The 102995-nt window shown below is 32.1% G+C and overlaps 1 protein-coding gene across 1 annotated transcript; it reads right to left on the bottom strand.

Moving 5' to 3' along the window:
• Positions 1–6627: 6627 nt before the first annotated feature.
• LOC148301177 (uncharacterized) lies at positions 6628–92142 on the bottom strand. The gene is made up of 2 exons (XM_088273693.1): positions 91483–92142; positions 6628–8812 (listed from the first exon to the last, which is right to left on the bottom strand). Exons 1-2 carry the CDS (start codon positions 91608–91610, stop codon positions 7282–7284), a joined length of 1659 nt encoding a protein of 552 aa, XP_088129819.1. The 5' UTR covers positions 91611–92142; the 3' UTR covers positions 6628–7281.
• Between the last annotated feature and the right edge of the window lie 10853 nt (positions 92143–102995).

The raw sequence follows: 102995 nt of genomic DNA, 5'->3' as shown, positions 1-102995 counted from the left end.
TATCCAACTACATTAGCCTCATCCATTTGTTTTACTGTTTTTCCTTACCCATTAGTTCTACATGTCCAAACCATCTTAGCAAATACATTTGCTATGAAAGTTGTACGTTGTTAGACGTGTTCCTTCCAATTCTTCTGAAATGCACAGCTCTTCTTGATATTAGAGCCTACAACACTCGTCCAGCCCGGGTAGGTACCATTTTTGAAACGGGTACTTATCTAAATAAGTATCCCTAAATAAGTACTTAATTAAGACCCTTGTAGGGAAGACTGTAATGGAATGATGAGAACGACTGTGAAAGTAAAAGGATTTTTTTTGGTAATTATATTAATGTGTTTGTGTTCTGAACAAAACATCACTCAGAAATAAATTGGCCGAGGTAGCTTTCTAATTACAAATGAAGTAAATTTTTGGGTGGCAATTTAATGATTTGTATGTTGAAAACATTACGAATGGACAAAGTGATAAAATAAATAATGAATGTTAAAAAGCTTCTTTTCATCTCACCAATAGATGTCTCTAGTGAAGTTCTAGTGATTCAAGAACAATGTTTCAAAATTGGTTCATATATATAGAACTTCCAAGAATTTGAGTAGCGTGGTTGTCAATAATGGGTAGAATTGGTGAATGTTACACGTGTGTAAAGTGATCACAGGCTGGTTTATCACATGAAGTGATAAAGCAGCCTATGAAGGTCGTCAGCCCCGTAAATGACCAGACTTCCATATTCTTCTTCACCTTTGATGAGATGTCAAAAAATAATATGAAAAATTGGTGGTCATTTTTATGTTATTTTTTGACATCTCATCAAAGATGAAGAATATGGAAGTCTGGGCATTTACGGGGCTGACGACCGTCATAGGCTGGTTTAAGTGATCACTTTACACACGTGTAACATTCACCAATTCTACCCATTATTTACAACCACAATTCTTAAATTCTTGGAAGCTCTATATACATATATGAACCAATTTAGAAACCTTGTTCTTGAATCACTAGAACTTCACTAGAGACATCTTCTATTGGTGAGATGTAAAGAAGCTTTTTATTAAGCAGAAACTCTTATATTAGTATGTGAGGTCCGAATCCTGGATTATAATCACACACATGAGAAACGCCAGAAAATAACATTTTCATTTTCATTATTAAGCTTATAATTTGACCAGATAATTTATTAACAACATTTTGAGTGTGTCATTTCATTTTTACGTAAACATGATCGTATTATCCCACAAAGTTATACCAAATCGATAAATAATCAAAATAAATTTTGTAGAGGTGGATTATACATCAGGATATTTTTCAGGGTTGCCAAATCAAAATAAAAACAGTATAAATATGTTTTAAATAATTTTAATCACATTTAATATGTACAAAACACTGAGATATAATTTTGCTAGGTCCTTAAAACTAGTGACATGGCTGAACGGATGAGATGTATTTTTGTAAAAAAATTAAAGTATACGTTTAGGAAAACCTTAACTTTATAAGCGTGTCAAAAATACAAAAACTTCCGGTCGCTTCACAAAACACATATACTTAATCGGAAACAATTACTAATTATTCAATCATTCATACTTTTCACGATGCATCCTTCGCTTCAGAAACATTCGATCAATCATTTATAAAAAGAATTAAGTCAACTGACAAATTTGTAATAAAAAATTAAAAAATCAAAAATTGATTGTACGACTTTTCCCGGCAAATTATCGTAACATAACACAAGAATAGGTAAAGATAATTTTTATTTTAGATTAAATTATAATATGATTAGACCAATCGTTAGAGCGTCTTTGGATCGATCCAAGTATAAAAGAAACTAAGATATATATATATATATATATATATATATATATATATATATATATATATATATATATATATATATATATATATAATCTATATATATATATATATATATATATATATATATATATATATATATATATATATATATATATATATATATATATATATTTATATATATATAGACGATCTTTACCAAAGTTACGATAATTTGCCGGAAAAAGTCGATAACCTGAGAACATCACAAGAAACTATTTGATTTTATATCTTTACATAACAATTTTGAGATGATTATTTCATTTTATTATGATATACATTGATAATATAAAAATCAATAATTTTTCAATTTTGAATTGCATATTTTCATAAAAACAAGTGTTTTGAATAAACTTTAATAAAAAAAATACACAATATACGTATAAAGTACCAAATTTGACAGTAATTTTGTTCATTACATATTATTTCATTAGATTTCAAATTAGCTTTTTATCAAAAAAATCCTTCATTCACTTTTTTAAATATAAAACTAAAGTATAAAAAAACGTTTATATAAAATATTGTATTTTTTTTTTCTATCTCTCTGCTGGTCCGAAATTCGTACGTTTAATAAATTTATCTAGTTAAATAAGCTCAAGAGGTAGAAACGTATTTTTTTAAATATCTCATACTTTACTTAGAATTTTAACACACTCAGAATTTCATAATTTATTTTTTAAATGTGTGACCAGATTATTCAGAAAGTACTAACTACACTTACAACATTTATTATTTTAAAAATAAACACTGATGTATTTTCACATTACACTAAATAGGAAAATACAACTGATTTTTGTATTTAACAAATAAATTTATACATATTTTTTTATTAAATTTGAAATACATTTATAATTTATTATTAGATTAAAACCAATATTTTTAGCTTTTCCACTTTTTTATTTGACCAGCGACCGGGTTTCGTCGTTACCGACATCATCAGACTGGAATGACATCATCACCAGTCTGATGATGTCGGTAACGACGAAACCCGGTCGCTGGTCAAATAAAAAAGTGGAAAAGCTAAAAATATTGGTTTTAATCTAATAATAAATTAAAAATGCAATTCCATCACGAAGTGTCAGTGGATAATATAAATCTATTGAAATACATTTATTTTAACATGATTTGAATTTGTAGATAATTTACAGAAAATGACATATTATTTATTCAAAAATTGAAATACATGGGTACCTTTTTCAATGTCCCAATTCAAAAATATTTTATAAAGACATATCTTTTAAGGCTTTAATGTTACTTTACTTTATTTTATTTAAGTTTTACTTGTTAAATACCACAATTTGTTAAAATCTATCGTGACACGTGTTTCGATGCATTCCGCATCATTTTCAAATACCTTAATGCATATGAAGAAATAGTGGTATTTAATGATAATAATAAAACCCTTATTCGCACCCCAATGGTGCATAGGGCACTGCGTCATATAAACGCAGTGTCATCTTGATGGTTTACACATGAAGGAAAGGTGATCAGCCCTCCGCTTCAGGTACCAGTTCAGGGTAATATTGAATAAATATGACAGTGAAAAAATCACTTATATTTATTTTACCCCCCTTGGGAATCGAACCCGGGACCTCCAGAACGGTAGCCGAGCGTGCTGACCATTACACTACGGAGGCGGACAAGTGGTATTTACCAAGTAAAATTTAATTTCAAAGTTGATTACCACAGAATGAAAGTTTTACTTTATTGTAAAAATGCATTTTTTATAAAATGTTTTAAATATTATTCTGAACATGTTTTTCCTTAAAATACATACAAACAACACTTTACAAACTAACTTTTTTCATTATTATTTTTTCATAGGAATGCAAATATAAAAAAATCAGAATATTCGGCAATTTTTTTGATTTATCAATTTCGTTTAGATTTATTTATAAAGTTATACATTGCAATGCAATGATTTCTCAAAGCGTATTTGAGATCAGATTAGAAAATAATCATTATAGCATTTTTCTATTAAGTATCCCTCTATCAAAATTTTGGAAAAATGATAAAATTAATCAAAAAAACATCTTTGAATTTCTTAAATACATTAAAATTAATTTTTATTTTTTTAAATAAATTAAATTAATATTATTTGTAATGGTATAGACACATTATGGCATTTTACAGTTTTTCAGCCACTTTTGAAGTGATTTTTGGTATTATGATGTTAATATGGCTTGCCAACATTGGTAACTAACAATTTTTTATACATTACACGTTTTTGAAATAATATTATACAATTCAATTTTTATACAGCCATAAGGGGTCAGTTTAAATATCGAGAAAATTATTAAAATTAAATATTATACTTCGATCGTAATTAAAATTATTTAATGATACATTTAAAATAGTAATCAGTCTTCTATCGCGATGGTTACGCGTAAAATAAATAAATAAAAATAGTTATTTAAAAGAATATAGTCATTGTTTCGAATCGTCGATTGACTGCAAGAAGGCACTAAGTGGAAATACAGTCGTAGTTGAATTATTTGAAGCAGTCTAATAAATATGCCTCCGTAGTGTAATGGTCAGCACGCTCGGCTACCGTTCTGGATGTCCCGGGTTCGATTCCCAGGAGGGTCAAATAAATATAAGTGATTTTTTCACTGTAATATTTGACTCAATATTACCCTGGACTGGTACCTGAAGCAGAGGGCTGATCACCTTTCCTCCATGTGTTAACGATCAATTTAACACTACGTTTATATGATGCAGTGCCCTCAGCACCATTGGATAAGGGTTTGAAGAAGAAGTACACAATGTTTTTTTTGTGTATGTAGTATTCACGTGCGTCTCACGTTTATACTCGCTTTGAGACAAATGAGTATAAACACAAGTCGTCAAGGGGACTAAAGCTTAGTTTACACTCGCAAATTATACATTCATACTTGAACACTTAATTATTTATTCATTTTTCATTACACACTGACATAAAATGTGTCAAGATTCTAAGGGTATACTTTCAATTACACAATGATACTTTTAAGCCATACGCGCCTAGCGCGTATTCCGCACTGGGGAAATGTTAAATGTACGCGTCTGGTGCGTACGCCGCATACCACATTTTAAACAACTTAAATTCGGGTTAGATTTGACTTTGCGCCTTCGTGCAGTAAAGCGACGATAATTCACGAATTCGAAAATGATTGATTTATTGAAATAATATAAATATTGATGCAGAACTATATGACGATTTTTAATATTTTTTGTGCTTAAAAATAAACTGGTATTCATACTTTTATGATAACTCCAATTTTGGTCGAACAAGTTAATTTTGAAATTTGTGGTATGCACAGTATTTTGAGTGTGTCTAAATTTTTGTTCACAAATGCTGGATTTGCTCTACTTTTATATAAAGATTTTTATTGATATCTCAAGATAGACGAAGAAGTGTATTTGTGATGGGAATATGGAAGTATGGGAATTTACAAGGTATACGATAAATCACTCAATTAAAATTTATCACTCGATCCAGCCAATGACCGGTCATTGTCCCTACAAATGCCCAAATTTCAATATTGCCACCACAAATAGACATGTTGGGATATCAATAAAGACTCTCAATATATATAGTATAATTCAAAAGTTCTTCATATTGTAGTATTTTTTATGCATTAAATTTTATATAATAAAACAACAACTGTGTAATTTTTTCCACATAAATTTTATTTGACCAGCAACCGTGTTTCGTCAGACCAGTCTGATGATGTCGGTTACGACGAAACCCGGTTGCTGGTCAAATAAAATTAATGTGAAAAAAATTACATAGTTGTATTTTATTGCATAAAATGCAGTTCCACCAAGAAATGTCAGTACAAAACTTAAATCATTAAAATCATTAGTGTATTGAATTGTTTATCAAAGTTCAAATATTTCTGGCCATTAAAAAATCTGCATCAAAACTATACTTGAATTCAGATCAATTAATATGATAGGTCAAAAAAACTGAATATACAATTTGTAAATAACCATAAAATATTATAAAAAATTGGTTTCTAAATAAAACAACGATTGACCATTAAAAAATCATTGAAACAAGTTCGATACAGCATAGCGTTGTTCCAAAATTAAAATATAACACTTGTGTAAGACCACTTTTGAGTTTATTAATGTAAACACGACTAGTTTCGAGAACATCCGTAGTTCTCGAAACTAGTCATGTGTACATTATCGAACTGAAAAGCGGGTTAAACAAGTATTTTATTTTTATAAAATTACCTAGTTATTGTACAAAGTTAATGCAAAATTAATAAATAATTCAACCTTTAAAAAATGTGTATTAAATTCATTTTTATTTTTGCATAAAAAGTTTTAATTTTTTTTATTTAAATACAAAAAAAAATCAGCTTAGAACTGTGTGAATTGTAGAAAAATAACATCAAGCATTATGAGTTAAATTAAAATTTTATGTCAATTATTAATGCCCGTAAATTATTTAATGATTTGAAATACTATATAAACTTTTTAAAAAATCGAGTTCACTTTCAATAAAGTTTAAGAAAATAAATTATAAATTTGTCAGGAAGTAAAATTATTTAGGTTAAAAAAAACACTCTTCTTATCATACATTGTTTACTTTGTGTAATACCACTTTTATAAACATTTATTCCTGACTGACTACTGGTTTCGGAAAATCATTCCATCCTAAGGTCATTAAAATAAAATTATTACGATTCGACATTTGTATATAAAATGGAATGATTTTCCGAAATCGGTAGTCACGAATAAGTGTTTATAAAAGTGGTATTACACAAAGTAAACAATGGATGACAAGGACAGTTTTTTTTATATTACCATACCAGAAAGTTATCAATGCTTTTAATATACAATATATTTTTTAGGTCATTTTGGTTTTTATAGAATCGATTGAATTTTTGTAAATGTGTACTCATAACAGCGTTGTAGCCATTTTGAGTACATACATACATACTTCTTAGATACTAAATACTATGCAAAAATGCGACATGAAACAAGTGTTTGATCAAAACCTAATGGTAACACACATCCTAATAGTATGGCAGCGTATTCCATACCTAAGCAGTTCCACACTACCCATTCATGGACCGCTAAGGTTCAAATCGATAGACGAAGACAATGAAGCATTATATTTTGGAGACATCGATACATCGACTTCGCAAAATGCGGCAAAACTTCGTTTTCACACAATGCACGTGGAATCATGTCCGTAAAATTTCGCTAGACATCAATTTAAATACGATATAAATAAATAATTTAATTTAGTACAAGACGATCTAATATCACGGATCTCATCTCGAGCTCGATACAAAATGGACTATTACAGAGAAGCGCGAAATTACCTAAAATCACATTGACTTAATAATTATTCTCGTATATAGCATCTTTTAAATACTCGATTCATAGAGAGGCAATCACTATATTAATATCACAGATGTAAAGTTACAGAGAACTTGGTCACCGAACGTCCTTAGTAGATTGACTGCCCTCGGCGCGGTTCAGGGAGCCAATCACGATGCTCTCCAGGCAGTTCTTGGTGGGGAGACTCTCCAGGGAGTTTCTCCTGATGATCGTGTCTGGATCGGTGGGCAAGGAAGAGTCCTGGTAGAACTTGCATCTCTGGGACTTGCGTCCCCATATCCTGGACTGGGCCCGGACTCGTTTGAGGATGGACTTCCCGGGAGGACAGCTCAACAAGTCTGGAACGTGCTTCCCGCGGGCTTCGCTTTCCGCAGCAAACGCACGCAAGAGCTTCCAAGCCTTCCTAGAAGAGTTTCTGGAAGCTCTCCAGCTTCTCTCAGTGCTCAGTGAAGAAGCTCTTCGCAAAGGAGCCGGCAGCGGACTCATGTCTTCCGAAGACCTCCTGCAGCATAGTCTGCACAGCTCTTCCTTGATCCTGGTGCTGCGGTACGCGAAGACGAACGGGGAGATCGTCACCCCGACGAAGAGGGAGTAGATGCCCGTCAGTCCAATGGCGGGGGCGACTTGGATCAGAGCTGCGGGAAGCTGGGTGCACAAGGCGAGGATGATCACCAAGGAGCTGATGCGAGCGGCTCTAGATTCTTCCTTGTACCTGAACAGAGATGCGTTGGAGATGCGGCATCGCAGGGACGTCATGTAGGAGGAAGCGCAGCGGGGAGGCGGAGACGGAGCTCGGCAATCACTCGACCCAAAGTTCGGGCTGGAGCGGACTGTCTTCAGTCCGGTAGAAGGCAAAGTTTGCGTGATCTTATAAATGTCATCGTGAGACAATCCCTTCCTTTCTTTCTCATGAGTGAGCTTCAAACACAGAGGAGTGGGGAACGGTCTGTTGACATCCAACAGAACGCTTCTCAGAGAACGCGAGAGAGCTGGTTCGTACAAAGTAGGCTGTTCTACCACCGGAGCACCTTCGCTGCTCTCGCTTCCGACTGATTTCTTGTCGCAGCTCATCAGCAGCCCCACGCTTTCTTCAGTTTTGGTATCGCCGCGTGCAGACCGCTCGATCTTGAGCGACATAAGCGGTGGTGGAGCTGCCGGCGGCTTGGCGCTTTTGTGAGCCGCGACGGATATCCTCACGTACATCCAGCACACAGCGAGAAGGCAAGAAGAGACGAGGAGGAGGAAACAAGCGGCGTTGATTATCCTTGGTACGTCGTAGTCCTGGCCTTCCCGCGGCTCGCAGACGTTCCAGACGCTCGGGCTAGTGCTAGGAACGAAGGCCGTGGTCAGAGCGAAGGAAACAGCCACTGTCCACTGTAGACAGACCGCGACTGTAGACTTGGCATAGCTGACTTTAGAGTGATAGTGTAGAGGGTCGGTGACCGCCATGAACTGGTCCCCTGCGATGAGCAGCACAGACAGGGGTCCCGTAAGGGTCGCGAGGGCGGTAACGCCCTCGGCGAATATGCAGCCAGGAGTCCAGGGATCCAGAAGGGGGTCGAGGAACAGCACCACGCCCAGACAGAGGCAGGCGATCAAGTTCCCCACCAAGAGGTTCATCACGAACCTGAGAAAAAAAAAAAAAAAAAACAACATAAGAATTTTTATTTATTGATTTGGCGTTCAATTTGTAGAACTCCATTTAAATTTATGTATGAATTGTTTTAATTATTACTGCACATGTTAAAACTATTACGTAAGTACCTAGAATTGTATAGCTATCAATATAAGGACCGTCAGTCCATTTAATCTTCATATTCATTTGAAAATGCCATAACTAGGTGAAACAATTGCCACAATATTTATTTTTAAGTGTTTTATGTGTTTTAAGTGTACAAGTGTTTAATTTGTGCTAAAATTAATTATGTACATTATAATTCATTTAGCAAAAATATCATTACAAGATACTTTATTTCAATTCTGAGTAAAGTCAAGTACGTACTGGTACAAGTATTTTTTAAGTTACATAAATATACTGTTAAAAAACACGATACACTCGTGTGATTTTTCTTAGAATTTCTCGGTTTGAAGAGCTTTTACAAGATTTATCATATGAACGTTACTTTTAAGGAAAAGAAAACGTAAATATTGTTTTTATGAACTTTTCTCGGCGTAGTTTCATTGTAAGGAAAACTTGATGAAAACTTGAAAAAACAAGTAGTTTCAACGTAGGATGACCTATCTATAGTATACGTAGAATAAAATAGGACTTATCGCTCACTCCTTTCAAGAACGTCATAAATAAAAAATCGTCAATATTGAGTTGTGCATGTTTTCGTAATGCCCAGAAAATGTACTATATCCCAGCAAAAGAGGCATATTTTTAACTTAATATTTACCCGCTACAGGGCAGAAAGTGTTATTTTTGCATTTTGAAGAAAAGGTATTGTTTAATTATTTTTTTAGATATACTTACTAAATATTTTTCAAATGGAGAAAAAATATTCAGGTTTTACCTAAAAAGATCTGTTGCACAGTAAAAAGTTAAATAAGTGGCTTGATATTTATTTTTAATACATTGTATTTAATGTTTGAACTTTAAAAACGTTCTCCTGAAAAATCATTTTTTTTGATTTATGATGTTCTTGAAAGGAGTGAGCGTTATGTGGTACTATCTCAAATCACCTTAACTATTTGGTCTGACGATCATAAATTTATATCAATAATTGATGTGTAGTAAGGCTGGGAGGTGTTGTTGGATAGGCCCTTAACGAAGGTGAAAAAATTATAATTTTGAATGAATGAACAAAGTTTTTTTTATAATTAAAATGTAACTTTGTTTTAAAATCACTATATATATTTTATATTAATTAGTCTTGATAAAGTAGCGGTTAGCTTCAAAACCGGTAGACATTATGATTGACTTATAATAAAATATTTATAGTGATTTTAAAACAAAGTTACATTTTAATTATAAAATGGAAAATAACAAAGTTAGTGCTTTAAATAAAAAGTATATGTAGTTTTTTATTTTATTTTATTTTTTATTTCCAATATTTGGACTTTTCGTTAATCTTCGCCACCAGAAAAACTTTAAAAAAATCAGGCGTTTCCCAGTATGTAAAATAATCCAGTAAGGATCTTGCAACCATAATGCTAAATAAAAGCTTTCCAAATCCATCCATAGATAACGCCAATAAACTCACATGTACAGTGCCACGAGCTCAACGAAATGAAAATGGTCAAATCAGGAGTTGGAATAATCGGCGCGTATGTATGAGAATTTTTTTAATTTTTTTTAAATTTATTTGTTTTTGTTTTTTATTTTATTTTTTGCAGAGACCCACCAAGCCACTTTGTGTGTCTTGTCGGTGGAGTTCTTTTTCAATACATTTTTATTGTTTTTAACGATTTTAACCTAACATAGACAAAAAAAGATAAAAAATTAGGAATATAAACATTTTACAATTTTCATAAAATTAACTCTTGATCATTTACCCATTCCTTTATTTTGCCTTGGTTCCATATTTTATTTTGACCTCTAACATCCGTCGGCAACAAATTAAAAATGTTCGGCACGATATATTGCAGTGTTCGACTCCTATATTTATTGTTAATTCTTGGGAAGATGTATGAATGTCGAATAGGCGAAGATTGTATGCAAAGACAGATTGGTATGGCGTTCTATTATCTTCCTACCCCTGCGGGGAAGCGGCGTGATGGTCAATAAGTTAACTTGAATGATTTTCTTATTAATTAAGTTTTAAAGTGAAATTTTGTTGTAGGGTGAAAAGTCCAGCTACCAGGAGCGCAGGAATGTATGGGGGTATGATGGCAATATGTATATGAAGACGATTTAATTCAAGTCGATGGAATTTTTCAAAGAGCCGCAATTCATCTCATAATACTTATCTATCATGATTCAAATAACATCTATTTGCAAGTTCGTAGCATTTATACAATATTAATATTGAAATGAAGGTTAACTAGTAGGTATTATCTGCCTACCCCTGCGGAGAAGCGGCGTGATGGTTAGTAAGTTAACTTGAATGATTATCAAGTTTTAAAGTGAAATTTTGTTGTAGGGTGAAAAGTCCAGCTACCAGGAGCGCAGGAATGTATGGAGGTATGATGGCAATATGTATATGAAGATGATTTAATTAAAGTCGATGGAATTTATCAAAGAGCCGCAATTCATCTCATAATACTTATCTATCATGATTCAAATAACATCTATTTGCAAGTTCGTAGCATTTATATAATATTAATATTGAAATGAAGGTTAACTAGTAGGTATAGTGGAGGCATGCCGTTCAAAAGTCGACAACATAGGTAATTTATGATGTGCAACTCATGAATTATATGCTCTAAAGTATGTGATTTCTTTTATAAGTAAATATTTTATAAATAATCTTGATAATTATATATATTATATACCAGAATTCTGTAAAATTACATAGGATAATGCACGCAATATTGAGGAGAATTCCACTGTACTAAGGAATATTTTACAAATATTATAAATCCGCCTCCATAGTGTAATATGGCCAGCACGATCGGCTAGCGTACTGGAGGTCCCGGGTTCGATTCCCAGGAGGGGTCAAATAAATATAAGTGATTTTTTCACTATTATATTTATTCAATATTACCTTGGACTGGTACCGGAAGCGGAGGGCTGATCACCTTTCCTTCGTGTGTTAACGATCAAGATAACACTGCGTTTATATGATGCAGTGCCATATGCACCATTGGGGTGCGGGTAAGAGTTTGAATAAAATGAATGATCAATCAAGGTTTTTTAACTTGAGATGAAGCATCTGTAGTTTTTTTCTTATTTAATTTAAGTTTTACTTGGTAAATACGACTATTTATTCAAATCTATTGACATCGATGCATTCTGCATCATTTTTAAACGCAGATGTTTGAAAATGACGCGGGCTGCATCGAAATACGTGTCACTGCCAAAGTGACTGCCGATCAATTAATGAAAAAAATAATAATGCAACACAGATTTTCAATAATGGGCAGAATGGTGAATTTAACACAAGTGTATAAAGTGATCACTTAAGGCAGCCAAATGACAGGTCACGAAATTTTGACTAAATGTGGCAGTAGAATACGCGCGCGTTTTTATAAAACAGGTAAAAAACATGTTTTTTTAAATTATTTTTTAAACAACTTTTTTGACTGCAATAGCAGCGCCATATTGAATAAAGTGTGTTAAGATGGGTCGGACATGTAGAAACGCAACAAATTTATGAACTTATGAGTACAACGTAGTTTTTATATTATTTTTATTAATGTTTAATAAGTTTTTTTTCATAATTTCAATTCATTTTATAAACATTTCTACATACAATCTTAAAATTAAAAACGCGGTTCTCTCTAATAAAGAGACTGAGCTTTTACGCTTGGAGAGGGACTTACACTTGTAAGTTATGTTTGTTGGTAATACAATTATTTTTTTATTAAAATTATTATTGTTAAATAATTTTAGTTGCAATAAAATAGATGCAGAGGAAGATCAAGGAAGTATATCTATATATCTGTGTGTGTATGCTATGAAAACAGTTTGAAGTGTTATGAAAAGAGACTGGAGTGGTTTTATTGGAACAAATATGTCGATAGGATACATGTACCTATAGTGTCATATGCCGACTTATAATTAATTCATTACGTATAACCATAGACTACAATTCTGAGAACTGCACGAGTTGTTTCAATTAACACGTAAAAAATGGGGTCATAGCGAAATTCGGCACTTTAATCTTGGATACAAAATTCATCTTGATTGATAGTTATGTCAGCTTCCCACAATCATTTATACGCCAACTGTTTACAGTTATCTATTAAAATGTGGCGTGTGCCATGTCTCAGCTAGACGTAATCTGAAAAGACCGGGGTGTGAGCAACAACACCAAGATAAAGGTTTTCAAGAGTTTGGTCCACTGCATTTTTCTCTATGCTGCTGAAACATGGACCATAAAAGCAGCAGAAATGAGAAAAATTGACGCATTCGAAATGTGGTGCTGGAGGCGCATGCTCCGAATCCCACGGTCAGCTAGACGCACCAACGACTCCATTCGTCAGGAGTTACACTTGGACGGCTTGACTCTAGCCAATGTCTATACACGACAGATTCTCCCGTTTTTTGGATACGTTGCGCGTGGCAAAGAGGATAGCCTGGAACGACTGGTTGTGATCGGTAGCCTGGAGGGGATAAGGAGAGAAAGATCCCCACACAATGGGGGATATTCCTCTCTGGATGTTATATCGCTCACTCCTTTCAAGAACGTCATAAATAAAAAAACTTGATTTTTCAGGAGAACGTTTTTAAAGTATGAAAATATAACACAATGTATTAAAAATAAATACTAAGCCACTTATTGAACGTTTTACTGTGCAACAGATTTTTTAGGTAAAACCTGAAGGTTTTTTCTCCATTTGAAAAATATTAAGTTTATTTAAGAAAATAATTAAACAATACATTTTCTTAAAAATGCTAAAAGTACATTTTTTGCCCTGTAGCGGGTAAATATTAAGTTAAAAATATGCCTCTTATGTTGGGATATAGTATATTTTCTGAGCATCCCGAAAACATGCACAACTGAAAATTGGCGAATTTTGATTTATGACGTTCTTGAAAGGAGTGAGCGATATTTGCAAGTGTCTTATGAACCAGAGTTATATCTGCAAGAATCTCATGTGCTATTTATTTTATTTTATTTTATTTATTTATTGAACGGCTAATGCCTTTAATATAATACATATATACAATATCTAATATAAAAATACAAAAAGTCTTAAACATAAAATAATAATAAAATAACAAATAGTAAGCACTGGTAAATACACGTCTCCTTCACACACTATCAGCGAGCAGCGAGAGAGTGAAACACAACGTTTAAATTTATCATTATAACACGGAGAAGAAATGCTGAGAAAGTACAGACTTCAAGGTGGATAACAATATATTAAATAAATCTATACTTTCAAAAGCATTGGCTAACATGTGAAGCCGCGGAATCGGAGAGAACATGGCATAGTTTGCATTATGTAACAATACTGCGAATATAGATTTTTGCCTAGTACTTCTTCGACGCACGCTAATATGACCTATGTTTACATGAATCTCACTGCAGCAGGGGTTTGCTTGGGTCCATATCCTGATGTTGACCTAATCTGGAATTGAATCCAGAATATCGCGTACGAAAGCAAAAAGCGCTAACCACGACATACATAGGCGGACTTTAATTCGCGCATTCACAATAAAGTGATTGATTTTAATGTTGAATGATTCGACCCGCTGACAAAACTTGAATCAATAAAGAGAGATTATCTTTGAGAATCGCTGAATCGAAACGTACGAGATCATAATACAGGATGGTTAAAAAATAATTTAACTTTAAAAAGAAAGAAAATAAAACAAAACATTGTTTTATTGAAATGAAAAAATAAAGGTTATGGAAGGTGTGGTCCCGTGGTTAGTGTCGCGGACTCTTAAGTCAGAGTTTCTCGGATCGAATCCACTCTACCACAATTTGATACCTATTTCTAATAATGAGCCGCTTAGGCTCACAGAAATAGAATGAAAGTGAAATATTTGTGTAAATAATAAAAACACAAATATTTATATTTTTTTAAATAGAGAAAAAATGCATATCACACCACGACTAAATAGCATGGAAAGTAAAAAAGGTGTTAATGACATGATTTTCAAGCTATGTATTTTACAATTACTTAAATTTTGTTGTATACTTGCTCTCTATATAAAAGGGTATCTAAATTAAAAGCTTTCTGAAACCAACCATAGATGGTTCCAGCAAATATACTCAAACACAAAGCATCATTACATTTATTATGATTTACATATGTAGGAGTTCCAAAAAATGAGTAGTGTGGTTGTTGATTATTGTTAGACTGGTGAATGTTACACGTGTGTAAAGTGATTACTTAAACAGCCCATTATATAAACCCTGCAAATACCCAGTCTTTCATACTCTTCTTCATCCATTTTTGATATTTGAATTCATCATAGATGAAGAAGAATACGTATGTCTAAGAATTTACAGGTCTAATGACTTGACAAAAGCTAGTTAGCTTAGGTTAGGTCATACAACCAGCCTCTGACAGGTAAATGTAAGACAGTTCTATAAATGTCCTGACTTCCATATTCTTCTTCATCCATGTTTAGATGTCGAAAATGTAAAAATAACACCTAAGGTGAAAAAGCCCAGATTTGCGAGTTTCTTAGTACAGTATTTGGATACACACAAAATATTTGGTTGGTTGGAAGATGTTGGTTTTTAGCAATAAGCCCGCCAATGTACTTATGTATTGTACATGAAGTTTAAATAAATAAATAAAATATTGCTTCTTGCGATGTAAAAAAAAAAATTAACACGCCTTGCACTGAGCCACCCGGTACAGCGAGTACCGATCTGCATTGTAATAGCGTCATGCAAAATACGGTTATAATAAATTGGTTAGATTGGCTTTTATTAAAGCACCATTGTAGCATGTAGCAAGGGGACAGTTGGCACATTGTTGGTGCTGCTCCACGCAGGGCATGGGAAAACACTTCAAACTTGGCACAATGTACAATATTTGCCAGAGGCAGCCAATGACTGAAACTATCGGCAGTGAAAATCAATTTTCTCGAATTGTTATTATTTTATTTTATCAACTTGTCGGCAGTAAATAAATAAGAACTTATTTATAAAACAATTATTATTCCACATATAGATTACTGCTCAACAATATTATTTTTAGCAAATGGAGGAAATTTAAATAAATTAGAAATTATACAAGATAAAGCGATGAGAAAAGTATAATAATATAGAAAGAATGAGAGAAGAGCTGAACTGGTTATCTATAAAAAAGAGACTTTACTTAACTTTTAATATGCTGATCTCTATACATAAATTATTTAACGATAAATTACCAAAATATTTTAAGGATAAAACAGTTTAAAAAAAATTGTCATGAAGATGTTACTAGAAATAAGGATAAAATAAGACTGCCATTGTTGAAAAAAAAACGCTAAATTGTTTAATGTATAAGGGTTTGAAAATGTATGATGAGATGCCTGAATGTATGTAGAATGAAAAGAGTCTAAAAGAATTTAAAAATAAATGTTTTGTTTGCTGTAAGGAGACGTAAATAAATATATATATGATGTAAATTAAGTGTAAATAATAGTTTATTGTAATATAAGCTAATGAGCTATACTTCAGAATTTTTATTAAAAATAATAATAATAAAATAGCAAAATATGCGCTAATAGTGTCAGAAATGAAGACCCTAAGGAGCATATCTGCCAAGAGTATACGAGATAGATTAAGGAACACCAGCAAAAGAGAAATATGCGAGATCGAAGATGTCGTTAGGTGGGGAGGCAATGAAGAAGACAATGGCATGAGCATATCTGGCAAGAGTACGAGAAAGAATAAAGAAAATTTCTTATTCAAACCCTTATCCTAATGGTGCATCCAAGAAAAAAGAAGAAGAGGCACATATCTCTGAAAACCTATCAGCGGAAGCTAAACTGGCAGTCCACAACAGAGTCCTGCTTCAATACTAATATACATGTATACAAGTGAAGCATGGAGTCGGCAAAAGATGGATGAAAGTAGACTGAATGCTAATATAAATTAAGGCCCAGTATTCGTTAAGACGCAACTGAAAATTCTTTAAATCCAGGTAACATTTTACATTTAAAACACCTTTTTAATAGATTTATATTATCCACCGACACTTCGTGATGGAATTGCATTTTTAATATATTATTAGATTAAAACCAATATTTTAAGCTTTTCCACTTTATTTTTATTTGACCAGCGACCGGGTTTCGTCGTTACCGACATCATCAGACTGGTCTCTGATGATGTCGGTAACGACGAAACCCGGTCGCTGGTCAAATAAAAATAAAATGGAAAAGCTAAAAATATTGGTTTTAATCTAATAATAAAACACCGTTTTTGCATTAAAAAAATAAGTTTAAAAAAATATATATATGGTTTTGAAAAGAAGAGTTATTGAAAGGTAAGGAGTTTAATAACTATTGATTTTAATTTTAAATATAAAAAATCCAATATCCATTCATGAAAATCGGGCGTGAACAGACTTGTGATCTCTTCAGTGGTCTCAGGTGGAATGAATTCTGTGTTTTTGCGAATATCCCCTTAATGCCCAATAATTAATAGTCCACACTAAATGTTCGTTAAATCCAGCCTTAATTTAGCTGTTTGCACAACTAAAGTGCTGTAAAAAATGATGATTAATGATTCGTTATACATTCTCGTGTACCGCTAGGAAGTATATTGGATCCATTTTAATTTGCAAAGCTCGGTTTTGATTCCGTTCCGTTCAGTTTTAGAAGTGACAAATGGCAGCACCATTATTGTAGACGTCACGCGATACAATTAGTTGAACTTGTCGTGACAGTGAACTGGGTGTACTTAAGTATTTTGACCTGACCTTACCCGTGACCTTATATGTTTGTTTTACTTAATCGGGGTAGGCACTTACTGTCCGATTACATAATAGTAATAATAAAAATAAACTAATACTTGAAAGTGGTCAGGTCAGGAGTCGTAACAATCGGCGGGTATGTATGAGAAGATGCATGAACGTGGAAGAGGCGAAGAATGTTTGCAAAGACAGAGTGGTGTGGCGTTCTATTCTCTCTGCCTACCCCTGCGGGGAAGTTAGTTAGTTAGTTAGTTTTAATAATAAAAATAAAGAGGTATTAAATATTCTTTCGACTTCGTATATACTCGTATATATTCATAAATATATATTTATTTCAACATATTTAGATTTTTTTTTGACATCTCATCAAAGATGAAGAAGAATATGGAAGTCTGGGCATTTACGGGGCTGACGACTGTCATAGTCTGGTTTAAGTTATCACTTTACACACGTGTAACATTCACCAATTCTACCCATCATTGACAACCACACTACTCAAATTCTTGGAGAAGAATGTGGAAGTCTGGACATTTACAATGGGTAGAATTGGTGAATGTTACACGCGCGTAAAGTGATCACTTAAACCAGCCTATGACGGTCGTCAGCCCCGTAAATGCCCAGACTTCCATGTTCTTCTTCATCTTTGATGAGATGTCAAAAAATATAAATAAACTCCTGTAATTGGAGATAATCCAGATTTTGTGAACAAGAATTCGGAAACACTCAAAATGTTGTAAATATTAAGAATATAATAAAATACCCCGAAAATATGGTCCGACGACATGGCCCCTGTGAGGGGAGAAGAGAGAGACTAAGAAGCCAGCAGTGGATAACAGAAGGCTGGAGAAGAAGAAGAATAAGAAGACGTAATAAAGACAGATGCCCGTCAGGTACTTGTATAAAGGAGACAGCGCGACGATTAGTACGTCGTATACCTGAAAAAAATCCGGCGCGGAAGCAAATGCGGGCGCTCGTTTCCTGCGACAATACGATCGCCTCCCAGATTAATTTTAAATGACGTCAGATTAGCGCGTGGGTGGCCAACCTTTTCAGCAGCCGGGCCAGATTTTAGAAATGACATTTTACACCGGGCCGTAAAACAAAATTTCTTCTATTATTCAAAGCAAATATATATATATATATATATATATATAATATATATATATATATATATATATATATATATAAATATATATATATATATATATATATATATATATTTATATATATATATATATATATATATATATATATATATATATATATATATATATATATATATATATATATATTTTTTTTTATTATTTTTTTTTAAGATAAAATGAAAATGAGACAAATCAAACAAACTTATTAAATTAGAGTTAGGCAATACAAAAAATAATCAGAAAACTTCTGTTACTCTTCTCTTCTTTGGTCCAACGTCTTTACTACTTGACGCCATTATATGGGTCTTGAAATTGTCACGATAGTGAAATTCGTCCATATATGGGATATGATACGAACTACGCACGTTGAAATGTTCTTTTTTGTGGTTTTATGAACACTTATGTAAAGAAAAAATATGTGAAATGCTCCGCGGGCCGCGGGTTGGCCACTCTTGGATTAGCGGATCTGTATAATATAATAAAGTATAGTTGGTGGTGAGCGTGAGAACTGCTGATTAGAAATTGCTAACTGGCGCTTTATATCGTAACACTGAGATTAAATTTAGGATTACGACACATACGGGATTAATAAACGTAATTATTCATACTATGATCGTCATCATTTTTGGGCGGAGAACGTGTTCTGGAATATCACCCCTAAGTTGAGATGAGAGTATCGCTTTAATACCGACCGCAAGACTTAACCCAATGCTAAACGAACGTACTATAATATAATATTAATTATATTATAGTACGTTCAAGAATAATATTAAGTATAACAATAATAATAATGTAATATAATATTAAGAGGTGCGCATTAAAAAAAAAAGAATTTGACTTTTATTTAGAAAATATATGGAAAAAATATTTTCATATATTTTTAAATCTTTCCTTTAAATAACTTTAAAAAAAAACAGCTATTTAGATATTTATTTCGGAGAAAACTAATTTTTTCAATACATAAACTGTGTTTAAAAAAAATCATCTACGTCGAATGTTACATGAGTTGTTATTAAACGTATGTATAATATAAAAAAGCCATTTCCCGGTAATTAATATGAATTATTTAAAGTATATAAGTGTCCGTCGATGGTTGCTTCTCGTTGGAAGGGACTAGGTAGAAAGTGAATTAATTTAAGCCCAGGTGTAATTATTTTATTGTAAAACCTTTTTACTGTAAATTGTTATTGTATCTATTGTATGTAATGTATATAATCTAATATAAAAAAACATAAAGTAATTTAAAAAATGTATTAATATGTAAGTATTTTATCTCAACACAGGCCATGCCTAAAGAGTCGTAATACATATAGTAAAAAAATGTATGTATATATGAAATAAATAAAAATAAAAAAACATTCGAAAAAAAATTAATTTGTATTATAAAAATCCTCTAAATATGATTTCTTCTATATTATATTTATATATATATATATATTATAACGCCGGATAAGATAATATCTAATAAATAAAATAAAAATAATTGACTCTAATAAGCATATTCCGACAACAGTTGTCCGTAATGACAGTGTACCAACTCCACATTGAACCAATTAATGTTATCGGATGTATTTTTTCATCACTAAATGTATGACGTAATATCAACCGATAACCAACAACAACTGACCAGATCTGGCGGAGTGCAGTGCTTAGTTAGCGAAACCAGTTCTCAATAATCACGGTACAAGGAAGTAACGTACGCAAAGTAATATGATTAATGTTTTAATGTATAATATTACAAATAATAATTAAGATTCGGTATGCATTTATGCGCGGTTTCCTATTTTGTATTGTATTGAGTTGGCACAATGCAAAAATGAGCCATTCTCCACAACACTTTCTGCCCTGTAGCGGGTAAATATTAAGTTAAAAATATGCCGCCTTTTCTGGGATATAGTACATTTTCAGCGCATTCCGAAAACACGCACAACTGAAAATTGACGATTTTTTATATATGACTTTGTTGAAAGGAGTGAGCAATATGGTGCCTGAAAATAATGCGGAATGCATCGGAATACGTATCACGATAGATTTTATAAAATAGTAGTATTCACCAAGTGAAATTTAAATAAAAATGGGTTTAGGAGTTCAGACGAGATTTCATAACTTTCGGGAAAAACAACATTTTAAATGAGTTTTTTATTATTTTTAAGTTGACCTAATCAGGGATCGACTCCGAGACTTCAAGCATGGCTACCAAACGTTTTAATTACTAAGCCACGTTTTCCTTTGCACGTAACACTGAATATCTATAAATAAATAACGTTAATGATTTGATCTTGAAATTGGGCCTACGGTAATGCGATTGACCTTCTACGTTTCGCCCACCGTTGTAGGTTAGAACTGGTACCAAACATATGTATGTATGTATTGTCATCAAATAATGCCCACTGTTACATAACGGAAGGCGTAAACAGGAATCAGAATTCAAAACCTCCGTTTTCAAAAGGGGTCTCGTCCATTTTGTGAGAAATTTACATTTAAATAAAATCATTCTCTTAAAAGGAATGTCATTAATCAATACGCCGAGCTCTTCGTTCGTACAGCACAAAGATTCCACGCGATACTGTATAAAAAATGGTGAATAAAATGAATGAATGGTGAATAATGGTGTTTCCTTGCATAAAAATCAATTCAGAATATCAAAAAATATACGTGATTTTGGTTTTGTACCTTAATTTTATTTAAAACAACTAAAGGTAAGAAATGTAAAAATAAGTGCCAAGTGGAGAAACACAGATTTGTGAACAAGTTATTTGGACACCCTCAAAATGTTGAGAAACTGAGATCTGATAGGTGTTAAAAATATTAAGATGGGTTCAGTTATGAAGTCGATTTAAAAACAAGCGGGCGCTGGGATGCAATACGCTATTATTGTATAATCATAATTTGGCCACCCATGATGCGCACAAGACATTTTTCAAAATCTAAAAATATGGACAGTGCTCCTTTGAAAAAAACACGATTCAATTTGACAGTTGATCGATCTGGGATCGGCTTTTAAAAATAATAGGGTATTATCACTCGGGAGGAATATCTAATTTAATACTCAACATATAAAATATTGTGAGAGACTCGTTTTGTGTTAATAACAGCCGATATAATGAATGTTTTCATTCATCATTTTCTTTTGCAAAATTCGCCTTAGTAAAAACGTTGTTTTCGTAAGTTGGTAACGAATGACGTCACAGAAACGAATCCCCACTACTACTATTACAGCTCTATAAAGCGGATACATAAAGGGATACGCCCCATAACACACCCGATGACGTAAAATTTGATGACGTATAGCGGTGTCCGTTTTTCGTTTTATTAAAATATCTTAAGTTTAAACCTTCATATCTCTCTTACTTCTCTACATATTTCAATAAGAATGCTACCGATAGTCTTGTGAATTTTCATATTAATTTATTAGCTAATAAATCAACATCATGAGAAAAGTACATTGAAGTAAAAATAAAAACACTTTATTCGAATTGATCGTTCTTTGTATGAATTCTAATCCTAAAACGCTATTCGAAGGTTTGTCGATTTGACGGTTATGATAATCGATCTAGCGAATAGAGGCGGCACATGCCTACGCAAAAAAGCATCTATAAATAAATAAAAATTAACGATTTCGCCTTGAAAAGGTTGACTTTTAGTATATTTAGGTAGATTTTTAAAGAACTATTCCACGAGTAATATTACATCATCTTCATTACACGAGGTTTAAAAAATATTAATGCAATGCATAATAAAAACAACATTTAGGATTTTTTACGTAGTGTGAGGAAGTTTTTGGTAAGGGAATGTAATTAATTATGAGAATTTTCATATAAAGTTTATAAAATATGCCACAAAGTATCTGCGAAAAACATTCAAGAAATAAAAAATATTTATTCAATAATAATAAAAAAAAATACTAACGAACCATACGCAGGGGTTGGCAGAGAGAATACAACGCCATACCAATCTGTTTTGCAATTGATTTTCGCCTCTTCTGCATTCATGCATCTCCTCTACATACCCGCCGATTATTCAAACTCCTGACCTGACTGCTTTCGAGTACTATATTTGAAATATGTACTTGATCAGGGCAATTTTTCCTCAGTCTTCCTCTGATTATATTTCCAAATACATTCACCTCATAAATATGTTTTACTTTTCTTTCTTTGTTTGTTTGTTCCTCGTGTCAAAACCATCTCAACACACTTTTCTAATTTTATCGATAACACTTATTTTTCCTTGCATTTAATACTTATTTGCCTTGCATTTTTTTCTTACATCACCATTCGAACAATTTTATACGTCGCTTTGACGCACATTCGTCTGAGACATCGCATTTCGACTGCGTTCAGTCTACTTTCATCAAGAATTGTACTGACATTCCTTGGTGGAAATGCATTTTATATAATAAAATAACAACTATGTAGTTTTTTCCATTTTAATTTTATTGGTCCAGCAACCGGGTTTCGTCGTAACCGACATCAGATTGGCATCACCAGTTATTTCATCCTATACTTCCATCAAATTATAAGTTTAAAAAAAATAAAATCATGTTTTCAAGCGTTTTCTATAATAATAATAATAAAACCCTTATCCGCACCCCAATGGTGCATAGGGCACTGCTTCATATAAACGCAGTGTTATCTTGATAGTTTACACATGAAGGAAAGGTGATCAGCCCTCTGCTTCAGGTACCGGTCCAGGGTAATATTGAATAAATATTACAGTGTAAAAAATCACTTATATTTATTTGACCCCCCCTGGGAATCGAACCCGGGACCTCCAGAACGGTAGCCGAGCGTGCTGACCGTTACACTACGGAGTCGGACAAAGCGTTTTCTAGTGTGCGAAAACTTTTTTCGCAATACCCAAATATTTACGTTATAAAAAGTGATTTGTGTGGGTTACATCAAAACGGATATTCTTCCTTATTGATAATACCCATTTTTTTTAAATGACAATGATTCATCTGGTATGTTACTACTAGACATTCGTGATTCACGAATCGCTACAAGTATATTATTGTGAGTGATTTAAGTGCTGCTCTTGTCCGGTGGTAACACGGCTATAGAGATAGCGTTATGTCATGCAGATTTCATCTAGGTACAGTGGTTCTTAACCTGGGTTCGATCAAACCCCAGGGATTCGATCAGTCCGTTTCCCAGGTTCGGGGGAGGTCTCAACCTTTCGGTGTAAATAAATGGTACAACATTTTGAGTGTGTCCAAATACTTGTTCACAAATCTGGATTATCTCCAGTTATAGGAGTTAATTTTCATATTATTTTTTGACATTCAAGTATTTGGACACACTCAAAATGTTGTAAATAAATTAACTGGTCAAATTATAAGCTAAAATAATAAAAATGAAAATGCTATTTTCTGGCGTTTCTCATGTATGTGATTATAATCCAGGATTCGGATCTCACATCTGCTTAATGAAAAGTTCTAGTGATTCAAGAACGATGTTTCGAAATTGGTTCATTTATCGCTCACTCTTTTCAAGAACGTCATAAATAAAAAATCGTCAATATTCAGTTGTGCATATTTTCGGAATGCCCAGAAAATGTACTATATCCCAGCAAAGGAGGCATATTTTTAACTTGATATTTACCCGCTACAGGGCAGAAAGTGATGTTTTTGCATTTTGAAGAAAAGGTATTGTTTAATTATTTTTTTAAATATTTTTCAAATGGGGAAAAAACCTTCAGGTTTTACCTAAAAAGATCAGTTAAACAGTAAAAAGTTTAATAAGAGGCTTGATATTTATTTTTAATATATTGTATTATATTTTTAAACTTTAAAAACGTTCTCCTGAAAAATCAAGTTTTTTGATTTATGACGTTCTTGAAAGGAGTGAGCGATATATATAGAACTTCCAAGAATTCGAGCCAAATGAGTCGACCAAAAATCGCATGTGTTAAACATTTTTTGTAGTTTTAAGTGTGTAAATGGTGCTATGGTGGTGAAGGGTGGTATTGTTTGCATGCTGTGGTAGTGATTGTCCTGACAAAGAGACGGGTACGTCTCGAAACCGGTAGACATAAAAATCTCGGTGAGTGGTTATATACTAATGTTATTAACATTTTTGTAGAAAAATAAATAAGTAAATATTCATTATTTGATTTTTTCCCTTGTTTTTAATGGTTTGTTCATTTTGTGCACCCATGTTCTTATAGTTATGTTTTGAATTTAAAAAAAAACTTGTTATTTTTTCAATTTAGGGTTCGGTACCTCCAACACGGTTGAGAACCACTGATGTAGTACCTGCCAAAATCTCAGCCTCCGCCCGTACTTAAATCTGTGTGAAGTGTATACTTAAGCCATGTACGTCTGTGCCAATTGTAAAATATTACTGTACAAATAATAATAATATCACACATGATTCATACGTTTTTCTAAGTAATCTGTTTGTCTCTCTTAGATTATTTTTGATGATAAAAGATTTGGAAGTCGAAATTTAAAGGGATTACAACCTGTCGTAGGCTGGTTCAAGCGATCACTTCATACACGTGTAACATTCAACATTCTGCCCCTGATTGACAAACACTAATTCAGCCGTATTCTTCTTCATCTATGTTGAGATGTAAAAATGTAAAAGTGGAGAAACCCAGATTCGTGGACAAGGATTTGTATACAACCAAAATTGTAGAAAAGTTATTTTTCATATTATTTTTTGACATCTCAACATAGATGAAGAAGATTATGGAAGTCTGGGCATTTACGGGGCTTACGGCCGTCATAGGCTGGTTTGAGTGATAACTTTACACACGTGTATCATTCACCAATTCTACCCATGATTGACAACCATACAACTCAAATTCTTGGAAGTTCTATAAATATGATCCAATTTTGAAACACTGTGCTTGAATCAGTAGAACTTAACTAGAGACATCCATTGTGAGATGAAATAAGTTATTTCACCAAATCGACCCATGCTTGACAACCACACTACTAAATTTCTTGGAAGTTCTATAAATATGATACAATTTTGAAACATTGTGCTTGGTTACTAGAACTTCACTAGAGACATCTATTGTGAGATGAATGAAGTTGATGAATGAATTTTTATACTTAATTTAAAAAAATTAAAATCAGTGCTGTTTTGTTGTTGTTTTTATCTGTCTGTGGCAACCGATAACGTGGCATGTCAACGACCAGCACTGGTGACCAACTAAATTATGGGTAATTTAGACGTCTGGTTAGTGATTGACAGGGGACAGTCATTATATCAGGCGACCAGTACTGGGCCGAGCCAAATGCCGTGACATACATGGGCGGACTTTCTCCTTTTTAGTGCAAGGAAGCGTAAAATAAATAAATTAAATAAAATAAAATAAAAACAGTAAAAATTATTAAGCGAGTGTTTTTGCCTAGAATTTTTACTCATAAATTACATGAAATTATAGTAACTTTAACATAAAGAGTAAATCCACTCACGAGTAGGCATAGGCTATGAAACTTATAAAGTTGAAGCATGTAGGCAATGTTGCAAAGAGTAGGGACATGATAAACGGTGAAGCATAAGCCGTAGCTAGTTTTCAGAGTCACTTGGACGTTAGGTAATTAAAAATATAATAAAAAATAATTAATCATCACATCTTTTCCCCATAATACCACTTTTTGATTGAAATCAACTGTCACACGTGTTTCGATGCGTTCCACATCATGATCAAACACGGTATTTGGTAATGATATTAAAACCATCCAACCACATGTCACAATTATTTTGATTAAGTATTATATTTACTAATTACTCAAGATAGAATTTAAATTTATTGATTTGGCGTTTAATTTATAGAACTCCATAGTTTATATTTGAAATATTAAAATCAAACACTGATTTAAAGGGTCTTCTAAGTTGTATATTTCATTAAAGAAAACATGAAAAAAAAAAAAAAATTACTGTCGACAGTAGTTTGATAATGCCCTCACAAGGCGAAACAATTGTCACGACGAATTTTTATGTTTAAAAAAAATAAATACACAATTTAGTAGACCCTAAAAATCAGTGTTTGATTTAAATATATCAAATTTAAAATTCATTAAATATCATGTGATGTGAATGAAGAGGCGAAGATTGATTGCAAAGACAGATTGGTGTGGCGTTGTATTCTCTGCCTACCCCTGCGGGGAAGCGGCGTGATGGCTAGTTATTTATTTAGTAAATAAATAAACAAAAAGCAGAAATCAGTGCTGTGCCCAGAGAAATAAGCGAACTTCCATGTTTATAAAATTAAACAACTTTGTTTCAACCTTTTTTTTTATTATTAGTACACTTTAACCTACCGGTTTCGACTAAAACCTTGTCATCATCAGGGTTTATTAAACTTTAAAACATTAAAATACTCATAATTAATCAAATTCCATTACCAAAAAAACTTTTTTAAACCCTGAAGATGACAAGGTTCTTGTCGAAACCGGTAGGTTAAAGTGTACTTGTAATAAAAAAAGGTGATTAAAACAAAGTTGTTTAATTTTATAAAGTTTATAAAATGTGCCACAAAGTATCTGCGAGAAACATTCAAGAAATTCCCTGTTGTTCTTCATCTATGTCTGAACCATAAAAAATGTCTACATTTGACTTTTTGTTTTTCTGCGACGAGGAAAGCAGTGTGACGACCACTACCGTAACCGGACGATGATCAATCGCGACATTTGGGTGACAGGACGGGACCGCTCTCGCTCGTGCATCCCGCGAGAAGGTCAGAGAGTGTCATTCCTATTGTCGGTCAAGCGCTTTGATAGTGAATAACTAACTGTACGGACGCCATCGCAGCCACCAACGCCGCGCCGAACTCATTCACCACAGCATTACGCTATATTCGTAATCCATATATCGCTCATTTGGTGCCACAATGGCGTAATTACACTTTTAGAAATATTACAGGAGATGCCATTCATGCGTTGTAGCAACACAAATGGCGCCATTTTAATCAATTCTACAATATTTAATTTCACTTAGACGTGTAGAAATCGTAAAAGAAAAACACTTTTTTTACCATTTGAGTTTATTTTATGACGACTTTTTTTCGGAAGCTATGCTTCAATCTTCAGGTCTAAATGTAAAATAAAACATTACAAATAATTATATTTTGAAAATTGAAAGCATTAACTTTGTGGATCATATTGATATATTATTTTGAGAAATAAAAATACTTTGTTTTTTGATCCACTCACATTTTTATTAACAACCAACTAGTTTCGGCAACAACCCGTTGCCCTCTTCAGGGTTTAATTTATGACTAAGTATTTTTATTTCTCAAAATTATAAAAAAAAATTATTATATGTCCTATAAATAAGTAGAGGGGTTACAGATAATTATTAATTATGTTTTAGTTTACATTTAGACCTGAAGATGGAAGCTTAGCTTCCGAAACTAGATATATAAAGCATCTTATATACATACATATATATAAAATAGAACCCAGTTAGGGATTCGAAATGAATGAACAGAAAAAAATACTACTGTATATGGAAAGATATTTGTGTAAGTGATTAGTTATATTTTGTTTTGAATATTGATTAACTTTGTGGATCATCTTAATATATTATTTCGAGAAATAAAAATACTTTGTGTTCTGATCCACTCACATTTTTATTAACCAACTAGTTTCGGCAACAACCTGTTGCCCTCTTCAGGGTTTCATTTATTACTAAATATATACATAAAAAGAAACAGTGTACAAGTTGTTGGGTTTCAAAAGGGAAGGGGTGGGGGTAATGGTGTTTTAAGGAGGGGTAAGAGCAAGGAAGGGGATAACTCTGTTTAGGTTGGGTTTGATTTTATGGGAAAAATATTAAGTTTATATTTACTATATTTAGTTATATTTACTTTTTTTTCCTTTTAAACTATCTTACCTTATGTTTTTTTAAAAAGCCTATTTACAGTGCTTAGTTTGTTTTATATTTTACATTTTGCCCTGTGTTCAGACTTGTAAACCTTAATCCCATGTCCCAAAATGAGTATGGAAATAATTCATCGTGAATATTATACATGTGACTTAGGTATGTAGTATGTTGAAATGGCTGTAAAATTCCACATTTTCATTCTTTTTCATTATATATATATATATATATATATATATATATATATATATATATATATATATATATATATATATATATATATATATATATATATATATATATGTAATAAAATAACTAGGTACCTACCTGTACATTTTATTAAGTACTTACAAATAGTACCTACATAAAACAGTTCTACCACTAGATGTCGCATGCGTCGCTCAGAATAAAACAAAAGACTTCCGATAATATTATTAACTGTCAGAATCAGATAGATAGATAGATAGATAGATATAAAAATTATTATAAAGATAAATTAAGAATAAACTTTAATTACAAAGCAACACATTGTTTATTTTATTATTATTATACACCCACTTTACATATTATTTACACTTAATTTTCAAAAGGAAAATATTACCACGTTATAAAACGACAATTTTGTTAATTGGAAATGGATTATGAAACATTAAATGTATTAAAACAATTACTACAATATGTTCGGAGTGAGAGAGAAAAATTAGAAGATGATCAAAGAAAACGATTAGAAGATAATCAAAGAAGACGTGGAAATTTAAGAACTAGTGATAAAATTAAAAATAAAAATCATGTGAAAAAAATTTCTACAAAATATAAAATAAAATATACTCCAGAAAAGAAGAATTTCGAAACAGATTGTGTGAGCAAGAATCCAGTATTAGAATCGAAGGAAAATGCAAATGAACAATTAAAAGTTGTAAATTTGGTTAAATTAGAAGATATTTTAAAAGATCAGAATAAAAATGAAGACATACAAATAACACAGAAACAGTGCTTGAAAAATGAAAATAAAAATAAAGTAGAAAAAACTTCTACGAAAGATAAAATAAAATATACTCCAGGAAAGCAGAATTTAGAAGTAGATTGTCTAAGCAGGAATCCAGTATTAAAATCGAATGAAAATGCAGATGAACAATTGAAAGTTGTAAATTTGGTTAAATTAGAAGATAATTTAAAAGATCAGAATAAAAATAAAGACATACAAATAACACAGAAACAGTGCTTGAAAAATGAAAATAAAAATAAAGTAGAAAAAAATACTACAAAATATAAAACAAAATATACTCCAGGAAAGAAGAATTTAGAAGTAGATTGTCTAAGCAGGAATCCAGTTTTAGAATCGAATGAAAATGCAGATGAACAATTAAAAGTTGTACATTTGGTTATATTAGAAGATACTTTAAGAGATCTGAATAAAAATGAAGGAATTTAAAAGAAAAAAACAAATGGATTGAAAAAAACTGTGTCTACTTTAAAAGGGTCAAGAAGAAAAAAAAATACAAAAAAAAAAAGAAAGAAAAAAAAAGAACGGAAAAAAGAAAAAAAAAAGAAAGAAAGAAAAAAAAGAAAGAAAAAAAAGAAGGAAAAAAAAGAAGGAAAAAAGAAAGAAAGAAAAAAAAAAAAAAAAAACTTTATCATATCACAAAACTTATACCAGTCCCTTCACTACAAGAAGATGATCCGGAGGACGAGTGAAAATTTTACTATGAATTTTCATCCCCAAGGGGGGAGATGTAATAAAATAACTAGGTACCTACCTGTACATTTTATTAAGTACTTACAAATAGTACCTACATAAAACAGTTCTACCACTAGATGTCGCATGCGTCGCTCAGAATAAAACAAAAGACTTCCGATAATATTATTAACTGTCAGAATCAGATAGATAGATAGATAGATAGATATAAAAATTATTATAAAGATAAATTAAGAATAAACTTTAATTACAAAGCAACACATTGTTTATTTTATTATTATTATACACCCACTTTACATATTATTTACACTTAATTTTCAAAAGGAAAATATTACCACGTTATATATATATATATATATATATATATATATATATATATATATATATATATATATATATATATATATATATATATATATATATATATATATATATATATATACATATATATATATATATATATATATATATATATATATATATATATATATATATATATATATATATATATATATTGTAGTAAAGTATACCAGGCGATCATACCGGCTAAGCGGGTAGCGGGTACAATACATTAAATTTGTAATTATGTAATAAAACCACTTCATTAATATTAATTGCACAATGAAAATTCTCAGAGAAGTGAACCGTTTCAATAATTCATGCATACGTAACAATTGCGTGCAACGGTTAATGATTTTCGATGGCAGTGCTCCAAAATCATTACATTCGTTAATTTTTCTTCAAATAGCATATACTCACATATATACATACGAGAAGAACAAACTGTAAAGTCCCTATATTTATCGTTTATCAAAATTGGTTATGATCAACTCGACATTGTCAGCGCTGGGATCACTAACATTGCCAGTCGACATTGATATCGTGGTGTGTCCCTAGTTTCATAAGAGTTGAATTTTGACCTTTCCCTTTTTCCCTTTTCTCTCCCTCCCGTTCCTCTTCCAGGTATTTTAAGAAATTTACAGATCACTCACTCCTTTCAACAACGTCATATATTTTATTTATTGTTTCGGCATTAACTTTGTGGTAAGACATGTTACAATGATTAAAGAAAACACTTCGTTTTTTACCACTTGAGTTTTATTACAGACTACATGTTTCAGAAGTTAAACTTCCATCATTCAGGTCTGTATAATAACTATTATTATACAGACCTGAATGATGGAAGTTTAACTTCTGAAACATGTAGTCTATAATAAAACTCATGTGGTAAAAAACAAGTGTTTTCTTTAATCATTGTAACGTCATATATCACAAAACTTTGATTGAAAAACACCAATTTATGCTCTAAAAATAAAAATTGCCTACGAGTTTGTACATTACATCTTACGCAACTTCAATTTACGATCGTCGAAAACCATGTGACTTTTTTGTCACCCTACAATTGATGATGATCGTACAATCTGGAAGGGTTCAGTCGGTACTAAAATAGCACCCCTAATAAGTTCCAGCCCTAAAAATGGTTCTCCATTTGGCAAATGCTTACTCAAAAAATAATTGAATATGATAACAACAAAAAAAACTAGATTTATTATGCTATGATTGCTCAGGTAGGTACTTTTGATTTACGATTCACGCAACACGCGATGGTCGTGTGGAATGAAAGAAATTAAGAACAAGAGTAAAAATGCGAAAAAGAAGATTTTTTTTGTATTCATGTAATGAAATGCAATGGGTACATATTTTAAACCAGCCTTTGACAATCTTTAGCCCCGTGAATGCCCAGACTTCCATATTCTTCTTCATCTTTGATGAGATTTTAAAAAAATATTATGAAATAACTCCTGTAATTGGAGATAATCACGATTTTGTGAACAAGTATTTGGACACACTCAAAATGTTGTAAAAGGGACATATTTTTTAATCGTCTGTCTGATTGTCAGCTATGAACCTTGCCGATAACCCAAAATTTAACCGAGAATAACGCCATTTAAAAAAAATGATAAAAGGCACAAAGCGCTTTTTGATGTGTGGAAATTAAGCATGGAATTGGCAATAAAAGGTATGAAAATAGACTAAATACAGTCGAAATGCGATCTCTCAGTGAGGCAAAATGATGTATAATGGAAGTTCAAATGGTGATACAAAGAAAAGAATGCAAGGCTGACATAAGCATTATCGATAAAAATTAAGAAAGGTGTGTTGAGATGGCCTGAGCATGTGAATTGAATAAGTACAGAAAGAATACTAAAACATGTTTATGAGACGAATGTAATTGGAAATAAAAGCAAAGGAAGACTGAGGAAAACTTGGCATAATCAGGTATTTTAAATAAAAGTTTTCAGGTTAGGAGTTGGAATAATCGGTGGGTATGTACGTATAAAGATATGCATGAATGTGTAAGGGGCGAAGATTGTCAACAAAAACAGATTGCTGTGGTGATCTATTATTTTTAAAATCTCTTTCGACACGTGTTTCGTTGCATTTCGCATCATTTTCAGACACCGTATGTGAAGCAAAGTCTAAATTTTAGAGTTATGTCCTTGGGACGTTGAAGGTTTAAAAAGGTGTAGAAACTGTTTTTTTTATTTTTATTTATTAACATTTAATTATTTTTTATCAATGGGAACATGGACAATAGACGGGAGGCCTACCCCTGTGAGTTAAACATCAATCTATAATAAAATCACTCGCAAACGAGTGAGGGCATAAAAAATATATTACCTCGTTAAGTTTCTATGGTAATTACTATTACATTATGGTAGATTGAAAATGAACATGTCATAAAGGCACATAAATAATACATGGGAAAGATATGTGTTTCTCTTTCAAGCCCCACTGGTCAGGGGTAATCAAATAATTCAACGAAAGTGGTTCCTAGGTAGGAGTGATCGATTTATCACAGCAGGGTTGGCCAAAAAAACGAAGACAAAAATGCGTTATGTGCGCCTCTGTATGACAAATCTATTTATTAATTAATATTATGGCATTTCGCAAAAAAAAAAGTTTTTGCGAAATGCCATAATTTCGCAAAAACTTTTTTTAATTTTTTTTTATTGATTTACGATTAAAATTTATTTTTAATAAAATAAATTTTAATTAACTTTTTTTAAAATTTATTTTAATAAATTATTATTTTATTTTACAAGAAAACCATTTAATTCTACCCGATTTCATAACGAAAAAGCTTTAATTCTTAAAGACTGTTTGCTTACTTTGCGATAAATCAATAATACTCACCATTGATTGAAAAACTTATCATTTGTATGTAGAAATAAATAATTAAAGAATTGATTTTAAATGCTATTTTACATTCGAATAAATAGTGCCCAAGAAATACTATACGTTTAACTATACATATATAATTTAAATTCACATAAAAAATCCATTTCTAACATAAAATTATATCAAATCATGCCTAAAACCTCTACCATAACTAACATATAATTGTTATTATAATACAATACTTAAACTCATTAAATTTAAATTCATTTTGTCAGAAAAAAATATATATGGTAATCATAATTTTCAACTCCTGCCTTGTTGTGTATATACCATAGAATTTTTCCTAGCCTCAAACCGAGTGTTTTTGCCAAGAATTTTCACTCATGAATTACATGAAATTATAGTAACTTTAATATAGGCATTGGCTAAGAAACTTGTTGAAGTTAAAGCCTGAGTAGGGTCATGATAAGCGGTGTTGCATAAGCCGTAGCTAGATTTCAGAGTCACTTGGACGTTACGTAATTTAAAAAATAAACTCAATCCAGTCTTATGATGCCGGTTACAACGAAACAAGGTTGCTGGTCAAATAAAATTCATGTGGAAAAAATTACATAGTTGTTATTTTATTATATAAAATGCAGTTCCACCAAGAAATGTAAGTACAAAACTTAAATGTAGTAATTATGAAATAAGTTGATTTAAAAATAGAAAGATAAGTGTCGGGTTGTGGTCCCGTGGTTAGTGACGCGGTCTCTTGAGCCAGAGTTTCTCGGTTCGAGCCCATTCTACCACAAATTCATATCTATTTCTAATAATGAGCCGCTTAGGCTCACATAAATAGTATGAAATTGAAATATTTGTGAAAATAATAAAAAAACAAATGTCTCTTTAAAAAAAAGTAAAACATGGTATTAAGGGAGCAGTTATCAGTTTGACCCATTTATACTGTGGACAGCCCTGCATCGAGCCGAACTAATGTGAAGTTATTCTGGGCCCACTATCGGAGAGCTTTCACCCTTAATTGCTACCCCCTTGACTCACACTCCTACCATTACTTGACTCCTGGTGTCCTTAACCTTGAAAACGCCATTACCGATTCGATCGCCAATTCCATTAAAATTACGTAACGACTATTTATTTACGAGTCGATATCGTGCGATTCCGTGTAATCAAATCAAAGACATAATACTTTATTTCGGTACTAAAACCATTAATGGTCGCAATGAAAGGCATTTTAGATGATTATAATTATACAACGTAAATAATAATTATTTCCCCAAGTGTCATAAAAAGAACTACGCCCTTATTTGTGAAGATTTTAATTATATTTATCGGGATCCAGGATAGCCTGGAACGACTAGTTGTGATCGGTAGCCTGGAGGGAAAGAGAGGGAGAGGAAGATCCCACACGATGGACCGATCAAATTAAGGCAGCAGCAGGCACCTCAGCGCTACGTGCAGCGCAGTCCAGGGATAATTGGAGAAGAGTCATTGCTTCTGCAAGGGTCACAATGAGGAATGAGACGGAGAAGAAAATCGGAAAAAAAACTTGACATTATCGAGTATTTCAAATACTTGAAATTGGTTAGTTTAGGAATCGGAATAATCGGCGGTTGTGTATGAGAAGATGCATGAATTCGGTAGAGGCGAAGATTGTACACTTTAACCTACCGGTTTTGACAGGAGCCTTGTCATCATCAATAATAAAAAAGTGGTTAAAACAAAAGTGATAAAATAATAAATTAAGACGTTTGAAACAGTTTTGAATATTGAAAGCATTAACTTCGTGGATCATATTGCCATATTATTTTGCGAAATAAAAAGTTTCACATTTTTATTAACCAACTAGTTTCGGCAACAACCTGTTGCCCTCTTCAGGGTTTATAAGTCATAAATTAAACCCTGAAGAGGGCAACGAGTCGTTGCCGAAACTAGTTGGTTAATAAAAATGTGAGTGGATCAAAACACAGTATTTTTATATCTCAAAATAATACATTTTAAACAGAACCAGAATAGCGGATATCACGCATCGCGTGATATCCGCTATTCTGTGACTCAAGTGCCAATGGGCAGGACATGTTGCAAGACAAGACCCACAAGATGGACCCCTATAATCTTGAGATGGAGACCTTGGGAGAATGAAAGAGGCGTCGAAAGACCTCAAAAACGATGGTCCAATGACATCCGCTGTTGGGGGTAATAACTGGCTGCAAGCAGCAACCGACTGAAAAAATGGAAGGATACAGAAGAGGCCTATATCCAGCAGTGAAGGACAGAAGACTAATGAGGAAGAATACCAAAAAGCAATGAAAGCAAATCTCATATTTCGTTTTAGATGGTTTACACGTTAGCACACATATCGCTCACTCCTTTGAATAAAGTCATAAATAAAAAAACTTGATTTTTCAGGAGAACGTTTTTAAAGTTTAAAAATATTATGCAGTGTATTAAAAATAAATATCAAGCCACTCATTAAACTTTTTACTGAGCAAAAAGATCTTTTTTGGTAAAACCTGAATTTGCTGATTCCGCAATCACACTATGTTGATGCCTTCTGCACCAGTATGCAGTTTAAATTGATGCCGTTTTATAAATAGAATTTTAAGAGCGCACGCGGAACGATGCACGTAATATGCAGTTTCTCTTTACTATCGTTGAGCGCATATCGCTCACTCCTTACAAGAACGTCATAAGTCAAAAATCGCAAATTTTTAGTTATGCATGTTTTCGGAATGCCCAGAAATCGTACTATTTCCCAGCAAAAGCGGCATATTTTTAACTTAATATTTACCCGCTACAGGGCAGAAAGTGTTGTTTTTGCATTTTGAAGAAAAGGTATTGTTTAATTATTTTTTTTAACATACTAAATATTTTTCAAATGGAGAAAAAAACTTCAGGTTTCACCTAAAAAGATCTGTTGTACAGTAAAAAGATCGATAAGTGGCTTGATATTTATTTTTAATATATTGTATTATATTTTTAAACTTTAAAAAACGTTCTCCTGAAAAATCAAGTTTTTTGATTTATGACGTTCTTGAAAGGAGTGAACGATATGTATATACATATATATAATCCCACATCTGAAAACTGCTTCGTATTTAGAATGCGCGTCTACCAAATTGGACACAAGAAGCCATAGACACGCAAAGAGGGTGCGGAAAATAAGAATTATTACTTTATTGATTAGGGAACTTCAGGTACACAGGCGTTTTTCCACAAACTCTGCTGTAATCTCAGGGGCTATATTTCGAACAAGCATTTTTATTTTTGAAGGTATATGTTTAAAAATATCAATAAATGAAAGGCGAAATATGATTCGCTATATACCATACTCAAACATAATACATATGGATAAATTTGACCATGAAGTTTGAATATATATATATATATATATATATATATATATGTATATATATATATATATATATATATATATATATATATATATATATATATATATATATATATATATACATATACAGTACCCTATGCACCATTTAGTGAGAATTAGGGTTGGATCAACATATTTATTAATTTCTTAAATGCACATTGAATTTCACTGTAGTAATAAAATAATCTGTTTTAAATTCTATAGAAGTTTAGAGAGATTATTTTTTCCAATTCTTTGTAAATTTTAATAAGAAGTATGTATTTGTGTAAAAAACATAAAAGATTTTTTTTTTAATTAGTCGGAAAATAAAATTTCGCTTTAATTAACAAATAACTCGGTTTAAATGCAGAAGAAATTCAAGATATAAACATTTGCAATGAAAAAAATTGAAAAAGTAAATATATATGGAGACAATTAGATTATACCATAATGAATGATTTTGTTATATTAGTCTGCTAATTAATAAAATTTTACTCAATTATCAATTACTCGGTTTAAATACTGTAGAGGTAAAGATATTTTAAAATTTCTAATTCATTTTAAAATTGAATAAAAGTAAGTATTGTAAAATGTAAAAAAGTTTGCAAATAAAATTTCCCTTCAGTTGACAATCACTCGGTTAAAATGCTGTAGAAGTTAAGAGATAGTACATTTTCCAATTCGCTGGACTGATGAAAATGTATGAAATGAAAATTTGAATATGCAGATTAGATTTTTTCTAAGGTCGGTTCAATCACTTTCAGAAGTTCAAAGTTTAACGCACTTTTCTTTGCTGGGGACAAATTATTGTATGTACATAAAATCAATAAGTGATAAAAAGCTTTTTTCTCCTATAAAGAAGACGCCAGACGCCATCATTTTAAGACGTATTCTTCTTCTTCTTCTTCTTCTGCGTTTTTTTTCTCATTGCTGAGGGTCGTGGCTATCCTTTATTTTTGTTCTCAATACATGTATTACTTCTTTCCATGCATTAGGTTGAAACTCCAGGAGGACTCCGTTGTATACTGCCAGTTCAGCTTTCGCTGATAGGTGTTTATTTGCTACAACTGATTTCAGTGCGTCGTTCACTCTGTTTCCAGCCTTCATTCTCCATCTTATACCTTTCTTTATCAATCTTTCCATCCGTAGAAAACGTATGTACTTCCCTTAATATACGAAATTATCTACCTATTCTAAAATTAACCCATTAAGGCTGAGATTTCAAACGTTAAAATTGAGAACTCGAACGGCTGCGCTAGGGGTCAGACGTGTTTCATAGGTATTATATACATTGAAATAAATACTTTTGTATATTTTTTTTAAACTCCTTGCCGTTCAATGACTTTTAGTTTCAAAAACATTTATTTCGAAGACAAAAGTATTTTATCAATACAAAAACAACGTTTTTAGCAAAAAATTCAATTACGTCTAATGTTACCTGGGTTTAAAGAAAATTGAGAGCAATTGATTCTTCTTCTTCTTACCCTTATTCGCACCCAATGGTGCATAGGGCACTTCATCGTATAGAAGCAGTGTTATATTGATATTTAAATACACGAAGGAAAGGTGATCAGCCTTGCGCTTCAGGTACCAGTCCAGGGTGATATTAAATAAATGTTAGAACGAAAAATCACTAATATTTACTTTGACCCTCTTCTGAATCGAACTTGGGATCTTCAGCATTTTAGCCTAGCGCGCTAACCATTACACTATGGAGGTCTGTGGCTATTGATTATGGCGCCTTAACTGCTACGAGTTTTTTTTAAAAATGATTAAAGAAAACACTTCGTTTTTTACCACTTGAGTTTTATTATAGACTACATGTTTCAGAAGTTAAACTTCCATCGTTAAACTTCATCTCGTTTTCTTTAATCATTGTAACATGTATTACCACAAAGTTAATGCCGAAACAATAAATAAAGTTTTTTTTTTTAATTAAAATTCATCGAGTATAAGGATTTCCATTTTATACATAAAATAACATCAAAGCGCATTGATCAATCATGAGATTATCTGATGCATTTTTTAATTATTCAAGAAAATCGAGAGTATAACATGATTGAATGCATTTTTCACGTGTGTGAGCACGAGAGATATATAAATAAATTCATTAAGCATGCGTTGCTGATGAAGAAGCCGCATTATTGTGTGTAAATATAGACTGTGCTTACATTATTAACAGGCTTTACGTGTTGACTTATCTATTTTTATGCTATGCTATGAAACGCAAAGCGCCAAATCATTCTGTCAATATATCACTAACTCCTTTTAAGAACGTCATAAATAAAAAAAACTTGATTTTTCAGGAAAACCTTTTTAAAGTTTAAAAATATAATACAATATATTAAAAATTATTATCAAGCCACTTATTGAACTTTTTACTGTGCTACAGATCTTTTTAGGTAAAACCTGAAGGTTTTTTCTCCATTTGAAAAATATTTACTATATTTAAAAAATAATTAAACAATACCTTTTCTTCATAATGCAAAAACAACACTTTCTGCCTTGTAGCGGGTAAATATTATGTTAAAGATATGGCTCTTTTGCTGGGATAAAGTATATTTTCTGGGCATTTCGAAAACATGCACAACTGAAAATTGACGATTTTTGATTTATGACGTTCTTGAAAGGAGTGAGCGATATATACAAATTCAAAGTGAAAAAACAACACATTAAAATAATGTTCATGACTATGATATTAGCTTTATTACATGGATAATTTATGGCATTAATGTTTACATATGATTTCGGGCATAAAAGCGCCATGGATAGTTCGAATATGTATTGAAAATGTTATTTATATTTTTTTTAAACTCCTTATCTTTCAATAACTCTTTTCTTTTCTAAACCGTATATTTATTTCGAGGATTTTTTTTCAAAACAAAAACGGTGTTTTAAGCGAAAAATTCAATTACGTCCAATGTTTCCTGGGTTTAAAGAATATTAAGATATATTTTTTTTGACATCTCATCAAAGATGAAGAAGAATATAGAAGTCTGGGCATTTACGGGGCTGAAGACCATCATATGTCGTCAGTCCCGTAAATACCCAGACTTATAGACCATATTCTTCTTCATCTTTGATGAGATGTAAAAAAATCATATGAAAATAACTCCTGTATTGGAGATAGTCCAGATTTTATGAACAAGTATTTGGACACACTCAAATGTTGTAAATATTAAGTTACGCTGTTCTCTCCAATAAAGATATTGAGAGAAGAGAATTTATTCATATTGCATTATTTTTGATAGTGTATGCAATGTTGTTGGATTCCTTTTGTATGTTAGGTGTTATTTTATAGATTTGGAAGTAAGGTGGCGTCTTTGATCGAGAAAATTTTGAAGTAATTAATATTATTATTACACGGTAAATTCTCTTGAAAAATGTTTTTGAACTTTTGTGTATGCAATGTTGTTGGATTCCTTTCATATGTTAGTTGTTATTTTATAGATTAGGAAGTAAGGCTGAGGTGGCGTCTTTGATCGAGATATTTTTGAAGTTATTATTCTTTATATTATTACACGGTCAATTATCTCAATGAAAGAAAAATTTATTGATGTTTTTGAACTTTGTGTATATGTACTCATATTAATGAAAATAGAAACATCAACATTATCGGCTGCAAGGCGATGGCCGCCGACCTCACTTAATGTAAACCGCAGAAATATCGTTTAAATCGTAAATAAAATTCTTTATTACACCGAGAAGCGATATTGGGGCAAGAAACGATTCTCGATTCTCGAGTGCTTGGCCTTGCGGCGGATAGATGTCAGCGCGGTCGGCTCTCAGCGGGGAATTGAACCCAACACGGCCGAATTAAGCGTAGGTGTTGCAATGTTTGCAAACCGAGTTGCCACGATGGTTATTGTTTGTTTAAATTATTAATTATTTTTCCTAAGGGCAACACCAAGGTCTCGAAGGGTAAAAAACCTACAAATAACGGTGCTTATCTTCGGCAAATGAACCCGTACATTGGATAAAAGTTGTTTATTTTAAAACCTATGTACGATACGTTTATAAGTACTTCCCTCTACCTTGGAATAAGGTTCATATACGAAGTACAGATGGGTTTTTTGTCAATTTATTTGCTTCCTTATCATGAATTCCTTCGCGATAAAAGCCTAAGTGATATAACATTGAACTCATATTTCGACATATATGAAAGTCTAAGTATTTACAGAGTTTGAGAAGTATAAACTGAAGTAAATTGTCATATTATTTTTGACATCTCATCAAAGATGAAGAAGAATATGGAAGTCTGGGGATTTACGGGGCTGACAACCGTCATAGGCTGGTTTAAATGATCACATTACACACGAGTAACATTCACCGATTCTACCCATTATTGACAACTACACTACTTAAATTCTTGGTTCAATATATATGAACCAATTCAGAAAAATTGTTCTTGAATCTCTAGTACTTCACTAGAGACATCTATCGGTGAGATAAAAATAAGCTTTTTATTGAGCAGAAACTCTTATATCAGTATGTGAGGTCCGAATCGTGGATTATAATCACATACATGAGAAACGCCAGAAAATATGATTTTCATTTTTATTATTTAAAGTGTGTCCAAATACTTGTTCACAAAATCTGGATTATCTGCAATTACAGGAGTTATTTTAATATTGTTTTTTGACATCTCATCAAAGATGAAGAAGAATATGGAAGTCTGGGCATTTACGGGGCTTACGACCGTCATAGGCTGGTTTAAGTGATCACTTTACACACGTGTAACATTCACCAATTTACAACATTTTGAGTGTGTCCAAATACTTGTTCACAAAATCTGGATTATCTCCAATTACAGGAGTTATTTTTATATTATTTTTTGACATCTCATCAAAGATGAAGAAGAATATGGAAGTCTGGGCATTTACGGGGCTTACGACCGTCATAGGCTGGTGAATGTTACACGTGTGAAAAGTGATCACTTAAACCAGCCTATGACGGTCGTAAGCCCCGTAAATGCCCAGACTTCCATATTCTTCTTCATCTTTGATGAGATGTCAAAAAATAATATTTATTATTTAAGCTTATAATTTGACCAGTTAATTTATTTACAACATTTTGAGTGTGTCCAAATACTTGGATGTCAAAAAATAATATGAAAATTGACTCCTATAATTGGAGATAATCCAGATTTGTGAATTTGTGAAGTATTTGGTCATTTTCCAATATATATTCTTAAAAAAGATACGTCTGGCCCCTATAGTGCGGCCGGTGGCGTTTTAAATTTGAACGTTTGAGATGTCAGTCATAAAGACTAATCGATGAAATGATACAAAGAAAAGTGAGACTTTTTGAATTCTCTCAGCAAAAGCGATGCCAGTTTGCCGATCAATATTTACCAACTATCAAATGGGGTCTTGCTAAATTCAAATAATAAGTAAACACGGTGAAATTCTGTTCATGAATACAAGTGCTTCTTAATGCTACGAGCAAATAGGCTCCATTAGCGATTGGATACAGAGACAGGCATCTAGTCCAGTGGTTCACAAAAGTGGTGCGCGTACCTCCAGGGATCGCATTAAGGCCATACTCACAATAGTAAAATTCAGTTAGATTCCAGAAAGGCATAGAGCCGGACGTCGGTCACGCCCTGGTGGATTTTTTTTTGTTTTTCAGAATACATATTGTAAAATAATTTTATATATAATATATTATTAGATTGAAAACAATATTTTTAGCTTTTCCACTTTATTTTTATTTGACCAGCGACAGGGTTTCGTCGTTACCGACATCATCAGACTGGTGGCTGTCGGTACTGGCTGTCACCAGTCTGATGATGTCGGTAACGACGAAACCCGGTCGCTGGTCAAATAAAAATAAAGTGGAAAAGCTAAAAATATTGGTTTTAATCTAATAATATATTAAAAATGCAATTCCATCACGAAGTGTCAGTGGATAATATAAATCTATTAAATTTTATATATTTTTTAAACCTTATAATTATTTCGTAGAAAAACTTATTTTTTCAATGCAAAAACGGTGTTTTAAAAAAAAAATCAAGTACATCAAATGTGAACTGGTTGAGATCTCAAATGTTCGAATTCAGAACGCGAACGACAGCGCTAGGAGCCCGATATACCTTCGCGCGCAGAAGCGAAGATTGTTTGCAAAGACAGGTCGGTGTGGCGTTTTATTATCTCTGCCTACCCCTGCGGGAGAAGCGGCGGGATGGCTAATTAGTTAGTTATTCTCGCAATGAGGGGCGTACGCCAGTTTGAGGGCTTTTTTGAAGTGGTACCCAGGAAAAAACTATTAAGGAACCACTGGCCTAGTCAATAACTTATGTATTTAGCAATATGTCTCGTGAGCAAGGTGTCAATAAGTTCTATTGAAAGAGTTACCATGTTACTAAGTATAAACACGGTAATTAATATCGACTTGTCGTGTGATGTCGCCTTATTACCTAGAACAAAGCGCTAATCACACTCCAAAGCTGAGGTAATGAGCGGTGATGAAACGGTTACGATTACGACTAATTGTGAACGCTGATTATCTGCTTATTTCATTCGATTATACGTAATCGTCAAATACGGCAGTGCAGGAAGAGTGAGTGAGATTTCTCAGAGAGTGTTTTTGCCTAGAATTTTCACTCATGAATTACATGAAATTATAGTAACCTGAGACATAAAGAGTAAATCCACTCACGAGTAGGCATAGGCTATGAAACTTATAAAGTTGAAGCTTGAGTAGGGACGTGATAAATGGTGTTGCATAAGCCGTAGCTAGATTTCAGAGTCACTTGGACGTTAGGTAATTAAAAAAAAAAGTGAGATTTCTCAAGACAACAGACAATACATGTTGCAATCGCTAGAAGCCGTCACTGTTTACATAATTTTTCTTCTATCTAACCCTTATCCGCACCCAATGGTGCATAGGGCACTGCATCGTATTGACGCAGTGTTATCTTGATCGTTATTTAAATGACGGCAAGATGAAAACTCCTGTACTTCAGGAACCAGTCCAGGGTAATATGAAATAAATATTAGAGTGTAAAATCACTAATATTTATTTTCAACTTCCTCCTGAGAATCGAATCCGGCACCTTTAGCACGGTAGCTAAATACGCTAACCATTGCACTACGGAGGCGGATTACAGCTAGTTAGTCATATATTATAAATGGTCGATAAAGTATTTCAAATACGTGATAGTGGTCAGGAGTCGGAATAATCGGCGGGTATGTATGAGGGAATTTATGCACGAATGCGGGAGAGGCGAAGATTGTTTGCAAAGGCAGATTGGTGTGGCGGTCTATTCTCTCTGCCTACCACTGCGGGAAGCGGCGTGATGGTTAGCCAGTTAGTTAATAAATAAAGTAACAAAAGGCAGAAAACTGTAATGTGGCTAGAGAAATAAGCATTGTTCCATTTAATAAAGAAAAACCGAGTGAATGAATGGTGTTGGGCAATAGGAAAGTAACGAGCTGAAGTATTTGTGCTCTAGTATTTTAGCACGGTCGATATTGGGTGTCGAAATTAGGTAACTGTTCCAATAACCGTCATATTTTTAACCAGTAGAGTTACCATATTTTTCATCAAATCGCGACGTTCACGTACTCATCACATGATATATTATGACAGCATTTTGAGTGAGTCCAAATACTGGTTTACAAATCTGGATTATCTCCAATTAAAGGAGTTATTTTTCATATTATTTTATGATATCTCATCAAAGATGAAGAAGAATATGGAAGTCTGGGCATTTACGACCGTCATAGGCTGGTTTAAGTGATCAATTTACACATGTGTAACATTCACCAATTCTACCCATTATTGACAACCACACTACTCAAATTCTTGGAAGTTCTATATATATGAACCAATTTAGAAACCTTGTTCATGAATCACTAGAACTTCACTAGAGACATCTATTGGTGAGATGTAAAGAAGCTAATAATGGGTAGAATTGGTGAATGTTACACGTGTGTAAAGTGATCACTTAAACCAGCCTATGACGGTCGTAAGCCCCGTAAATGCCCAGACTTCCATATTCTTCTTCATCTTTGATGAGATATCAAACAATAATATGAAAATAACTCCTGTAATTGGAGATAATCCAGATTTTGTGAACAAGTATTTGGACACACTCAAAATGTTGTAAATAAATTATCTGGTCAAATTATAAGCTTAATAATAAAAATGAAAATGGTATTTTCTGGCGTTTCTCATGTGTGTGATTATAATCCAGGATTCGGATCTCACATACTAATATAAGAGTTTCTGCTTAGTAAAAAGCTTCTTTACATCTCACCAATAGATGTCTCTAGTGAAGTTCTAGTGATTCATGAACAAGGTTTCTAAATTGGTTCATAAATTATGAATTTAGACACACTTGTGAAACATTGAACCCTCTAAAAATCCACATAAAAAAATACACATCCACATTTAAATATTGTCCTTCTCAACATTTTGATTGTGTCCAAATACATATTCACAAATCTGGGTTTTCTACACTCAGGAGACATTTAATTTTTTTATGACACCTCAACAAAGATGATGATATGATTCACTTTGTGTAATTCTTCTAACCCTTACCCGCACCCCAATGGTGCATAGGGCACTGCATCGTATAGAAGCAGTGTTATCTTGATCGATAAATACACGAAGGAAAGGTGATCAGCCATCCGCTTCAGGTACCAGTCCAGGGTCATATTAAATAAATATTAGACTGAAAAATCACTAATATTCATTTTGACCCTCTTGGGAATCGAACCCGGGACCTCCAGCATGGTAGCTTAGCGCGCTAACCACTACACTATGGAGGCGGATTTGTGTAATACCACTTTAAAAAAATACACTACTTCGTAACTACTGATTTAAGGATAATCGTTCCATCATCAGGTCATTAATATTGTTACGGTCTGACTAAGTTAACAATGCTTTTAATATGCAAAATATAAGAATACGATTGTCTGGGTTTCCAAATAAAAGAGTCTGCTAAATAAAAGCTTTCTCAATCCAATATAGATGGCTGTTGTGAACTCATATGTACTTTGTCATGAGATTGTCATCATATATCTAGGGGTTCCAAAACTTTGAGTAGTGTGGTTGTCAATCGTGGGTAGAATGGTGAATGTTGCACGTGTGTAAAGTGATCACTTAACCAGGCTATGACAGGTCAAATACCCAGGCTTCCATATTGTTTCTTCATCTATGTTGAGATGTAAAAGATTCGAATATGTTAATTATTAACACGATGTTCACATACTTATCACAAAATTTAAAAGTTTACCTTGACCTAAATACATGAATAAAGATATTACAAGGGCGCGATTTAAAAAAAATAGATTACTTTGATGGCAGCGCCATCTGTTGAAAGTAGCAGCAGAACACGCAACACTAAAGGCGGTCCAGCGCTTTTCGGGTCGCTAATCGTGCCTCGTGCCCAAAGGGAGTACATTCAATTTTCATCGCGAAAGAAAATGGAGGTGGCGGATGTTGCGAGCGGTGGTGTTTGTTTTTATTTCCACGTCGCAAGTCGAACCGGTACCGGCCCCTGTCGTAGAAATTGAATAATTCAATCCGCGAACCTTTGTTATTCCAAACAAAACTTGGAAGTCATTAATTTGATGGTTGGACAGTGTATACGGCTTATGTGGATATGAAATATTCAAAGCAATGAATTATTACCCAATCGCACGAACAGATTTAGGGCCCAAAATACGATAAATCGCAACTTAATTTTCTCCGCACCCAGCTAACATTTGACGTTATTGAATTTATTTGCTTAAAAAGCCATTTTTGTATTGAAAAACTAAGTTTGTCTTCAAAATACGGTTTTGAAAAGGAATGAGATATTGAAAGGTAAGGAGTTTGAAAAATTATAAATATTTTTTCAAATACGATTGACTGACGAAGAGAACCTGCTACGTCCTATGTGCCCATACCATCTCAATTGCCTTTGCTCTACCTTATTATTGATGTATATTATTATATATATATATATATATATATATATATATATATATATATATATGTAACAAAAAAACAGAAAGTGGAAAGTGGTAGTAGTAGTAGTAGTAGCAGTAGTAGTATATATATATATATATATATATATATATATATATATATATATATATATATATATATATATATATATATATATATATATATATATATAAATAAATATTTTTTTATAAGTATTTAAATTTATAACTCATATTACGCAAGCAAGTCAAAGCCTATCAAATCTTAGGAAAGTGTTAAGTCATTCAATTTAGTTTCAATTACATATTTTACACTCTTATTACGTTACATTAATAAATAACACACCGAATGGTGACTTAAAGTTACTTCAAGTGTTTCGTCATGTATGAAATGTAAACACGCGGAAAATTACGTAAAATAAAAATGGATTCCAATTATATTTTTTGAATGCAGCGTAATTACATACATCAAATATAATTAACGGAAAGAAATGTTAGAGACAACGATTGTCTGGAAGGTTTTCACCGTGACTTTCATAAAAAAATTATCAGGTGCTATTGTACCCAATTAAAAAAACACACCTTTTAAAATTGTTGTTATTAGGTACTATCGTACTAAATTTCAGAATCATGACTTATAATTTTTTTGTTATAAGTACTTTTGTAAAAAAAAAGCACCATAACTATTTTTTTAGGCTAGTACTAAATGTTAGCGTCACAACTATTAAAAAAATCGTCTTCTTCTTCTTCGAACCCTTATCCGCACCCCAATGGTGCATAGGGCACTGCATAATATAAACGCAGTGTTAACTTGATCGTTAACACATGAAGAAAAGGTGATCAGCCCTCCGCTTCAGAAACCAGTCCAGGGTAATAAATAAAAGAGTGAAAAAATCACTTATATTTATTTGGCCCTCCCTTGAAATCGAACCCGGGATCACCAGTACGGTAGCCTAACGTGCTGACCATTACACTACTCGGCTGTCCAAATTTAAAACACAGTAAGGGACATTTTTTTGTAGTACGTTTTTTTTGCATTTATGGACTAAGTAGACTCTACTCAGTCCAAAACTCGGCTACCGTTCTGGAGGTCCCGGGTTCGATTCCCAGGGGGGGGGGGGGGTAAAATAAATACTAGTGATTTTTTCACTGTACTATTTATTCAATAATACCCTGGACCTGAAGCGGAGGGCTGATCACCTTTCCTTCATGTGTAAACGATTAAGATTACACTGCGTTTGTATTACGCAGTGCCCTATGCACCATTGGGGTGCGGATAAGGGTTTTATATACTTTCTTACTGTCAATGCAAACAATGTTAAAGTAAACACAAATTAACTAATATATTTAATAATATTTTAAATAATATAGTCAGGCAATAATAACCCATCCGGTCGACGCTACAACCACCCCTGTTATATACGATGCAGTGCCCTAATCACCACCAGGTGCGGACAAGGTATATAAGAAAAAATTTCAAAAGCCAAAGAGAGTGTTTTTGCCTATAATTTTCACTCATGAATTACATGAAATTATAGTAACTTTAGACATAAAGAGTAAATCCACTCACAAGTAGGCATAGGCTATGAAACTTATAAAGTTAAAGCCTGAGTAGGGACATGAGAAAAGGGTTTGGCATAAGCCGTAGCTAGATTTTAGAGTCACTTGGACGTTAGGTAATTCAAAAAAAAAAGGCAAAGAAGGCACCTGCTGTCGATGTTGAAAGATACATTATTATTGTACGCAAAAGTATTCTACGTATGTGAGAACAGTTTACGATTATCATTGGAAATTTCTTATAATTTTCTTGTTTTTGTTACACATTCCGTTTGGACTAATTTCAACGCATTCTTTCCACATCGATACGCAGGTTCATAACGTGTATGGGTCTGCAATATCGCCGGTAGAAAGTGAAAACGACATGAAGCCATTCACTTTAAGCTTACATTTTAGAAAAAATAAATTAGAAATTTTGAGAAAATTTTGCGTCGCAGGATACCTCAAAATAGAAGATGAAAAAAAATGTCAAATAAGTTTTTTTCTTAAATTACATAACGTCCAAGTGACTCAAGCTAAGGAATCTGAAGCTGAAATCTAGCTACGGCGTATGCAACACAGCTTATCATGTCCCTACTCAGACTTCAACTTTTTAAGTTTCATAGCCTATGCCTACTCGTGCGTGGATTTACTCTTTATGTTTAAAGTTACTATAATTTCATGTACCTAATTCATGAGTGAAAATTCTAGGCAAAAACACTCGCTCAAATAAGTAAATAAACTATTTTCTCTATATATATTGTAGAAACCATTTATATATATATATATATATATATATATATATATATATATATATATATATATATATATATATATATATATATATATATATATATATATATATATATATATATATATATATATATATATATATATATATATATATATATATATATATATATATATATATTGTATGTAAAAATAGATGATTTTTAGTTGTCATGCAGGACCTATTGTAATGCAACAATGATTATCGATCTTCTCTTAGTTAAGAATCAGCTTTATAGAAGACGTGCTATTAGGAATCAGCTTTAAAGACACCGAGCTATTAAGAATCAGCTTTAAAGACACCGAGCTATTAAGAATTAGCCTTTTAGAAGCCGAGTTATTTAGGATCAGATTTAAAGAATCGGCGGGTATGTATGAGACGATAACGTGGAAGAGGCGAAGAATGTTTGCAAGGACAGAGTTGTGTGGCGCTCTATTCTTTCTGCCTACCCCTGCGGGAAAGCGGCGTGATAGTTAGTTAGTTATTTGATGAAGCCGTGCAATTAAGAGTCACATTTTAAAGAAGCCGTGCTATTAAAAATCAATATTAAAAAAGGCGTGCTAATAAGAATTAGTTTAACAGATGCCGTGCTTTTAAGAACCAGCTTTATAAAAGCAGTGCTATTAAGAATTAGATTTAAAGAAGCCGTGCTATTAAAAATCAGCTTTAAAATAGGCATGCTATTAAGAATAAGCTTTAAATATGCCGTGGTATTAAGAATACGCTTTAAAATTCATGCTATATTATGGTAGAGTATTAAAATAATTAAAATAGTATCAATATATGAATCCAATGCAGCAGACAAGGTAAACTAAGAAGGAAGAGGAATTAATTAAAGTCGTTATATTAAAAGCCTGATCAAGAAACAGAGTCACTATCCAGAAAATGGACACTTAAATTAGTTGAACTTTATGAGGGCAGACGATCATAAACGTCGGTAAGCTGATTCGAGAGTAGAGTCCTTCGGTCGGATTCGTATTTCGCATTTCAGATTGCATTTCGCAGAGTGCATAGTGCAAAAGGTCGTTAACTGGCGTCAGTAAACTCATTCGGCTGAGCGGTGCAGGGGACCTATTCACCGATTATCGAAATACTTTTTTTTTACACGAAAAACCCTTTTTTTACATATCGTAGTCGTACAGGAGAAAGTAACAAACTACCAAAATGTAAAATGTTCAGGAGGGCCATTTAAGTCACTTTTGCTTGGCAAGAAAATAAACATCAATGCAGTTGGTCATTTTTAACAAGACAATATGTTATACTTCCAAGTTTAAAATCCTTTGGAATTTTTTCAGGGCAATATTAAGCTATTAAGATATCAAATAGTGAATGATCACGTTTTTTGTAAAAAATGCACTTGGTCACTTTCTTTTGTATGACGACGATATCAAGATGAAATTAATAATAATAATCGCTAATTTATATAGCGCCGTTTTCATGAGAAAATATATGTGGCGAATGTGAGAGGAAAAATAGAACGATGACGACCGAAAAAAACTTGGCACGATCAGATCAATCAGAACCTAAAATCTGGCGGTGTCAAAAGTCTGCGTAATCGGAGGGCATGTATGACTAGATGTGTGGATGAGAAGGAGGCGAGGAGTGTATGTCAGGACAGAAGAGTGTGGCGTTCCATCCTGTCTGCATACCCCTGCGGGGAAACGGCGTGATGGTAGTAGTAGTAGTAGTTTTCATGGAAAAACACTTCACGGGTGCTTTACTACTTAAAATTTACGTCAATTTGAGTGTGTTCACAAATGTTGATTATTAATTAGGAGTCATTTTTTACATTATTTTTTTCGGACCTCGCATACAAAAGAAAGAGTTTCTGCTTAATATAAAGCTTCCCTCATCCCACCATAGATGTCTCTAGTAAGGTTTCTTGGAATCTTGAAGGTTCAATAATTTGAATAGTGTAATTGTCAATCATGGGTAGAATTGGTGAATATTACACGTCTGTAAAGTGATCACTTAACCCAAGCCTGTGACGGTCGTAAACCCTGTAAATGGCCAGACTTCCATATTCTTCTTCATATATGTTGAGATATAAAAAAAACTCTTCATTGGAGATAATCCAGATTTGTGAACAAGTATTTGGACACACTCAAATTGACGTCATTTGGTCAAATTATAAGCTGATATAAAAAAAAAGGATATTTTCTAGCCTTGATGGTCGTAAGCAATGTAAATGCCCAGACTTCCATATTCTTCTTCGTCTTTGTTGAGATTTTAAAAAATGGGGTAAAATTGAGTTAAGAATTGGGCTCGAGATACCAGGAGTACAGAAGGAGGACAAAGACCTGGTATTTGCATAACTCTGAAGCAATAATCGTAACGACCAAGAACCGCTCCGTTGTTAATACGGAATACGAATTTGAAACTTAAAATTAAACCAGTTGAACGTTATTTCGAGAGAGAACTTCTGGCTATAAAATACAACGCGAATGTCTTTATATTGAGTTAGGTAGGGAACAAAAGATAAACCTGATTTGATTTAAACTGTGTATTCACATACGGTGTTTGAAAATGATGCGGAATGTATCGAAACACGTGTCACAGTAGATTTTAAGTAAAAGTAATTTAAGTAAAACTTAAATTAAAAATGTCAATATTTTTTTAAAATCTCATATATTCTAAAGGTTTATTGAAACTGCAGACAGTTGGTAGGAATCCATATTGAATTTTTGGGTAATATATCCAAAATTAAACACGGTTATTGGATTAAATTCTACTTTTATTTACATATATGATGTGTGACGCGTTTCGTCTTATTAAGACATTATCAAACACGGAGGGTTTGATAATGTCTTGATAAGACGAAACGCGTCACATATTATCAAATATATGTAAATAAAAGTAGAATTCAATCCAATAACCGTGTTTAATTTTGGAAATATTACCCAACAATTCTTCTAAAGGTATTCACAGATTGTCTTGAAATTTTGACAAAACGTTGTACATACGTGTCGAACAACAAAAGGATGAAAGCAGAGTGAACGCTGTTGAAATGCGCTCCCTCAGACAAATGTGTGGAAATCATTGCATGAAAGAAATAAAAACGAAGATATAAGATAGGAATGTAAGGCTGATAAGGGATAATTCAAAAGATAAATAAGAGTTCTTTAAGGTAGTATGGAAATGTGGGAAGTGTAAATTTAATCCAGGATTCGGACGTTGCATACAAATAGAAAGCATCTTTGTACTGCGTCACAAGTATAATCCATATATCTAGGTGTTCCTAAAATATAGTAGTGTGATTGTCAATCATGGGTACAATTGGTGAATGTTACACAATTACACATGTCGCTCACCTAAAAACCTGAAGGTTTTGTCTCCATTTGAAAAATATTTAATATATTCAAATAAATAATTAAACAATACATTTTCTTCAAAATGCAAAAACAACATTTTCTGCCCCGTAGCGGGTAAATAATAAGTAAAAAATATGCCTCTTTTGCTGGGATATAGTACATTTTCTGGGCATTCCGAAAACATGCACAACTGAAAAAAGACGTTTTTTTATTTATGACGTTCTTAAAAGGAGTGAGCGATGTGTAAAGTGATTACTTTACCAAGCCTATGAAGCCCTGTAAGTGCCCAGGACTCCATATTCTTCTTCATCTATATTGACATGTCAAAAATGTAAAATATCGAGTTTTATTTGAGAAAAATGTGAGTAAAGAAATTATCATATGTATTTTTCAACGTCAGATAATATTTTTTGAAAGATGCTGTGCCGCGTTGGCCGTGGCATTTAAAATACATTTTATAACACATATTTAAAAGTATTACGTATGTGGTTAAATTTTAACCAAGGCTAAAAGAGAATTTTAAAATATTTTAATTATTAATTTGCGTAATACTATTATCAATTAGATTACATCTATTTCCTGAATTTTAGAGTTGTATGATAAGTTATTTAATAATTAGAACCGTATTTAGAGTTTTTCCTGACACCATTTTCATTTATGTTTGATTGAAAGTAGATCAGAGAGCTATCCGCATTCTAAAATATCGTTATTGTTATTTTATATCATGAAAAAATAATACGTAAGTATACATACTCTTCATGAAGTAATACATTTTAATTTATTTCATTATATTCTTCTAACCCATATCGGCACCCAATGGTGCATAGGGCACTGCATCATATAAACGAAGTGTTATCTTGATCGTTAATACATGCTTCCGCTTTATTCTTAATCCAATATCTAATATTAGAGTGAAAAAAATTACTTATATTTATTTCAGCCCCCCCTTTTGGGAGTCGAACCCGGGACCTCCAGTACGGTAGCCGAGCTTGCTGACCATTACACTACCTAGGCGGACATCATAATATACATAATTACGAATAAAAAAATTATTATAATGTGTCTTCACTGAGTTTTAATTTGAATTTTTAAATAAGTTTTGTACTGACATTTCTTGATGGAACCGCATTGAATATTAAAAAAAAACAACAACTATAAACAAGACTGGTCCGATGATGTCGGTAACAATGAACCCCTGTCACTGGCCAAATAAAATTAAACTGAATAAATCTACATACTTGTTCCTTTTATTATGTATATTTTTATGACAATTTTTTAATATAAGCGAAAAGTTTTGTCATTTTTTCACTCTAAAAACAGCTTGATTCCTATTTTTAACATTTTTACCACTTATATTTTTAACGTATACTTATATGTGTGTGTGCGTATTTAAAATTACGATCACGCCGCTTATACTTAGGGGTAAGCAGAGATAGTAGAACGCCATAGCGATCTATCTTAATATCTTTCGTTCCATGGACTTAATGTTCAACTATCAAACGGTTACCAGGATTACAGAATACGCAAGAAGAACACTCAAAAGCGATACAATAAAAATGCTAATAATTTTTCAACATGTGTGGTATATTACGTATAATTTGTATGCATTAAAACACAACATTTACTATCGAACAGAAAACTATCTTGCCTTGTTCAATTATTTTAACCCATAGACCACCGCGTCAGATCGATTCCGCCCTAATTACAATATAAAGTGCTTTAAAAAAATACAGTACTTGTTATATAGATTATGATTGAAGAAAAAGAGCGTTGAGATAATTACCATGCACAATTTATACCTGTTAACCTTCAATGAGTGTCAATAAAAAAAAGCGCATTCAAATGATTATAATTATTTATAACCTTATATAATACTTGCCAACTGACCGGAAAAAAATACGCGCGTCAACGTAAATTATTCAATCATTGAAGATAATATACATTGATGACCTTGATAATTGGTAAAAATGAAACAAAGCCACACCATATATGGATTTGGAAGTCATTCATAAATTATATAATACGAGCGGTTTAGATCGCAGAGTATAAGATACCATACATTTGCGTCAATTTCAAAGATCCTGTTTTTCTTAATTTTTATTTTATCATATACATAAACACAAATTACAATTATGTGCCATCACTGAGTTTTCCCGTGCCGAGGGCACATTTAACAATACTTTTTTTATAAACAATTCAATTCAATTCAATTCAATTTATTTATTTAAATTAATACAAACTATAAAAAATTTAAATCGTATACATTCAAAATACATTAAAATAAAATATATGCAAGAACTATTGCTAAAGGTGTAGAAGAATCCCGCTTCGGAAAACTCCTTCAGACACATGGAACAGATATATATCCAATGAGATATTGTTCAACATAGCGGTAGCTCTTCCTACAGGCATAACCATCGATTACAATACAATATAATATTTTGAGTGTGTCCAAATACTTCACAAATATGAATTATCTACACTTTCGTGTAGTGTTTTTCAGTTTTTTTTTTACATTTTTGACAGCTCAACATAAATGAAGAAGAATATGGAAGTCTGTGAATTACAGGGCTTATGACCTGTCATAGGCTGGTCACTTTACACACCATCATATGCATCATCAAGTGCGGATAAGGGTTGGAAGAAGAGTTACGAAATAACTCGACACTGGCTAGAACACTCAAGAAGGGTGAAAAGCCATTAAAAAGAAGAAGAAGAAGAAGAGTTCAGAAACCTAGATTTGTGAACAAGGATTTGGACACACCCAAGAATGTTGTGAATAATTGATTTATTTTGAGAAAGTCAGATTACTTTTGCCATTCTCCACTATGTAGACATGTAGCATTTTTGAAAAGTATGGGTACCCACTGTTTGTTCCTGGTATTTGACCGTGAGAATATTTAGTTATCTGAATCCTATTAATTATCTAGTAATTGGCGTTATATGAGTGGTTCAACGTACAGGCGCCCGCATCGTTCGAGCGATTGGGGTTCGATTCCCGACCGTGAACCGCGCGTGTTTGAAATCGAATAGCACCACCTAGCAACAGTAATGCAAATAGATTTTGAGTAGAGTTGTGAAACAGATGTGAAAATGACAATTAATATGGATTTTTTTTTCTTGAATGTTTTTCGCAGATACTTTGTGGCACATTTTATAAACTAAATAAAAAAAAAAAAAAATCGTCCGCCTCCGTGGTGTAATGGTTAGCACACTCGGCTACCGTTCTGGAGGTCCCGGATTCGATTCCCAAGGGAGGTAAAATAAATATAAGTGATTTTTTTCACTGTCATATTTATTCAATATTACCCTGGACTGGTACCTGAAGCGGAGGGCTGATCACCTTTCCTTCATGTGTAAACGATCAAGATAACACTGCGTTTATATGACGCAGTGCCCTATGCACCATTGGGGTGCGGATAAGGGTTTTATTATTATTATTATTAAATAAAATAAAACCACATTGCTTTTAACATTTTTGTTGTTGCAAGGGAAGGGTTAAACCCGCCCACTCACCTAACTATGAGTATTTCAATGTTTTAGAATTAGTACATAAACCCTGATGATGAGAAGGTTCTTGTCAAAACCGGTTGGAGAAGAAGTGTACCAATAAAAAAGTGGTTAATTTTAAGATTGTAAAGTAGAAATGTCCAGAAAATGAATTAAATTTTTAAAAATACTCCTGAATAAATAAAATAAACATTAAAAAAAATAAATTATTTTTTTTTTAAAGATTTTGTCTGCACAAAAAGGACGTTGTTTCGTACAGGATTTACTTTCAAGATACACCTACAAAAATATTAATTTATATACACTGTGATCTGAACTTGAATGTAATCAATTAAAATTTATTACCGAGCAACGCCTCCACGTACAACACCTGCTTTTGAAGGACATCTAATACTAATATTCAAATATCCATTGTTCGGCGATACTTTTTCTAAATATAAAAAATTACATCGAGTTACTATGCCGCGTTTGGGGATTTTCACGTTTTTTGTCGTTCCAGCTAGAAAGCGAAAGGCAACCACATATTATGGTGTGGGTATTATGATGTTAGAAGTATAGATATTTACTTATTTTATTTTTTACAAAAATGTTAATAATATTAGTATAAAACCACTCACCGAGAGTGAGTGGTTATTTACTAATATTATTAACATTTTTGTAAAAAAATAAATAAGTAAAAATTACTAACCACAAAGGAAATGGTTTAAATATGAGTAATATTGAGAATATTATAGGTATTTTATAATTAAAAAATGACTTGTTTTAAAATCACTATATACTTATATATATATTATTAAAACTTGATTTTACATAATTCTACCGGTTTCAAAGCTAACCGCTTGTTTTTCAAGACTGATCAATACTAAAACACTATCTACTTAACAAAATTCAAAATATTTAGGCCACTAGGCAAAAGAGCTTGGATAGATCTCAAGTGGCTTTATTTTTTGTGTTGATTAGCAGTCACAGCCAAAAGGGATCAGGGATGTTGAGTGATTGAAAGCATATTCAATAACAGATTCTTAGAAAATTTGTTTTCTTGTATTTTATTTTATGTTTCGGCAGTCACTTTGTGATTTTTACGATAGTTTAGTGTTCTAGGGTTAAAACACCATGTTTAGATGTAAACTCGACAAATAATAAAACAAATAAAATTATGAAATGTGATATAAAAAAAATATATATATGTATATAAACCACATCGGGTTGTGGTCCCGTGGTAAGTGTCGCGGACTACCCTTATGGATATAGTTAAGTCAGAGTTTCTCGGTTCGAACACACTCTACCACAATTTGAAACCTATTTCTAATAATGAGCCGCTTAGGCTCACAGAAATAGTATGAAAGTGAAATATTTGTGTAAATAATAAAAATACAAAAATTTCTCTTTTATAAAAAAATAAAAAAAATAAAACGATTTAATTATTGAAGATCATTTTTTTTTAGATTTCCTTTAATTTCAATTCATTGTGGTTCTTACAAACATGTACATAGAGTGGAGGCTTATGGTGTTTCGGCACACGTGATCTTACAGTGATAGCTACCAGGATGATGGGTAAAAAATATTATCTCCTTATCCTGCAAAGGATTACACGACTCTTCATCGCTTATCGATTTAATATGGAAATGAGAAAATAATTAACTCCGCATTACCGATTCTCAAACTACACTCAATTATATACTTCACACACAATAACAATCCTAACATAAATAACATCAAGCCGCCTCTCCGCAGGAGTAGGCAGAGAGAATAGAACGCCATGCTAATCTGTCTTTGCAAACAATCTTCGTCACTTCTTCATTCATCCATATTCTCATATATTTTCATTCATTCAAACCGTTATCCGTACCCCAATGGTGCATAGGGCACTGCATCATATAAACGCAGTGTTATCTTGATCATTAACACATGAAGGAAAGGTGATTAGCCCTCCGCTTCAGGTACCAGTCAAGAATAATATAGAATTTATACTCGCCGATTATTTCGACTCCTTACCGGACAACACTTAAGTATTTGAAATACTTGATAATGCCGAGTTTTTTTTGGTCTTCCTCTGCTCCTAGTTATTTGCTAACTAAATTAACATTTATATTTAATTTTCATAATCGAACCGAATGTTCTAATTTTGGCAGTATTATCAAAACATCGTTACAATATTCTAGGAGTAGGTACTTTGAATTGTTTTATTGATTGTCTTTTAAAAAATATCAATAAATCGCATCAAAGGATGCTTCATTCGCATTGGTTTTTGGTAAATTAGTTTTGATCATCTTAGGATTTTTTTGCACGAGGGGATGAAACTAAAATAGTTTGAGAAACAGCGTAACCGCTCAACAATACGGTATAGGACATAATTTCTACTACAATGACGTACGTTGAATTAATATATGCATACCGCCTTTAATCCAGTGATAGTTATAGATATGAAATTATATAATAAACCCATCAAAAGGTTCCCATAACTGGATTAAAAGATAATCGTGATAATGTATTATATAACGTTATTAAATTAGTTAAAAGTGTCACTAATGCAGTTGAAAATAGGAGCAAAAGAAGACCTAGGAAAACTCGGCACGATCGGTGTGAGAATAATCAACAGGTATGTATGAGGAGCCCTGGAGGTACCCTGGAATGGTACCTGAAGCGGAGGGCTGATCACCTTTCCTTCATATGCTAACCATCAAGATAACACTGCGTTTATATGATGCAGTACCCTATGCACCATTGGGGTGCGGATAATGGCTTGAATGAATTATTGCATGAATGTGGAAGAGGTGAAAAATATTTGCAAATACAAAGTGGCGTAACGCTCTTTTCTCTCTGTCTGCCCCTGCGGGAAAGCGGCTTGCTTGTTAGTTAGTTAGAGGGTCGCTTTAAATTATAACATAATCTAAAGTCGATGACAATGATAGATCAATAATGGAGATACGCCCACTTGATTGTAGACATATGTGACTGAGCAACCAAAAAAAATCCTGATTGAATTGCATCGAATTTTGCATAAAATGTAGGAGCCCGATGTACTCAACGATAATTAATTTAAATAAATATAAAGTGGGCACTTCACCAATTTGCCGAGCGATTAGATCACTTTAAGAGACGATAGGCGTCTCCACTTGATATGAAACATCTATCGTTTTATATTATTTTTTGTATATTCAAAAATTCTTTCAAAAGTTATATTCAAAAGTTTTATATAAATTCTTGGAAGCTCTATATATACGAACCAATCTAGAAACCTTGTTCTTGAATCACTAAGAATTTGAGTGGTGTGGTTGTCAATAATGGGTAGAATGGGTGAATTTTACACGTGTGTAAAGTGATCATTTAAACCAGCCTATGACGGTCGTCAGCCCCGTAAATGCCAAGACTTCCATATTCTTCTTTATCTTCGATGAGATGTCAAAAAATAATATCTTAATATTTGTCGATATGAAAAAAACTCCTGTAATTGGAGGTAATCCAAATTTTGTGAACAAGTATTTGGACACACTCAAAATGTTGTAAATCTATCGTTCTATTTTACAACATAATAATAAATAAAATAATATGAATACAAAAAAAAGATCCCTCAAAGGCATGGCCTGTGTATGGGTTTACAATATATTTTAGGTACAACATTTTGAGTGTGTCCAAATACTTGTTCACAAAATCTGGATTATCTCCAATTATAGAAGTTATTTTCATATTATTTTTTGACATCTCATCAAAGATGAAGAAGAATATGGAAGTCTAGGCATTTACGGGGCTGACGACCGTCCTAGGCTGGTTTAAGTGATCAATTTACACACGTGTAACATTCACCAATTCTACCCATTATTGACAACCACACTACTCAAATTCTTGAAAGTTCTATATATATATATATATATATATATATATATATATATATATATATATATATATATATATATATATATATATATATATATATATATATATATATTATATATATATATATATATATATATATATATATATATATATATATATAAATATATATTTATATATATATATATATATATATATATATATATATATATATATATATATATATATATATATATATATATATATATATATATATATATATATATATATATATATATATATATATATATATATATATATATATATATATATATATATATATATATATATATATATATATGAATCAATTTAGAAACCTTGGTTTGGTTGACTTCCATATTCTTCTTCATCTTTGATGAGATGTCAAAAAATAATATTTTAGGTCATAGTAAAAGGCTCTGGCAAGAATACAATAGATATTATAAGAAGTAAAATTAGAATAAAAGTGTTAATATAAACTAATAATACTTGACTAACGGAAAACAAAAAATAAATAATAAAAAAATATTTAAAAAAAAGTTAGCAAACATGTACTACATGAGTGATACGTCTAAAAGATAAAAGGAACTGAAAGCTGTTTCTTAAAGAAATAATTTAAACAAAATTGTAAATCAATACAAACTTTCGTATGAAAGAAAACGTAAGTCCGAGCATCCCAGGGCTTGCGACCTGGCATTTGGCTGGCTTAAGCGATCACTTTATACACTCGTGTAACGTTCAACATTCTGCCCATTATTGAACATTCATATTGCATTAATTTTTTAAACCTGTATATATGCAATGGTCTCGGGCACCTTCTATATGCGGGTAGCATTTTCAATAGATTTGGAAATATGGCTGATTTTGACGTCATCAATTAAGAAATTTGTCAAGTAATCAGACTTGTATTAATATTTTATGTAGTTGAGTGTGAAAAGTGCTGGAGACGTGTAGTAATATTTGCATGGTGGTATACAGATTGTCCTGACGAAGAGACGGGCACGTCTCGAAACCGGCAGATTAAAATCTTAATGAGTGTTTCAATAATGATATTACAAACATTTCTGTAAAAAAATACATAAGATCCATATTATTCTTCGTCTATATTGTCAATATATAAAAAAAATGTTACAATTTATTTCATCGAAAAAAAAATTAAAATACATAAAAAATATTATTCACTAATCGCAAAGATTAAAAGACAAAAGAATGTCAAAATATTTACATATGTGTTATTATAATCTCAGCAAGGTGTTGACCTAACAGCTGTTGCTGTGTGACCTGTTAGATTATTTTATATTATTTGTGAATAAACATAGTTTATTTTTTTTAAATGAAACCTTCTAATGACATTTAAAAAAGTAATTATATTTTTTTGTTTATTGTGTATAATAATTTTATCTATACACAGTAAATAAAAATTTAAATGCTCGTTGATGACAGGCGCCGTGGCGTAGTTGGGCAGTCGCTCGACTGCGAAACTGGCGTCGCGGGTTCGAATCCCGCGAGTTTCAAATTGAATTCAAGAAATATATTTTTTTAATTGTGCCTTAACTTGATCGGTCCATCGCGTGGGGATCTTGCTCTCCCTCACTTCCCTTCCAGGCTACCGATCGCAATCAGTCGTTCCAGGCTATCCTCATAGCCACGCACAAAGTGTCCAAAGAATTGAAGAATCCATCATGTACAGATTTGGCCAGGGTCAAGCTGTCCAAGTGTAGTTCCTGGCGAATGGACTCGTTGGTGCGTCTAGCTGTCCATGGGATTCGGAGCATGCGCCTCCAATACCACATTTCAAGTGTCAATTTTTCTCCTTTCGGCTGCTTTTATGGTCCATGTTTCAACAGCATAGAGAAAAATGGAGTGGACCAAACTCTTGAAAGGTTTATCTTGGTGTTGTTACTCACACCCCGGTCGTTCCAGATTTTGTCTATCTAAGACATGGCACTTTTGGAGATGGCGATACGACGTCTGATCTTTCTTTCACAAGTTCCATCTCGACACACCTTTCTTAATTCTACCGATAATGCTTATCTCAGCCTTGCATTCTTTCCTTGTATCTTCTTCTTTTTCCTGGTTACATCCCAGCTTATTGTCATTGTAGACTACTGGGGTCGGCTCTCCTCGTCCTCAGGTTATATGTCCTTCTGTCCTGGACAACGCCACTTAGGCCATACCTTCGAATCATGTTATCTTTCTGCAGCATCCATGAATTCCTTGGCCTTCCTCTAGATAACCTTCGAGGAAGATCCATTTCTATTGCCTGGTAAAATACATGTTCGGGTTCTCTGCGTCCTATATGCCCATAACATCTCAAATGTCTTTCCTCTGTCTTACTATTAATGTATGTTACACGCAGGCTTCCACGAATTCGTGAACTCTTTATTTTGTCTCTAAGGGTACACTACCGCTGACCACCTAAGCATTCGCATTTCAGCGGATTCCAGTTTTCTAGAGAAGGTGCATTCATTCCTTATATCACCGTACTAATTAGTAACAAGTCAATTGCACATAATTTTATAAAACAAAAATATAATATCGCTCACTCCTCCTTTCAAGAACGTCATAAATCAAAAAACTTGATTTTTCAGGAGAACGTTTTTAAAGTTTAAAAATATAATACAATATATTAAAAATAAATATCAAGCCACTTATTGAACTTTTTACTGTGCAACAGATATTTTTAGGTCAAACCTTAAGGTTTTTTCTCCATTTGAAAAATATTTAATATATTTAAAAAAATAAGTAAACAATACCTTTTCTTCAAAATGCAAAAACAACACTTTCTGCCCTGTAGCGGGTAAATATTAAGTTAAAAATATGCCGCTTTTGCTGGGATATAGTACATTTTCTGGGCATTTCGAAAACATGCACAACTGAAAATTGACGATTTTTGATTTATGACGTTCTTGAAAGGAGTGAGCGATATGTTCTAATATTTATACACTTGGCGACAGATAATACACTATTTATAAACTCGTCTGAATATGTCACCGAAATAATCAATCCTGGCAACGCCGGTTGGCAGAGTCACATTAAACATGACAATACGTAAATATTTATTTATAATTTTATCAAAGAACTCGTTTGACATTAGAAAATAAACGGAATTCTGGGAAATCATTGTTTTGCTAGAACAATATGCCGGGCACCTCGCGAAATTTAACAAAGACTCCATTTAGCCTAATTTGATCTCTCAATTAAAACAAAAATCGTATTCATCAAAAATAAAAGCAAAAATAAACTAACTAGTCAACACACAGCTTTCTCGCAGGGGTAGGCAGAGATAACAGAGCGCTACACCAATCTGTCGTTTCATCCCATCTTCGCAATCTCGTTGGAGAAAATAGTACCAAAAATAAATGTGGTTTAAAACAAAGTTTTACATTTATTTTATATAGCTTATTAAGGCACAAAATACGTTAAATGACTACATAATTTTAATTAAACCCAGATAATATTAGACGTCATATATATATGTATATATTTTACAACACCATATTTGTATTGAAAAATAAGCAAGTTTTTTTAAAAAAAATAAATAAATGGTTATTAAAAGAAAAGAATAATCAGAAGGTAAGGTGTAAAAAAAATACAAAAATAATTTTTAATACATAATGTGTATGTTCTAAAAAAAATCCAATATATGTATATTCTAAAAAAAATCGGGCGTTAGGTGTCGGATGCTTGATGAATTCTATTACTGCGAGTGAGGCCTTAATTTTATCGATAATGCTGTTTATAAATAGGGCTTGACATTTTTACAGTCGCCCGCGAATCCGTGTGTTGAAATATAATCAATTTCTCTTCGGGAACATTTCGGACGCAAACGGATGTAAAATACTGGTCACGTCCCGTGGCAATTAGGCCCAACGGTACAGCCATTGCCGACACATGGTACGTAGATGTGTGGATCCGTGAATGAGTACCACGTAGTACGGACGAAGAATTCACAGGTGAAATTGCACAAAGAATAATAATCAATTTTATGATATTTTAAGAGTAGAGTAGCTAAGAGTGTCATAAATGAAGACTCTATCAGTCTAAGCATGTCTGGCAAGAGTCTACGAGACAGCGTAAGGAGTCAGGAGGCAAATTTCCCTTAAAAAAACAGGCCATAAGGCCCACACCAAGAAGAAGAAGACAATCTTTTTTAGTTTGTCCAAATCTTTGTTCACAAATTTGAATCAGATTTTACTTGGGAGTTGATTTTACATTGACATTTCAACATAGACGAAGGAGAAAACGGAAGTCTGAGTATTGAGTATTGATAGGATGCTGGATTAAGTGATCACTTCATGCATGTGTAACATTCACCATTTAACCCATGATTGGCAACTACACTGCTTAAATTTCAGAACTCACATATGTATGAGGAACGAATGAGCGAGGAAAGGATGGTAAATCAAATTTATGAAGCGAGAGTAACTGGGATTAGGAGCAGAGGAAGACCGAAGAAAACATAGCATGATCAAACTTGTTAAATAATTCGGGTAGAATTTTACAAAGATTAAAAAAAAAAGGTCTTATATACTTTAAATGTTCTGAATATAATAACTGGTAAAATTATAAGCTTAATAAAAATTTAGAAACATAAGAAACAAGCAAGTGAAATAATTCAGGAAGAATCTTGCATACATTTACTATAAATAAGGGTAAATAAAAAGTTTACTCAACTCAACCATAGATGCTGCGGAAAACTCAGACGTCACAATAATTCGGAAAGGACATAATTAATGTATATTATTAATTATTATTAAAACCCTTATCCGCACCCCAATGGTGCATAGGGCACTGCATTATATAAACACAGTGTTATCTTGATCGTAAACACACGAAGGAAAGGTCATCAGCCCTCCGCTTCAGGTACCAGTCCAGGGTAATATTAAATAAATATTAGAGTGAAAAAATCACTTATATTTATTTGACCCCCCTGGGAATCGAACCCGGGACCTCCAGAACGGTAGCCGAGCGTGCTGACCATTACACTACGGAGGCGGACACTTAATGTATATACAAAGAAAATATTGCGACTTTTATCGTGGAACGCGGATTATGAAAGTGATATCAAAGGTTTTATGAAGACTTACAGAATACCAAAGTAAAAAATTGACGTTCCGTGATTACGCTTCAATGGAAGCCGTCAATCACGAAAACGTATTGACAATTTCAGTCTATGCCTAATTGCACAGCGTACAAAAGAATGCATAGAAGAAAACTATAGCTGAATCAAGATTAATACGATAGCGAATAGGATATTGCGAAACTAACTACGGTAATTGAAATAGACTAAGTACATATACAGGGTGGCGCAAAATTCATCGCTCTATCGCAAGATGTTATAATTTTTGGCGTCGTACGTCAATCATATTTTACGTTTGTAAACTAGACACCTGCAGTGTATAAAGGGATTTAAAGTGGCGCAAAATTAATGATCAAATTTTGTTTTTCAAACATTTTTTTACTTAATAAAAATAAAAAGATTTTGATTGACAGAAATCTTTATTTGGACCATTACATTTTTTCTATTAAGTGGAAAAGACGCTTGTGTTTGTTTATTTTTTCATTTTATTTTTATTTATTTAGTTAGCTTATATTATATTTAATAAAAACTTTTTTTACACTTAATTTATATCAAATACTTATAAATTATATTTACATCATCTTGCAGTAAACAAAACATTTATTTTAAAATTCTTTCAGACTTTTTTCATTCTTCCTACATCCAGGCCTCTCATCAAACATTTTCAATCCCTCATACATTTTATATTTTTTTTCAAAAATGTCTTATTTTATCCTAATGCCTAGTAATATGATCATGAAATTTTTTGTTTAAAACTATTTTATCCTAAAAATATTTGGGTAATTTATCGTTATCAATATGTTTGTCTGTTTTACAAATCGCTCACTCCTTTCAAGAACGTCATAAATCAAAAAACTTGATTTTTCAGGAGAACGTTTTTAAAGTTCAAACATAAAATAGAATGTATTAAAAATAAATATCAAGCCACTTATTTAAGTTTTTACTGTGCAATAGATCTTTTTAGGTAAAACCTGAATATTTTTCCTCCATTTGAAAAATATTTAGTATATTTAAAAAAATAATTAAACAATATCTTTTCTTCAAAATGCAAAAATAACACTTTCTGCCCTGTAGCGGGTAAATATTAAGTTAAAAATATGCCGCTTTTGCTGGGATATAGTACATTTTTTGGGCATTACGAAAAAATGCACAACACGAAATTGACGATTTTTGATTTATGACGTTCTTGAAAGGAGTGAGCGAAATGTCAAAAATGATTGACGTACGACGCCATTTACAAACACCTTCCGATGGGGTAATTAATGTTGCGCCACCCTGTGTATATAAAGAGCATTAATTTTGAATGAAGTGCTTCGTGATTGCGTGCTTAGTTATGAATCTATCACGACAAGGATGTACATATTAGATAACAAGTATTATAAATAAAAAAGAACTATATTTATTTATTATAGGTGTCTTAACTTGATATGAAACATCTATTGTTCTTTATTTAAAAAAAAATAAACACTCGTATAAAACCACTTATTGAGTTTTACTTCATTACACACAGTTTCGAAAACTACAGTTGTTTTCATAGACGGGTGATTACAAAAACTAACGATCAAAATAAAAATTCAGGTATATGTAGAAGTTAGTGGGGCAATAAATAGAGGGGGGCGTGACTTTTTGTTATGGGAACAAAGATAATAATGGCGACGTATTTCGGAAAACCATAGTATTTATCAATATTTTATCACAAATTTTATTTTTCTTTACTTCTATTTTTTTTTAATTGTTCATGCAAGTGTTTAATTTTTAAAATAATCAACGTGTCATTCCGCAACTTTTTAATGAATTAATTTAATTTAAAACAGAGAAATATTTGTGTTTTTATTATTATCATAGCTTTTTCTGTGAGCCTAAGCGGCTCAGAATTAGAAATAGGTATCAAATTGTGGTACAGTGAATTCGAACCGAGAAACTCTGAATGATTCCGCGACACTAACCACGGGACCACAACCAGACAGTTAATATCGAATCAATAAATAATATATCGTTCTTTTTTATATAAAAGAAGATGGAAGTCTGAGCATCTCATGGTTTACGACCTAGCGTTTAATTTGCTAAATTATTTTAGTAAATAATAAAAACACAAACAATTCTCTTATTAAATTAAAAAAAACGATCAAAGATAACACTGGGTCGATACGATGCAGTGACCTATGCACCATTCGGTGAGGATATGGGTTGGAAGAAGAAGAAATGACATGACACACGACCCAGTAATCACTAACTATTCCGTTATTACGGAATTTCCGAAATACACAAAATCGCAAATCGGTGATGCACTGCGTTTATTTATGCATTCATCATTGCATGGCCCACTCGTTCAGGAAATACATGCATGTATGTACTCGCATGTACATTTATCTGCCTACACGTTAAAGGATCGGATGAATGGGTATTATGTTGTAGCAGTACTCCCAGCTTTGGCAACTTGAATGCTGAATTCAACAGAGCAAAAACTGATAACAGTACTTCATAAATCAATTGACAGGCTCGCAATTTTTCGCTCATTCATAATATGATAAACTGAGCAAAAAGGTGATGTGTTAATTATGAATATAAAGATTCACACGTCACACATCGCTCACTCCTTTCAAGAACGTCATAAATCAAAATTCGTCAATTTTCAGTCGTGCATATTTTCGGAATGGCCAGAAAATGTACTATATCCCAGCAAAAGCGGCATATTTTTAACTTAATATTCATTAGCTACAGGGCAGAAAGTGTTGTTTTTGCATTTTGAAGTAAAGGTATTGTTTATTTTTTTTTTAATATTACAAAAATTTTTCAAATGGAGAAAAAACCTTCAGGTTTTACCTAAAAAGATCTGTTGCACAGTAAAAAGTTCAATAAGTGGCTTGATATTTATTTTTAATACATTGTATTTTATTTTTAAACGTTAAAAACGTTCTCCTGAAAAATCAAGTTTTTTGATTTTTGACGTTATTGAAAGGAGTGAGCGACATGTCAGCAGTTAATTCATGCATTTTTGTGCATCATTTATTTCTGCCATTCTTCAATATAAAAGGTCTATAGAGTTGGATTAGAATTTTTAATAAACTTTATTACCTATATATTTCATGATACAGTAAAACCTCGATATAACGGACCTCTGTTTGACGAACTTAGGATATGACGGACAATAAATCCGGTCGAATTATTGACTATTTGTCAGATAACGAAGTTCAACGAAGGATCAAAAACCAAAACCTTTTTTTCTCAAATAATATATCACTATGACCCACAAAGTTAATGCTTTCAATATTGAAAATATAAGCTAGTACTACTTACTAGGGTAGGCAGTAGAGGTAGGTAGTAAGGTGAGATAGGTACTACTCAATAAGGTAGGGTCGGTACTGGTTGCGTTTTTATATGTCACCCGGGTAAGTTAGGATAGGCACTGTTTTGTGCCTATATGGAATGCACGCCCCTGTTTTTTCGTAATTTTAGAGAGTTGTTTAGAAAAAAAGCAAACATTAAAAGTGCAAACGAAACTTGATTTGTTTTACAAAGCAGGATTACCGAAAGCGAGCGCGTCGATATCCAACAGCAACGTCACTTCACGACGCGTGTCCGAAGATAATAAATATTATTTTGTTTGTGTTTTGTATTGTTTATTTATGTTTATCTAAATACAGTGTAACATCAATAATTTAATTTTTTTTATGTATTTTAAATTTATTTTTATAAAACGGGCTTCCGGCATTAATGGACATCCCTCCTCCCAATTACTGCGTTATATCGAGGTTTTACTGTACATACATTAATACAACTTTGGCAACTTGAATGCAACAGAGTAAAAACGTATAACAGTACTCGATAAATCAATTGACAGCTTCATAGAGCAATTTTTCGCTCATTCATAGATTAAAAAGGTGATGAGTTAATTATGAATATAAAGCTTCACACGTCACATACGTCAGCAGTTAATGCATGCATATTTGTGCAACATTTCTTTCACCCATTCTTCTATATTCAATATATGGTACAAAAAGTTGTTTTATTTTCTAGATTAACACATTTAAAAAAATATATATTTATTTATTGCGATTTAAAACAAAGTTACATTTTTTTTATAAAATGAAAAAATAATTAAATTTCTTGAATGTTTTTCGCAGATACTTTGTGGCACATTTTATAAACTTTATAAAATGAAACATCTTTGTTTTAACCCTTTTTCCACTTTTCTTCAAAAACTTCCAAACAAATTGTGTGTGTAAGTTTTTGGTAAGGGAATGTTATTAATTATGAGTATTTTAATGTTTTTCGAATTTAATAAGCCCTGATGTTTCCACAAGAATGATGATTCTTGTGGAAACCGGTAGGTTAAAGTGTACTAATAATTTTAAAAAAAAGTGGTTAGAAAAAAGTTATTTAATTATATAAAGTTTAAAAAAAAAATTGTAAATTTATTAGTTGCCTTAGAAAATTCTCCTTGCATATTATGTACAAAGATTTATAGCATATTTAGTTTATATGTCTTCAAATGATTTTTTCATTTTCAGTGTCTTTGTCAGTGATTTCATGTGTCAATAACAAATGAATAAGGTTGAGTCCTAAAAACAATACAATAGATACAACAATACTATAGACACAATGGATTCAATATCTTATATCAATCAATATTTGTCACATAGCTCATTCATTTGTCTTCTTCGTCTTGTCATATTTTCTATATAAGATACAATTAGATCTTTATGTCCTATTGCCTAGTAAATTTTTGTCAACTGCATACCTTCTTTTGCACATTCTGTTTCCAATTAAAATATTTCCTTTTAAAAAAACGGACATACCCACACTAAATGAGGGACATCTAGTGATGACGTCTCATCGTATTAGCTTAAATTGCTCACAGCTTTGGGCATTACGGTAAGTAAATCGAAAAACGTTAGTAAATATTAACAAACTAATGAAATTTTAAAGTTTATGATTCTATTATTTAAGTACCAGTATAATTAGAAAATATTTAACGATTTTATAATTACTTGTCTTCCTAGAATACGTATGATATGACACTATCATTAGTACGGATACATTTATTTATATATATATATATATATATATATATAAATAACAAAATATGTGCATTAAAAATCAATTAAAATTTATAGTAATTGACGGATTTAGCGAAAATTCATGTCGGTAATGTATGTTAAGTACCTAAAATAAACTAATTACCACGCCGATTCCCCGCAGGGGTAGGCAGGGTTAACAGAACGTCATACAAATCTGGCTTTGCAAACAATATTCGCCTGTTCCACATTCGTGCATCTCCTCATACATACCTGCCGATTATTCCGGCTCCTGACCTGATCACGCCCAAGTATATGACACACTTAATCATGCCACATTTTCCTCTGTCTTCCTCTGCTCCCATTTCCAATTACATTCGCTTCATAAATTTGTTTTACTGTTTTTTCATCACTCATTTGTTCCAGATGCCCAAACCATCTCAACACACCTTTCTTAATTTTATCGATAATGCTTATCTCAGACTTGCATTCTTTCCACATATTTGAACATCTATCATTCAATATTTTGCCGCACATTTATCTGAGACAACGCATTTCGACTGCATTCGGTCACTTTCATCCTTATTTTGCGAATTACATGCATTAATTCCGTACATTTGGGTTTTAAACCGAATGTATGGAAGTGCAGCATAGAATTTGCATAAGAAGGATGAGAGTAGACCGAATGCAATCGAAATGCGATCTCTCAGACAGAATGTGTGGCAAAATAATGTTGAATGGTGATATAAGGAAAAAATGTAAGACTGAAATGAGCGTTATCGATATAATCAAGAACTTCATGAATAAGTCGAGGTTCCACTTTATTTTCCACTGATAAAAATAAGAAGGGTGTGTTGAGATGGTTTGGACACGTGGAACGAATGAGTGAAGAAAAAAACAGTAAAACCAATTTATATTGAGATTGTAGTTGGAAATGGGAGCAGAGGAAGACCAAAACTTTATTGCGTACTAAAAATAACAGAAATCGTCCATTAAATTAAAATTGATAATAATTATACCTACCCAGAAAATACAATCGGTAAACAAACAAAGATAAGCAACATTTACTTATTATATTGTAAACAAAAATGTTATTTGAAGTAACATACTTAATGCCATTTGATTCATATATTATAGATTGAAATATGGGAAAGTACGCATGTCGGGGAATTCCAACAGCCGGATTTCGGCTGTCCAAATTTAAAACACAGTAAGGGACATTTTTTTGTAGTAGGTTTTTTTGCATTATTGGACTAAGTAGTCTACTTAGTCCTTAAATGCAAAAAAAAAAACACAACAAAAAAAATGTCCCTTACTGTGTTTTAAATTTGGACAGCCGATTTGTATATGTTATTGTCTATATTTTTCATGAAGTGAATATTCTGAAATATTTCCAAATAATAATTAAACCATATATCGATTGATCTATAAAGATTTGGCGTTGAATTTGTAGAACTCCATTTTAATTTATATATTAAATGTTCAAATTAAACACTAATTTTCGGAGTCTACTAAGTTGTATTTTATTGTTTAAAAAAAACACATAAAAAGTTTCGCCTAGTTATGGCATTTTCAAACCAATGTTTTCATCGAACATTTTCAAACGAAACATTTGTCACAATATCATTTTTTTGTGTTGTAGAACTCTATTTTAATTTATATATTAAATGTTCAAATCAAACACTGATTTTAAGAGTCTACTAAATTGTATTTGATTGTTGAAAACACATAAAAATAAAATTTGTAACAATCGTGTCGCCTTGTTATGGCATTTTCAAACTAAAGTGAATGTTAAATGAACTGATGGTCCTTATGTAGCTATACAATTCTAGGTACTAAAGTAATAGTTTAAAAAATGTTTTTATGTATTTTTAACAATAAAATATAATTTAGTAGACTCTGAAAATCAGCAATTGCTTTGAATATATAGAGATAATTAAGCTTTTAACAGAAAAAGGTTTAAAATTTCTAAACACGACATCTTCAAACACAGCGTGTTTGAAAATTATGCGCCATGCATCGGAACACGTGTCACAATAGGGTTTAAAAAACAGTGGTATTCACCAAGTAAAAATTAAATTAAAAATGGATAGATATACATATATATATATTTTTTAAATTTTTATAAAATATAATAAAAAGTCCCATTTGTTTTCTAAAACGTCCAATTTGATTTATTAAAAGTCAAATTTGAAGTGAAAACCTACCTGTATTTGACCTTTAGTTTTGGAAATATTCGTAATAACATATGGTACATTTTTGGTATAAAAGTTAAAAGATCATTATCTCAATATATTGTATGGAACAAAAGCATTTTTTAAATGGAATGTAACCAAAGAGCTTTTATGCCCGAGGAACATATTTTCAAAGACAATAATTAATTATTTTTGCCATCACATTGTCAGTCCACGGAGATGTTGTGTTTTCTGGGAAAACACAATACAGTATAATGTTTCCTCCATCTTGGTGACACGACACACAAGAGTAATTGTATATTACGGTGTAACATTTTTCTGAAAATATGGCGTGTCAATAATTGATGGATACTGTGACGAGAGCATAAAGCTCTTCGGCGCCTACGAAATTCGGTCCATAGAATTAACAACAAAGGATATATTTCCCAAACTAACAGTTTTTTAAAATTATATATATATATATATATATATATATATATATATATATATATATATATATATATATATATATATATATATATATATATATATATATATATATATATATATATATATATATATATATATATACATACATATATGCATATACAATATATATTTATTTATTTACGTCCATTATATACGTCCGCCTCCGTGGTGTAATGGTCAGCGTGTTTAGCTACCGTGCTGGAGGTCCTAAGTTCGATTCCCAGGGGGGGTGAAAATAAATATTAGTGATTTTACACTGTAATATTTATTTAATACTACACTGGACTGGTTCCTAAAGCGCAAGAGTGATCACCTTGCCTTCATGTAAGTAATGATCAAGAAAACACCGCGTCATTTGATGCAGTGCCCTATGCACCATTGGGTGCGGATAAGGGTTATAAGTAATAAATAATTTATTAGCTTCGCAGTCGAGCACCTACCCAACTGCGCCACAGCACTTGTCATTGTACAACATTATTTTAGATAAGGTAAGAATATAATGTATGATAGGGGGTGATATATTATTACATTCGTCATATATCTGTCGTTATTTTGCTTTTTCGAGGCCATCAATCCGATATTCCTTTGCGCGGCATTATCAAACAAAATGTCAAGTTCTTCATTTGATCGTTCCGCCAATCAAATAAACTCGCAATATGTATATGATTGTCTGACTCACAGAATGATTGGGGTACTTTATTATTTCGCATAATTTCGACTAGAAATTGCTTTCATTTCTAGATTTTGACATCTTAACGTAGACGAAGAAGAATATGGAAGTCTGGGCAAATCGCTCACTCCTTTCAACGACGTCATATATCAAAAAACATGATTTTTCAGAAGATCGTGTTTAAAGTTTAAAAATATAATACAATGTCATTAAAATAAATATCAAGCCACTTATTGAACTTTTTACAATGCAACAGATCTTTTTATGTAAAATCTGAATGTTTTTTCTCCATTTGATAAATATTTAGAATATAAAAAAAAAATAAAAATACCTTTTCTTCAAAATGGAAAAACAACACTTTCTGCCATGTATTGGGTAAATATTAAGTTACAAATATGCCACTTTTGCTGGGATATAGTACATTTTCTGGCCATTCCAAAAATATGCATAACTGAAAATTTACGATTTTTGATATATATGACGTTGTTGTAGTTGAGTGAGCGATATGCGGGGCTTACCACCGTCATAGGTACGCGTAACATTCACCAATTCTATTGTATATTCTTTTTCATCTATGTTGAGATATCAAAAAATAATATGATAAATAACTCCTATAATTGGAGATAATCCAGTTTCTCCTGAAAAATCAAGTTTTTTTTTTAAATATATGACGTTGTTGAAAGGAGTGAGCGAAATAGTCATCTGTACTTTATTTAAAAAAATATATATACCTCGATGCGATTGAAGGGCGAGGCGTGTTGTAATCGCGGTGTGGGTTCGCTCGCGACTCGAAACACACCTACTCGATTCATTGAGACCCCGCTAGATAAGTTGGCACATGAATCACGGGTTAATGTACACTGCACACACAATAGTGAGCGCAGAACCAAGAGTTCTGTTACGTCAGGAAAGCCCCCAAACTGGTTCTTCGAATCTCGAAGGGAGTGACTGCTAATGCGAAATGAACGAACTATAATTTATGCTATTATAAAAACACCGATATTTAAAAAAAAATTGATTTACGGTTGCCTTTAACAATAATAGTAAAAATCGACGGTCCCTACGTAAAGTAGGTACTCTATCTGCAAATCGGTTACTTTACAGGAGAGAGCTTAGAAGATTTTTTTCAACGTGTTTTTAAAAATTAACTAACGGTTTTATCCGAATTTCTAAACTAGTATCATACATTGAAAAACATATAAAATATAAAATAATGTATTAAATCGTTTTAAAACTTATGCCTTGTCAAAATTAAGTAGTTAGCGTTTTAGAAGTTCAGTTCATTTCGAAAATTCGATGTAGATAGCGTCTTATACGCCTGAAAACTAGGCGTAATTTATTACATAATTTTTTTTTGTTTGTTTATATTTGTAGATAACGGTCAGTTGATAACATATATGTACCAAATATCTCAAAATTGACAAAAATGTAGTTAGAGCACTTTATGTAGGGCACGTCGAAATATGTACACTAACAATAAATAATACACTAATGAAATCATTACTATCAGCGAGCATCGAAAAAGAGGAACGCAATGTTTAAATTTCTTTATTAATTTTAACATGGAGAAAAAATGCTGAAAAAGTACAGACTATATACGATAAACCGCAATATAATTTTCATAACTTTTTCCAAAAAAAATATTTTTACACGGGTAATATTTAACGTACAATAGTTGAATTTTCTGCTTAAAACAGTTTTACATTGAAAAAATTGTATTTATTCTAAATAAATACATGGTTTAATTTTTTTTTGAAAAGTAAAGAGGTATAAAATAATAAATTCAATATATGCTCTAAAAATGATATCCAATAACTATATAAATATTCTTTTTTTTTTAAAATCTCGCGCAGACGGTCGCGTACTGAAGTATATATTCGAGAGTACACCATTGACAACGATATTCAATGTCGAAAGATGAATTTATTGATCACTCAAACATGTATTTCAAACGTCAAATTACACATTGTTTAAAATTAAATTACCAGTCAATTAATATATACATATCGCTCACTCCTTTCAACAACGTCATATAAAAAAAACTTGATTTTTCAGGATTTCGTTTTAATAAAATATAATGTATTAAAAATAAATATCAAGCCACTTATTGAACTTTTTACCGTGCAACAGACCTTTTTAGGTAAAATCTGAATGTTTTTTCTCCATTTGACAAATATTTAGAATATTAAAAAAAATTAACAATACCTTTTCTTCAAAATGCAAAAACAACACTTTCTGCCCTGTAGCGGGTAAATATTAAGTAAAAAATATGCCGCTTTTACTGCGATAAAGTACATTTTCTGGGCATTCCGAAAACATTGAAAACTGAAAATTGACGATTTTTGATATATGACGTCGTTGAAAGGAGTGAGCGATATATGATAGTTTTAACACTAACGGACAAACTAAATAGCCCTAGCAGGAAGAGAAGGCTGGTATACCTTGTGACAAACATCCCCTATTCCAGAAACAGCGGCCTCCCCTGCTATTTGTACAAATTAGCTTCCGATGTAATCAATTATCGGAAGACCCTTCATTCTATTTCAGAGAATCGATCCGTTATCCATTGTAGCGCTACTTATTAATAGAAATCTTTTATTTATTTATTTAAAAACATATTACATACTAAAAACTAACTAACCATCAGGCCGCTTCCCCGCAGGGGTAGGAGGAGAGAATAAAACGCCACACCACTCTGTCTTTGCAAACATTCTTAGCCTCTTTCACGTTCATGCATCTCCTCATACATACCCGCCGATTATAACGACTCCTAACCTGACCACTTTCAAGTATTTGGTATACCTCTCCAGAGTATCTTAAGGAGCTGTGTATTCCAGATGAATTGGTTGATAGACGTCTCACGCTTCGATCGGCTACAACATCTGCAATGGGCAAAGTCATCTTACCAGCTCGCAACCAACGCACTAAATTTGGCGAGCGTGCCTTTGCTGTTGCAGGACCGACGGCGTGGAATGCTCTTCCACCAATGGTTAGAAATAGTGAGAGTGAGATGATCTTTAGAAAAGACTAAAAACACATTTGTTTGCTAAATCATTTCCACCATAATATTTTCCCCAATTCATTCACCGTGAAGCGCCCTTAAGGTATTTTTTTACGAAAATGGCGCTATATAAGTTATGCAATTTTATTATTATTATTATATCTGATCGTGCCATGTTTTTTTTATATAAATAATATTCCCGATGAGTAATTTCCATTTCTACTTTCTCTTCAAACTCATATCCACACGCGATGGTGCATAAGGCACTGCATCATATAAAACAGGTGTTATCTTGATCGATCATACGTGAAGGAAAGGTGATCAGCCCTCCGAAATTGAAAAAATATTAGAGTGAAAATATCACTAATATTTATTAGACCCTCCCATGGTAATCAAACCCGGGATACACCTACAATAAAATACGACTCGTTTATTACGTAGGTACATAACTTTAATTTCACTGTATAAAAAGTTTGCATATTGAAAAGATTTTTTTTTGTAGAACCATTTATCCTCAAATTTCCATCTTTCGCATCGTATTTTGTCTGCTGGATTTATTTGACTGGAAAACTGCGAAAATATTCATGTATATTTCTTCACCCCAGACAACCATATTGAATAATCCTTCGTTATTCTTATTTACTCAACATTACCTTCAAGCGTTCGGTCACTCCAGTCTGATGCGCCACTATTATAGGTACCAATCCAGACAAGATATATTTGTCATATTGTTTGACATCTCAACATAGATGAAGAAGAATATGGAAGTCTGGGCATTTACGGGGCTCACGACCGTCACTGGCTTGTTAATTGATGACTTTACACGTGTAACATTCACCAATTCTACTCATTATTGACAACCACACTACTCAATTTCTTGGAAGTTCTATATATACGAACCAATTTTGAAACATTGTTCTTGAATCACTAGAACTTCACAAGAGACATATTTTTTTAATTTTATTTAATTTTATTTTATTGGAAGGAAGAACAGTTACAATATATGATACATACAGAATACAAAAAATAAAATCATGAGTACCAATTATAGTTCTTCACAACTATACATAAGAGAGGTCTATATAAAGGAAGAACGTGAGACAAGGATGGGATAAAGAGAAAAGGAGATGGCAGTGATAGGAAAAGAAGAAAAGGAAAGGACAGGGAACAGAATTACTTTTTTAGGTTACAACTTCGATAAATAAAGGAATTTTTTGAATAGTTCTTTGTTGGTGCTGGATTATAAAAGGTATGACTATGTCTATTGATTCTAATTGGACAGTGAAAAGGTATCTGCTCAAGAAGATAGGGGCTCTCAGTCATATTATTTATAACTTTATACAAAAAACATAAATCTGATATATTCCTACGTTTACTAAGTGAAGATAATTTATGGAAGGCTAAAGATTCTTCGTGAGAGTTGAAACTTAAATGAAGCTTACCATCCAACATTTTTAGAAATTTATTTTGAATACGATCAAGTTGAGCTATATATATAGCGTACTGAGGGTTCCAAACGACTGAGGCGAATTCGAGTATATTGTAGAGTTGAAAAGAAGCTTTTTATTGAGCAGAAACTCTTTTATTGGTATGTGAGGTCCGAATCCTGGATTATTATCACATACATGAAAAACGCTACAAAAAATATTTTCATTTTTATTATTTTAGCTTATGATTTGACCAGATATTTTATTAACAACATTTAGTGATTCAAGAACAATGTTCAAAATTGGTTTTTATGTATAGAACATCCAAGAATTTGAGTAGTGTGGTTGTCAATAATGGGTAGAATTGGGGAATGTTACACGTGTGCAAAGTGATCACTTAAACCAGCCTATGACGGTCGTCAACCCCGTAAATGCCCAGACTTCCATATTCTTCTTGATCTATGATGAGATGTCGAAAAATAACATGAAAAATAACTCCTGTAATTGGAGATAATCCAGATTTGTGAACAAGTATTAGGACACACTCAAAATGTTGTAAATAAAATTATTTTGAAAAAAAACTACATAATTATTATTTTATTCTATATCGTTGAAAATTTAATTTTTTAATTTTTTGTTTGTTAAAATACAATTTAGTGGACCCTAAAAATCAGTGTTTGAAGTTAATATAATATTAAAATTTACATTATTATTTTTATATTTTTAACATTATATGCGCACAACAAAGTGTCATGTCATCAAATTAAAAATAACAATAATATTTTTCTAATTGTTTTTTTTTGCTATGCTTACATCCTCTTTATTTTTGGTGCGCATGTTTTTTAAGGAAAATAAGCGTCAAATGTTCTCGGAATGTCTTATCGTTTGCGATTTATTACATATTTACGAGTGTGCCGTTCAAGTACTCAAAACTTGTTTTCAAAGTCCCCGTTTTGGTGAATCATAAAGGAAATACGTAATACTTACATACAACATTATTATCTTTTCACCTTAATGATGTTACCCTGTTATACAAACTTGCTTACGAAATATTAAGTTTATACAATATATCAGTAGTGTAAAGGCAAAGGGGTATATCTGTCGCAGACCAAATTTTACAGGAAAGCAAAAACAAACTTATTAAATAAAATCTTTTTTTCGGATGGCAGATGTACGTATCTTAATAAAACTAAATAAGTATTGCAACTACAGCTATATCCTTCAGCCAGATCATGGAATACACTATTTTAGACATTTTGTGGAACAAACTTTGAAAATTAAAAATTAACAGATATGTATACCCCTTTGCCATTACACTTCCGATATATTTTCTTCTTCAAACCCTTATCCGCACCCCAATGGTGCATAGGTGAACTGACCATTTATTTGTTTCCTCAAAACGAGACATCTACCAATTTTTACGTAATAGTATAAGTATATATTCAAGAAAACACGTATTTTTCATAGTTTTTATGTATTAATAAAAAGAAAAGGAATGCTGATAAAGAAAATAAGAGCAATTAATAATATACATATGAAAAAATGTGTTGTTTTATAATGGGTCAGGCTATTTAAGAACGGTATGGTCCCGTTTAAAACGGGACGTATGGTCACTCTATGCATAGGACAATTCATAATATATATGCTGTTACCTTGATCGTTAACACATAAAGGAAAGGTGATCAGCCCTCCGCTTCAGGTATCAAGTCCAGGGTTGTATTGAATAAATATTAGAGTAAAAAATCTGTTATATCAATTTGACCCCCCCCCCCCTTGGAACCGATCCCGGGACCTCCAGAAAGGTGGCCGAGCTTGCTGATCATTACACTACGGAGGCGGACATAGTAAAACATGAACCCCTTATAAAATTCTCTAAGATAAAGAGTTACCTATGTCAACGTTGTAGGGGGGTTGACTGTAAAGAAGAAATAGAAGTACATACTTACACAAAGGCTTGTCTAGTAAGTACACTTAAAATACGAGTATTTTATATTGCCGCTTCACGCTTTGAAGGCAGTTTATTTATTTCACAACGCTTTCCTAGCGATTATTATTATTTATTATCAAGTTCACAGTGTGCGGAAATTCTCAATTTTTACGTTGGTAATTAAGTATTCAGAATTATGTAACGACACGACAAAGGAATAAGAAACATTATATAATAGTCTACCTTTAAGTGAATACAGGTATGGCAGATAGGTACTTAAAATTCAAAATTTTAAAAAGGAATGAGTAAAATTAAGCAACCAGCCATTAACTTAAACTAAATATTGTCAATTACTACTTAAAATTCAAAATTTATAAAAAGGATGAGAAAATTAATGTGTTAGTATTTACCATTAAGTAAATATTGTAGACCTCTACTTAAAATACTGAAATAAAAATTAAAATTAAGACTAATGAAGCGATCATGTAAGTTGTGTAGTGTAAAGCATGTTAGATTGTTATACAGGGTGGTTCGATGGATATTGACTGTTTTTAGCGTGTTATTATGGATATACTAATGAAACGACCGGGGTCAAAAGCATGTTTTTATTACAAATACAATGGAGTTATTTATTCATGCAAAGACAGGGTGGTATGGCGTCCTATTCTCTCTGCCTACACCTGCGGGGAAGCTGTGAGATGTTTTTTTTTTTAAATTATTTATTTAGCAGTCACCCAGTGAAAGAATGTTTCTGCCAGTGTCAAGTATAATTTTTATTTACAAACAAAAAAATAATAGATATAATAATAACAATTAATGTAAAATTTCATAGTTTAAAAACAAAAAACAAATTTATGAGGCGAATGTAAGTGGAAAAAGGAGCAGAGGAAGACCGAGAAAAACATGGCACGATCAGGTATGCCAAATACTTGAAAGTGGTCAGTTTAGGAGTCGTAACAATCGGCGGGTATGTATGAGGAGATGCATGAACGTGGAAGAGGCGAAGAATTTTGCAAAGACAGAGTGGTGTGGCGTTCTATTCTCTCTGCCTACCCCTGCGGGGAAGCGGCGTGATGGTTAGTTACTTTTTTTAGTTTAAATGCGTTTAGCTTTATCATTTCAGAAATTATGACCGCAATTCTTGAATTAGGTTCAGAAACAAGGGTGGATACTTGGGTGGGGAGTTGGATTCCTGCCCGTGTTAAGTTATTTAGAAAGTTCTCCTTCTCTGCTGTGAGCGGACACTGAAAGAACGTATGGTTTGCATCCCCTATATCTTGTCCACATTCGCACTATGGTGATGTAACGCACTTCATCTTATAGAGATGCACAGGCAGTGAGCAGTGCCCAGACCTTAAGCGACATAACATCGAGTTAGAAACTTTCTTCGGGGAACGATTTCTCGGCAATTTTTATTATCTTTGCGCCAGTGTTTTTTTTAGATGGGAGTTGCATTTCGTATATACCTTGCATATTTATGTACGAGGTTTATGGATCATTTAGTGAATTTTTGTTTTCATATTATTTTTTGACATCTCATCAAAGATGAAGAAGAATATGGAAGTCTGGGCATTTACGGTAAAATGGTATTTTCTGGCGTTTCTCATGTGTGTGATTATAATCCAGGATTCGGACCTCACATACTAATATAAGAGTTTCTGCTTAGTAAAAAAGCTTCTTTACATCTCACCAATAGATGTCTCTAGTGAAGTTCTAGTGATTCAAGAACAAGGTTTCTAAATTGGTTCATATATATAGAACTTCCAAGAATTTGAGTAGTGTGTTGTCAATAATGGGTAGAATTGGTGAATGTTACACGTGTGTAAAGTGGCCACTTAAACCAGCCGATGACGGTCGTCAGCCCCGTAAATGCCCAGACTTCCATAATCTTCTTCATCTTTGATGAGATGTCAAAAAATAATATAAAAAATAACTCCTGTAATTGGAGATAATCCAGATTTTGTGAACAAGTATTTGGACACACTCAAAATGTTGTAATTTTTGTTTTATTTTAATCTGTGTTAGGATGGAGGGAAAATCTAATGTGGGCCAATCAACATGTCAGCATTTGCTCATTGCTGGGAGGAAACCACGTAGGACTCCTCAGGAGAAGCCGGACTGTTGACCGTCATCAGCAGACCTTCCGTTCAACTAGAAGAGGGTTCGGCATTTTGTGTCCTAGCTTGGTTTATGGTACCAATGTCCTTCACTATTTTTATCATGTCGCTCACTCCTTTCAAGAACGTCATAAATCAGAAAACTTGATTTTTCAGGAGAACGTTTTTAAAGTTTAAAAACATAATACAATTTATTAAAAATAAATACAAGCCACTTATTGAATTTTCTACTGTGCAACAGATCTTTTTGGGTAAAACCTGAAGGTTTTTTCTCCATTTGAAAAATATTTACATTTAAAAAAATAATTAAATAATACCTTTTCATCAAAATGCAAAATCAACACTTTCCGCCCTGTAGTGGGAAATATTAAATTAAAAATATGCCTCTTTTGCTGGGATATAATCCATTTTCTGGGCATTCCGAAAACATGCATAACTGAAAATTAACGATTTTTGATTTATGACGTTCTTGAATGGAGTGAGCGATGTATGATATCATCCCTCGTGACAGTTCCTTATGATAGGTCCTCATCCAGGCTTCTGCAACGCGCCTCCAGCTCGACTCAAAACAACTCAAAAAAACTCAACTCAAAACACAGTAAGGGACATATATTTTTGCAGTACGTTTTTTTGTATTTTTGGACTAAGAAGATTCTACTTGTTGTTAATGTCCCTTACTATGTTTTAAGTTTGGACAGCCGAGCTGATTTGGACAGAATATTGTCATCTTCCTTACTTGTCACCAATCTACCTGCCCAAGTGGGCAGTGCTCGAATTGCCCGGCTAGAACAGGTGTCTCTCGGCCTAGCTCGTTGAGTGTCTATTTTTGCGGAATTTGCATTTCCCAACGCCCGCTAGAAGCCAGCGGCGAGCACGCGATATTGCCGAACGTGTCCTTGCCGGGCGACGCCATACCGGTTTGCTGGTCTGCCCGTCGCTATTCACCTTCTTCGTCTCGACCAACTTGCGATACTGTTTTTATTTTTATTTTTATTTTATTTATTTACGGTTCACAAACAATGAAAAACATATTACAATAAACAAAATACAGTGCAATAATAAGCTGAGATAAGCATTATCGATAAAATTAAAAAAGGTGTGTTGAGATGGTTTGGACATGTAGAACGAATGAGTGAGGAAAGAACGGTTAAACAAATTTATGAGGCGAATGTTATTGGGAAAAGAAGCAGAGGAAGACCGAGAAAAATATGGCACGATCAGGTATGCCAAATACTTGAAAGTGGTTAGGTGAGGAGTCGTGACAATCGGCGGGTATGTATGAGGAGATGCATGAACGTGGAAGAGGCGAAGAATGTTTGAAAGGACAGAGTGGGGTGGCGCTCTATTCTCTCTGCCTACCCCTGCGGGGAAGCGGCGTGATGATTAGTTAGTTAGTTAGTTATAAATACAGTGCAATACAAATAGTTTTGATGTTTTTCATCAATTAGATGGGAACACAACAAGCTTACAGACACAATGGAGGTGCAGGTTAAACACATATATATAAAAAGAATAGAAATTTGGTTGTAAAAAAGGGTAATAACAATTAAAAGTAATGAAGTAAGAAAAATAAAAATAAGAAGTAAAAATTAAAAGTAAAATTAAACTACGCTACATAAGGTACAAAATTCCGTTGTGCTATTTTTTTGCGACACGACCGATTTTTGCAATCGGCGATTCGATACAAGAGAATAATAATCACTGCAAAATTGTTGCCCGAAGAAGATGGAAGTTGCTGTCTTACTAACCGTCTAGGCGCTTCCTCGCAGGGGTAGGGAGAGAGAATAGAACGCCCTACCACTCTGTCTTTGCAAACATTATTGCACCATGCATTGTGCACTCTACACTGATCACAAGTATTTGAAATACTTGATCGTGAAGTTTTTCCTCGGTCTAATAACGAATAAAACAGTAACAATTTCTTCGATTATACAATTTTATGGAGTGAGAAAACGATAAAACTATTTATATATTAACGGTAGATACAAAACCATTACATAACAAAAAAAAAACAACGGATAGCACTTTGTAAGTAATAAAAACATAATAATAAAAAATAATGTAGTTACATTTGTAATCGAAGCAAAAGAAAACATACAACATTTTGAGTGTGTTCAAATACTTGTTCACAAAATCTGGATTATCTCTAATTACAGGAGTTATTTTCATATTATTTTTTGACATCTCATCAAAGATGAAGAAGAATATGGAAGTCTTGGCATTTACGGGGCTGACGACCGTCATAGTCTGGTTTAAGCGATCACTTTACACACGAGTAACATTCACCAATTCTACCCATTATTGACAACCACACCACTCAAATTCTTAGTGATTCAAGAACAAGGTTTCTAGATTGGTTCATATATATAGAGATTCCAAGAATTTAAATAAAACTTTTGAATATAACTTTTGAAAGAATTTTTGAATTTTATTTATTATTGGCAACCACACTACTCAAATTCTTGAAAGTTCTATATATGAACCAATTTTGAAACATTGTTCTTTAATCACTAAATGTTGTAAATAAATTATCTGGTACAAAGTAGTAGAATGAAGTGTAAATTTTATTTCCACTAATAAAGGTCGGTTGGGATGGTTTGGACATGTGAAGCGGAACGAATGAGGGAAGAAAGACCAGCGAAACAGATTTATATATATTTATTTTATATTTATATATATATATATATATATATATATATATATATATATATATATATATATATATATATATATATATATATATATATATATATATATATATATATATATATATATATATATATATATATATATATATATATATATATATATATATATATATATATATAAAACTTGTTTTTTGACACGTAGCGCCCAAAAATCACGATTTTCTCAACTGGAATATGGTAATAAATTATTACAGCGTGTAGGATTTTCTTTTAAGTCCAAACTTCTAAAGAAAACTTATTTTGTGAAGCCTTAGGGGTGTTTTTGTTAAGGGTAGGAATGCTCATTTCGGCGTGAGGGTTTCCTCCAATCCATCGTACATGATAGATATCCATTTCACTGGTATACATATATTTGTACTTTTTTTGCTGAAATGAAAAAAACGGGAGTGTTAGGATAGAATAATTTTAAAATTATTAATGGAGCGCGCAAGACTAATAATCACCTTGCTTTCATATAATTGACGATCAAGATAACACTGCTTCGGTACGATGTAGTGCCCTATGCGTAATTGGATGCGGATAAAGGTAAAAAGAAGATGAATAACATACAAGTTACCAACAAAAAAAATGTATATTTCTGTTTGCGTATTCTACAAGTATGCATATGTATATGTATACGAGTATTTCGAATATATGTAGGTGCGAGTGTTATGTTTTTTTTTTGGTAATAAATAATTTCAATCAATATTTTAGGATAAATATAAGCAAACGGGTGTAAATTTTTTAAAATATTATTTAAAAGGGTTATAGACAGTGATCAATATTTTTTTGTTTAAAAAATATTATTCGGATAGTGTTATATTAAAATTGTTATACTATCGTATAATAAAAAAAAGACTTGACCACTTTCAAGTATTTAACCCTTTGGACGCGTAAATTTGTAAAAATGTAAATAAAAAAATAAAAAACCTAAATTGTAATGCGCCCTTAGGCGATTTTTCAAGAAAACGTCGCTATATAAATTGACCATATCGGAGTCATACAGGAGAAAGTGACCAAGTGCATTTTTTTTACCTAAACGTGATCATTGACTATTTGATATCTTACTAACCTAATATTGCCCTGAAAAAAATCCCAAAGCGATTTCAAACTTGGAAGTATAATATATTGACTTGTTAAAAATGACGAACTGCATCGATGTTTATTTTCTTGCCAAGCAAAAGTGACTTAAATGGCCCTCCTGAATATTTTACGTTTTGTTAGTTGGTTACTTTCTCCTGTACAACTAGGATATTATTCATTACCAAGTTCAAAAATTAAATTGTAATAATAATTCAATAAATAAAAAGACATTGCGACTCGTCTACAAATAAGGATGCTACAATGTATGAATGACCACGCGGAACATCCGTATAATGAATTATATTAATCCGTTATTTGCTCATTATACTATCGTATAAGGATAAATATTCATGGGAAATTCTTTTCCTCAGTTAATAATATTTGCATAATGAGAGAATTTAATTACAAATCGGTTTACCCTCCAATGTGAAAAAATATTTTAAATATTGTTTTATAATACGCAAATTAATGTTAACATATAAAGATATAGTTTTCTTCCGCACAGGAAATAACATTGAGGAATAAAATAGATAATTTTACGATTAAAATCATAGTTAAAATATCGATTTAAATAAGATTGATTTTACAACATTTGTAGTGTGTGATATACTAGTTCACAAATCTGGGCTTTCGCCACTTTATATAGAGATATTTTTACATGTAAAATGTAAAAATACGAACGTGTCAAAATAAATCCCAAAAGAAGAAAACCCAGCTATGTGAACAAGTATTTGGACGCACTCAAAACGCTGTGAATAAAAAAAAACTGTTTAAATTATAAGCTACATAAAAAGTTAAAAATCATGTTTGCAGGTTTTGAGTACTGTGGTTGTCACCATCATGGATAGAATGGTGAATTTTTCACGTGTGTAAAGTTATCACTTAACTAGCATTTGACAGGTCGAAAGCCCTGTAAATACCCAGACTTCCATATTCTTCTTCATCTTTGTTGAGATGTCAAAATGTAGGTTGATTGACCGTAAACTTATAATTTCAATATTGCCTTTTTTTAAAAATCACTATCTGTAAATTTAATATAGGTATACTTATGGGTAGGTATACTTACTATATAGGTATACGTCCGCCTCCGTAGTGTAATGGTCAGCACGCTCGGCTACCGTTCTGGAGGTCCCGGGTTCGATTCCCAAGTGATTTTTTCACTGTAATATTTATTTAATATTACCATGGACTGGTACCTGAAGCGGAGGGCTGATCACCTTTCCTTCATAAGTAAAACGATCATGATAACACTGCGTTTATAAGACACAGTGCCCTATGCACCATTGGGGTGCGGATAAGGGTTTTATTATTATTTATTTTTTATTATACTTATGTACATAGTTATACATTTATTTATTTATTGATCATCTCATGATAAATTTTCCAAAACTTCTCAATTTACTACTATTTTACATCCCGATCTACATTAATTTCTTCAAAAAACCATTGAATTTTGTCAAAAGTCACCAGCAAATCACTTTCCTAGCAGACATTAAACACCTTTATTACTAGCTCCTGCAGGTCTTCTCTGCTATTGGCAAGAAATATATTAATTTAACTTCTTAATTTACTACTATTTTATTATACATCCAGATCTACATTGATTTCTTTAAAACACCCTTGAATTTTGTCACAATTCAATTTTGTCAGCAAATCACTTTCCTTGCACACATTAAACAACTTTATTACTAGCTTCTGCAGGTCTTCTCTGCTATCGGCAAGAAATATATTAATCTTAGATATGTATTTTAAAAGATACCCATCTAACAAGATTCATTCAACTTCCTTCATAGCGGAACAAGCAATAACATTAAAAATATATTAATAATACATAATAAAACCCTTATCCGCACCCCAATGGTGCATAGGGCAGTGTATCATATTAACGCAGTGTTATCTTGATCGTTTACACATGAAGGAAAGGTGATCAGCCCTCCGCTTTAGGTACCAGTCCATGGTAATATTGAATTAATATTACAGTGAAAAAATCACTTATATTTATTTTACCCCCCTTGGGAATCGAACCCGGGACCTCCAGAACGGTAGCCGAGCGTGCTGACCATTACACTACGGAGGCGGACAAAAATATATTAAGGAAGAAATAAAATACAAACGACTTGTTTTAATTAACAAAAATCAAACAATAATCCTAAAATATATTGAAAAAAAATAGTTTTAAATATGTTTTATTACATATTTAGGTTTTAAATTGCGAATTTGCAGGATGTTGTCTTCTGACCTTTAAAAACGAAGGACAAGTTTGTGAAAAGTATGATTTCTGATTTAATTTGAAGAACACACTTGGGGAAATGTAAATAGTATATATTTCAATGTGTTTGTAGTTTGTTTTGCCAAAAATTAATTGACCTTCCTAAATAATATAATACAGAATACGTCCTTTTGTAAATTTTAAATGGTTTAAGGTCCAGTTGTCAATAGCCCGAAACTAAATTTTCTTAAAACCCATGTAACATTCAACGTTTTTTTTTTGCTTGAAGTTCCGTTTTTATATAGTGAAAGTAAATTTTTCTTTGAAATAAATACACAAGTTATATGGTTTTGAAAAGAAAAGAGTTATTGAAAGGTAAGGAGTTAAATTTTTTTTTCATTATATATTCTAAAAAATCCAAATCCAATATAAATTCTAAAAAATTAAAAATTATCATACATATCTACTATTTTTAATTTGACAATGATTATGAAGCTTTTGTCCGCCTCTGTAGTGTAATGGTCAGCACGCTCGGCTACCGTTCTAGAGGTCCCGGGTTCGATTCCCAAGGGGGGTAAAATAAATATAAGTGATTTTTTCACTGTAATATTTATTCAATACTACCCTGGACTGGTACCTGAAGCGGAGGGCTGATCACCTTTCCTTCATATGTAAACGATCAAGATAACACTGCGTTTATATGACGCAGTGCCCTATGCACCATTGGGGTGCGGATAAGGGATTTATTATTATATTATTATGAAGCAATGAAATATATTTAAAAAATCTTCGAAACAATGCAATTGAAAATGCTTAGTGACAGTAGCTGTCAAGAAGCACGCCGTCTGCTATGACGTACTACTGCTATGAATACTTAGTATTGCGTGTGCAGCGGTACATTAAATAGATGGCGCTGTTATTGCGGTAAAAAAATGTATGTAAAAACATGTTTTTACCTATGATAATATATATATACCATAAGAACACGCGCGTGCTCGAATGCATCAGTGTGTCAAAATTTCAAAGCAATCCGTGAATCACTTAGGAGATTTAAGATTTTAAACAAACACACATTTACATTTTTATTCATACCGATATACATACTTACCATGCATGTATTTAATAAAAAAAATACTATTTTTTATTCTCACAAATATGGCATTTATATCCTAATAGGACATTCTTAGTAATATTCTAGAATGAAGAATGTTGTTACCTTAAATAGTGATGTGAATGACTTTAGTGCTGGTGTTTTTTTTACATAAGTATTTATTTTACTTCCTGGTGTAGCAAATAAAAAAGTTTTATTAATATATAAGTATAATACATACATTTATGTCTAGCATATGAGGGATGTGAGGATAAGTTTATCCTACATAATAATTTAACAATAAAATAATAATAAAAGATCTAGTATCTAAATAATAATAGCAAAAAACACTGTATAATATAAATACATCAAAAGTCAATAAATATTTCTAGTAGCACGACTTATACTGAAAACATTTTTTTTTCTTTGTGTATTCAATAAATATTTAAGAACTATAAGTTTCATTAAAAAAAATACTTAAATTTTTTTTATTACCTAACGTCCGAGTGACTCTGAATCTAGCTACGGCTCATGCAACACAGCTTACCATGGCCCTACTCAGGCTTCAACTTTTTAAGTTTTATAGCCTATGCTTACTTGTGAGTGGATTTACTCTTTCTGCTTAAAGTTACTATAATTTCATGTAATTCATGAGTCTATTTATTTATTTATTTATTTATCCATTTATTTATTAAAATTCTAGGCAAAAAGCCTCGCGGCAAAAGAACAAAAATGTATAATTTCATTATTGTATGCTTTACCAATAAAATAAAGAAAGATGTGCCATATGGTTTGGGGGTGTGGATCTAATGAATGATAAACACAGGTAAAATACGACTGAATATGCGAATGTTGGACGTAGAAGCCGAAAAAGATCGAATAACAAATTGGGTTTAAAACGTTTCAAGTGTGTCTAAATACTGGACAAATCTGGATTATCTCCAATTAGAAGTTATTTTTTATATTATTTTGACATATCGGTCACTCCTTTCAAGAACGTCATAAATCAAAAATCGTCAATATTCAGTTATGCACGTTTTCGGAATGCATAGAAAATATACTATATTCCAGAAAAAGAGGCATATTTTTAACTTAATATTTACCCGCTACATGGCAGAAAGTGTTGTTTTTGCATTTTGAAGAAAAGGTATTGTTTATTAATTTTTTTAAATATATTAAATATTTTTCAAATGGAGAAAGAACCTTCAGGTTTTACCTAAAAAGATCTGTTGCACAGTAAAAAGTTCAATAAGTGGCTTGATATTTATTTTTAATACATTGTATTATATTTTTAAACTTTAAAAACGTTCTCCTGAAAAATCAAGTTTTTTGATTTATGACGTTCTTGAAAGGAGTGAGCGATATCTACATAGATTAAGAGGAATATGGAAGTTTGGGCATTTACATGGCTTGGGCAACCATCATAGGCTGGTTTAAGGCGATTATCGATGACGGTCGTAAGCCCTGTAAATGCCAAGACTTCCAAATTCTTCTTCATCTATATTGAGATGTCAAAATAATGGAAAAAAATAAATCATAATTGGAGATAATCCAGATTTGTGAACAAGTATTTGGACACACTTAAAATGTTGTACACCCCGTTTGTTTTTTGTTAGGCTGGTTTAAGACGATTATCTATGACGGTCGTAAGCCCTGTAAATGCCCAGACTTCAATACTCTTCTTCATCTTTGTTGAGGTGACCAGTGCACGCATAAGTATGTCATATTCAATATTTGACCTTTCATGATATTACATTATACGGTGGACCAAAGATTAAAATGATTATTTATTTAAATATAATATATTAATCAACATTTTGCAGTGTAAACAGTCATATAGTACACGAAAGTAAATACATACATTTATAATTTCACAGAATGACAAGGCATTTTAATATATGTATGGTTGTTTTCATAATATGAGTAATTATTCAGTATAATATAATAACATACTATATTGATAATATTAAATATTTCAATATTACTTTGAAACAGTATCTGAAAGACTGATGTAAGCCCTCGTGTGATTAACGATCAAGATAACACTGTATCGATCGATACTATGTATTATTGAAGATATATTGAAGAATATGTAGTTGAGTATCATAATTCAATCATTTTTTGACATCACAACAAAGATGAAGAAGTATATGGAAGTCTGGGCATTTACGGGGATTACGACCGTCATAGGCTGGTTTAAGTAATCACTTTGCACACGTGTAACATTATTTTTTTAAATAAACTAAATATTTTTCAAATGGAGAAAAAAATTCAGGTTTAACCTAAAAAGATCTGTTGCACAGTAAAAAGTTCAATAAGTGGCTTGATATTTATTTTTAATACATTATATTATATTTTGAAACTTTTAAAACAATCTCCTGAAAAAAAGTTTTTTGAAGTATGACGTTGTTGAAAGGAGTGAGCGATATATGAAATATATTATAAAAATGTATAAAAACTACTATTCTACCTACATACAAAAAAAAATCAGTCCAAAAAATCAAAATGTATGTATGGTAAACACATTTTTTATTTTTTTAAAATAGAATAATAATGTTTTGTGTTTAGTTTCTTAGCTGCGATCTTTGAAGTTTCAGGCAGGTACCTGGTTTTCTACAAGGGTGCCTACCATTGTAGACAATAAGAGGTTGGGTAAATAGAAACGGGATCGTAAAAGGAACTCACCTATTAGATATGGTCCTCAAAGACGGTCTTAGGATAAAAACGAGAAGCGCCAGTCCGTTAGCTCCTAAGGAAATTAGCATCAGCAGGCCTACGAACACTTCACCACTCCATTGCAAATACGAGGCCATTTTGCCTCACACAACACTATTTAAAAACAGTCCCAACACTAAATCAAAACAAAAGATTTCGAACGATTCATTGTTTGAAAAATTGCGGGCTCAATTTGAATTTAACGAACATTTCACAAACGTCAAGTCAAACGTATTTTGAACTAGTTTTTTTGTGAAGAGAGCACGATTCAACTAATATTATGAAATATATCACTTGAACTGATATTCACCGTAAGTAATTATTGACAAATTCACTGACATTTCATTCATCTAGTTCTATTATAGGCTAGAATGTATTGCACCGCTCCGCTATGTCTTCACAAAATTACATCAGACGAGCAACGGCGCTGGATTTTATCACTGAAAATCGTGAAAAGTCTAGTTCTAGCGATGTTCACTGCCATTTTGTCGATTATTTGGCGAACCATCTTGATGTTTTGCGAAAGAAACTCCGATGGAACAATGAAGAGATTGCCGCGCGAACGAGTTAGTGACGGATCGACGTACAGAGCGATAGCGTCCACCTCTGACTGCTGCCAGCGGGCGACTGGCCGATGTCCGACGGCGCTTTTTAACTGAATGCGGATTTTGAAGCGGGATCTCCTGAGACAGAAAGGGAAGGCGATAAAATATTTGAAATCAAAACGTTCCACAGGGGTTTGAAATAAAACAAGAATTTTGATAAAAGTTAACAAGAATTTTCAAATCATTTTTGAACGATCATTAGTTTATTCAAAATATAACGTATTATAATAATAAAATAAATAATATACCTACATTATATTTATTTTAATCGAGGAAGTGCGTAAATTTGGTTGTTTATTTCATTTTTAATTATATGCAATACATACAAATTTAAACAAATATAGCATTTTCATAACACTGAAGCATTTATTATGTATTTAAAAAAAATGTAAGGAGATGTAAATATATGTAAGTATAGGATGTTAAATGAAGTGTAAATATTAGTTTATAGAAATGTAATATAAGATAACTGAAGAATAAAATATATGTCAAGTGCTAATGTAAAATTAATGACCATTAGCCAAATATGCTACAAAATAAAAATCAAATCGTGTCGCTGGGGAATCAATCCCTAAACCCTATACTACAAGTCCACGACACTTTCACGAAATCATAATAAAATAAGAAAGGTGTGTTGAGATGGTTTGGGTATGTAAATCAAATGTGAGAAGAGAGGATAGTTAAAAAATATTATGAGAAGAATGTGGTTGATAGTAGAAGCAGATGAAGGCCGAGAAAAACTAGGCATTATTAGGATTTTATATACTTGAAAATATCAGGTCAGGAGTAATAATCGGCGTGTATGTATGAGAAGATGTATGAATGTGGAATAGGCGAAAATTGTGTGGAAAGACAGATTGGTGTGGCATTTTATTCTCTCTGTTCCCCTTTTTTATCACAAATATTTCTCTGAATTTACATAAGTACATAGAAAATAAAGAACGAATGGTGTTGATAATAAAATGAAAGTGAATTGGAGTTTTTTTGTAACCCATGGATTCAATGGTTGTTTCATCGAGTTGATATTATTGACCATAGAAACATAACCTTAAACCAGTGAGCTAGAATCTTAAATATATAAATTCTACAAATAAATATTGTTTGAACGGAGTATGTTTATCGTGAAATTGTTCAATTTTTGATATATTTTGGGATTCGTATTCAGAAGAAAGCGTTAAAATAAACGCTATCAGATTTTCATTATCATTGTTCATTTATTATGGATTTGGCGAATTTTCATTTGCATTAACTCGTACTGTTAGCAAAGTTAGTTAGATTTTTTAACGTCCAAGTGCTTCCGAAATCAATCCAAGGGCTTTTGCAGCACCGTTTATCATGGCCCTACTCAACTCCAAAGTTTTAAAGCCTATTCGTACTTGTGAGTTGACTTACTCTTAAATTACTTTGATTTCATACAATTAATGGTTGCAAATTTTAGTCAAAAAACAGTTTTATTCCCCTGCTCTTAATAACCTGAGAAAACTAGACTGCATGAGACAAATGTACGATTTCAACGCTGCACGAAAGAGACACAAGCAAAATAATATCGGAAGAAAGAGACGCAGCTATTCAACTCCACTATAACGGACAGAGACAACACAAAGTTCAAGTTAAAAGAGCTCTTTGAATGCCAATTAGATAACTCGTTCCATTTTAAAATTGAATTGCGCTTCGCGGGAAAATTGAATGTTGCGATAAACCATGGATAAACCCGCCATAACAGGTTTTTTCTTTGATTTGCATGTGCGTAACATCTGTGGATGCGTTACCTGAACTTTGTGTTAGGTACCTACCCTCACGGACTGACCATGTAGAAAATGGGTAAGTCTTCTGAATGAACAATTTTCCCCTTAAATAATCAATTATTGATTATTGTTACTCACAGCTCATATTTTAAATCTTTGTGTGCATGTCCACGATGTATTTATGTTACAATATTTTGTTTGTTTGGAAAAAGCTTGTCAAATCACTTACACAAGTGAATTAAAATTTACAACCTTTTGAGTGTGTCCAAATACATGTTCATAAATGTGGATTTTCTCAACCAACATTAGTAAGTTATTTTTACATTTTAACCTTTCAACATAGATGAAGAAGAATATGGAATAATATTTCGACCCCTGACCCGCCGCTTTGAATTATTTGACATACCTACCTGATCATTCTCTCGGTCTTCCTCTGCTCCTTTTGCAGTTCTTTCCTCACTCATTTACAATCTCAATACCCCTTTCTTAATTTTTTCGATAATGCTTATCTCAGCTTTGCATACTTTCCATATTTCACCATATTCGTCTGAGGGATCGCATCTCGAGTGCATTCAGTCTACTTTCACCCTTCTTTTACACCATGTCCATGTTTCATTCCTATACATTAGGGTTGGAACCAGGAATCCGCTGTGTACTCCCAGTTTAGCTTTCATTGACAGATTTTTTTTTAAATGAAAATAATAGGTATTCAATTTCTGTGACTGTTTAATTTTCTGAGTTTGGTACATAAAACATTTGTTGCGTAATTTTTACATTTAACTTTATTTGTTACCTCAGGAATAATTTGTAAATTAAAAAGGACCTTTATTATTGTTGTTGATGTTTTTATGAGAAATAAAAACCCCATAAGGATTTGAAGGCATTTACTTTGGGATAATCCAAATAAAAAACAAACCCGTTTTAAACGTAAACAAACTACCGCTTATTTCAGGTTGTGTTTGGTTATATAATTTCATTTCGGTAATTTTTTTAGTCACCTATTGAGATGTTATCTTATATAAATACGTTATAAATCAAAATTTAACAAACAATACAAAAACATTTTTTAAAGAAAATAACATAGAAGTAATAGAAGAAGAAGAATATGGAAATCAGTACTATGAACGACATGCCCTTACGATTCGTCCGCCTCCGTAGTGTAATCGTCAACACCGTCGGCTACCTTACTGGAGGTCCCAGGTTCGATTCCCTGGGGGGGGAGGTCAAATAAAGAAATGTGATTTTTTCACTCTAATATTTATTCAATATTACCCTGGACTGGTACCTGAAGCGGAGGGCTGATCACCTTTCCTTCGTGTGTTAACGATCGAGATAACACTGCGATTATGTGATGCAGTGATATATATATATATATATATATATATATATATATATATATATATATATATATATATATATATATATATATATATATATATATATATATATATATATATATATATATATATATATATATATATATATATATATATATGTATATATATATATATATATATACATATATATATATATATATATATATATATATATATATATATATATATATATATATATATATATATATATATATATATATATATATATATATATATATATATGTATATATATATATATATATATATTTATATATATGTATATATATATATATATATATATATATATCCGCAACCAAATGGTGCATAGGGCACACTGCATCATATAAACGCTGTGTTATTTTGATCATTAAAATACGAAGGAAAGGTGAGTAGTCCTCCGCTTCAGGTACCAGTCCAGGGTAATTTTGAATAAATATTAGAGTGTTAATGTCACTTATATTTATTTGATACCCCTGGGAACCGAACACGGGAGCTCCAATACGGTAGCAAGGCGTGGTGACCATTACACTACGGAGTATAAAACAAAAGTTAAATCCTCAGTCAGTCTTGCCATGATGAAATGTCAAACAATACTGAAGAAAATTACCATGACCACATGACTTAAGGTGAATGAAAGTCTACTGATTTTTTTAAAATTTGACCCCCCTACGAACCGAACCCGGGACCCCCAGTATGGTAGCCGAGCGTGCTGACCATTACACTAAGGAGGCGGAAAAAAATGTGCATATAATAAATAGTAAATGCTGACCAATTCAATGCACCAATGGTATTAGTAACAATGTAATATGATTTGCTGACCGAAACACGGAATTACTGACATAAATATCGACTATTAAAAATGGTTCGAAGCGGAAAATCCTTGGAAGCATCGTAAGATCAGCAGAACATACTTGATTTTGTGATATTATGCCTCGTTTTATGCATAATGAATATCTTATTTGTGCGCTATTGAAATATTATGTAACACTAATGGTTTCGAGATGTTAAAAACATGTTATTATGGCGTAGTGTAAAATTGATTGAGACAGTGTGTAAAACGCAACACGTACGGCGCAAGGTCGCAAGTTCGATTCCGTGAGAGAACGAACACCGGAGAGTTTAGTGTTTACAGTAAGCTGGGCCACCGTTGTATGAAGATTTAAAAAAAAACTTTTACTTGGTAAATGTGTCGGGTTGTGTTCCCGTGGTTAATGTCGCGGACTCTTAAGTCTCGGTTTCTTAAGAGTTTCTCGGTTCGAACCCACTCTACCACAATTTTTTTAAAATTAAAATTATTATAGTATTTTTTTATTTGCATTAATTGTATACATTTATTTAAATCACAATTTTAAACATATTTAAAACATTTTTTTGCAGAGACCCACCAAGCCACCTTGTGTGTCCTGTCGGTGGAGTTCTTTTTGAATAATTTATTTATTTTTTATTTGATATAATGAAACTGAAATATTTGTGTAAATAATGAAAACACAAATATTTCTCTTTTTTTATTAAAAAAAATACAGTAAACCCTCAATATAACGAAGCTCCTTTTAACAAATATCGGATATGACTGACGAAAAATCTAGTAAAATGTAAAAAAAATAATTAGAAACGTCTTGTTAATAATATAAAGTTATTGTCGACGTCGGGGGACCTGACATGAAACGAACAGAAGAAGAAGACTATTACAAATGCTTAAATTCACCGCATTTTTTAAAAATGTTTTACTTATTTAATATAGTTACGTTAATATTATTATATGGTTATTAACACATTTGATACAATTTGATACATTTATACATATTATGGCAAATTTATAATTTTTATTATGCTGTGCCTCTCCAAAAAAGAGAGAGCTCTTGTGCTTGGATAATCACAAATAGAATTTTGTTTGTGTTTTGTATTGTTTATTTATATCTAAGCACAGTATTCGTATTTTAAAAAATATATTTTTTTAAACTTATTTTTATAAAACGGACATCTATTTTGAATTGAGAAAGCTTTTATTTAGCAGATACTTTTTTTAAATTGTATGCATGTTCCGAACCCCGGATTATTTTTGATTTTTTTTTCAGATTTTTAGTTTTTCATGTAGCATCTAATTTGACCAGTTTTCAGAATTTCATAGCATTTTTTAAAAAGGTTTTTAAACAACCTGTATGCACTACAAGTATGCATTTAAGTCATATCTATAACGTAGATTTTATTCTGCCAATTAAAGAAATGGATTTAAAATTGAGCCATTATTTAACAATTTGTTCGTAAGTATGGAGTTGTAATCGCGTTCGCTGTAACTGTTGCTTGATTACTATTAAGAAAAATAAGTAACTAACTAACACGCCGCTTCCGCAGGAGTAGTCAGAGAGAACTGAACGCCATACTACTCAAACTTGCACAAAGTATTCGCCTCTTCGATATGCATGCATTTCCTCATATATACTGAAATTTTAGATTTTTGATACATGACGTTGTTGAAAGGAGTGAGCGATATGCAATAAATATTTCGATTTACGAGATACGCAGATAAAATTGCGTTATAAATAGGTTGTTATCAACTTATTGGATAGCCATATGCTCCACCTAGGGAGCGAACATGGAAAGAAGAAGAAGAAGAAGAAAAAGAAGAAGAAGAAGAAAAAGATATTTACGTTTTGAAAAGTTTATTCACTTTTTCATTTTTATTGAGCTATGTAGTAATTAAAAATTTTCATGACCTTCTTTTAAAAAAATAATAATGAAAATTTAGAAATAGAACTGCTTTAAGTATCTCCTTTGTGGTTTGTGGCATACAAAATGGCTTCCTTTATCTATTTTATTAATTTACAATTTGCATACGTACATCACAGGTTAGGTTAAGTTAGGTCAAGATGGTCGTCGTTTTATAAAACGCATTGTGTCTTTCATTTGATGTCCATCAACCGATGTGAATGACAAGCTACAGTGTGTTTAATAAGGATTAATTGTTATTTTTTGACATCTCATAAAGATGAAGAAGAATATGGATGTCTGGGCATTTACGGGGCTGACGACCGACATAGGCTAGTTTAAGTGATCACTTTACAAACATAAAAAAGTAAAGTGATCACTTAAACCAGCCTTTGACGATCGTCAGCCCCGTGAATGCTTAGACCGTATTCTTCTTCATCTTTGATAAAATGTTAAAAAATAATATAAAAAACTCCTTTAATTGGAGATAATCAAGATTTGTGAAAAAGTATTTGGACAAACTCAGAATGTTGTAAAAGAATTAACTGTTTTTAATTAATGTTTTACTTAGTAAATACCACTTTTTCTTAAAATCTACTGTGACACGTGTTTCGATGCATTCCGCAATGATACGGAATGAACGTGGAAGAGGCGAAGAATGTTTGCAAAAACAAAGTGGTGTGGCGTTCTATTCTCTCTACCTATCCCTGCAACGAAGTGGCATAATGGTTGATGAGTTAATCAAAACATCATTTTACCGCACATTTTTCAGAGAGATCGCTTTTTCTGTTTCTCTATTTTTGTTGTTGTATGGAATTTTCGTTACTAGGTCAAATATTAAAAGAATTATATATGGATAGCTTGTTTGATACGAATATCATTATCGGTGGGATTAAATACATAAATTATAAAGTCACTGGTCATATCGCTCACTCCTTTCAAGAACGTCATAAATCAAAAATCGTCAATTTTCAGTTGTGTATGTTTTCGGAATGCCCAGAAAATGTACTTTATCCCAGCAAAAGCGGCATATTTTTAACATAATATTTACCCGCTACAGGGCAGGAAGTGTTGTTTTTGCATAATTTTGAAGAAAAGGTATAATGTAATAATTTTTTGAAATATACTAAATATTTTTCAAATGGAGAAAAAACCTTCAGGTTTACCTAAAAAGATCTGTTACACAGTAAAAAGTTCAGTAAGTGGCTTGAATTTATTTTTATTACATTTTATTATATTTCAAAACTTTAAAAACGTTCTACTGAAAAATCAAGTTTTTTGACGTACATGACGTTCTCGAAAGGAGTGAGCGACATGGACAATGAAACGTGTTAAATAGTGCAAATTCAAAGTAGGTACCTCAATGTAAATTATTTAAAATGACAGTAAGCGAATTATGTAAATATCCCAGTTAAATTTTCAACCTGTTTCGATTGTTTTCCTCATTATTCAATTTAAATAGGAGTTTCCCAGGATTATGTATTTATTCAAAGTGAAAAGTCCGAGGAATGTAAACAATGGCACATAAATTACAAATATTCAATTGTATTTAGAATTCTATGCACATCATTCATTTATTGGATATTTTTCGTATTTTTGATTAATTTATTTATGTATTACTTTTAACAATGCTTTCATCAAATATCATTTTTTTCTCATCAAAGATGAAGAAGAAAATGGAAGTCTGAGCAACTGATTATTATTGACAACCACACAACTCGAATTTTCCGTAACTCCTATAATTGGAGATAATCCAGATTTGTGAACAAGTATTTGGACACATTAAAAATGTTGTAAATACATTTACACACACATATATATATATATATATATATATATATATATATATATATATATATATATATATATATATATATATATATATATATATATATATATATATATATATATATATATATATATATATATATATATATATATATATATATATATATATATATATATATAATATATATATATATATATATATATATATATATATATATATACATATATATATATATATATATATATATATATATATATATATATATATATATATATATATATATACCATATATACATATATATTTGGATAAACGAATCACTAAGCAGAACCCTTGACGAGACGTTCATATTCATTACAAAAAATATAATTAAAATTACAAATGATATAACATAAACTAAAGTTATATAAACACAAACTATGTAAATTTTATTTCTTGAATGATTTTCGCAGACACTTGTGGCACATTTTACATTTAGGATTTTTTTACGGAGTGTGAGGAAGTTTTTGATAAGGGAATGTAATTAATTATTAGTATTTTAATGTTTTAGAATGAAATAAACCCTGATGATGACAAAGTTCTTGACGAAACCGGTAGGTTAGTGTATTATAATAAAAAAGAGGTCAAAACAAAGTTGTTTAATTTTATAAAGTACATAAATATTAATCCGCATCTAATCTAAAGGGGCTGAATACCTTTCTTTCATGTGTAAACGATCAACACGACAATGTGTTTATATTATGCAGTGCCCTATGCACCATTGGGGTGCGGATAAGGGTTTGAAGAATAATAATTTATTTACAACGTTTTGTAAGAAAACTTTGTTAATAAAATTGTAAAAATGTTGTATGTTCTATTCAGTCTTTGCGTGTTTTCCTACGAATATTTTTCCTCAAAATTTTGATCCGATTTCCCGGGATGTCATATTTTTGATGTTCTACTGTATAACTATTTTCTGTAAAGTAAGTCCATTAGAGATTTCTCATGAATGCGTTGGTAATGCATCAAACAAGCCATCTTTGAACAAGTGTCATTTTTTATAGTTCTGACGTCATTATGCTGATAGTCTTCATGAAAAATATTACTAAGAATTGTAAATAGTAGCCATTTACAATTCCGGACAAAATTGATATTTACCTATGACTATTCAGCTCGTGGATTCCATTTCCGGGTTTAAAACACAAACACACACACTTTCCAACTTATAGTCTTTGTAAAACTGTTGGAGTCAGCTCTCCTCGTCTTAATGTTGAAGGTCCTTATATCATATACAATATCACCTAGGGCATGGATTCGAATAACATACGTTATCTTTCTGTAGCATCAATATATTTTTTAGTCTACCTCTAGATGTCTTTCGAGAAAAATGCATGGCGATCGCCTGGTTGATGATATGTTCAATTTCTCTTCGTCCTATGTGCCCATACCATCTCAATTGCCTTTCCTCCACCTTGCTATTGATGCCTGATACAGCTAGGCTTCCAAGAATGTGTGAACTCTTTATTTTGTATATAATTTATATTTGAAGCACTAACTTTATTATTTTTCATTTTATAATTGAAATGTAACTTTGTTTCAAAATCGCTATAAATATTTCATAATAACTTAATTATAATGTCTACCGGTTTGAAGTTAACCGCATCTTTATCAAGACTGATTAATACTCCTACTGATCAAGATTGATTAATAATCAGTCTTGATAAAGAAGCGGTTAGCTACGAAACCGGCAGACATTATAATTAAGTTAAAATATTTAAAGTGATTTTAAAATAAAGTAACAATTTAATTTTATCTTTTTTCTGTCTCTGAGATACACTCCAGCCAACCATTTAAGCATTTGCATTTCAGCAGTTTCTAGTTGCCCAGAGTAGGTGTTATACATCGCCCAGTATTAGGAGCCATAGAGGAGTGCGGGTCTGACCATTATTTGGTAGACTTTTCTCTTTAGCTGGCATTTTTGGATCAAAAACGACTCTCGGAAGCTCGAAACTTCATCCACACCATACTAATTTTATGCAACACATCTCCTGCCACTCTCCATACTTATGTATTAGTTATATTATAAAATTATTGAGATCAAAACTATACAGAAAACATATAACAGAAATTAAATATAATTAACAATCAAATAAAATTAATTCCCTGGCGTTTCTCATGTGTGTGATTATAATCCAGGATTCGGACCTCACAAGCTAATATAAAAGTTTCTGCTTAGTGAAAAGCTTCTTTACATCTCACCAATAGATGTCTATAGTGAAGTTCTAGTGATTCAAGAACAAGGTTTCTAAATTGGTTCATATATATAGAACTTCCAAGAATTTGAGTAGTGTAGTTATCAGTAATGGGTAGAATTGGCGAATGTTACACGTGTGTAAAGTGATCACTTTAACCAGCCTATGACGGTCGTCAGCCCCGTAAATGCCCAGACTTCCATATTCTTCTTCATCTTTGATGAGATGTCAAAAAATAATATGAAAATAAAATTCAGTCAAAGTCCCATTTGTAATATTTTTCCCATAAAATCAAATCCATCCTAAACACAGTTATCCCCTTCCTTGCTCCTACCCCACCTTAAAACACCATTACCCCCAACCCCATCCTTATCGAAACCCAATAACTTGTACACTGTTTCTTTTATATATATACTACTACTACTACTACTACCATCACGCCGTTTCCCCGCAGGGGTAGGCAGAGAGGATGGAACGCCACACTCTTCTGTCCTGACATACACTCCTAGCCTCCTTCACATCCATACATCTAGTCATACATGCCCTCCGATTACGCAGACTTTTGACACCGCCAGATTTTAGGTTCTGATTGATCTGATCGTGCCAAGTCTTTTTCGGTCGTCCACGTTCTGTTTTCCCTCTCACATTCGCCACATATATTTTCTTAGTCATTCTGTCGCTATCCATTCGCTCCACATGTCCATACCACCGCAAATTTATTAAAATTATATATATGCTGAGTCATAAATTAAACCCTGAAGAGGGCAACAGGTTGTTGCCGAAACTAGTTGGTTATTATGTATTAATTTTAAATCAAACACAGATTTTTTGAGTCTACTAAGTTGTATTTTATTAACAAAAAACACATGAAAAATTATATTGTGACAATTGTTTCGCCTTGTTAGGGCATTATCAAACGAATGTTGGTTATTAATAAAAATGTGCGTGGATCAAAAAACAAAGTATTTTTATTTCGCAAAATAATATGCAAGACTATCCATTTACGATGTATTTTATTTAACGTTAGATACGT

The sequence above is a fragment of the Brachycentrus maculatus genome, unplaced genomic scaffold (assembly GCF_059751285.1).
Source record: "Brachycentrus maculatus isolate JH-2025_06_01 unplaced genomic scaffold, ASM5975128v1 h1tg000597l, whole genome shotgun sequence".
Lineage (NCBI taxonomy): Eukaryota > Metazoa > Arthropoda > Insecta > Trichoptera > Brachycentridae > Brachycentrus > Brachycentrus maculatus.
This window is presented reverse-complemented; position numbering and strand designations above follow the sequence as displayed.

Excerpts from the sequence above, each read along its gene's own strand:
- LOC148301177 (XM_088273693.1), bottom strand. The coding sequence starts at position 91,610 with ATGGCCTCGTATTTGCAATGGAGTGGTGAAGTGTTCGTAGGCCTGCTG. Across the intron at positions 8,813-91,482 it reads TTGAGGACCATATCTAATAG|GTTCGTGATGAACCTCTTGG; the intron begins GTGAGTTCCTTT and ends TTTTTTTCTCAG.